This window comes from Drosophila arizonae, chromosome 3, assembly GCF_054131065.1.
Source record: "Drosophila arizonae isolate 15081-1271.41 chromosome 3, UAZ_ARI_1.0, whole genome shotgun sequence".
In the NCBI taxonomy this organism is placed as follows: Eukaryota; Metazoa; Arthropoda; class Insecta; order Diptera; family Drosophilidae; genus Drosophila; species Drosophila arizonae.
In genome coordinates this window covers 32,845,574-32,989,752 of record NC_142923.1, presented here as the reverse complement: position 1 = coordinate 32,989,752, position 144,179 = coordinate 32,845,574, and the positions used below count along the sequence as shown (strand labels likewise).

General features: G+C 40.5%; 3 protein-coding genes and 4 long non-coding RNA genes across 17 annotated transcripts; 4 read left to right on the top strand and 3 right to left on the bottom strand.

Moving 5' to 3' along the window:
• The first annotated feature begins 10,463 nt into the window (after positions 1-10,463).
• On the top strand, positions 10,464-22,952 carry LOC149270121 (uncharacterized). Of its 2 annotated transcripts, XR_016269330.1 has the most exons (3): positions 10,548-11,159; positions 21,955-22,055; positions 22,118-22,952. It is a non-coding gene; the product is annotated as an uncharacterized LOC149270121 (long non-coding RNA). The 2 variants fall into 2 exon arrangements; XR_016269329.1 differs by having other exon boundaries at positions 10,464-11,159; positions 21,955-22,952.
• Positions 22,953-29,938: 6,986 nt separating this feature from the next.
• Positions 29,939-34,333, bottom strand: LOC149270120 (uncharacterized). Its single transcript, XM_089464977.1, has one exon. The coding sequence runs from the start codon at positions 32,801-32,803 to the stop codon at positions 31,814-31,816; it is 990 nt and encodes a 329-aa protein (XP_089321103.1). The 5' UTR covers positions 32,804-34,333; the 3' UTR covers positions 29,939-31,813.
• Positions 34,334-61,266: 26,933 nt separating this feature from the next.
• On the top strand, positions 61,267-74,933 carry LOC149270119 (uncharacterized). Of its 8 annotated transcripts, XR_016269326.1 has the most exons (5): positions 61,279-62,303; positions 65,854-65,877; positions 66,043-66,066; positions 66,513-66,943; positions 67,036-71,866. It is a non-coding gene; the product is annotated as an uncharacterized LOC149270119 (long non-coding RNA). The 8 variants fall into 8 exon arrangements; XR_016269323.1 differs by having other exon boundaries at positions 61,267-62,303; positions 62,377-66,066; XR_016269325.1 differs by having other exon boundaries at positions 61,272-62,303; positions 66,043-66,943.
• Positions 74,934-87,058: 12,125 nt separating this feature from the next.
• On the bottom strand, positions 87,059-88,262 carry Prosalpha6 (Proteasome alpha6 subunit). The gene is made up of 3 exons (XM_089463919.1): positions 88,106-88,262; positions 87,418-88,053; positions 87,059-87,334 (listed from the first exon to the last, which is right to left on the bottom strand). The coding sequence occupies exons 1-3, from the start codon at positions 88,145-88,147 to the stop codon at positions 87,119-87,121; spliced, it is 894 nt and encodes a 297-aa protein (XP_089320045.1). The 5' UTR covers positions 88,148-88,262; the 3' UTR covers positions 87,059-87,118.
• A 2,319-nt stretch (positions 88,263-90,581) lies between these two features.
• Positions 90,582-91,302, bottom strand: LOC149270117 (uncharacterized). Its single transcript, XR_016269010.1, has 3 exons — positions 91,133-91,302; positions 91,008-91,072; positions 90,582-90,930 (listed from the first exon to the last, which is right to left on the bottom strand). It is a non-coding gene; the product is annotated as an uncharacterized LOC149270117 (long non-coding RNA).
• Positions 91,303-94,868: 3,566 nt separating this feature from the next.
• On the top strand, positions 94,869-100,146 carry LOC149270116 (uncharacterized). Its single transcript, XR_016269305.1, has 2 exons — positions 94,869-95,855; positions 99,295-100,146. It is a non-coding gene; the product is annotated as an uncharacterized LOC149270116 (long non-coding RNA).
• Positions 100,147-106,452: 6,306 nt separating this feature from the next.
• Positions 106,453-121,423, top strand: LOC149270115 (uncharacterized). 3 transcript variants are annotated; one of them, XM_089464095.1, is made up of 3 exons: positions 106,453-108,252; positions 108,325-110,978; positions 111,121-121,384. In XM_089464095.1, exon 3 carries the CDS (start codon positions 113,416-113,418, stop codon positions 114,784-114,786), a length of 1,371 nt encoding a protein of 456 aa, XP_089320221.1. In that variant the 5' UTR covers positions 106,453-108,252; positions 108,325-110,978; positions 111,121-113,415; the 3' UTR covers positions 114,787-121,384. The 3 variants fall into 3 exon arrangements, with proteins under 3 accessions (XP_089320221.1, XP_089320223.1, XP_089320222.1); XM_089464097.1 differs by having other exon boundaries at positions 106,453-110,978; positions 111,121-121,423; XM_089464096.1 differs by having other exon boundaries at positions 106,453-110,978; positions 111,121-121,386.
• The last annotated feature ends 22,756 nt before the right edge of the window (positions 121,424-144,179 follow it).

Sequence of the window (144,179 nt, the reverse complement as noted above, 5' to 3'; positions counted from 1 at the left end):
GCTTTTCGCTTTCGTTAGAACAATACATCCGTAATTTCGGCTGCGCGCATTGTTGTTTTTGGAAAAAAAAAAAAAAAAACGAAACAGCTCTAGTGCTCACCCGTGTCTCCACGGCTTGACATCCGCCACATGCGCCGTCCCCGGCAGATTACTGGGGACACAAAACTGGCCACTATATAAGGGCCTCCATATCGTGGTGCCAGTTTTGCTGCAAATCCCTCTGCAGCATTCGACAAGTGGCATTCCTTTGCCCACACCTTGTCGCCTACGGCCGGCTTCCACTGCCGTCTCCGCGCGTGATCCTGCCCAGCTCTCTCCAGGCTCCGACGCAAATCTCGAAAACCTCGCGCATCCGCAGTGGCACCATCTCCATCCATTTCGAAAAGCGGTCGATGAAGACTAAAAGCATGGCACACTTCGCAGCGCTGCACGTTGAAACGAACCTTCGGTTTATCCCGAGTCTAAGCTGGTTCAGCTGACTGTGGATTCGTGCCAACAAATTTATTTGTTGAAGCCACTGCCATATTAATTAGTTACTTGTGAATTTAGGTTTTATAGCGTAAATGTATATTCTCTTAAATAAGTTTGAAATGTACACGTCACTTAAATTTATGCTAGTTCGCTGGTTGGCTTTAGCGAAGCACACCTACTGAGCACACCTACTGAGGTTCAACGCACTCCGGCTGGGAGAGTGTCGTGCTAAAACACGCTAGTTCACCGGGACGATTCAGGAAACGCCAGGATTTCGATCTGTAAACTCTGGCGGTTCGCTCAGATATACAGGCCTCTCCTACTATCCCAGTCGATCACAGCACAACACTAGCTACGTTTCACCCACAAACACTTCTCTTGCGTACGGCTGCGTGAGCTTACTCAGATGTGCAGGCGTCGCTTAAGCCGCTGATATGCACCGATGTCCTGATCGGTGCCGCTTATGATCCGCAAGGATTCCCTCTGGATGTCCTTGATGTTCCCCCGATGTCCTTGCTGTGCCCACGATGTCCTGGGAGTCCTGATTTACCACTCGCGTTGACTTTCACTTGACTTTGGCACTTTTCTTCACGCACTTCGACTTTCACTTTATATCTTCTCTTCACTTTAGTTTCGACAGCCTCGTATGGAGCTGCTGGTGGCCTTTATACCGCAGCCACAGGCCCTGCTTCGTGTGGTAACGGGGCCTGTTCGGCTCTGGAGCGGGACCTTTCTGCCGCTCGTGCCCATAAAAACGGTAAAGTGGCGTGATCTGGGTGACGCCACTTTCCCGCCAAATTGCGGGGCAGCCTCCCATTGGCCGAAGTATCGTGGCTCTCCTCCAGTATTTCCTTGCGCCGGTCCGCCGGCACACACAACTTCCATGCTGCCACATCCTTGTGGCCGGCTTGATTAGTTTCCAGCCTCCTCCATATAGTCTGGATACTTATGTGGCGCTCTCTTTAGGTCCTGACGAAGCTTGGTGAGCCAGTGACATCCTGTCCCAGCTGGCATCTCCTTGCTCTTGACCAAACAACACGTCCTTTCGCCCAGAGGCTGCCGTGAGAGCGCTTCTGTTACTATATTCTGCTTGCCCTTCCTATAGTGAATCTCGAAGTCGAACTGCTGCAGCTCCAGTGCCCATCTAGCAACCCTTCCCGTTAGGCTCTCGATCGAACTAGGCCACTTCAGAGCCATATGGTCAGTGACCACTACAAATTTGTAGCCTTCTAGGTATGGCCTGAGCTTTCGTATGCCCCAAATGATAGCCAGACACTCTTTTTCACTTGTCGATGTTGATCTTTAAATTGGCTGCTCGCAGTCGCCGGAATACCTCTCGTAGGTTGTCCATGTGCTCCTGCCGCGTTCTGCCGATGACGATTATGTCGTCCAGATAGGCGAAGGCATTGGGCATCATTTCTGGGCCGATGACCTGCTCCAGCGCCCGTTGGAATGTGCCGGTGCGGAATGAAGCCCAAATGGCATCACCTTCCACTGGAACAGCCCCTTTCCTGGCACCGTGAATACCGTCAGCGGTGTGCTGGTCTTCTCTATTGGTATCTGCCAACACCCATCCTTCAGATCCAAGCTGCTGATGTAGCGCGCCCCTCGCAGCGTTCGCGCTCCAATGCGCCCGCACTGCCAGCAGAAATCCAGCGCCTTGTTGCGGCACGTAAAAGCGCGATGCCCCTCTTGACCACACACTCGGCATGCCCTGGCTGGATTTGGGATGTATGTTCTTGCTCCGGCTGCGCCTGTCCTTGGCGCAGGTGAAGGCTTCGCCTCACCCTCCATGCGGCGGTATTCCATATCGCCTCCAGCGTCGTCCATGGCCTTCTATCGTGACTGGCCAGGCCGTGGCTGCTGCCGCAACCTCTCGCGGTCCCTCTTCAGCTCCTCGAACTCGTCTGCCAGGTGCATCAATTCAACCAGATTATGAAATCGATACGGCCGGGCGTAGGCCCGCAGATCGGGCAGGCTGTTGTTGTAGATGAGCTTCATCTCGCGGTCTGCTCCATAGCGCAGGGGCCGCATGAGAGTCTGCATATCAACCATGTAGACTTTAAAGCTTTCGTCTACCATCTGCCTGTGGCGTTTGACGTCATCTTCCAGCTTCTCCAGATAGCCTCTGGGCAAGAAAAACTCCTGGAAGCTGCGCAGGAATGTCGCCCATGCCGTCCAGTGCCGGTTGTTGGCCACGTACCATTTTAATGCCATGCCTTTCAGCAGCTCTGGCATCGCCCTCGGAATCATATCCAACTCCAAATCATATGTGTCAGCCGACCAAGAACTCCAAAGGGTTTGTGGTGCCATCGAAGTGGAAGCCTTATTTCAGGTTGCGGGGTGGATGTGGCTCTCATCTCACCCTGTCTCGTGCCCTGTAGTCGCACTGCTGCGCTTGTGGAGGGCACACAGAGCCGCGCCACATGCGCAAGCTCTGCCTCCAGATCGTCCTCCGTGACGGCGGTCGTTGCCTCATCCCTGAGTGAGGCACGGCGTCCATGCAGTCGCCCCAGCTCGGCGATCCTCAGTGAGTAAGGAATGCCTCCTTCATTCCTCTTAACCCACTCGCCAAACTGCCTCCGCATCGCGTCCAGTGTGCCTGACAAGCCTACCCCGAACTCGTCACCATAACGCAGCACTTCATCCTTTTTCAAGTTATATACCCACGCTCGCACCATAGTCACAATTTCTAATTAAACTCTTATCGCAGGGCCCCACGTTGGGCGCCAGTTGTAACGAACCTTCGGTTTATCCCGAGTCTAAGCTGGTCTAGTTTCAGCTGACTGTGGATTGGTGCCAATAAATTTATTTGTTGAAGCCCCTGCGATATTAATTAGTCATTTGTGATTTAGTTTATAGCGTAACTACATTTTCTTGAATATAAGTTGTTACATTTACACGTCACTTATTTTATGATCTTATGCTGGTTCGCTTTAGCAAGGCACAACTGCTGAGTGCTGATTCAACGCACTCCGGCTGTGAGAGTGTTGTGCTAAAACACGCTAGTTTCAGTGGAATGATTCGGAAAACGCCAGGATTTAGGTCTGTGAACTCCGGCGGTTCGCTCGGCTATACAGATATCTCCTACTATTCCACTCGCTCACAGTACAACACTAGCTTCGCTTCACTCACAACACTTCTCTTTTTACGCACGGCTACGTGAACTTACTCAGATATGCAGGAGTAGCGTAAGCTGCTAGGCTGCACCAATGTCCTTGTTGAAGCCGCTGACGATCCTGCTTGTCTCTTTATTCGTCGCAAGGATTCCCACTTGATGTCCTTGCTGTCCCATGATGTCCTTGCTGTTCCCACGATGTCGTGGGAGTCCACTGTACTGTTTCACTTCGGCACTTTTGTCACTCTGACTTTCACTCTTCTTTTCACTTTTTAACTCTCTCTGACCGCTGTATAAAATTGCCGGTGGCCTTTTAAAGCCCAGCCTCAGGCCCTGCTTCGGGTGGTAACGGGGCCTGTTCGGCTCTGGAGCGGGGCCTTTCTGCCGTTCGTGCCTATAAAAACGGTAAAGTGGCGTGATCTGGGTGACGCCACATTCCCGCCGAATTGCGTGGCAGCCTCCCATTGGCCGAAGTACCGTTGTTGCCGTGCGAGTGAAAATGTCCACTGCTATTGACCGGCCGGAACGGCACCTCGGCTAACGGTCACCGATGATCGTCGTGCGTGCGACGCGAACCCATTGCTGAATCTGAAGGAGCGAAAGAGTCCGCCTCTAACAGGACTTTGACCCCCTTTCCAGTGCGAGGATCGCTCCTACAGTACTCGCGTCGCTGTGTGGAGCAACATGTATATGCACGTATATGCATATGAGCGCACAGCAACTACGTACGTTCATATACATTATAACGTTCATACCAATATTGCTCCTCACTATGTAAATAACATTTCTTTCATCGTTATTTAATGTTTTTATGTCTACAAAATCAAATTGACTATATGGATATTTGTGACATTCTCCACCACTAACTTATTTCTTTCGTCTGACCACAGTATATTTAGTAAAAACAAGTAAGAAAGCTCTAGTCGAGACTGCTCGACTACGAGATCCCCTGAACCCTTGGAGTAATAACTATTTCAATAATTTTTCGCGTCTTTCAGCTTACACAAGAAACACGCACACATACACACACGCACGCACGCACACACAGGCATACATACACAAAAACACATACACATAAACATTTACACACACCCACACATACGCACACAAGCATAAACACGCATGGGAGGCAGTGAGCGCTTACTATGAGAACTTAATTTTTATTATTTATTTCTTAAAGCTATTGACAAAAACGGGAGTCAATTAAATTTAAAAAAAAGCCTAAACTAAGTACAGAATATAATTTCAAAAGTACACCGACCCGATGGGGGTATTTTATTTGCCAGTCTGGCCAGCTATGCCCACGTCTCGCAGCCAAATATGGTCAGTGATACTAATGAAGCTATAAAAAGAAAGTGTTAGTAAGAAAACTTAAAAAAAAAATATATTAAATGTAGATTTATTAACTATATCTAACATAATAATTAAAATAATTCTTAAAAAAAAAAATAAAAAAATTATTACAAAAAAGAAAAAATAAAATAAAAAGAATTTAGTATAGAACAAGTAAGAAAATTCTAGTCGAGAGTGCTCGACTAGATACTACCCTGAACCCAACAAATAAAAATGCTCATTTAGTATGGCTGAAATTTCAATTTCGATGTATTTAAAAATATAAATAAAATACCAAACTCATTTAATAAAATATAAAAATATTTTGAAACAATTAAAAAAAAATTACCATCAGTTGCATCGATCGGGATTCGAACCGCGACTTCTCGATCGAGCGTCATGCTGCTAACACACTAGGCCACCTCACTCCTGCTAGTGGCGCTGGCAAAACTCAAATAGATTCACTGCTGCAGCGCCATCTACCAAAACTAAACGAAACTAACTGCTGATGTGATTCTAAGAATCTGCTAGAATAACCAAACTATTAAAAACGCACATAAAGTATAGTTAAAATTTCAATTTCGGTGTATTCAAAAATATAAATAAATAGAAAACTCATTTATGAAAATATAAAAATATTTTGAAACAATTAAAAAAAAACTTACATTAGTTGCATCCACCGGGATTCGAACCGCGGACTTCTCGATCGAGCGTCATGCAGCTAACACACTAGGCCACCCCACTCCTGCTAGCAATGCTGGCAAAACTCAAATAGATTCACTGTTGCTGCGCCATCTACCAAAACTAAACGAAACTGACAGCTGATGTGATTCAACGAATGTTTTTGTTGTAGCTGCTGCACGTGCGTTTGTTAATTGGCCAAATATTTGATTATTTTTTATTAATTTTTGACTGAACGGAATTTAATGAAACTTTCAGCATATGATCTACATATTATATTGAATATTTGAGAAATTTGAAAAAAAGAAAAATCATTCACAATTAGCACTGACCAGAGAACACATAGACTAGACATGTAGAACAAATTTTTCTACAGCAGAAAATGTTAAGTTGGTCGACCACTTTACTTCGTATTTGCTCGGCTCGGTCGCTGGAGGTTCGAGCAGTGAAAATATTGGACGACAAAAACAGTGCGCTGTGAGCGCTCAGACGAAATGGTCGTGATTATGTATGAAGCACATCTATGTGCCATTTGTCCTACTCTCTCTCTCTCTCAGTTCCTCTCTCTCGCTCTCTATGGTCGCTGAAATCATCACTCTCAGCGGCGCACAAAAATTGAAATTTTTGTTCGCGACGATCCCAGCTTTTTCCTTTTGAACGAAGGGTATACCTAAATCATAAAAGCGTTTGTAAGGCTCATGCAAACAAAATGTAGCGTTTAGATGTATATTCGTGGGAAGGGTATGAAAGCGTTGATACGCATAAAGAATATGAATTCGCGACGGGCAAGCACACACACACTTGCAGTCTCTGGAAACATGTGTGAGCATTTGTGGCCTGCGTGCGTAACTCTTGCTGCCTGAGCAAATTGTAATGCCCAAAATTTACCGTTGATTGGCCTTTGAGGGAGCACATACATTTGCATACATATGTGTATGTATGTATGAGATGGGATAATAATTGTCTGGCGATTCAGTAGTTTGTCAATTTTGTATTGTTTGAATTGTAGAGTGACTGTCAAATGAGCCTTTATGACTTAATCAGTAATTTCGACATGCGTATTTCATTTCAAGTTTTTATAGTCCATTAGCCAATATATTGTAAAGCATTTAATAAACATATAAGTGTACCCCGATAAAATTTTTTCGGTTGCAATTTGAATAAAATATTTAATTATAATTATATATATGTATATATGATTAGATAAATTAGTATATAAATGTACGTAAATATGTACATATACATTTGCGTGAAGTAGATATCCGTAACACCAACCAACCAGTGGCACAATGATCTTTACTGCCAAAATTACTGATTAAGTCGTAAAGGCTCATTTGACAGTCACTCTACAATTCAAACAATACAAAATTGACATCGCCAGACAATTATTATTCCATCTCATACATACACACACATATGTATGCAAATGTATGTGCTCCCTCAAAGGCCAATCAACGGTAAATTTTGGGCATTACAATTTGCTCAGGCAGCAAGAGTTACGCACGCAGGCCACAAATGCCCACACATGTTTCCAGAGACTGCAAGTGTGTGTGTGCTTGCCCGTCGCGAATTCATATTCTTTATGCGTATCAACGCTTTCATACCCTTCCCACGAATATACATCTAAACGCTACATTTTGTTTGCATGAGCCTTACAAACGCTTTTATGATTTAGGTATACCCTTCGTTCAAAAGGAAAAAGCTGGGATCGTCGCGAACAAAAATTTCAATTTTTGTGCGCCGCTGAGAGTGATGATTTCAGCGACCATAGAGAGCGAGAGAGAGGAACTGAGAGAGAGAGAGAGTAGGACAAATGGCACATAGATGTGCTTCATACATAATCACGACCATTTCGTCTGAGCGCTCACAGCGCACTGTTTTTGTCGTCCAATATTTTCACTGCTCGAACCTCCAGCGACCGAGCCGAGCAAATACGAAGTAAAGTGGTCGACCAACTTAACATTTTCTGCTGTAGAAAAATTTGTTCTACATGTCTAGTCTATGTGTTCTCTGGTCAGTGCAATTAGCTATAGTGGCATCTGATTTGAACTTGAATGTTTATACTCGATAAAAATATAACGGGATGATTTATCGAATTTTAAAAGCAAACTCGACGTCCGCGCTGTATAAACGGTCATTTTAAAAAAAAATTCAAGTCTCTAGCTCTTATATCTTCGGAAATCGACGCGTTCAAACATACGGACAGACGGACAGACGGACAGACAGACAGACGGACAGGGCCAAATCGACTCAGCTCGTCGCCCTGATCAAGAATATATATACTTTGTGGGGTCTGCCACGCCTCCTTCTGCCTGTTACATACATTTCAACAAAACCATTATACCCTGATTTCCCATTGAAAATGGGTTCAGGGTATAAAAAGAAAAAGGAAGGTATTAAAAGAAGTTGCAAGAAAAGTTAATACAAAGAATAAGAAATAAATAAAAAGAAAAGAATATGGGAAGAGCCAAAATAGAGTATAGTATAGAACTTAGAAATCACTACACAAACATTGGCAACGAAAATGTATACCAATGATTATGCCTGGGCATTGTGAATGATTTCCCTAAGATAAGCTAGAAGTAATCTTTTTATTTTAGAAAGAGAGAGCTCTAAGGATTAATTGTTTAATAACTTTTTTGTAGACGTACGATCTTCATGAAACTTTCAGATTAAGATTACAACATGGTTATGCATGTAAATTCCAATGTCCGTAATTACAGCGCGCATATCAAGTTTATCATTAAAATTCGATAACTCATCCCGATCTTTTTTTATCGATAAAAAACCTTATCGAAAACTAGTTATAAAATTATATCTTCTACACCTTTATTGCTAGAGTCTCCAAATTTTTAATGTATGCTTACATGCAATTTATACAATTTCGTTTTTTTTTAAATTTACCCCCCACCTCTACATTCACCCCCTTACCCTCACTTTTGTAAAAAGCGTATTTCAAATACTAGAGACTTGTGCTTGGGCAATTACACGCATATCCATGTTATAATCATAATCTGAAAGTTTCATGAAGATCGTACGTCCACAAAAAAAAGTTATTAAGCAATTAAGTTCTCATAGTAAGCGCACACTGCAGCCCATGCGTGTTTATGCTTGGGTGCTTGTGTGTGTATGTGTATGTGTGTGTGTATGCGTTTGTGTATGTATGCGTGTGTGTGTGTGTATGTGTGTCTGTATGCGTGTGTGTGTATGTATGCCTGTGTGTGTGTGTGTGCGTATTTCTTGTGTAAGCTGAAAGACGCGAAAAATTATTGAAATATCTATTGCTCCAAGGGTTCAGGGGATCTCGTAGTCGAGCAGTCTCGACTAAAGCTTTCTTACTTGTTTTTTTTTAAATTTTAAGTCTCTAGCTCTTATATCGACGCGTTCAAACATACGGACAGACGGACAGACGGACGGACGGACAGACGGACAGACAGACAGACGGACAGGGCCAAATCAACTCAGCTCGTCGCCCTGATCAAGAATATATATACTTTATGGGGTCTGCCACGCCTCCTTCTCCCTGTTACATACATTTCAACAAACCCATTATACCCTGATTTACCATTGAAAATGGGTTCAGGGTATAAAAACAAGTAAGAACGTTGTAGTTGGGCGTTACCGACAGCGGAATACTCATTCACATCCCATCAACAGTTTAGTAGTTAAGTTTCGCTCTAATACTGTATAAAATGCAGTTTTTCCCGATTTGCCACGCTCCTACTGGGCGTAGACACCTCATTTTGGTCAGTTCTTAGAAGGAGATAACGGTACCCTAACTGCAAAGTTTGAATGCTTACATTCAAAAAAAGTGAAAATTACAGTGTATTTTTCGATATGCTACGCCCCTAAAGAGGCGTAAAAGTTAAATTTTGCAAAATCTATAGAGGAGGCTACCAGTAACTAAACTATCCAAATTTGAAGCTTCTAGCTATTATACTTTAGGAGATATAAACTTTTACGGTTTGCCACGCCTCCTGTAAGCATATATCCGACAAAACTTTTTGGTCTTGGGTGATCAGCACGAGTATATATACAAAATTTGAGTTCTCTGGCATCAATAGTGTCCAAAATATAGCAGAATATAAAATATCACTATATCTTCAGGTCCGATTTGCCACGCCCCTAATGGGCGTTGACTTATAAATTGTATCTTTTGTAGACATACAATCCTAATGAAACTTTCAGAGCGCAATCATATGGTAATAATGTGTGTACATTCCATAGCACAAGTCTCTAGTACTTGAATTGCGTTTTTTACAAATTGATGGAGAAAGGGGCGTGGTATCCAAAATCTGTAAATTACAAAATCTTTGTATCGATTAACTTTATATACAACGCAAATTTTAAGACTCCAGGTCTAAAAGTGTTCAAATAAGGCACTGACCAGAGAACACATAGACTAGACATATAGAACAAATTTTTCTACAGCAGAAAATGTTAAGTTGGTCGACCACTTTTCTTCGTATTTGCTCGGCTCGGTCGCTGGAGGTTCGAGCAGTGAAAATATTGCACGACAAAGTCAGTGCGCTGCAAGCGCTCAAACGAAATGGTCCCATTCTTATATGAAACACAGCTATGCGCTTTTGTCCTACTCTCTCTCTCTCTCTATCTCTCTCAATTTTTGTGCGCTGCTGAGTTCGGTGATTTGAGCGACCATAGAGAGAGATAGAGAGAGAGAGTAGGACAAAAGCGCATAACTGTGCTTCATATAAGAATGGGACCATTTCGTTTGAGCGCTTGCACCGCACTGACTTTGTCGTGCAAGATTTTCATTGCTCGAACCTCCAGCGACCGAGCCGAGCAAATACGAAGTAAGAGGTCGACCAACTTAACATTTTCTGCTGTAGAAAAATTTGTTCTACATGTCTAGTCTACGTGTTCTCTGGTCAGTGAATAAGGTTAAAAAAACAAAATCAATTGTTCGATTATTCTCGTTAAAAAGTTATCGGATGATTTATCGAAAAAATAAAGCAAACTCGTACTGATCAAGAATATATATATTTTGTGGGGTCTGCCACGCCTCCATCTACCCGTTACATACTTTTTCACAAAACCATTATACCCTAATTTCCCATTTTCAATGGGTTCAGGGTATAAAAACCGGACAATTTCGTGTTAGGACGGGACACCGTGACATTACCTTCAAAGGCGGGACATGTCCCGGAATTCCAGGACGGATGGCCACTCTAATTACAATATAAGAATACAATTTTAAAATATTAGCTTATTTTCAGCTATTTTTTCTGAGATTTCGCTTATTTTAACATATTATTTATCCTGATTCAGTTGATTTTCCTCGGGGGAAAGCGGCAACATTGGTCATATAACATGAATGAAAATATTGTGTGTTTCTTCTAAGAGTTCCTGGAGCCATGCAAATTGACATTTTGAAGCATAAATTTATTCTTTAAATAGTTTAGTATTTTCTAATTTTAGAATTTTATTATTGGAAGTACATGTTCAACATCATAAGTGTGAAGTTATGGATAGCGTTTGGATTGATAAAAGTCGATATGACAATGCAGAGAAACTATATCATGAATCGTTGTTTAGAGTAAGTACTACCCTTACATGCATGTATGTACGTATTTTTAACTTGTGGTATGCACACGTACATATGTGTAAATATGTATGTATTATGTACGTGTGTAGAAATAAAGTTTATGTTTAACTTTATTAAAAAGTGCTTAGGTGCGACGAGATATTTTGTGTATGTGATATGAATGTGTCTTTCATTGGATAATGGCAGCATACAAGTCTGCATTAATTGTTTTTAATAAAAAACAAATGAGCCAGACTAAAATACATATGTACATATGTATGTACTTATCAGTGCTGCCATTTTAGCCATTAAGTTGCTAGATCTAGCAATTTTGAATTTGAGTTTGCAATTTTTTTTTTTAAATTGCTATTAGCCACAAATATAGCTATTTAAAAAAAAAATTATGCAACTTTTAGCAATTTTGTGATTTTTGTGATCTCACAATAACATCATCTTAAAAAGAACTCAACTTCTTCAAAATCATAACAATATCGATAAATGCACAAACTTGTGACACTAACCAGAGAACACATAGACTAGACAACTAGTGGAAAGCTTTTTGCACGCTTTTTTTGAGGCTTTAGCACCCCAGACAGCTTTGGACTCGCTCGGCTCCTTACTTTTAGGTTCGAGCTACGAAAAAATACGAACGCACAATCATTTCGCTTCATGCGCTCGACCGAGATGGTCAACTTTTGAACAAAAGATCCCTCTATGCTCAATGTTTCCCTTGCTCTCTCTCTCTCTCGATGCTCTCTGCTCTCTTGAATGTGTATATGTATGTATACATGTGAGGCTCACATTGTGAGCACAAGCAGCAGCTCACGAAAATTGAAATTTCTTCGCAGCAAGAACCCATGTCTTCCCTTCTGTGAAGAGTATACCGAACTTTTCAAACCGTTTGCCATGCGTTTTCGTTATTATTTGTGGGAAGAGTATGAAAGCGTTGGTGCGCATAATGAAAATGTTTTCGCGACGAGCCTGCACACACACACTTACAGTATGCTACATGTACTATGAGCATTTGTATGCCTGTGTGCAAAGCCCTTGCTGGCTATAGCAATTTGAAATCCTAGCATTTGCATTTGGTCGATCTTGTGAAGTGCTCACACTTACATAAATATGTTTGATTGTGTGTACGCAGGGGCCGCGATGCTCACAAATGATGGGGTAATCATTGTAGAAGCAGTTCAGTGCCTTTATATGTATGTGCGTGAGTGTATGTTTATATGTGTATGCATGCGACATGAGCATTGACGTGTGCCTACGACAACTTAGAATTGTGTGAACGATTTTGGGTTTTAATTGAAGAGGCGCGCTTACATTTAAGTAGATGATTTTATTTCAATGGTCGTGGGTTTGCCTATCAGAATGATATTTGCTAAAAATGTAGTACCTGATCAATCCCTGTGGCCAAATTGGAATGCGATTTTCGATCCCTTGTACCTGCACATATACAGGTGAAATTTACCTTTTTAATAAGAAGCATATATATGTACATACATACATATACTGGCTAAATGGACCCATTTTAAAGAGTGCATCTGTTAGATGTCATAAAAATCATGCAATTAAAAAATACCTTTAAAAGTAATAGGAAGTGCACTTGTTACTTTAGTTAATCATCTACTTAAATGTAAGCGCGCCTCTTCAATTAAAACCCAAAATCGTTCACACAATTCTAAGTTGTCGTAGGCACACGTCAATGCTCATGTCGCATGCATACACATATAAACATACACTCACGCATATACATATAAAGGCACTGAACTGCTTCTACAATGATTACCCCATCATCATATGTGAGCATCGGGGCCCCTGCGTACACACAATCAAACATATTTCTGTAAGTGTGAGCACTTCACAAGATCGACCAAATTCAAATGCTAGGATTTCAAATTGCTACAGCCAGCAAGGGCTTTGCACACAGGCATACAAATGCTCATAGTACATGTAGCATACTGTAAGTGTGTGTGTGCATGCTCGTCGCGAAAACATTTTCATTATTCGCACCAACGCTTTCATACTCTTCCGACAAATAATAACGAAAACGCATGGCAAACGGCTTAAAGAGTTCGGAATACCCTTCACACAGAAGGGAAGGCATGGGTTCTTGCTGCGAAGAAATTTGAATTTTCGTGAGCTGCTGCTTGTGCGCACAATGTGAGCCTCACATGCATACATACATATACACATTTGAGAGAGCAGAGAGCATCGAGAGAGAGAGAGAGAGCAAGGAAAACATTGAGCATAGAGGCCCTCTATTAGAGGGATCTTTTGTTCAACATTTGACCATCTCGGTCGAGCGCATGAAGCGAAATGATTGTGCTTTCGTATATTTTAGTAACCCGAACCTAAAAGTGAGGAGCCGAGCGAATACGAAGTTGTCTGGGGTGTTAACGGTCGAAAAAAAGTGTGCAAAACGCTTTACACTACGTGTCCGGTCTATGTGTTCTCTGGTTAGTGCCTAAACGTAGCTACTAAATTGCTGTGGGATGTGAATGAGAATTCTGTCTACTTGTTTTAAATTTGAAGAGCCTTCAGATCGTCAACAGCATCGTAAAAATACATCGTGAGGTATTGCAGCTTCTTTTGAATACGGTCAATGCGGATGCTTTATTCCAAAATCCAAGCGAAATTTAGTAATCACACTTTAACATTCGGTCGATCCAAAAGCAATATACATTGAATATTCAAAATGCATATATGTAGGTACTAGAGTACTGCATGAATGCCAGAAAAACGAACATCTGAATATGTTCGAATACTCAATCAATCGGAATACTCATCACTCAGAAGGGACGAAAAGTGATTGTTCCGAACAAATTTCAATTTTTCTGCGCAACAATTTATGCACACAAAGAAAGAGAATGCATAGGGAGACATAAAGAATAAGTGAGAGAGCGTAAGGCAGACATAGCGCGTAGAATAAGAAAATCTGATCATATACATATGTTCAAACGCTCGCCGTCCAACAAGTTTTTTGCACTATTATTTTTCTTTGAAATGAAGATAGTCGATAGCGTACACGTAACAAAATAAATATGTAAATATTTAGCAGAATATTGCATGTCTAATTTCGAAATATTTTCGGCTTAAGCGGATTCAGCAGTCAACTCTAAATTTAATGTCGCCTGTAGGTGAGGGGATGTCCTATTCTTGAGAACGTCGAAGAGCTGAGTCAATTTAGCTCTACTAAATTTGAGTTGACGTTGATTTTTATAAAATTATAGGTATCGTTTTTCGCATTTCGTGAATGCCTTGTAGACATTTACATCTACATTTAGTTACATTCGTGTTAAGCATTCGTTATTCCTTAATTGATGTTAATGTCCTATCATTTCCACTTATAAAACCCAACGATAATATCATGTTCCTGAACCTTTTTGGATTACCACTTACTTGTGTGCATTCTCAAAATTTAAAGTGTCTGAAAGTATGGATGTATACCTGCTTATGGTCTTCTAGTTTTAGTTGCAATGACTAGTCATCATAGCATCTCTGGCGGTGTGGATGGAAAACAGGGTGTCGGGTTGATAGCTGACAAATAAACAGTCGCTTTGGCTTCTGTGTAATTGGCGTGGCGGCTAAGCTTGGGCTCCAATTTGGCATTGTTATGACAACGCATTTTCTTGTAGGCCGCCTATTCTGATTATATAAACGTTATATAACGTTGAAAAGGAAATAGATACCGATTCTTTTTAACTTGTTATATAGGAACCTACATAAAATTTTCAAGTCTCTAGTTTCTGAAAGCATTTATACGTGCGAACAGACATCTCGCAGTCATGACTTAGGCTGATGCCAGGGAGGCCGAGCTAGCTGCGATCTGCAAAGCGAAGACATGACAGAGTGAAACATTGCGACTACTTAAATTGTAGTCATTACGAGTGTTCAAATTTTTGTTTTATTTAATTTTCATGAAAAACGAGTAAGAAAACTCTAGCCGAGAGTGCTTGACTAGATATTACCCGAACCAAACAAATAAAAAAGTACATTTAGTAAGGCTCAAAATTTCAATTTCGATATGTGTATATATCTAACAAGTAAGAAAGCTCTAGTCAAGACTGCTCGACTACGAGATCCCCTGAACCCTTCGAGCTACTGATATTTTAATAATTATTCTCACATGCACACTGTAAAGAAGTATTTCTATGGCCGGGGTACAACTCTCAGTTTTCCCCAGGGTCAAGAAGTTTAGTAAATTGCCGAGACCACGGAATAAGAGAGGATAGTGGGCCGAGATGGCCGAGCGCTATCCGTGTTTCAGACTCAAGAAACTTATTATAGAAACTGCAGTTGCAATGCTGCGGTCCAGCTCTGGCATATAACGCTCATAAGCGGGATAGCAGTGCCTGCCGTGTTCTGCGACCGAATGCCTAGAGTACGATGTCTCAGCCTCGAGAATAGCCACGTGGCGTACAATGCTCGGAGCAGGGTCGCGTTGCACCCGCTATGTGCTGGGGCGCCACACTTGGTAATCCCGAGAACTGATGGCCAGTCCTAGAAGTGCTAGCGCTAGCGTGTTCAAATATTGAACAAAAGATCCCTATGCGCTGAATGTTTCCCTTGCTCTCTCTCTTTCACGATGCTCTCTCAAATATGTATATGTATGTATGCATGTGAGCCTCACATTGTGAGCACAAGCAGCAGCTCACGAAAATTGAAATTTCTTCGCTGCGAGAACCCATGCATTCCCTTCTGTGTGAAGAGTATACCGAACTTTTCAAACCGTTTGTCATGCGTTTTCCTTATTATTTGTGGGAAGGGTATGAAAGCGTTGGCGCGCATAATTAAAATGTATTCGCGACGAGCATGCACACACACACTTACAGTATGCTACATGTACTATGAGCATTTGTATGCCTGTGTGTGAAGCTCTGGCTGCCTGGAGCAATTTTGAAGCCCAGCATTTGCATTTGTCGATCTTGTGAAGTGCTCACATACATATGTATGTATGTATGTATGTATATACATTTGATTGTGTGTACGCATGGGAGGCGCTGGTCACAATTATGGAATATAACTTGTAGAAGCACTTGTATGCCTGTGTGCCTTTACATGTGCGTGTGTGTATGCATGGGAGATGAATATTGGCGTGTGCCTCCCTCAACTTAGAATGGTGTGAACGATTTTGGGTTTTATTTGAAGAGGCGCGCTTACATTTAAGTAGCTGATTTTATGATAACTCCCGAAAAAAAGTGTGCAAAACGCTTTACACTACTTGTCCGGTCTATGTGTTCTCTGGTTAGTGTTTAAATCTTATACTAGCCTGCTACAATTCGGCCATCCTGACAATGAGATAGCCCTCTATCTCTGTTAATTTTATATAACTATTTACATATTCGACAACTTAACTTCTTAAAAATAATATTGTGTTTACATGTTTGATAAAAAAAATTCTTATAGATATTATATTTACATGTTCTGAAAATTAAATTATTAATCATAATATTGAACTCTAGTTATGAAATTAATATTTACAATACGAGTCATAATCTTCTTATGCTTTTATCCAATATCTTATATTGTTTGCACTCCCAACGCCCGGATAAGGATTCCTAGATAGCTGGAAGCCGTCAACGTCTTTTATCAAATACCTGTCGTTCTTCAGTACTTTATCTATCAACTTTCCTGAGATTTCTCCTGGCTTGTATACGTTTTCAGCTTTTCTAGTATTATTGAAGTTCTTTTCGTTTCGTGCTTGCGATGCAGATTGATAATGTTGTGCTTTTTCTCTAATATTTTCTAAATTCTGCGAACTGGATGTATCTAATCCTGTTATATTCTCTAATTGTCCTGCTAAACTATCACTAATTCCCCCTTTTTGCGCTATTCCGAATAACATTACGCTTTTGATACACGCAATTGCAAAACGTATTCCACACTTTCAATTATCGTATCCCAATGCTGTCCGTTATCAACTTCTCTTAGTTTAGCCACTGACCAAACAACACATAGACTAGACATGTAGAGCAACGTTTTTCCACGCCGTAAAATCTGTGTAACAGGTCCCGGCCAACTTCGTATTCGTTCGGCTTGGTATTGGCTGGCTCGGGTAATGAAAGATAGCACGACGAAATCAGTGCGCTCTAAGCACGCAAACGAGATGGTCACGCATGCGCTTTGCGTTTTTTGTCTTACTCTCCCTCTCTCTCTCTCTCTCTCTCTCTCTCTCTCTCTCTCTCTCTCTCTCTCTCTCTCTCTCTCTGTGGGCTCTCAAATCATGAAGCTCAGCAGCGCACAAAAATTGAAATTTCTTCGCGACGGTCCCAGCTCTTTCCTTTTGATCCCGAAATCTGAAAATCGTTTGCGACATTCATGCAAACAAAATGTTAGCGTTTCGATATATATTTATGGGAAGGGTATTTTCGCGACGAGCATGCACACACACATATACATCCTCCCTGGTCCGTGCGTCGCGAAACTCAATTCTTTCTCAGTATTTTCGTCAATCATCAGCTACTGTCCCGTTTTACATGCATGTATGAGCCCTTATGTGTTAGTATGGGAAACTATTCTTGCTGCCTGTGGAATATTGTATGTGTGTTCATAATACGTGAACATTGGCTTGTGATTGCCACGGGCTTTTAATTGTGCGAGCGATTTCGAATTAAATCTGCAGAAGGGAGTGTTAAACGACCTTTTTTATTACTTTGTGTGCTTTTTATTGCTAAGAATCGTGCCAAAATTATTACAGTTTTTTTATACCCTGAACCCATTTTCAATGGGAAATCAGGGTATAATGGTTTTGTTGAAATGTATGTAACAGGCAGAAGGAGGCGTGGCAGACCCCACAAAGTATATATATTCTTGATCAGTGCGACGAGCTGAGTTGATTTGGCCCTGTCCGTCTGTCTGTCCGTCTGTCCGTCCGTCCGTCTGTCCGTCTGTCCGTATGTATGAACGCGTCGATTTCAGAAGATATAAGAGCTAGAGACTTCAAATTTTTTTTTTAAATGTCCGTAATTACAGCGCGCATATCAAGTTTATCATTAAAAATCGATAACTCATCCCGATCTTTTTTTTATCGATAAAAAACCTTATCGAAACCCAGTTATAAAATTATATCTTCTACACCTTTATTGCTAGAGTCTCCAAATTTTTAATGTATGCTTATATGCAATTTATACAATTTCGGTTTTTGTCAAAATTAACCCCCCACCCTTAAATTCACCCCCTCACCCTCACTTTTGTAAAAAGCGTATTTCAAATACTAGAGACTTGTGCTTTAGCAATTACATGCATATCTATGTTATAATCATAATCTAAAAGTTTCATGAAGATCGTATGTCCACAAAAAAAGTTATTAAGCAATTAAGTTCTCATAGTAAGCGCTCACTGCCGCCCATGCGTGTATATGCTTGTGTGTGTATATGTATGTAATTGTTTGTGTATGTGTGTGTATGTATGTGTGTGTATGTATGCCCGTGTGTGCGTGCGTGCGTGCGTGCGTGCGTGCGTGTGTGTGTGTGTGTGTGTGTGTGTGTGTGTGTGTGTGTGTGTGTGTGTGTGTGTGTGTGTGTGCGTGTTTCCTGTGTAAGCTGAAAGTCGCGAAAAATTATTGAAATAGCTATTACTCCAAGGGTTCAGGGGATCTCGTAGTCGAGTAGTCTCGACTAGAGCTTTCTTACTTGTTTAAAACTATGGCTGAGATAAGTGTTATAAAAAAATCAACTGATGGTGTCAAAAAATGCAAAAAGGCAATGCTGATCCCACCGGATGCCGAGATTGTAAAAAAAATCGCGGTTCAGTCAATGAGACAAGACAAAGTAGGTGTCGTGTGTGGCCGGTATGGAGCAGAAGACCATGATGAACGGAATATGGCATGCCCGGCAAGGAAATCGAAATGTAATAAGTGTTCCCGGTTCGGACATTATGCTCGTATGTGCAAAATGTGAGTATCAACGACCGCGAACCTCGGAGTCTCACGAGCACGCCCTCGATAAGGAAGAGACTAAAAGTCATGGCGGCTAGGGTTGGTCAAACTGTTTTAAAGTAACTAGCGAACCAGGAGGAGAAGAAACCGTGTCATGCCTAGTTGGGGGATCCCAGCTGAAAATGATCATTGACTCCGGGTCGCGATACAACCTGATAAGCGACTGTGTTTAATATGCGCACCACTTCGGCTACCCAGCTCAAAGCTTATGCGTCGGACGAGACGCTGAGAGTGATTAACGTCTTTGAAGCCCCAATTAGAGTTCAAGAAAGACCAGAGATGATTGTTACATTTTATGTAATCGAAAATTGAAGACAATCATTACTGGTTCGAGACACAGCCGTGCAACTCAACGTCCTAAAACTTGGCTTAGGCGTAAATGGAGTAGAGGCTCACACACATTTTCCCAAATGGAAGGCTTCATCTGTGAGACTGGCCATAGACCACAATGTGAGACCAGTGCAGCAGCCAATGCTCAGATTCCCGACTGCGTTAGAAGACCAAATCGCGGAAAGGGCTAACCAGACTGCAAAATATCATAGAACCAGTGGACCGAGCCCATGGATTTCGCCAGTTGTTGTATTTAAAGGAAACGGAGAAATAAGGCTATGTGTGGATATGCGAAGGGCGAATCTGGCCATCTCGAGAGAGAATCACCCACTGCCAACATTCGACATGTTTATGACTAAGCTTCGAGAGGCAAAATACTTTTCTAGGCTGGATCTGAGAAATGCCTATCACCAATTCGAGCTCGACGAGTCAAGTCGGCAGATTACTACATTTATTACACACAAGGGACTCTGCGGCTAGTACTAGTTTTTACAAGTGTGGAAAGCGAAGTGCATCTAAAATGAATAATTTGTTGAGCACTGATGAAAGTCTTCCCAAAAAAATAAAATCAATTATTCAATCCGATGATAAGCAACCAATTAGGTATACACCAGAGGAAGCCTTAGCCTTATATATTGATGGTGGTTATACAAAGAAGGAAGCGTGGTACCAAAATGCGAAATGCAAATATATTTTCGACGTATGATGTTCTGCGTGCTGCAAAAAAGCTGTGCTATCCTAGTGGTCTAGTAACTGATCATTCATTTAAGGTACCTTTACAAAATTTAATTGACCACACAATATCCCGAATATATAAAGCGCATTATAAAGATTTTCCTAGTATAGAAAATAACAATGGTTCCCAGCTAACTGCAATATATAGATGGGGTTGTGAAGTAGTGGGGGAAGTAGTTGCCACTCAACTTATCGCCTGAATTTTAATGATTTGAACGCTTGTATGGTCGATCAGCACATGTTTTCGGCTTACTTGGTACCATTAGAAATACTACGAGCATCAGAAATAGTTTGGAAAAATGCAAAACCTTCATCCACTCCTTATTCCATTAAAATTGATAATATTTACGATAAATGGATTGACTAAATATTCGCACGCTTTAAGAAAAAAAAAAAAAAAAAAAAAAAAAATATATATATATATATATATATATATATATATATATATATATATTAAAATATATATATATAATATAATATATATATATATATATAGAGTAATGTTCAATAAAAAAATTTTCTCGATTGAACATTACTCTAGGGGAACATGCGAAAGAAGAGAGAAAGAAGACACTTTCAATAATTAAAAAAAATTATAATTATAATGATAATGTCCAATTTATTTGAATTTTTTTGATGGTGTGTAAATATATTTCTAAAGTAATGGAAAAAACAAGTAAGAAAGCTCTAGTCGAGAGTACTCGACTACGAGATCCCCTGAACCCTTGAAGTAATAGCTATTTCAATAATTTTTCGCGTTTTTCAGCTTACACAAGAAACACGCACACACACACATACACACGCACACACACACACACACACACGCACACACACACACACACAGACACACACACACATACATACACATACATTTACATACATATACACACACAAGCATAAACACGCATGGGCGGCAGTGAGCGTTTTGTGGACATACGATCTTCATGAAACTTTCAAATTATGATTATAACATGGATATGCATGTAATTGCCAAAGCACAAGTCTAATATTTGAAATACGCTTTTTACAAAAGTGAGGGTGAGGGGGTGAATTTAAGGGTGGGGGGTAAATTTTAACAAAAACCGAAATTGTATAAATTGCATATAAGCATACAATAAAAATTTGGAGACTCTAGCAATAAAGGTGTAGAAGATATCATTTTATAACTGGTTTTCGATAAAGTTTTTTATCGATAAAAAAAGATCGGGATGAGTTATCGATTTTTAATGATGAACTTGATATGCGCGCTGTAATTACGGACATTAAAAAAAAATTTGAAGTCTCTAGCTTTTGGGTCTTCAGAAATCAACGCGTTCAAACATACGGACAGACAGACAGACGGACAGGGCCAAATCAACTCAGCTCGTCGCCCTGATTAAGAATATATATACTTTGTGGGGTCTGCCACGCCTCCTTCTCCCTGTTACATACATTTCAACAAAACCATTATACCCTGATTTGCCATTGAAAATGTGTTCAGGGTATAAAAATTATAAAAATATGTATTGAAATTTCTTAAAATTGAACAAAAACGAGCAGACATCGAATAGGACAGACTTAAACTATCTTAAAAGAAATTTTAAAAATATATATATACTTTCACTAATTATATAAATAATGTTCTACATTAATTCTGATGTGTATTAAATTTATTTACAAAACAAAAGTATCCGTACGAAAATCGCATCATTTTTGCAGAAGTTATTAATTAATCGCCGCTAAATCAGCCATTTCGCCCACTGTGCTACGTGGTGCTGAATAAACTGAAATGTGTGTATAAAACTAATAAACTCAAATACCTAGGCCACATTCTGATGACAGGCTTGCGTGCTCCGAATACTTAGGAGGATAAAATGCAGCGAATGCAGCGACAAGGAACAACGAGCTTTCGATATCTTGAAGAAGCAAGTCGTTAAGTTAACAAATCTGTCATATTTTAATAAAAAATTTCTTACGTGTCTCATAGCCCAGTGGCATTCGGAGCTGTTCTAGAGCAGATTGATGAGACGTGCATTATATCGTTCATATTCACAAACGGAGAAAGAAAGTTTGGCACTAGTGTGGGCAAGTGGAGAAATTCTACTACTACTTAGCGGGACTGGAATTTGATCTGATAATAGACCATAAGCCTTTGGAATCCATCTCCAAACCAACTTCGAAACCACCGGCACGGATCTAACGCTGGTTGCTACGTCTGCAGTCTTACCGATTTCGAATTATTTATAAAGCCGGAAAAGAAAATATCGCAGATTCCGTGTCGCGTCTTTGCCAAATAACTAAAGCGGAAGCTTTTTATTGTCAAGATGAGCAGTATATCTTTCAAATTGTAGAAAAGGGGCACCCTCGTTCGATACCACCGAGTACGTGGTAATCAACAGAATGGGGAATATAGTCCAAGTGCAGGAGAAAAAACACTAACAAGGGATGTGAGTCATTTAAAAAAGATTACAGTTACAGGTACTCATGGAGCTGCACCGACAACCGATAGTGTCTAGGACACGGGCACACATAGGTTAACGCCTCAAGTACCGTAAAGTGGAACCAGCGCGCAGGACAATGGGTTAAAGATGAAGCTGAAAAATATTGGAGGGATGTGGAGACCCGTACCAAGAGAGCTTTCTGTGGAAGGCGATCCACACACAGAAAGCTCCGCGGCACAAGCCACTGAATGAGCTTTCGTATGCGAGCTTTATTATTATTGTTACTTTTGTTCCTTTTACTACTTCTATTATTCTTGCCAGCGAGAGTGGCTGATCATTGCAAACGACGTGTGAATAAATAAATATTAATTTGCAAACTAATATCTATATATATAGTTATCGATATATAGAGAAAAACTCGATATGCGCGTGATATACACGGACCTATATGAAAAAATTTCAAGTCTCTAGCTCTTATATCTTCTGAGATCGACGCGCTCATACATACGGACGGACGGACGGACAGACAGACGGACAGGGCCAAATCGACTCAGCTCGTTGCCCTGATCAAGAATACATATAGTTTGTGGGGTCTGCCACGCCTCCTTCTGCCTGACATACTTTTAACAAAACCATTATACCCTGATTTCCCATTGAAAATGGGTTCTGGGTATAAAAATGGAATAATTTAATACAGAATTCATTACTTTAATGTCGTCAGTGAGTTTCATGCAGTTGGCTATTTTAAGAGGATTTATACCCTTTTATCTGAATATATATTTTGTATTTTTCATATATGTATAATAATATTTACTTTTTTTCCAGGCTAGTAAGTCGAAAGATTGTAGCTTATTAGCTTCTGAGATTGCAAAAGCAAGGGAGCACATTCAAAGTTCTTTGGAAAAGGTAATGTATTGGTTAAATATAGTAAATGCCATTGTGTTAGTCATGAAATGAGTAAAAGAAAAGATTAATGGGATTATGTATTAAAGAGACTTACTTTAATGTAAGGCTAAATTTAATATTATAAACGCAGAGTCAATTGAACGTCCTTACTGGTACGTTAAACATTAACAAGCAATATGATATAATCATTCTTTTATACATACATTAGAGTCCTGGTAGTCTACTCGTTGGTGATAGTCTTCCAAATATTTAAAACTTTTCATGTATTTTGAAATAAACAAGTAAGATGACTAGTCGAGACTGCTCGACTAGGAGATACCCTGAATCCTCTAATCTGATATTTTAATCAGTCTGCACTTCTTTTCGACACACATACATACACAGGTACGTATTAAAACGCGCTCTGCTAACTGCGCAGTAAGCAGCGACTGCGCCTGGGCTGCGCTGCAGTGTAGGCAACATTATAAGAATTTATTTGTTGAATAATTTAATTTCTAGACGTACACTCTTAATGTAACTTTCAGAGCGTAATCATATGTATGTACATTCCAAAGCACACGTCTCTAGTACTTGAAACACGTCTTTTACAAAGGTGAGGATGAGGGGGTGGATATAGGGATGGGGGGGTAAATTTGCAAGCTCTAGCTTTAAAAGTGTAGGAGATATAATTAAATAAATAGCTTTCGGTAAGGTTTTTGATCGATAATAAAATATCGGGAGTAGTTATCGATATTTAGAGAAAAACTTGATATGCGCGTGATATACGGACCTAGGAAACAAAATTTCAAGTCTCTAACTCTTATATATCTTTTGAGATCGACGCGTTCATACATACGGACGTACGGACAGGGCCAAATCGACTCAGCTCGTCGCCATGATCAAGAATATAAGTAAAAACGTTGAAGTCGGGCGTTACCGACTACGGAATACTCATTCACATCCCATCAACAATTTAGTAGTTAAGTTTCGCTCTAATACTGTGGAATATACAGGTTTTTCCGATTTGCCACGCCCCTACTGGGCGTAGACACCTCATTTTTGATCAGTTCTTAGAACGTGAAAATTATAGGGTAATTTCGATATGCCACGCCCCTAAAGAGGCGTAAAAATTATTTTTGGGTCATCGATAGAGGAGGTAACTTAACTCTCTAAATTTGAAACTTCTAGCTATTATACTTTAGGAGATATCAACTTTTGCGGTTTGACATGCGCCCTGTGGGCGGACATATATCCGACAAAGCTGTTTGGTCTTGGGTGATCAGCCCGAGTATATATACAAAATTTGAGGCCTCTCGCAATAGTGTCAATAGTGTCCAAAATATAGCAGAATTTAAAAAATCACTATATATTCAGTTCCGATTTTCCATGCCCCTAGTGGGCGGATCGGGAAAATTTTAACACTTTATAAATCGGAGATATACACGAATGTGTGTTCCAAATTTCAAGTCTCTAGCTTCAATAGCGCCGAAATAGATTGCGTTCATACGGACAGACGGAAAGCAAGACTGACATTGCACAAAATATATATATATACTGATTCACTTTCGTGAATGAGTATAAAAAGGAACGAAACAAGACGCAAAGATACGAGTGATCTTTTGTTGCTCTTTAAAGCTTCAAGTTGACCAAAAGAAATCTAACAGAAATGAAACCAAGGGAAACATGTGGGAGGGACAAACGAAGAGATGTACTTATTTTGGGTTACTTGATATTTTCAAGTAATGTTTGCAAACTGTTCAACTCTGTTGTAGAGTTAAAATTAGTTTAAAATGGAAAATAAATGCTGAAATTACAACGATTAAAAAAAACTCTAGTCAAGAGTGTCCAACAATACACTACCCTGATGCAAACTATTAAAAATTTGAATTTCTTTATATTTAAAAAACTGATAGTTTTGAATGTAAGTATATATATTATTACAAATATTGCCAGTATACAGTCTTGAATTTGCATGTAAGCAATGAAAACGGTGTTTCATTCTACTCAAGGCCATACTTTAAAAGAAATTTAGAGAGTTAGAGAAATGGGAGAGGGGAGGGCTGTTATAGGTTAGGCAACCACGCGGCCTGAACTCGCCAACCACGCCCACGCCTCTGCACGCGGGAGGGCGGCAGCAATCGAGTGGCGCGATCAATTATGCTTATATTCTAAAACTAGTTGCTATGACACTTACGACTACTTATTAACTAATTAGCAATACTTTACAAACTAACACTTATCCTACATATTATTTAACTTATTTTCTACCAAAATATAATTTCATGACTTCAACTTATCTCAGCTTATTCACTACAAAATATGACTCAAAATATAGTTCAACAAACCCATTTTCAATGGGAAATCAGGGTATAATGGTTTTGTTAAATGTATGTAACAGGCAAAAGGAGGCGTGGCAGACCCCATAAAGTATATGTATTCTTGATCAGGGTGACGAGCTGAGTCGATTTAACTCTGTCCGTCCGTCCGTCTGTCAGTCTATCCGTATGTTTGAACGCGTCGATCTCAGAAGATATAAGAGCTAGAGACTTGAAATTTTTTTTTCTAGGTCCGTGAATATCACGCGCATATCAAGTTTTTTTTCTAAATATTGATAACTGCTCTCGATATTTTATTATCGATTAAACACCTTATCGAAAGCTAGTTATTGAATTATATCTCCTACACCTTTAGATCTAGAGCTTGCAAATTTTAAATGTAGACTTATATGTATATTATATAATTTAAATTTTTGTTGTAATTTACCGCACACCGCTATATCCACCCCCTCACCCTCACCTTTGTAAAAGGCGTATTTCAAGTACTAGAGACTTGTGCTTTGGAATGTACATATATTTGAACATTTTGAATGTGTTCTGAAAGTTTCATTAAGATTGTACATCTAGAAATTAAATTATTCAACAAATAAATTCTTATAATGTCGCCTACACTGCAGCGCAGCCCAAGCGCAGTCGCTGCTTACTGCGCAGTTAGCAGAGCGCGTTCTAATACGTGCGTGTGTATCTATGTGTGCCGAAAAGAAGTGCAGAGTGATTAGAATATCATATTGGAGGGTTCAGGGTATCTCCTAGTCGAGCAGTCTCGAGTAGAGTAGAGTAGAGGCATCTCTTAAAAACTATCCAAATTTACTTAATTACAATGTCTGTAAAGCCAAAAGTCTATTCCGCACTCCATAAACTAAAATTTGCGACAGTGGGGTATAATTATGATACACAAAATGCAAGGAAAAATGCTAGCACAGAGCAAAAGTAAACGGTTCTTTCTTGATTTTCCATGAATTGAACAAAAATTTTGATATAAGCTACTGAAAATGCTCCTGTCTATAAAGTGATGTACAATTTATTTTTGAAAAACCTTTAATATGTTACAACGGTCTCAAAGTTTAAGTTGCTGGGTGGGCTATAATTATAATAAGCACTGTATGTAGAATCGATCGGCTGAAGAAATTGCTAAAATAGAGCGAAAAGAACAATTGCTCAGAGATTGTCAAAAGTATTTACACACATTTATTTTGCGTCTTAAGTATTTACACAAAACTTAAACAATGTTTATTGCTATTATTTAATGTTATTTATTTTGGATTTTTGTTTTATGTAACAAAGGGCTTATTTATGTAAATAAGTGTTCAGTTTTTTCAGCTTTTACGCCAATTACAGCTCGATGCCTTGCTAGAATTGATGCCACCAGGTATCGGGCAAAGCCAATTGTTAATTTCGACCAAATTTCGGTAATTTCCTTGATGATACCGTCCCGTTTTCGGTTAATCTGTTAGATTTCATCATTGCCCAAACATTTTCATTCATTAAGGCCCGGACTTTGCGAAGAACACGGCAGAATGGCTTGGTTTAAGTCCCTTTAAAACTTTTTGGGTACTGATCCTTTATGGCAAGGAGCATTATCTTGCTGCAGTAGCCAGTCAATGGCTAGAAATAGTCTGTTTCCCGATGTAATCATGGTGATTTAATATTGGCAGATATCCTGATTGATTTAGAGTGCCTTATATTGGCACCAAATCTACAAAACCATTGTATGGCAAGACATTACTTTCCACCTCCAAATCAGATAAGAGGCTCCAATGCATTTTTATACCCTGAACCCATTTTCAATGGGAAATCAGGGTATAATGGTTTTCTTGAAATGTATGTAACAGGCAGAAGAAGGCGTTGCAGACCCCACAAAATATATATATTCTTGATCAGGACGACGAGCTGAGTTGATTTGTCCCTGTCCGTCTGTCTGTCCGTCCGTTTGTCCGTCTGTCTGTATGTATGAACGCGTCGAATTCAGAAGATATAAGAGCTAGAGACTTCAAATTGTTTTTAAAATGTCCGTAATTACAGCGCGCATATCAAGTTTATCATTAAAAATCGATAACTCATCCCGATATTTTTATCGATAAAAAACCTTATCGAAAACCAGTTATAAAATTATATCTTCTACACCTTTATTGCTAGAGTCTCCAAATTTTTAATGTTTGCTTACATGCAGTTTATACAATTTCGGTTTTTGTTAAAATTAACCCCCCACCTCTAGATTCACCCCCTCACCCTTACTTTTGTAAAAAGCGTATTCCAAATACTAGACACTTGTGCTTTGGCAATTACATGCATATTTATGTTATAATCATTGTTTGAAGCTGCCGAGCTTTTTCGACAACTCTGGCTCCAATCATTTACGAAGGCAAAAAATAAAAACCAAAACGATATAATTTAGCTTATTATTTATTAATTTAATGCCGAGTCTGTGGACACTGTTTAGGCGGAGTTAATTAGATTCGAGACAAAATATGTAAGTGTTGCGTGAATGAAGACCGTTTTTGTACAGAGTTTAAAGAGCTGCCTCCCAAAGACCGCCAAAATGTGGCGAACGAGGAGGTATGAATTTCCAATCGAAGCTGTTGTTGATGCAGTAGTTGTGAACTTCAGTACGATGTTCCTGGCTCAAAAATAAACGTCTCAGATCCGCCAACTCGTTCCGTGCACCCACAAAGTTGGTTGCGTTGTCTGACCAGATGCACTAACGAAACGCTTGAGGGCGCCCAAAATGGCAGCTGTCGACAGATCCTTTGCAAGCTCCAGCCATACAGCCTTAGTTGTGAAACAAACGAAAACGCAGATGTAGCATTTTACTGATGCTCTATTTCGTCCATTGGGCTTGTAATAAAAGGGTCCACAATAGTCAACTCCAGTGATTGTGAATGCCGGTGAGCACTGTGTACGCTCCTTAGGCAAGTCTGCCATTATATGCTCAACTAGGCGAGGCCGGGATCTGCAGCAAATTATGCATTTTCGCAATGCTCGGGCAACAGTTTTCATGCCGCCTATGGGCCAAAACTGCAATCGAATAGCTGCAAGCAAAGCCTGCGGTCCGGCGTGGTGATGCATTTGATGAAAATGGGATATTATAGCGAAGGTTAAGGGATGGTTTTTGGGCAAAATAATTGGGTGACGCGCATCGAAGCCGAGAGTAGAATGCCCCAAACGACCACCAACTCTTAGTAGACCAAAATCATCCATAAACGGAAATAGCGAAAGAATGGCGCTTGACGAGTGTATATTCCTTCCATTCTGTAGGGCAGAGTATTCCGGTTGCAACTGAGCTCTTTGAGCAAGACGACATAATAGGAACGATCCTTGACGCAGATCATCCGATGATAACTCAGGTGATTTTATTTTCCGGATGAATTTATGAACATAACCAAAGATTCGCTTCATTATTCCGAATGAATTTATGTACTTGAATGACAAAAAGATGTCCACATGCTCTGCCGACAGCAAGACTCTTTGACGCATTTCAGGCAAGCATGCTTTAGACAAGCAGTGTCTAGGCCAATAACATTTTTCCTCTTGCAAAAAAGAAGGTCCATGCATCCATAATTTCGAGTGCAAGAGCTCTAACGGTGCTGCTCCTTTAGATAACATATCTGCAGGATTCATCTCAGTTGGCACGTAATGCCACTCCATGCCGATTGTGAGCTGCTGTATGGCACAAACCTTGTTAGAAACAAAAACATTTAATTTGGATGGCTCTTCCTTTAGCCAAGACAAGACCACCGCTGAATCTGACCAGCAATGCATCTCACATTCGAACAAGTTCAGTTTCTCTATCTCGCTTATCAAGTTCGCAAGCAGAAATGCAGCGCATAACTCAAGCTTAGGCACAGTGAGGGTCTTTAGTGGGGCGACTCTAGCCTTGGAACAGAGTAGATGCACTTTAACAGCATTGTTCTTCGACGACCGAACATAAACACAAGAGCCATAGGCCTGAAGGCTAGCATCGCAGAAGGCATGTAATTCAACTCTTGCTTTAAGTTGGAGTACATAACGAGGAAAGGTTGTATTGCTCACTTGATGAAAGTCCTTACAAAATTCGCTCCAAATCGTTTCCAATGATTGTGGTAGACTCTCATCCCATTGTTGCTTGTCTCTCCACATGCGTTGCAAGATGATTTTTGCCCTAGTTAATGTTGGTCCGATCAAACCTAACGGATCGTAGCATCGCGCAATGGTTGACAGAACTGAACGTTTTGTGTGTTTTCCAACACTAATTTTGGGCTCGAAAGTGAATACGAAGCTATCCTTTCGAGGCTCCCAGATGAGTCCAAGAGTTTTTGTCACATCGGTCCCATCGCCGAGTTTGAGAAACCTCTCCTGCTCTATTTCTGGAACTCCGCGAAGAATGTTGATTGAGTTTGAGCACCATTTTCTCAATTTGAAGTTGCCTCGCTCAAGAAGATTTTTAGTTTGTTCCATTATGTCGCGAACTTCTTCAACTGGATTGCCTCCTGAGATCAGATCGTCAACATAGAAATCTCGCAAAACAGTTTTAGCTCCTAGGGGGTATGATGACGACTCATCCATTGCTAATTGGTGCATTGCACGAATAACCAAAAAGAAGCGGGCTTGGTCCCATAAGTGACGGTATTCAATTTGAGGACTAGAATGTCGTCGTCTGATGAGTTTCGCCATAAGATACATTGAAGCATTGCATCAGGCTCTGAAACCTTCACACACCTATACATTTTACTAATATCACCTGTAAGTGCAATGGAAAATGTGCGAAAACGAACGAGTGTGTGAAACAATGTAGCTTGTATGGTCGGTCCTGACATAAGAATATCATTTAATGAAAGCCCAGATGTGGTAACAGCCGAACCGTCGAATACCACTCTCAGCTGTGTTGTCGAACTTTCTTCATTGTATACACAATGATGAGGCAAGAAGTATTTATATTTAGAAATCTCTGCGCTGGGCACCTGTGACATATGGCTGAGATCAATATATTCTTTCATAAATGCAGAGTATTTTTCCTTAATAGCATGATTTCGAGCAAACTTACGCTCCAAATTTAAGAGCCGATGCTTGGCCTGCACATAAGAGTCGCCCAAAGATTCGAAGCCTTGCTTTTTTGGCAAGCAGACTAAGTATTCCTCTGAAGCCGAGCGCTGTGTTTGGTATCATCCCAAAGTCTTTGAGTTGCGATGAACGATGAGAGTTTGGGGGCCGATCGCCTGATATGATCCAACCGAGTTGAGTTTTCTGCAAGACTGGCAACCCAGGTGCCAACATAATTTGCCCAATACACAACAGCTCAAAGAAAAGACCAGCTCCGATGAGAAGATCAATCCGCTGTGACTTATAAAATAAGGGATCAGCTAACTTTATATTTGAGGGTATGTTCCAACTATTAGTAGACATTAAAATTCCAGGCTGATTATCAGTAATCGTCTTGGCGATGATTGCGCTGATGGTAGTTGAGTAATCTGAAATCCGCGATTTCAGAACTAGATCGACTGAGTATCCTTCAGTTGAGAAGCTAGCATCTCAAATGCCAGAAACTGCAGTAAGCGACTTTCTTTTTCGGAGCTGAAGCTGATTAGCGAATTGCGTGGTAACAAAGTGAAGTTGAGATCCTGAATCTAAGAGTACACGACACGGAACAAATGTTCCAGCTCGATTCTTAACAAGGATTATAGCAGTGGCTAGAAGCACAACATCAGACGAATGAGGCGACAGATGGGCTTGAGGCAAAGAAGGTGACATTGCAACCATAGCAGAGGAATGTATTGCATTTGTTTGTTGGACAGTGATGGATGTATCTACTGAAGATTGATTGTAATGCAATAAGGTATGGTGTTTCGATTGACAAGTGCGGCAGGTACTAGATTTGCAATCTTTCAGCTGATGCCCCTTTCTTAGGCAATTTAGGCACAGAGCGAGTCTTTTGGCCTCCTTATGTCGTGCAATGGGGGGCAATTGCTCAAAACGCTTACATTGAAATATCATGTGGCTCGTGTCTTCGCAAAAGACACAACGACTGGGAGTTTTGGAAGCAACAAATTATTTTCTTAAATGTGTACTCACAATCTTCCCTGACTTGCCAACCTGACCATCCTGCAAAACTTGATCCACATTTTCAAGCATTCGACACCACTCTTGCAAGAACGTTGACAACTTGGCCCACGACGGTAACTCATTTGCTGATGATCGTTCCTCCCATTTGGCCTGAGTGCATTTGTCCAATTTCTGCAACACTGTTTGCATGATGATACAATCAGCGACTTCTTCCCTCGATGCAAGGGAATCCATAGCACGAATGTGAGATGTAACCTTATCCGCCAACTGCCTCAGTCTGCCCACAGATGAATCTGCCTTCTCAAGCCCAAATATCGCTCTGATGTGTGCCTGTAAAATAAAACGTTTATTATCAAATCGACGTTGAAGAATATCCAGAGCGACGCTATAGTTAGCCCTATTTATTTCCAATGAGCCGATGGTATCCAGCGCAGCACCACTTAAGCAGGACCGAAGATGTTGGAGCTTCTCAATAGGGCTGAGATCAGAGTCAGCATCTATGATCGTTTTGAACATAGAGAAAAAGTTTTCCCACTCAGTATAGATTCCACCAAATTTTGGCAATTCCAACTGCGGCAAACGCGACCGATTTGACATAATGAGTACTGGATGAGCATTTGTAAAGTTTGTATTAAGTGTCGAAGAAAACTGTTGATTTGGCCGACTTCCCAGTTCACGTTGAAGCAGGGCCTTAAACTTCAGTAGAATTGATTCAAATTTCACAGGTAAATCACTGGATATGGACTCAAAATCTGATTCTTCTAAGTTCGTGTGAACCGCATCGAAATTTGACTCTAATTTGGTGATCGAGACCAAAAGTACACGTAAATCACACGAATCCATATGGCTTAATTTGTCCGCGTCTGATTCGGCATATAGACTTTCGAGTCTATCGAAGAGCGCTTTCGTTTTACGCTTTAGATAAGTGACCTGAGATGCAGGCACTTGATCAGCACTCGATTCTAAATTATTCATTTTAGTCACAAATTTATTTTTTGAAAGAACACTTGCAATTGCAAAGTTAATGCACAAGCTAATATTACCACTTATACACTTCTAATTTAACTGCACCTTTTATATGCAAGCCCACTGTACATATGTATGTATTTTTGTAAATGTGTGATCGACACAGCTATTTTCGGAATAGCTGTGTGGACGCTGCTCAAAAAAAGCACCAAACGCGATGATCAACGGACGAAAATGAAAAATAATAAAGATAATCACAATGCAAAGCGAGTGCATGCAGATTATACGCAAAATTATATACACTGCTATATGCAGTTCGAACGAAATGTTAATGCTCTACAAGGTTGTGTCACAATGAAATTGATAATTTGAATGCACTATCTTGCACAAATGTTTTGTAAATTTCACTGATGAGCGACGCCAAGATGGTGTAATAACTTATAATGCGCTAAGCGAGCACCACAGAGTGTATTAGAATCACGTCGGGGTCACCAAAATGTTTGAAGCTGCCGAGCTTTTTCGACAACTCTGGCTCCAATCATTTACGAAGGCAAAAAATAAAAACCAAAACGATATAATTTAGCTTATTATTTATTAATTTAATGCCGAGTCTGTGGACACTGTTTAGGCGGAGTTAATTAGATTCGAGACAAAATATGTAAGTGATGCGCGAATGAAGACCGTTTTTGTACAGAGTTTAAAAGAATATAAATAAAGAGGAGTATGCAATTAACAGAGCGGATGAGATTTACATGTGTATGTGTGTTACGCTTTGTTATGTGCAAGAGTGCGCTAACAGCGAATGAGAATGACAAAGGCAAGAGATTAACTTAAGAGAAGCTTATTTAACTATTAAGAGCAATTATTAGCTGCTGCGCCGAACAATCATAATCTAAAAGTTTCATGAAGATCGTACGTCCATAAAAAAAGTTATTAAACAATTAAGTTCTCATAGTAAGCGCACACTGCAGCCCATGCGTGTGTGTTTGCGTGTTTCTTGTGTAAGCTGAAAGACGCGAAAAATTATTGAAATATCTATTGCTCCAAGGGTTCAGGGGATCTCGTAGTCGAGCAATCTCGACTAGAGCTTTCTTACTTGTTATTTTTATTATTTTTTAACGTCGATTGACTTAACGGAATTTAATGAAATTTGCAGCAATTGATCGACATATTCTATTGAATATTTGACAAATTTAAAAAAAAGAAAAATCATTCACAATTAGCTATAGTGGCAACTGACTTGAACTTGAATGTTTTTACTCGATAAAAACATAACGGGATGATTTATCGAATTTTAAAAGCAAACTCGACGTCCGCGCTGTATATACGGTCATTTAAAAAAGAAATTCAAGTCTGTAGCTCTTATATCTTCGGAAGTCGACGCGTTCAAACATACGGACAGACGGACAGACAGACATACGGCAGGGCCAAATCAACTCAGCTCGTCGCCCTGATCAAGAATATATATACTTTGTGGGATCTGCCACGCCTCCTTCTACCTGTTACATACATTTCAACAAACCATTATATTATACGAATCAATCAGAAAAACAATCGCTAAACAACAATCCCTATTATTGATATAATATTAAACGTACTACATATTTTAGATTTTATTTATTTAATACTAACATTTAAAAAAGATTCCCAAATATCAAAAATTAAAATTAAAATTACTATTCGCCTTCTCAAGCACATTACGTAATGTCTAATTAAATTTATTTTCTTTTTACAGATTGACAATATTACCATTGAATCTTCTTCAAGTTTGGAAATTTTAGGAAGAGTTGCAGCGTTGGAGGCTGAAAATAAGGAAATTAGAAATATTGTTTCGAATTTCGCTCAACTGTATAATGATATGTTGAAACGTATTTCAATTATCGAAAATAACAGAATTTTAAATTAAAATTTATTAGTGGCTTGATACGAATAATCATGAACACTTATATATAAGCGAAAACCAAATATTTACAAAATTGTGTGAATTATTGTCAACTCATTTATTGTCAACATTTGTATACTTGCTTTTTATTTATGAATCAAGAAGAATATGACGCTAATAATTGATATGTATAACCTGATCAGATAATAAAAAAAAAGTACTTGGAATATTAACAATTTTTAAATAACAACCTTTTTATACCTGAACCCATTTTCAATGGGAAATCAGGGTATAATGGTTTTGTTAAATGTATGTAACAGGCAGAAGGAGGCGTGGCAGACCCCATAAAGCCGGGGACAGACTCAGTCTGCCCAATAATGCATAATAATACTAAACAATAATAATACTAATAATACTAAACAACTCAACTAAAAATAAAATTCAATATCAATTTAACACTAAACAATACAACTAAAAATCAAATTCAATATTAACTTAATACTACACAATACAACTAACAAGTAAGAAGGCTCCAGTCGAGACTGCTCGACTAGGAGATACCCTGAACCCTCTAAGCTGATATTCTAATTATTCTGCACCTCTTTTATGCACACATACCTACACATGCATCCACACGCACGCATAAGCCTGCGCTCTGTTAACTGCGCAGTAAGCAGCGACTGCGCTTGGGCTGCGCTGCAGTGTGGGCAATATTATGAGAATTTATTGGTTGAATAATTTCTTTTATAGACATACGATCCTAATGAAATTTTCAGAGTGTAATCATATGGTGAATATGTGTGTACATTCCAAAGCCCAAGTCCCTAGTACTTGAAATGCGTTTTTTACAAATTGGGTGAGAAGGGGGCGTGGTATCCAAAATCTGTAAATTACAAAAGCTTTGTATCGATTAACTTTATATACAACGCAAATTTGAAGACTCCAGGTCTAAAAATGTTTAAATTAGGCTAAAAAAACAAAATCAATTTTTCGATTATTCTCGATAAAAAGTTATCGGACGATTTATCGAAAAAATAAAGCAAACTCGTACTGCGTATGGTACACACGAGTATGCATGTCAAATTTCAGCTCTCTAGCTCTTATAACTTCTGAGATCGACGCACTCATACGGACGGACGGACGGACAGACGGACTTGGCTATATCGACTCAGCTCGTCGCGCTGATCAAGAATATATATACTTTGTGGGGGGGTCCTTCTGCCCGTTACATACTTTTTCACAAAACCATTATACCCTGATTTCCCATTTTCAATGGGTTCAGGGTATAAAAATCAATTTTCACTTGTTATAAAAATCTTGCGAGGCGGTAATTGGCGAGCCGCCTCACCCCCCCCCCCCCCCCCCCCCTTACTTAACAAGGAGACGACCACGGCTCCTGTGGCCGCCACCGTGACATTATACACGCCGTTCTCTAAAGCGCGTGCTGCGGTGTTGTCTACTGCAGGCGTCAGCTTCCCTCTTCACTAGCTCCACAACCTCCTCCGCCAAATCCGTGCCATCCGGACGCACCGTCCACTTCCGCGGGATGAATGGAAACGCCTCCCGTTCTGTGTTATACTCAGTGCTTGACCGGGACGCCTCGTCCGACTGCCAACCCTCGAGAACGTCATCGAGCTCCCTTTGGTGGCTTGATCCCCTCAGACGAGAATCGTCCAGCTTTCGCCACTTGGTTTGGGATTCGGCGAAGCTATCTCGTCGCCTCCGTCGGGTGGCTCCAACACGGCCCGATGCTCCAGTGACGTCCGGGGATGCAGCACGAACCTCGCCGAAAAGTCGGGACACGCCAACACTGGCGCGGTCGTGAGACTTTCTTTGAGTTTCTTCAATGATTCCTCCTGCTCGTCGCTCCATTCCCATTTCTGGCCCTTCTTGAGGAGTCTCGTCATTGATTCCACCATCGACGCAAAGTTCGGCACAAACCGCCTGTACCACGACGCCATTCCCAAACACTGTCGTAACTCCTTGAGGGTCGAGGGTGTCGGAAAACGGCGGATCGCCTCGACCTTTGCGGGATCCGTTCATATACCTTCGTCACTGATGACATGTCCGAGATAGACCAACCTTTTCCTAAAGAAACTGCATTTCTTCCGGTTTATTCGAAGGTTTTCTTTCCTCAACCGGCGGAAGATCTCCCTCAAGTTCTCCAGATGCTGCGCTTTCGTGGCACCGATCACCACGATGTCATCTAAATATGCAAAAGCGTGCGGCTCCATGCCCGGTCCTATTACTGTGTCCAGCGCTCTTTGGAACGTAGCGCCCGCTGAATGTAAGCCGAATGGCGTCACTCGCCATTGAAATAATCCTCTCCCTGGCACCGTGAATGCCGTGCATTCCCTGCTATCCGCCGTCAGGGGGATCTGCCAGTATCCGCTCTTCAAATCCAGGGTGGATATTTATCGTGCGTGTCTCAGCCTCTCGAGGATGTGATTGATCCGTGGAACGGGTTAGGTATCTGGAATTGAATGTGCATTTAGCTGTCTGTAGTCCACACACATTCGCCAATCTCCAGTCTTCTTTTTACTAAGACGCTGGGTGCACTATGCGGACTTCGCGACGACTCGATAGCTCCAGCTCGAATCAATTCGTCTACCTGTTCGTCAATCACCTTCCTCATAGCCGGATTCTTGGGATAATATCTTTGCTTAAGAGGCCAATCATCCCGCATCATTATGCTATGCTCGGAGATATTTGAGACTCCGTCGAGCCCCTCGAAAAGTGCCAACTCTGCTTCCAGGAACTCCTTCAACTCGTCCTCCAGGTCCTCCGGCCACCCTGCGCCGTCAGGGGAAGACTCCGTATTCTCCTCATCCTCTTCTTGGCCTATTGAACACCCCGGTGACTGGCTACTCCGAATTTCACCTACGTCCTCCGCCTCCAATCCTGCCAACTTAACTCCTTCGGCTCTTCCTCCAGATCCTTCGTCCTCGCTAGCTGAGGACACTTCCTGAGTTCTTCCTTCGGCGTCTTCCAGCCTCTCTTGATCGACTGGGCAGGTGGCCCGCCACTCTTTGACGTGCCCTGCCCATCGACCGGCAATCCTCCGCCCGCCGACGCCGCACCCCCCTTCTGCGTCGGCGAACCACACGGTGCCTCGGGGCCTCTCTTCCGTCCCTGTCCGCGAATCCTTGATCGAGCAAGCGATTCCGGATCTCCAGACCAATCGCTCTCTATCGACACCCATTGCACGCGTATCAGGGACGTCTTTCCGTTCACCTCCTCTTGCATCCTCATCGTCCTCCCCTCCTCCGCCGTAAGGGGACTCCTCGTCTTGTCCTCGCTCTTGTGCAGGGTGCCTCAGTCTGCTCCCCTCGTTGCTCTGATTGCAACGTCCCTCTGCGCTCCTGTCTCGTCGTCCGCAGCGTTGACAGCCGATCACTCGCGCTTCGCGTTGCCGCTGGCGACGTCGCTACATGATCCGCGGCCTGCCCTTCAAGCCAGAAGTCCTGTGCCTCTGTGCCGAACGGGTTGCCTTGCCTGCCCTCCACCGGCCCCGACCAGGCAATCTTCGCCGCAATCCTCTCTTCCCGCTCTCTCCGCTGCCCTTGCACCTTTTCGTATTCCGCCGCCATCTGCGTAAGCTGCGTCAGGGTGGCGAAGTCGTGACGCCTTACGTATAGCCGGTAGTCTGGAGCCGCGTTCTCGTAAGCTCGGTTCAGCTCCTGTGCCGCGCTGTATTTCGCCCCACGCATCAACAGCCTGAGTTCAATCAGGTAGTCCCTGAAGCTCTCTCCCTCTCTTTGATGGCGTGCCCTTATGTAGTCTTCTAAGCGTTCGAGGTACTGGGGAGAGAGGAAAAAGTCCAAGAATTCTCTTCTGAAATCTGTCCACGACGAGTCCCTCAGTCCGCTGGTCAAGAACCATTTCTCCGCCTTGCCTACGAATACCACACTCATCGCTCGTGGTATCCGATCCAACTCGATGCCGTAAATACTCGCTCGTTCCTCCAACATCTCCACGAAATCCAACGGATCTGATCGGCCGTCATACTCCATACCCCATTTCCGTACTTGCTCAGCGATGACCCAGGGCGGGCACCTCTCCGGCGCTACCGAGGGTGCGTGCAGCCGATGACTAGTGCCGCGCCACCCAAAGCGAAATTGTGGCATTCTCCTCCCTCCATCTTCGTATCCAAATAACTTCTCTGGTTCCGCTCCGTTCCGCTTAATCTACCCTTATTCACCAAATCTAATTTATCATACCCTTTTCCTTCATTTTCCTGATCTCTCTATTTTCCTTTTGTCTTTACCCGTTTCTTCGTAACCCTCTCCTTCCATTTTCCTCTTCTTTATCTTATTCTATTCCTCTTTATTTTACTTTTCTTGATTTCATCTTAATCAATTTGTCTTTATATACTTTCTCGCATTTAATCTTATTCGACATCATCTTGTTTTACCTTCTCGCATTTGATCTCATTCTATTTTTTTTTTTTTTTTTTTAATTTATTTTCTTTTCTTTTTCCAAAAAAATTTTTTTTTGCGTTCTTATTTTAGTGCTTTTTGTTTTCCCTTTTTTTTTTTTTTTTTTATTTGTTTGATTTTTTTTATTTTTTTTTTTTCTTCTCTTCTCTTTGTGACTTATCCTATACAATTTTGCTTACATTTGCCATCTTATTTCATTTCATTTCCTCTTACCTTCTTAATCTAATCTTTGTTCACTTATTCTAGCTTTATTTTGTTTTCTTTATTTACTCTTAATCTATTTTTTTTTTTTTTTTTTTTTACCTTTTTTGTTTCTTTACGCTTCTCTTTATTCGCTTTTAATTCATTATTGTTCGTTTAAGTGACTTTATATCATCTTCTCTTCGCATTTCTTTATTTGCTTTCAATTACATTTTCTTTGTTCGCTCAGAAACCAGTTTCATTCCCTTTTCGCTTCTCTTTATACGCTTTAATTGGTCTTCCGTTAGTTTAACTTGCTATATTTTATCTTCATCACCTTACTTTCATTTCCCTTGATCACTTTCTTTCGCTACCCTTACTTAATTTTCCTCGTTGCTTCACTCCATCTTCATTATCGAATCTTGCCCTTCTTCATTTCCTACTTGTTTCCCCTCTCTTCACTTTACGATTGCTAGATTTTGCCTCGTTCTCTTTACTTTACCTCCTCACTTCTTGAATACATTCCACTTCACCCTGCTTTATTCCGATTCGCTCCGCCTTGTTTATTTGTTATATATCATTTTTATTTTATATTATTTTATTTTATTTTAATTTATTTTACTTTATTTTATTTTATTTTAGTTTATTTTATTATATTTTCTTGATCAGGGCGACGAGCTGAGTTGATTTAGCCCTGTCCGTCTGTCCGTCCGTCTGTCCGTATGTTTGAACGCGTGGATCTCAAAAGATATAAGAGCTAGAGACTTGAAATTTTTTTTCCTAGGTCCGTGTATAGCACGCGCATATCGAGTTTTGCTTTAAATATCGATAAATTGCCCCGGTTTTTTGTTATCGATTACATCTTTAAAGCTAGAGTCTCCAAATATTTTATGTATACTTATATGCATTTTATACAATTTCGGTTCTTGTCAAAATTTACCCCCCACTCCTAATTCACCCCATCATCCTCACATTTCTATAAGGCGTATTTCAAATACTACAGTCTTGTGCTTTGGCAAATACATACATATCTATGATATAATCATAATCTGAAAGTTTCTTGAAGAAACTACATCCACAAGAAAAGTTGTTGAACAATCCGACACAAGCCACGACTGCAGCCAATGCGTGTTTATGCGTGCGTGCGTATCTCTGTGTGTATGCCTTTGTGTGTGTGTGTATGATATGTATGTGGGTGTTTTTTTTGTTTGTTTTGTTTTTTATACCCTGAACCCATTTTCAATGGGAAATCAGAGTATAATGGTTTTGTTGAAATGTATGTAACAGGCAGGAGGCGTGGCAGACCCCACAAAGTATATATATTCTTGATCAGGGCGACGAGCTGAGTTGATTTGGCCCTGTCCGTCTATCTGTCCGTCTGTCCGTATGTATGAACGCGTCAATTTCAGAAGATATAAGAGCTAGAGACTTCAAATTTTTTTTAAACGTCCGTAATTACAGCGCGCATATCAAGTTTATCATTAAAAATCGATAACTCATCCCGATCTTTTTTTATCGATAAAAACCCTTATCGAAAACCCGTTATAAAATTATATCTTCTACACCTTTATTGCTAGAGTCTCCAAATTTTTAATGTATGCTTATATGCAATTTATACAATTTCGGTTTTTGTTAAAATTTACCCCCCACCCTTAAATTCACCCCCTCACCCTCACTTTTGTAAAAAGCGTATTTCAAATACTAGACTTGTGCTTTGGCAATTACATGCATATCTATGTTATAATCATAATCTGAAAGTTGCATGAAGATCATACGTCCACAAAAAAAGGTATTAAGCAATTAAGTTCTCATAGTAAGCGCTCACTGCCACCCATGCGTGTTTATGCTTGTGTGTGTATATGTATGAAAATGTTTGTGTATGTGTGTGTGTATGTGTGTGTGTGTATGTGTGTGTGTGTGTATGCGTTTGTGTGTGTATGCGTGTGTGTGTGTATGTGTGTCTGTATGCGTGTGTGTGTATGTATGCCTGTGTGTGCGTACGTGCGTGTGTGTGTGTGTGTGCGTGTTTCTTGTGTAACCTGAAAGACGCGAAAAATTATTGAAATATCTATTGCTCCAAGGGTTCAGGGGATCTCGTATTCGAGCAGTATCGACTAGATCTTTCTTACTTGTTATATTCTATATTCGTTTATTTACAATCTTATTATACTACAAGTTGCAAGTTGAGTGGTGGCTCGGATAGCGCGCGATGCTTGCGGGACGGCCGTAAAGCATTGCTTCGCACTATGCGCTACCTATTCGCTCGACTCTGCGCAGCTCCATCATTACTGTGGCCGCGAAGGTGCTTGTTAGTTCCCAAGCTTCCTCCGATTCCAGCATGGCGTTGACAATGTTGTCCGCTCTGATGGATCGGCCCTGTGCCTCTTCTAGACAACGCCTCTCCTCCAGGAACCGTCCACATACGAAAAGAATGTGGTTGGCGTCTTCCACATGCCCTCGCCACCAGGGGCACTCGTCAGTTTCCTCGTGACAAAAGCGCTTCAAATAGCTTAGAAAGCATCCATGGATAGAAGTTAACCTCGCCGTGTTTGCGGTTAACCCATGGTTCGAGCTCCGGGATGAGCTTGTGCGTCCACCGCCCTTTAGCTGAGCTATTCCACCTTCTTTGCCATCGTGCGATGCTGTTCGCCCTGACAGCGTTGAGTCGCGTAGGCCCGTGCGAATTCCGCTCCACGGCTTCGGCGACCAAATACTCCAGTGGCACCATACCAGCTATGACAAGCGCCGATGCTGCGGTCCTGAAAGCGCAGCTGACTCTGATTGCGCTCAGTCTGTAGATCACGCAAATGTCCCGGCTGTATCTCGGCGTTGCCATCGCTCTTGAGCATATTGGCGCAGCATAGAGGATGACAGACCTAATGACGCTCATTAGAAGAAGACATCGTTGCTGTTTAGGTCCCCTCGTGTTAAGCATAATTCTCGAGAGAGCTCTACAAGAATCAGCTGCCCTTTTATGCACATATTCTAAGTGCTCGCGGAAAGTTAATTTATTTATTTATTTATTTATTTCTTAAAGCTATTGACAAAAACGAGAGTCAATTTTAATTTAAAAAAGCCTATACAAAGTACACGATATAATTTCAAATAGTAACACCAACCCGATGGGGGTATTTTATTTGCCAGTCCGGCCGGCTATGCCCACGTCTCACAGCCAAATATGGTCAGTGATACTATTGAAGCTATGAAAAGAAAGTGTTAGTAAGAAACTTAAAAAAATAAAATATTAAAATGTTGGTTATTAACAATATCTAGCATAATTAAAATAATTCTTAAAATAATAATAAAAATAAAAAAATAATAATAATAATATAAAAAAAAAATAAATAAATAAATAAAAGTTAAAAAAAACAATAATAAAAAAAAGAAAATAAGAAGAGATAAAGTATAGAAAAAGAAAAAGGACGGTAATAAAAGAAGTTGCAAGAAAAGTTAATAAAAAGAATAAGAAATAATAACAAGAAAAGAGAAAGGGAAGAGCCAAAAATAGAGTATAAGAATAGAATTGAGAAATCACTAACACAACATTAGCAGCAAAAACGTATGCCAATGCTTATGCCTGGGCATTGTGAGTGATTTCCCTAAGATAAGCTGATAGTACACTTTTTATTTTAGAAGGAGAGAGCTCTAAGGAAAAAACGTGATAATATTTATTAAAATTAACACAAAGAACATGAAACGCACTGTGCAAAGAATAATCCCTAGTGCACACAGGTAAATGAAGCGGACGATAGTGTCTAGTTGCTCGGGACGGAACCAAAAAATTTAGACGACCCAACAAAGAGGACGAATCAATATCACCACTAATCAATTTATGCAGAAAAACAATTCCTAAAATTGTTCTGCGATTGGTTAGCGATGGAAGATCAATTAGCTGGAGCCTACTATGATAAGACGGTAATCGTAAATTACTGTCCCATCTAAGGTCTCTTAAGGCAAAGAGAAGAAACTGTTTTTGGACCGATTCGATACGATCCTGATACAGTTTATGTTGCGGAGACCATACGACAGAGCAATACTCTAGAATAGGACGCACAAGCGAAGTAAATAAGCGCTTGGTAATAAAAGGATCTTTAAATTACTTAGACCAACGTTTAATAAAGCCAAGCACACTTTTGGCTTCATTAATGATGGTAGAAATATGAAGATTAAAGTTAAGTTTACAGTCAAAGAACACACCAAGATCTTTGACTGTAAAGATGCGTCGTAAGGACGCATAAGGACGCGTTGTGTCTAACATAACGCCAAGATACTTAATCGCCCTCTTTGACGCGATGCTGACGCTGCCTAACCTTATATTGGGAGACTCCACTTTTTTGCGACTGCTTACTAGGACGACTTCCGTCTTGTGCGCAGCAAGCTCGCGCCCAGCTCCTGTCAACCAGCTTCGTCACAGCTTCACATATCCTCTGTATCTTTAAGCTCCTTGCCTATGGCGACGACGGCCACATCATCAGCAAAGCCAATGGTGTGCGCACCTGCTGTTACTTCCAAGCGCAGTACGCCGTCGTACATGATATTCCATAGGAGAGGCCCCAGCACTGAGCCTTGGGGTACTCCAGCTGACACTGTATGAGTTTGGGGACCCTTACTCGTGTTGTACACCAGTGTTCTTCCTCTGAAGTAGCTCTTTATTATCTCTTTCAGATAGTTAGGGATATTATATTGTGACAGCGCATTCAGTATCATATCCCAACTAGCTGTGTTGAAGGCGTTCTTAACGTCCAGGGTCGCGATGATGCAGTATTGCTTCGTCCCGTGCCTCCATCTGGTGCCTTGCATGGCGGAAGTTGCCAGGCCAACAACTTTTTCTAGAGCATCTGTTGTTGACCGGGACTTCCGGAATCCAAATTGAGTTGGTGATAGGCCTCCGGCGCTACCAAAAGCAGTCTCCAGTCTAGAGCAGATCAATTTCTCAAACACTTTTCCTATGGTGTCTAAGAGACAGATCGGTCTGTATGAAGATGGCTCGTCTGGTGGTTTGCCAGCCTTGGGTAGCAATACCAGGTTCTGGGTCTTCCATTTTGTAGGGAACGTCTCTTGTAGTAAGCATTCGTTAAATAATTCGGCGAACGTACTAGGGTGCAGGGTAAGGGCTAGCTTTAGCGCACGATTTGGGATCCCGTCCGGCCCTGGAGCTGTATTGGTTCTAAGACCTCTGAGAGTTACTAAGATTTCTTCGTCTGTAACTAAAACAATTTGAGTGCTCGTTGAGCCCTGATGTGCAGACTCGGACTCCAGGGCATGAATGGAGCTTAATCTTTATGGAAAGAGCGTTTCCACAATCGATTTAAGCTCCAGACGATCCGTCGGCTGCACCTGTTTACCTGCGTATAGTCTTTTAAATACTGTCTTATATGCCCTGCCCCAAGGGTCATATTCGGCTGAGTCGCACAACTCTAGAAAGCATTCTCTTTTGCTTGCCCGAATGGCCTTCTTCAACTGTCTTCTGGCTGCCTGGTAAGCTAATTGTTTTTCGAAAAACGTAAACTTACCCCGAGCCCGTTGATAGCTTCTTCTCGCCTGGATGCATTTGCGACGAATGTCACCTATTTGAGCATTCCACCAATACGTAGGCTCTTGTTGTCGCGTGAACTGCTTGCGGCTGCATTGCAGGCACTCTGTATTTGGGCCACCATTTGGCATGCTCTGGCCTCAGCATTACCAATTGTGCCCAGAGACTGAATGGCCTCTGAAAAAGCCGCGGGATCAAAAGTATCCAGCCGATACGATTCCCTCCACAAGGTTGACGCCCTGGCAGGTGGCTCACCAATTATGAACAGGAGTGCCATATGATCGCTGCCCGTATAGCTATCGCAGTTGCTCCATGTTGCTTCCCGAACGAGGGATGAAGTGACAAAAGTAATGTCAATTACAGAGCCGTATCCAGCCCGACTGAAGGTGAACTCGTAGCCAGTGTTGAGCAGTGCAACATCTAGAGTCGCGACATGCTAATAAGAATCAAGCCCATCTGGACCATCTAGGTTACTCTTCTTCCCATCAGAAAATATGACCTGATGGGGTAAAAAATTTTAAATATACTGTAAGTCAAAAGACGATTATTCAAACGGGCGTATGTCAGATCGGTCGCAATATGTCTTTCGGCAAAATCAAGTCGAGCAACCTTGTGGCGACTTAGCAACTTGGGTGGTTTGGTCAGTTTAGATTTCTTTATGATACCTGAGCTCTTAACTACTCGCCAAACAATCATCGCTGACACATGTCATCGCCCACATGTGAAGCCAAAGCTGTACAAGCGGTTGAGCTATTGCTGGCTTTCTTAATAATTTTGCCTTTATCGTGCGCAATTAGTAGCGGTTTTCGCCCAGTATGTTTTCTTGATCCTTATTCTTCAAGGCTATCAAAAAAAATTTTAATTACACTTTGACTGAGAAAATGCGGCTTTTTTCATAATAAGATAATTGTTTTCCAAGTGGCATCTCTTAAAAACTATCAAAATTTACTTAATTACAATGTCTGTAAAGCCAAAAGTCTGTTCCGCACTCCATAAACTAAAATTTGCGACAGTGGGGTATAATTATGATACACAAAAATGCAAGGAAAAATGCTAGCATAGAGCAAAAGTAAACGGTTCTTTCTTAATTTTCCATGAATTGAACAAAAATTTTGATATAAGCTACTGAAAATGCTCCTGTCTATAAATTGATGTACAATTTATTTTTGAAAAACCTTAAAAATGTTACAGCGGTCTCAAAGTTTAAATTGCGGGGTGGGCTATAATTATAATAAGCACTGTATGTAGATCGGCTGAAGAAATTGCTAAAATAGAGCAAAAGAACAATTAATTACTCAGAGATTGTCAAAAGTATTTACACACATTTTTTTGCGTCTTAAGTATTTACACAAAACTTAAACAATGTTTATTGCTATTATTTAATGTTATTTATTTTGGATTTTCGTTTTATATAACAAAGGGCTTATTTATTTAAATTAGTGCTTAGTTTTCCTGCTTTTACTCCAATTACAGCTCCATGCCTTGCTAGAATTGATGCCACCAAGTATCGGGTAAAGTCAATTGATAATTTCGACCAAATTTCGGTAATTTCCTTGATGATACCGTCTCGTTTTCGGTTAATCTGTTAGATTTCATCATTGCCCAAACATTTTCATTCATTAAGGCCCGGACTTTGCGAAGAACAGGGCAGAATGGCTTGGTTTAAGTCCCTTTAAAACTTTTTGGGTACTGATCCTTTATGGCAAGGAGCATTATCTTGCTGCAGTAGCCAGTCAATGGCTAGAAATAGTCTGTTTCCCGATGTAAAATAATGGTGATTTAATATTGGCAGATATCCTGATTGATTTAGAGTGCCTTATATTGGCACCAAATCTCCGAAACCATTGTATGGCAAGACATTACTTTCCACCCCCAAATCAGATAAGAGGCTTCGCCGCATTTTTATACCCTGACCCATTTTCAATGGGAAATCAGGGTATAATGGTTTTGTTGAAATGTATGTCCGTCTGTCCGTATTTATGAACGCGTCGATTTCAGAAGACACAAGAGCTAGAGACTTCAAATTTTTTTAAATGTTCGTAATTACAGCGCGCATATCAAGTTTATCATTAAAAATCGATAACTCAACCCGATTTTTCTTTATCGATAAAAAACCTTATCGAAAACCAGTTATAAAATTATATCTTCTACACCTTTATTATATTATATGTAATTTATGCAATTTCTATTCCATGTTTCTAAAAAGCGTATTTCAAATACTAAAGACTTGTGCTTTGGCAAATACATGCATATCCATGCTGTAATTATAATCTAAAAGTTTCATGAAGATCGTATGTCCACAAAAACAATTATTAAACAATTAAGTTCCCATACTAAGCGCACACTGCAGCCCATGCGTGTTTATGCGTGGGTGCTTGTGTGTGTATGTGTTTGTGTATGTGTGTGTATGTGTGTGTGTGTATGTGTGTGTGTGTATGCGTTTGTGTGTGTATGCGTGTGTGTGTGTTTTTTTTTTTTTTTTTTTATATTCATTCCTTGACAAAATTATACAAATTGCAAGATGCGTGGTGGCTAGAATAGCTCGCGGTGCTTGCGGGACGGCCGTAAAGCATTGCTTCGCAAGCACTATGCGCTACCTTAGCCTGGGACAGCTCGTCTTCTCGATCGCTCGACTCTGCGGAGCTCCATCATCACCGTGGCCGCGAAGGTGCTTGTTAGTTCCCAAGCTTCCTCCGATTCCAGCATGGCGTTGACTAAGTTGTCCGCTCTGATGGAGCGGCCCACTGCCTCTTCCAGACGACGCCTCTCCTCCAGAAACCGTCCACATTCGAAAAGAATGTGGTTGGCGTCTTCCACATGCCCTCGCTCGCACCAGGGGCACTCGTCAGATTCCTCGTGGCCAAAGCGCTTCAAATAGCTCCGAAAGCATCCATGACCCGAGAGGATCTGCGTAAGGTAGAAGTTAACCTCGCCATGTTTGCGGTTAACCCATGGTTCAAGCTCCGGGATGAGCTTGTGCGTCCACCGCCCTTTAGCTGAGCTATTCCACCTTCTTTGCCATCGTGCGATGCTGTTCGCCCTGACAGCGTTGAGTCGCGTAGGCCCGTGCGAATTCCGCTCCACGGCTTCGGCGACCAAATACTCCAGTGGCACCATACCGGCTATGACGAGCGCCGCGTCATCGGAGATAGTCCTGAAAGCGCAGCTAACTCTGATTGCGCTCAGCCTGTAGATCGCGCAAATGCCTCGGCTGTAGCTCGGCGTTGCCATCGCTCTTGCCCTTATTGGCGCAGCATAGAGGATGACAGACCTAATGACGCTCATTAGGAGGAGACGTCGTCGCTGTTTAGGTCCCCGCGTGTTAAGCATGATTCTCGAGAGAGCTCTACAAGAATCAGCTGCCTTTTTATGCACATATTCTAAGTGCTCACGGAAAGTTAATCTTGTGTCTATCATGACACCAAGATATCTTATCGCCCTCTTTGACGCAATGGTGACGCTGCCGATCTTTATATTGGCAGTTTCCACTCTTTTGCGACTGCTGACTAGTACAACTTCGGTCTTGTGTGCCGCAAGCTCGAGCCCAGCTCCTGTCAACCAGCTTCGTATGCGATTGATACTTTCGCTGCACATATCCTCTGTATCTTTGAGCTCCTTTCCTATGGCTACGACAGCTACATCATCAGCAAAGCCAATGGTGTGCGCGCCTGCTGGTAGTTCCAAGCGCAGTACGCCGTCGTACATGACGTTCCATAGGAGAGGCCCCAGCACTGAGCCTTGGGGTACTCCAGCTGACACTGTATGAGTTTGGGGACCCTTACTCGTGTTGTACACCAGTGTTCTTCCTCTGAAGTAGCTCTTTATTATCTCTTTCAGATAGTTAGGGATATTATATTGTGACAGCGCATTCAGTATCATATCCCAACTAGCTGTGTTGAAGGCATTCCTTACATCCAGGGTCGCGATGATGCAGTATTCCTTCGTCCCGTGCCTCCATCTGGTGCCTTGAATAGCGGAAGTGGCCAGACCGACAACTTTGTTAAGCGCGTCCGTTGTTGACCGGGCCTTCCGGAATCCAAATTGGTTTGGTGACAGGCCTCCGGCGCTTGCAATCGCAGTCTCCAGCCTAGAGCAGATCAGTTTCTCAAACACCTTTCCCATGGTGTCTAAGAGACAGATCGGTCTGTACGAAGATGGCTCATCTAGTGGTTTGCCAGCCTTGGGTAGCAATAACAGATTCTGGGCTTTCCATTTTGCCGGGAACGTCTCTTGGATCAGGCATTCATTAAATAATTCGGCGAACGTACTTGGGTGCAAGGCGAGGGCTAGCTTTAGCGCACGATTTGGGATCCCGTCCGGCCCTGGAGCTGTGTTGGTTCTAAGACCTCGGAGAACTACTGATATTTCTTCCTCTGTAACTAAAACAATTTCAGTGCTCGTTGAGCCCTGATCAGCAGACTCGGACTCAGGGGCGTGAATGGAGCTTAAACTTTCTGGAAAGAGTGTTTCCACAATCGATTTAAGCTCCAGACAGGCTGCACCTGTCTACCTGCGTATAGTCTTTTAACTACTATCTTATATGCCCTGCCCCAAGGGTCATATTCGGCTGAGTCGCATAACTGTAAAAAACATTCTCTTTTGCTTGCCCGAATGGCCTTCTTCAGCTGTCTTCTAGCTGCCTGGTAAGCTAACTGTTTCTCAAAAAACGTTGACCTACCGCGAGCCCGTTGGTAGCTTCTTCTCGCCTGGATGCATTTGCGACGAATGTCACCTATTTGCGTATTCCACCAATACGTAGGCTCATGTTGTCGCGTGAACTGCTTGCGACGTAACATGCTGCTATTGCAGGCACACTGTATTTGGGCTACCATTTGGCATGCTCTGGCCTCAGCATTACCAATTGTACCCAGAGACTGAATGGCCTCTGAAAAGACCGCGGGATTAAAAGTATCTAGCCGATACGACTCCCTCCACAATGTTGACGCCCTGGCAGGTGGCTCACCTATTGTGAACAGAAGTGCCGTATGATCGCTGCCCGTATAGCTATCGCAATGGCTCCATGTTGCTCCCCGAAAGAGGGATGAAGTGACAAAAGTAATGTCGATAACAGACCCGTATCCCGCCCGACTGAAGGTGTACTCATGGCCAGTGTTGAGCAGTGCAACATCTAGTGTCGCGAAGATCTCCAGTAGGATACGACCTCTGGCATTTGTTGTGGGGCTACCCCATTCTAGCGCCCAGGAGTTAAAATCTCCAGCTATAATGGCCTTCCGACCCCTAGCATCCTCGGCAAGCTCGTCGAGCACCGTCGTGAATTCACTGAGCTGCATGCTGGGGGCCAGATAGCAACTGTAAAGCCATAAGCTACCATATCGGCCACGTACGAACCCATTAAATGACTTAACATTCGAAAGTACGTTCGTTGAGTTGCCGCATACCCACAACGCAGCTTTGCCATTAACGTCTGTTGACCATGTCCTAGGGCAGCTGGTTCTACAGTGATGAGGCTCACTGAGAAAAGCTACATCTATACATTTTTCCCTAATGGTCTGCTCTAGAAGATCTTGGGCAGCAACACAATGATTTAAGTTAAGCTGCAAAAACATTAACATTTCATTTTACGAGCAGCTTCACGGTAAGATGGGCACTTGAATCTGCCTGCTGAATGGTCCGTCTGCTTTTCACCTTTCCGGATGCAGAGGCTACATTTTGGTGGCTTGGTGCATGCTTTGGCACTGTGACCCATCTCTCAGTGTGTATGTATGACCGTATGCGTGTGTGTGTGTGTGTGTCTGTGTGTGCGTGTTTCTTATGTAAGCTGAAAGACGCGAAAAATTATTGAAATACCTATTGCTCCAAGGGTTCAGGGGATCTCGTAGTGTGATGGTGAGGGGGTGAATCTAGAGGTGGGGGGTTAATTTTAACAAAAACACACACACACACACACACACGCACGCACGCTCACACAGGCATACATACACACACATACATACACACACATACTGTAGTATGCATACATATTGAATATCCATTGTAACAAGAGTACTTAAAGAGTACACACTGTAACACTTTGCTGCTGTGTTTATGTAAACAGAAACCCGGTCTTTAACCCGTGGCCGAAATATGGGTCGGTCGTCGCTCTTCCAGAATATGCAAGTGTCAGCATTCTGCTGAGACGCGCCGACCACTTGACAGAACTCAAGTGTATGCATATGCACAATCGCCCAAGCTCAAGAGAGAGCATAAATACACATATAACACATACATAAATAATATATAAGAAATATACATAACTGTCTCTCTCTGCTGCCCAAACCTTATGTATCGTAGAACCTAAGTAGAATGTTTAAGGGCAGAAACAATCGAGCATTGGAAGCGGCAACACTGCTGCCTCCAGTAAATAAACTAAATATAAACCTAACAAGTAAGAAAGCTCTAGTCGAGACTATATAATCAGAATGTAAACATATGATCAGAAAGTAAACAACATAGATATATCAATAGGAGATAAAGTCTTGTTAAGGAATGAAACAGGTCATAAGTTAGATTATAAATATACTGGTCCGTATAAAGTATCGGAAATAGGAGATAAAAATAACGTTATAATAACAAGTAATAAAAACAAAAAACAAACAGTACATAAGGATAGGTTAAAAATGTTTATTTCATAATTGTGTTTAGTATGGCCATGCTAAAACAAAAGCACTATTTTAAATTTTAATATTATTTGTAATTTCATATAAACACTAAAACTAAAAAAAAACAAGTAAGAAAATTCTAGTCGAGAGTGCTCGACTAGATACTACCCTGAACCCAACAAATAAAAATGCTCATTTAGTATGGCTGAAATTTCTATTTCGATGTATTTAAAAATATAAATAAAATACCAAACTCATTTAATGAAATATAAAAATATTTTGAAACAATTAAAAAAAATTAACATCAGTTGCATCGATCGGGATTCGAACCGCGACCTCTCGATCGAGCGTCATGCAGCTAACACACTAGGCCACCTCACTCCTGCTAGTGGCGCTGGCAAAACTCAAATAGATTCACTGCTGCAGCGCCATCTACCAAAACTAAACGAAACTAACTGCTGATGTGATTCTAAGAATCTGCTAGAATAACCAAACTATTAAAAACGCACATAAAGTATAGTTAAAATTTCAATTTCGGTGTATTTAAAAATATAAATTAAATAGAAAACTCATTTATGAAAATATAAAAATATTTTGAAACAATTAAAAAAAAAATAACATCAGTTGCATCGATCGGGATTCGAACCGAGACTTCTCGATCGAGCGTCATGCAGCATGCAACGAATGTTTTTGTTGTAGCTGCTGCACGTGCGTTTGTTAATTGGCCAAATATTTGATTTTTTTTTTTTTTTATTAATTTTTGACTGAACGGAATTTAATGAAACTTTCAGCATATGATCTACATATTATATTGAATATTTGAGAAATTTAAAAAAAAAGAAAAATCATTCACAATTAGCTATAGTGGCATCTGATTTGAACTTGAATGTTTTTACTCGATAAAAACATAACGGGATGATTTATCGAATTTTAAAAGCAAACTCGACGTCCGCGCTGTATAAACGGTCATTTTAAACAAAATTCAAGTCTCTAGCTCTTATATCTTCGGAAATCGACGCGTTCAAACATACGGACAGACGGACAGACAGACAGACGGACAGGGCCAAATCGACTCAGCTCGTCGCCCTGATCAAGAATATATATACTTTGTGGGGTCTGCCACGCCTCCTTCTGCCTGTTACATACATTTCAACAAAACCATTATACCCTGATTTCCCATTGAAAATGGGTTCAGGGTATAAAAAAAAAAAATTTTTTGATAAAAAATTTATATATATATATATTTTTTTTCAAAATTTTTTTTTTTTTTTTTTTTTTTTAGTTTATATATATAATCATTTGTTACTTAAAATCTAATTTCTTAAGCACATCGTATAAAATAACTCCATAATTACGTTATTTTTCAAAAGGAGGGAGATGTAGTATGCATACATATTGAATATCCATTGTAATAAGAGTACTTAAAGAGTACACACTGTAACACTTTGTTGCTGTGTTTATGTAAACAGAAACCCGGTCTTTAACCCGTGGCCGAAATATGGGTCGGTCGTCGCTCTTCCAGAATATGCAAGTGTTAGCATTCTGCTGAGACGCGCCGACCACTTGACAGAACTCAAGTGTATGCATATGCACAATCGCCCAAGCTCAAGAGAGAGCATAAATACACATATAACACATACATAAATAATATATAAGAAATATACATAACTGTCTCTCTCTGCTGCCCAAACCTTATGTATCGCAGCAACGAGACTTAGGCTTATTTAGAACCTAAGTAGAATGTTTAAGGGCAGAAACAATCGAGCATTGGAAGCGGCAACACTGCTGCCTCCAGTAAATAAACTAAATATAAACCTAACAAGTAAGAAAGCTCTAGTCGAGACTGCTCGACTACGATATCCCCTGAACCCTTGGAGCAATAGATATTTCAATAATTTTTCGCGTCTTTCAGCTTACACAAGAAACACGCACACACACACGCACGTACGCACACACAGGCATACATACACACACACGCATACAGACACAAACGCATACACACACTCACATACACACACACACATACACAAACACATACATACACATACACAAACAATACACACAAACACCCACGCATAAACACGCATGGGCTGCAGTGTGCACTTACTATGGGAACTTAATTGTTTATTAATTTTTTGTAGACGTACGATCTTCATGAAACTTTCAGATTATGATTATAACATGAATGTGCATGTAATTGCCAAAGCACAAGTCTCTAGTATTTGAAATACGCTTTTTACAAAAGTGAGTGACTGAAGGTGTACTCATGGCCAGTGTTGAGCAGTGCAACATCTAGTGTCGCGAAGATCTCCAGTAGGATACGACCTCTGGCATTTGTTGTGGGGCTACCCCATTCTAGCGCCCAGGAGTTAAAATCTCCAGCTATAATGGCCTTCCGACCCCTAGCATCCTCGGCAAGCTCGTCGAGCACCGTCGTGAATTCACTGAGCTGCATGCTGGGGGCCAGATAGCAACTGTAAAGCCATAAGCTACCATATCGGCCACGTACGAACCCATTAAATGACTTAACATTCGAAAGTACGTTCGTTGAGTTGCCGCATACCCACAACGCAGCTTTGCCATTAACGTCTGTTGACCATGTCCTAGGGCAGCTGGTTCTACAGTGATGAGGCTCACTGAGAAAAGCTACATCTATACATTTTTCCCTAATGGTCTGCTCTAGAAGATCTTGGGCAGCAACACAATGATTTAAGTTAAGCTGCAAAAACATTAACATTTCATTTTACGAGCAGCTTCACGGTAAGATGGGCACTTGAATCTGCCTGCTGAATGGTCCGTCTGCTTTTCACCTTTCCGGATGCAGAGGCTACATTTTGGTGGCTTGGTGCATGCTTTGGCACTGTGACCCATCTCTCAGTGTGTATGTGTGTGTATGTATGACCGTATGCGTGTGTGTGTGTGTGTGTCTGTGTGTGCGTGTTTCTTGTGTAAGCTGAAAGACGCGAAAAATTATTGAAATACCTATTGCTCCAAGGGTTCAGGGGATCTCGTAGTGTGATGGTGAGGGGGTGAATCTAGAGGTGGGGGGTTAATTTTAACAAAAACACACACACACACACACACACGCACGCACGCTCACACAGGCATACATACACACACATACATACACACACATACTGTAGTATGCATACATATTGAATATCCATTGTAACAAGAGTACTTAAAGAGTACACACTGTAACACTTTGCTGCTGTGTTTATGTAAACAGAAACCCGGTCTTTAACCCGTGGCCGAAATATGGGTCGGTCGTCGCTCTTCCAGAATATGCAAGTGTCAGCATTCTGCTGAGACGCGCCGACCACTTGACAGAACTCAAGTGTATGCATATGCACAATCGCCCAAGCTCAAGAGAGAGCATAAATACACATATAACACATACATAAATAATATATAAGAAATATACATAACTGTCTCTCTCTGCTGCCCAAACCTTATGTATCGTAGAACCTAAGTAGAATGTTTAAGGGCAGAAACAATCGAGCATTGGAAGCGGCAACACTGCTGCCTCCAGTAAATAAACTAAATATAAACCTAACAAGTAAGAAAGCTCTAGTCGAGACTATATAATCAGAATGTAAACATATGATCAGAAAGTAAACAACATAGATATATCAATAGGAGATAAAGTCTTGTTAAGGAATGAAACAGGTCATAAGTTAGATTATAAATATACTGGTCCGTATAAAGTATCGGAAATAGGAGATAAAAATAACGTTATAATAACAAGTAATAAAAACAAAAAACAAACAGTACATAAGGATAGGTTAAAAATGTTTATTTCATAATTGTGTTTAGTATGGCCATGCTAAAACAAAAGCACTATTTTAAATTTTAATATTATTTGTAATTTCATATAAACACTAAAACTAAAAAAAAACAAGTAAGAAAATTCTAGTCGAGAGTGCTCGACTAGATACTACCCTGAACCCAACAAATAAAAATGCTCATTTAGTATGGCTGAAATTTCTATTTCGATGTATTTAAAAATATAAATAAAATACCAAACTCATTTAATGAAATATAAAAATATTTTGAAACAATTAAAAAAAATTAACATCAGTTGCATCGATCGGGATTCGAACCGCGACCTCTCGATCGAGCGTCATGCAGCTAACACACTAGGCCACCTCACTCCTGCTAGTGGCGCTGGCAAAACTCAAATAGATTCACTGCTGCAGCGCCATCTACCAAAACTAAACGAAACTAACTGCTGATGTGATTCTAAGAATCTGCTAGAATAACCAAACTATTAAAAACGCACATAAAGTATAGTTAAAATTTCAATTTCGGTGTATTTAAAAATATAAATTAAATAGAAAACTCATTTATGAAAATATAAAAATATTTTGAAACAATTAAAAAAAAAATAACATCAGTTGCATCGATCGGGATTCGAACCGAGACTTCTCGATCGAGCGTCATGCAGCATGCAACGAATGTTTTTGTTGTAGCTGCTGCACGTGCGTTTGTTAATTGGCCAAATATTTGATTTTTTTTTTTTTTATTAATTTTTGACTGAACGGAATTTAATGAAACTTTCAGCATATGATCTACATATTATATTGAATATTTGAGAAATTTAAAAAAAAAGAAAAATCATTCACAATTAGCTATAGTGGCATCTGATTTGAACTTGAATGTTTTTACTCGATAAAAACATAACGGGATGATTTATCGAATTTTAAAAGCAAACTCGACGTCCGCGCTGTATAAACGGTCATTTTAAACAAAATTCAAGTCTCTAGCTCTTATATCTTCGGAAATCGACGCGTTCAAACATACGGACAGACGGACAGACAGACAGACGGACAGGGCCAAATCGACTCAGCTCGTCGCCCTGATCAAGAATATATATACTTTGTGGGGTCTGCCACGCCTCCTTCTGCCTGTTACATACATTTCAACAAAACCATTATACCCTGATTTCCCATTGAAAATGGGTTCAGGGTATAAAAAAAAAAATTTTTGATAAAAAATTTATATATATATATATTTTTTTTCAAAATTTTTTTTTTTTTTTTTTTTTTTTTAGTTTATATATATATATAATCATTTGTTACTTAAAATCTAATTTCTTAAGCACATCGTATAAAATAACTCCATAATTACGTTATTTTTCAAAAGGAGGGAGATGTAGTATGCATACATATTGAATATCCATTGTAATAAGAGTACTTAAAGAGTACACACTGTAACACTTTGTTGCTGTGTTTATGTAAACAGAAACCCGGTCTTTAACCCGTGGCCGAAATATGGGTCGGTCGTCGCTCTTCCAGAATATGCAAGTGTTAGCATTCTGCTGAGACGCGCCGACCACTTGACAGAACTCAAGTGTATGCATATGCACAATCGCCCAAGCTCAAGAGAGAGCATAAATACACATATAACACATACATAAATAATATATAAGAAATATACATAACTGTCTCTCTCTGCTGCCCAAACCTTATGTATCGCAGCAACGAGACTTAGGCTTATTTAGAACCTAAGTAGAATGTTTAAGGGCAGAAACAATCGAGCATTGGAAGCGGCAACACTGCTGCCTCCAGTAAATAAACTAAATATAAACCTAACAAGTAAGAAAGCTCTAGTCGAGACTGCTCGACTACGATATCCCCTGAACCCTTGGAGCAATAGATATTTCAATAATTTTTCGCGTCTTTCAGCTTACACAAGAAACACGCACACACACACGCACGTACGCACACACAGGCATACATACACACACACGCATACAGACACAAACGCATACACACACTCACATACACACACACACATACACAAACACATACATACACATACACAAACAATACACACAAACACCCACGCATAAACACGCATGGGCTGCAGTGTGCACTTACTATGGGAACTTAATTGTTTATTAATTTTTTGTAGACGTACGATCTTCATGAAACTTTCAGATTATGATTATAACATGAATGTGCATGTAATTGCCAAAGCACAAGTCTCTAGTATTTGAAATACGCTTTTTACAAAAGTGAGTGACTGAAGGTGTACTCATGGCCAGTGTTGAGCAGTGCAACATCTAGTGTCGCGAAGATCTCCAGTAGGATACGACCTCTGGCATTTGTTGTGGGGCTACCCCATTCTAGCGCCCAGGAGTTAAAATCTCCAGCTATAATGGCCTTCCGACCCCTAGCATCCTCGGCAAGCTCGTCGAGCACCGTCGTGAATTCACTGAGCTGCATGCTGGGGGCCAGATAGCAACTGTAAAGCCATAAGCTACCATATCGGCCACGTACGAACCCATTAAATGACTTAACATTCGAAAGTACGTTCGTTGAGTTGCCGCATACCCACAACGCAGCTTTGCCATTAACGTCTGTTGACCATGTCCTAGGGCAGCTGGTTCTACAGTGATGAGGCTCACTGAGAAAAGCTACATCTATACATTTTTCCCTAATGGTCTGCTCTAGAAGATCTTAGGCAGCAACACAATGATTTAAGTTAAGCTGCAAAAACATTAACATTTCATTTTACGAGCAGCTTCACGGTAAGATGGGCACTTGAATCTGCCTGCTGAATGGTCCGTCTGCTTTTCACCTTTCCGGATGCAGAGGCTACATTTTGGTGGCTTGGTGCATGCTTTGGCACTGTGACCCATCTCTCAGTGTGTATGTGTGTGTATGTATGACCGTATGCGTGTGTGTGTGTGTGTGTCTGTGTGTGCGTGTTTCTTGTGTAAGCTGAAAGACGCGAAAAATTATTGAAATACCTATTGCTCCAAGGGTTCAGGGGATCTCGTAGTGTGATGGTGAGGGGGTGAATCTAGAGGTGGGGGGTTAATTTTAACAAAAACACACACACACACACACACACGCACGCACGCTCACACAGGCATACATACACACACATACATACACACACATACTGTAGTATGCATACATATTGAATATCCATTGTAACAAGAGTACTTAAAGAGTACACACTGTAACACTTTGCTGCTGTGTTTATGTAAACAGAAACCCGGTCTTTAACCCGTGGCCGAAATATGGGTCGGTCGTCGCTCTTCCAGAATATGCAAGTGTCAGCATTCTGCTGAGACGCGCCGACCACTTGACAGAACTCAAGTGTATGCATATGCACAATCGCCCAAGCTCAAGAGAGAGCATAAATACACATATAACACATACATAAATAATATATAAGAAATATACATAACTGTCTCTCTCTGCTGCCCAAACCTTATGTATCGTAGAACCTAAGTAGAATGTTTAAGGGCAGAAACAATCGAGCATTGGAAGCGGCAACACTGCTGCCTCCAGTAAATAAACTAAATATAAACCTAACAAGTAAGAAAGCTCTAGTCGAGACTATATAATCAGAATGTAAACATATGATCAGAAAGTAAACAACATAGATATATCAATAGGAGATAAAGTCTTGTTAAGGAATGAAACAGGTCATAAGTTAGATTATAAATATACTGGTCCGTATAAAGTATCGGAAATAGGAGATAAAAATAACGTTATAATAACAAGTAATAAAAACAAAAAACAAACAGTACATAAGGATAGGTTAAAAATGTTTATTTCATAATTGTGTTTAGTATGGCCATGCTAAAACAAAAGCACTATTTTAAATTTTAATATTATTTGTAATTTCATATAAACACTAAAACTAAAAAAAAACAAGTAAGAAAATTCTAGTCGAGAGTGCTCGACTAGATACTACCCTGAACCCAACAAATAAAAATGCTCATTTAGTATGGCTGAAATTTCTATTTCGATGTATTTAAAAATATAAATAAAATACCAAACTCATTTAATGAAATATAAAAATATTTTGAAACAATTAAAAAAAATTAACATCAGTTGCATCGATCGGGATTCGAACCGCGACCTCTCGATCGAGCGTCATGCAGCTAACACACTAGGCCACCTCACTCCTGCTAGTGGCGCTGGCAAAACTCAAATAGATTCACTGCTGCAGCGCCATCTACCAAAACTAAACGAAACTAACTGCTGATGTGATTCTAAGAATCTGCTAGAATAACCAAACTATTAAAAACGCACATAAAGTATAGTTAAAATTTCAATTTCGGTGTATTTAAAAATATAAATTAAATAGAAAACTCATTTATGAAAATATAAAAATATTTTGAAACAATTAAAAAAAAAATAACATCAGTTGCATCGATCGGGATTCGAACCGAGACTTCTCGATCGAGCGTCATGCAGCATGCAACGAATGCTTTTGTTGTAGCTGCTGCACGTGCGTTTGTTAATTGGCCAAATATTTGATTTTTTTTTTTTTTATTAATTTTTGACTGAACAGAATTTAATGAAACTTTCAGCATATGATCTACATATTATATTGAATATTTGAGAAATTTAAAAAAAAAAGAAAAATCATTCACAATTAGCTATAGTGGCATCTGATTTGAACTTGAATGTTTTTACTCGATAAAAACATAACGGGATGATTTATCGAATTTTAAAAGCAAACTCGACGTCCGCGCTGTATAAACGGTCATTTTAAACAAAATTCAAGTCTCTAGCTCTTATATCTTCGGAAATCGACGCGTTCAAACATACGGACAGACGGACAGACAGACAGACGGACAGGGCCAAATCGACTCAGCTCGTCGCCCTGATCAAGAATATATATACTTTGTGGGGTCTGCCACGCCTCCTTCTGCCTGTTACATACATTTCAACAAAACCATTATACCCTGATTTCCCATTGAAAATGGGTTCAGGGTATAAAAAAAAAAAATTTTTGATAAAAAATTTATATATATATATATTTTTTTTCAAAATTTTTTTTTTTTTTTTTTTTTTTTTTTAGTTTATATATATAATCATTTGTTACTTAAAATCTAATTTCTTAAGCACATCGTATAAAATAACTCCATAATTACGTTATTTTTCAAAAGGAGGGAGATGTAGTATGCATACATATTGAATATCCATTGTAATAAGAGTACTTAAAGAGTACACACTGTAACACTTTGTTGCTGTGTTTATGTAAACAGAAACCCGGTCTTTAACCCGTGGCCGAAATATGGGTCGGTCGTCGCTCTTCCAGAATATGCAAGTGTTAGCATTCTGCTGAGACGCGCCGACCACTTGACAGAACTCAAGTGTATGCATATGCACAATCGCCCAAGCTCAAGAGAGAGCATAAATACACATATAACACATACATAAATAATATATAAGAAATATACATAACTGTCTCTCTCTGCTGCCCAAACCTTATGTATCGCAGCAACGAGACTTAGGCTTATTTAGAACCTAAGTAGAATGTTTAAGGGCAGAAACAATCGAGCATTGGAAGCGGCAACACTGCTGCCTCCAGTAAATAAACTAAATATAAACCTAACAAGTAAGAAAGCTCTAGTCGAGACTGCTCGACTACGATATCCCCTGAACCCTTGGAGCAATAGATATTTCAATAATTTTTCGCGTCTTTCAGCTTACACAAGAAACACGCACACACACACGCACGTACGCACACACAGGCATACATACACACACACGCATACAGACACAAACGCATACACACACTCACATACACACACACACATACACAAACACATACATACACATACACAAACAATACACACAAACACCCACGCATAAACACGCATGGGCTGCAGTGTGCACTTACTATGGGAACTTAATTGTTTATTAATTTTTTGTAGACGTACGATCTTCATGAAACTTTCAGATTATGATTATAACATGAATGTGCATGTAATTGCCAAAGCACAAGTCTCTAGTATTTGAAATACGCTTTTTACAAAAGTGAGGGTGAGGGGGTGAATTTAGAGGTGGGGTGCATTTTAACAAAAACCGAAATCGTATAAATTGCATATAAGCATACATTAAAAATTTGGACACTCTAGCAATAAAGGTGTAGAAGATATAATTTTATAACTTGTTTTCGATAAGATTTTTTATCGATAAAAAAAGATCGGGATGAGTTATCGATTTTTAATGATAAACTTGTTGTGCGCGCTGTAATTACGGACATTCTAAACAAATTTTGAAGTCTCTAGCTCTTATATCTTCTGAAATCGACGCGTTCATACATACGGACAGACGGACAGACGGACGGACGGACAGACCGACAGACGGACAGGGCCAAATCAACTCAGCTTGTCGCCCTGATCAAGAATATATATACTTTGTGGGGTCTGCCACGCCTCCTTCTACCTGTTACATACATTTCAACAAAACCATTATACCCTGATTTCCCATTGAAAATGGGTTCAGGCCCTCTTGCAGCGATGGATGCATGCGTGTTAAGTGATTTTTAAGGCTTGTGGTATTTCCACTTGTTTTGCAGACCTTAAAGCAATTTCTGCACACCGCACAACCATCCTTTCCTCTTTCAAAATATTTCCACACTTCGGATTTTTTTGGGGCTCCCACGGTCTTATTTTCTTCATCGGAGTCAACCCTCGCCGGGCCTAAAACACACAAGCTATGATTCCAAGCTTTTCCAATAGTATATATCAATTGTACTTACGTTTTCTTCCCAAAAACTGATCCATTTTTTTTCTTTCTATTGCAATTAAATTAAATCAATCAATTTGTATACAATTTAGCAAAATTAAATAAATGCGCTTCTTACACAGTTAAAACCAACGCCAAGAATAACCATTTTTTCGATATATCGATACTAAGAAAGCCATATCGATCTTTTGCCAAAATTCGAAAATATCGATTATAACGATTCCGATCCGATATTTTTGCAGCACTAGGATCGATACATTTGAAGCTGGAGGGTGAACAATATCAGACGTGTGTATATCAAGAAATTAAGAAATAAAGAAATTAAATAAAAGGCCTACTACAATTTTTAATTTTGCCTAACCGTAAAGGTAATTTTTGAGGGCTTTTAGTGCCCAATAATCGCCAACATTTCTTTTTCATTAGTGGCATAATTTTCTTCAGATTTTGACAATGTTCTTGAAAGGAGGCATATGGGTCGTTTATTCTGAGATAAGACTGCTCCAATTGCATAATTAGTTGCGTCTGTTGTTAATTGAAATTCCTTATTAAAGTCTGGGTAATGTAAAATGACTTCATCGGATATTAGAGCGTTTTTTATTTTTTCAAAGGAATCAATGGCTTCTTGATTGAGATTAATTAGTTTTTTTTGAAGACTGGACTTTTGGACTCCCCTCTTAAAAGAGAGCTAAGTGGTTTTGCCAACTTAGCGAAATCTCTTATGAACCTTCTATAGTAGCTAGAGAGTCCGAAGAAAGATCTCAAATCTTTAAGTGTTTTTGGATAGGGATACTTGGCTATGGTTGCTATTTTGTCTGGGTTAGTCTCAAAGCCGAGAAATTCTACTTTGTCTTTAAAGAACTCGCATTTGTCTAACTGACATTTCATGTTCGCTTCTTGAAGAGTTCGAAAAATTGTGTCAAGATTTTCTGCATGTGTTTCATTATCTTTGCTAAATATGATAATGTCATCTATGTATATGAAGCATATCTTGCCGATATGATCACGAAGAATGTCGTCTAGTGGTCTTTGAAAAATAGAAGGTGCGTTTTTCAGACCGAAAGGGAGTCGTGTAGACTCGTATTTTCCGTTGTTTACGGAGAAGGCGGTCTTTTCGATATCTGCTTCTTTTAATGGAATTTAGTGGAACCCACTTTTTAGGTCAAGCACTGAAAAAATTTTATTATTTCCAAGTTTTGCTAGTACTTCATTTATTTCTGGAATAGGGTATTTATCTGCTATTGTTTCTTTATTAAGCTTTCTGTAATCAAAAGGCATTCTATACTTTTTCTCTTGGGATGCATCCATTTTTTTGGGAACAATCCACACGGGTGAATTGTAGGGTGATCGGGATGGGCGAATAATTCCGTTCTCTAAAAGTTCCCGTATTTGTTTATGGACTTCATCTTTTAAAGACATTGGGAAATGGTAAAATTTCGAATATATGGGTGAATCTATCTTGGGTCGAATTTCTGCTTTTACGTTTGTTGTGTAGGTTAATTTTTCATTTGGGGTGGCAAATAAATTGGGGTGTTTCGTAACTAACTGTTTTAATCTTTCTTTCTGTTCGCTTGTCATGTGATCTGTCCGTACCTGTACCTGTACCTGTACCTAAGGGGTATAAACATGGTATTTTAATTATTAAATGGTTTTTGCTGCTGTGTACGCTGTAATCCACAGCAGCAAAAACCAATTAATAATTAAAGATACCATGTTTATACCCCTTAGGTACAGGTACAGGTACAAGGCTGTCGTTGCCCAGAATTGCGTCAAATGCTTTTAACGTAGGTAATAGGAAAAATTTTACTTGAATATCTTGTCTGTCAAAGAGATTAGCGATTTTATGGTGAGTTATTTTTATATTTCCGCCGACTTTTACGGCTTCGAAAGGCTTTTGATAGGGAATCGGGTTAGAAACTAGTTAGGGCTGTATGTAATTACTGTTTGAACCTGTGTCTATTAGTATTTTAAGTATCTCTCCGCTTTTTGTCTTACATTCTATGTAAGGAAGCGAAGAGCTAGTTATTCTAAAAAATTGATGTTAGCATGTTCAGTGGAGCTCTCTTGTTCGTCGTCATCTTGTTCTATTTGTTGTGCGTACTCTTGTAGTGATTGTTCGTGTTCGGTCTGTTGTTCATAGCTTTCGATGGCCTGTCCGTATTCTTCCATAGTTATGTAAGCGTTGTGGTTGTCATTGTCGGGATATTCCTCTCCTGATTGAATATTAAAGTGTGTTGAGCTATCGAGATTTTTCGAATAGCTTTAAATTATTAAACGATTGAATTTACTTAATGATTAGTTTATTAGCGATTATTAGAATTCACAGAGTTTATGTGAAAGACGCGAGCAAGCGACTAGGCTGTCGTGCTGTCCGCTACTATGTTTGTAATAGTCAATCTAACACTGGATCTGCTCTAAACAAGAGTTAATTGCATACTAAGTACAATGTACGCGATTCGTCGGCGGATTATGCTGAGCCGGTGCGTGGGTGAAAAACACAACGCAAAAGGGAGAGCGTGATCTCCGTTACAAATTCTCTTAAATGATAACATATTCTATGAACTGCCGCTCTTAATTACAATGAAGCGATGATTGCTGAGCCCAACAGTGTCTTTTATCGGTTGTATTTGCTATTGGTGGGGGTCTTCTCCCTGGTTAAAAATTTGGCCTGTTCATGTAATTTATCATCCGTGTTTGGATGCTTTTGTCAACGTCCATTGGTTCGGGGCGTGGCAGTGGTTTGCGTGCTAATGGTCGGGGCGGTACGTTTGTCTGATGAGGTTACGTTTGGTAAGGTTGTTGTCTATGGTATTGGTGTCCCTGATTCATGGTATTTGGCCATGCATGTTGCATTGGCACTTGAGCTCTGAAACCAATTGGTGCAGTTCTCATCATCTGAGGGGGATTTTGCGTGTATTGAACCATACGCGGTGGTAGCATAGGTGGTGTTGCGTTTTGGGCTATGCTTTTGTGACCTGTTTGATGGCTTTTATTGAAGGCCATGTTTATAGTCTATAGTTTTGATTTTCTAATTTTAAGCATAAATGGAGGGCTGAGGGAAGGTCTGTTGGTTCCTTTATGTTAAGAATAAGTGGCAAGTCTCCTCTCAGACCTCTGATGAAAGTGTCTAATGCTTTTTCCCTGTACATTTTTGTCATGAGGATTTCTGATTCTCTATTGAGTTCCATACATCCTACTTTGTTCAGTATTAAAGTCAACTGGTTGTAAACAACCTGATAGGACTGTTCTACTGTCTGGTTGTTGCCCTGTATTAATTAATTATTAATTATCTCTTAATTGTCTCGTATTCTAATGTATTTATATCTCTTTTATCTGCATAGTGCAATGTGAGACACTTGGAGATGGCATTCCAATTAAGGGGCACATTGTACGACTCGAGGGCCGCGTCAGCTTGGCCGATAATCTTATTTCTCACGGTATGCAAAATGCCATAGTACATTGGTGATCCAACTTGGCTTGCATATATGGAGAGTATGCGATCCACGCTCTTTTTCCGTGAGCTAAATTCGATTTTATTGCCGGAAAATTCCCTAAGACTTTTGACAATGTCTGGTACTCTGTTAAGGTCGTTTAAATTTTGACTGTCATTTATGGTCTGATCGTCCACGTCATTGAATTCCCTGGAAGGGTTAACTATTTGTCTCACTAGCGTTGGTAGTTGTTCTGTCAAAATTTGAGCGACAGTGGCTGCAATCAACTGTTCTGCGTTATTCGCCATGCCTCTGTTCTGTAAGTGTTCGTTTTGACGGTCTATATGTCGTTGTTGCTGTCTATTGATAGTATGTGCACCTACTTGGGGTTGTTCGACTAACACTGGGGGCCTAATCAAATTATTCTCGTTAGCCATACGTTATTAACTGCCTTTTATTGTGACTTTGAACTATTGTTTTTTGTTTACAGGTGGATTTCTGATTGAATTTATTGGTTAGTGTTAGTTTATGAATATCATTAGTACAACTTAATTTCTATAAAAATAAAAATATTTTATTATAATAAAATTTTTATTTTTTATTTTTTTCTTTTTTTTTAATTTAAATTTTATTTGTATTTTATATTAAGACCAGTTGTTTTATTGTTTTATGTTTACAGGTGGATTTCTGATTGAATTTATTGGTTAGTGTTAGTTTATGAATATCATTAGTACAACTTAAGTTCTATAAAAATAAAAATATTTTATTAATTTTTTTATATTATTATATTTTATTAATAATAACATTTTTATTTATTTATTTTTTTTTAATTTAAATTTTATTTGTATTTTATATTAAGACCAGTTGCTGGTTTTTCCCTTCTATTTTGGAGGGTCCCTTGGGAATCGCAAAGTTGGGCTATTTTATACTACTTTTGTAGTCACTTTAAATTTGACCGCCTTACGCTTTTTTAATTTTTGTGTTTTCTTAATATTTTAATTTTTCTCTTTATTTTTCTCAAAATTTTTCTTAAATTTTCTTAAACTTGTTTAACTTTCATTTTTCTCAAAATTTTTTGCTTATATTTAATTTATTTAATTTTGATTTTTCTTAAATTTTCTTATATTGTATTACACTTGTTCGTTTTAGTTTTGTTAGTTTCGTATTCTTATATTTCTAACTTACAATAATGATGATGTGGCGGTTTTCACTGCTGATCCGGATTTCATCCTTTTCGGCTGTTCCTACTGGGGATCCTGCGACCGGACTCCGTTGAAGTATCCTGTGGGCGGACCGTACAGGACTACCGTCCACCGATGGGCAATCGAACGATCACGTTCCAGACTACCTCTAACGAATTTCACCGAACGTCGAAGCTACGCGACGTGAGTCGCTTTGGTGATTTTCGGTCGCGCTCGTACAGGCGCTTTGCTGTTTTGTAACGCGATCGAATTTTCGTTTTATTTAAACCGACTCTGCTTTTAACTTGCAGTATCACGCACGTACTAAACGTTTTGCTGTATTGCGCGCGAAGCCGGTCCCTGCTCGGGTGCCAGTGAAGTTCTTTCTTTATTTAAACGGTAAAAAAAAATTTATTTTATTGCTTAAAAGCAGTCCGTTTTATTTAAGAACAAATTTGCAACTAAATTACTTAAATCAATTCTATCCCTAGCTAAGCTGTGGTTCAGTCGATGACGTTGGCAGCGGCGTCGCTCGTGGTGTTGTTGAACCGTTGTGCAATTCTTCTTAGAATTGCTGGAGCTCTGGTTGGCGTGTGCAGGAAGTCCGCTAGACATTGAGTCAGCAGTTTTGGCTTATTGGTCTGATCAGCTTGTTACGTTTTTTTTGCGTTGCAACAATTCCCATTGGGTTTTGTTGCAATGAAGAATATTTTTGTTTTTAACTTGAAGAATATATTTGTTGTTAACTTATATCACTGACCAGAGAACACATAGACTAGACATGTAGAACAAACTTTTTCAACACCGAAAAAATGCGCTGAACGGACCGGACAACTTCGTATTTGGTCGGCTCGGTCTTCTGAGGCTCAAGCAGTAAAAATAAGGCAAGACAAAATCAGTGTGCTGCGACTGCTGCCACGAAATGCACGCATTACTAAATGAAGCACGGCTATGCGCTCTTTTTCCCTTACTCACTCTCTCCCTCTCTTTATGCTCTCTCTCTCTCTCTCTCTCTCTATATGGTCTCTCAAATAGCAGCAGCGCACAGAAATTGAATATTGTTCTCGACGATCCCAGCTCTTTCCTCTTGAGTGAAGGGTATACCGAAATCATAAAAGCATTTGTCACGCTCATGCAAACAAAATGTAAGCGTTTCGATGGTTATTCGTGGGAAGGGTATGAAAGCGTTGATACGCATAAACAATATTATTTCGCGACGGGCAAGTACACACACACTTGTAGTCCCTTGCTAAATGTATGAGCGTTTGTGACCTGCGTGCGTTACTCTTACTGCTTGTAGCAATTTTAAAGTCCAGCATTTGCATTTGGTCGGTCTTACGGACTGTCATAACCACTTTAAACAGATGTACTATGTATGAACATACATACATATGTACATAAGTACATTTATATATTATTATTGCTAATCATGTTTATAAATGTGTTTATATCCGTAAATAATTATATATAATTAAAATTATTTTAAACACATTTTTAACCGAAAAAATTATCGTAAAACACTACTACCGACCAAATACGAAGTTGTCCGGTCCGTTCAGCGCATTTTTTCGGTGTTGAAAAAGTTTGTTCTACATGTCTAGTCTATGTGTTCTCTGGTCAGTGCTTATATGTATGGGAGATGAACATCGGCGTGTGCCTCCCTTAACTTAGAATGGTGTGAACGATTTTGGGTTTTATATGAAGAATCGCTTTTACAGTTAAGTAGATGATTTTATTTCAATGATCGTGGGTTTGCCTATCCAAATAATTTTGTTTTTTAAATGTAGTACTTGATTAATCCCAGTGGGCAAATTGGAATGCGATTTTCGATCCCTTGCACCTGCACATATTCTGGTGAAATTTACCCTTTTAATAAGAAGCATATATATGTACATACATACATATAGTGCCCAAATGGACACATTTTAAAGTGTGCATCAGTTAGATGTCATACAAATCAATCAATTAACAAGTAAGAAAGCTCTAGTCGAGACTGCTCGAGAGACACGCAGACACACACACACACACACACGCACACACAAGCATAATCACGCATGGGCGGCAGTGTGCGCTTACTATGAGAACTCAATTGTTTAATACCTTTTATTGTGGACGTACGATCTTCATGAAACTTTCAGATTATGATTATAACATAGATATGCATGTATTTGCTGAAGCACAAGTTTCTAGTATTTGAAATACGCTTTTTACAAAAGTGAGGGTGTTGGGGTGAATATAGGGGTGGAGGGTACATTTTAACAAAACCCGAAATTGTATAAATTGCATATTACATTAATAATTTGGAGACTCTAGCAATAAAGGTGTAGAAGATATAATTTGATAACTGGTTTTCGATAAGGTTTTTATCGATAAAAAAAGATCGGGATGAGTTATCGATTTTTAATGATAAACTCGATATCCGCGCTGTAATTACGAACGTTAAAAAAAATTTGAAGTCTCTAGCTCTTATACACTTCGCGTCATCAGGTTAGCGCCCCCCCTTACACTAATTTTCTTTTACGTTTTTCTCTTTGCCTATTGCACGTAACTTCTTGGTTTTTTTTTTATTTCATTATCATCATATGAGATGTCTCTCATACCAAAAAAAAGCGCGAGTGAAAACCCGTTATGTTTTATTTTTTATTCTTTTCTATTTTCGCAAAAAATGTGTGCACTTATTTTGCGTCATCAGATTAGCGCCCCTAAATGCAATTGTAATTATCTTGCTTATTTTGGCAATTACACTCACCAAATTTTTTGTGAAGCTCAAAGTATTCAATATATTTATAGTATGGGTAAAGAAACAGTTTTATCTTTGGTTGAAAATCAAAGATTGAGGCCTACTTTGAATCTAGACTATGCAACCATAAAATTGCTGAAAAAACAGGAAAAAACAGAAAACTAAGTGGCAATTTTCTTACAAATAGGGAAAACTATGGAAAAAACTATATAAGCGGTAATAATCAAGTGATTTCAGAAGGAAATAGAAGAGCATTAGTTCGGGAAGCTTCGAATTCCCATGAATCGACCACCAAGATTAGGGTTAAAATCAGTGTTAGGACGAGCTTATCAACGGTCCAAAGAGCAATTAAGAAAGTTAATTAATTAAAGAAACAGAATGTAAAAAAAAAGACACCAGTCGATATGCTAAGAAAAGAAATACGCATTAATTTTGGCCGGGCGAACATGACGTGGTCCAATGGCAGCATGTTGTCTTTTCTGATGAGAAAAATTGAATTTGGAAAGAACTGATGGCTAAATTTATTATATCCATGACCTACGCATAGAAGAACATTATTTGGAACGGTTTCCAAGCCGTTGCGGCGGGGGGTTGTTGTAAAATTGATGTAGGGTGCAATATCTTACTACAGCGCTTGTAAGCTTCAATTTTTGACATCGCGCATGAACGCATAGGACTATAACACCGTGTTTAAAACTGCTGTTCCGCATTTCTATAACCTGTCTGAAAACCGGCATTAGATTTCCCAGCATGATAATGCTCCAAATCCAAATCCAAATCCCCGAAGTCCTGGATTCAGGGCCAAAAAATTGATCTCATGGAGTGGCCACCATACTCACTCGACCTTAATATCATTGGAAACGTCTGGGGATGGTTGGTCAGGAAGTATATGAGTCCGGAAAGCATTATAGTGCAAAGACAGAGTTAATCGAAGGTACTGAACACGCTTGGCCAACCATATCCTTGAATAATATTGAACAACTTTATAATTCCACTCCTAATCGAATTTTTGAAGTAATTTCAAACAAAAAACGGCACTACGCACTACTAATATTACCTAAAAATAATAATAGCTTAAAATACAGGTGTTATTTTTGGTCATTAACTTAAATAAATTGAATTTAGCGCAGGGGGCGCTAATCTGATGACCAAATTTTTGTTACATGTTTTTTGTACATTTTACAAAAAAAATTATTTAAAAATAATCCTTATTGTTACAGTAGCCATTCTTTTTGTATTTTAAAGAGAAATAAATGGAGTATAATGTAAAAAAATTTCAAAGATGGAGCTCTGATGGTTTAGATTTTATTTAGCTTTGAGATTGAGTGTAAAGGGGGGCGCTAACCTGATGACGCGCAGTGTATCTTCGGAAATCGACGCGTTCAAACATACGGACAGACGGACAGACGGACGGACGGACAGACAGACAGACAGACGGACAGGGCCAAATCAACTCAGCTCGTCACCCTGATCAAGAATATATATACTTTGTGGGGTCTGCCACGCCTCCTTCTGCCTGTTACATACATTTCAGCAAAACCATTATACCCTGATTTCCCATTGAAAATGGGTTCAGGGTATAAAAAATATCTATAAAAGTAATGGGAAGTGCACTTGTTACTTTAGTTAGCTACTTAAATGTAAGCGCGCCTATTCAAATAAAACCCAAAATCGCTCACACCATTCTAAGTTGAGGGAGGCACATGCCAATGTTCATCTCCCATGCAAACATACACGCACATGTAAAGGCACACATGCATACAAGTGCTTCTACAAGTTATATCCCATAATTGTGAGCAGCGCCTCCCATGCGTACACACAATCAAATGTATATACATACATACACACATATGTATGTGAGCACTTCACAAGATCGACAAATGCAAATTTAAAATTGCTATAGGCAGAAAGAGCTTCGCACACAGGCATACAAATGCTCATAGTACATGTAGCATACTGTAAGTGTGTGTGTGCATGCTCGTCGCGAAAACATTTTCATTATGCGCATCAACGCTTTCACACCCTTCCCACAAATAATAACGAAAACGCATGGCAAACTGTTTGAAAAGTTCGGTATACTCTTCACACAGAAGGGAAGGCATGGGTTCTCGCTGCGAAGAAATTTAAATTTTTGTGAGCTGCTGCTTGTGCTCACATGCATACATACATACACATATTTGAGAGAGCAGAGAGCATTGAGAGAGAGAGAGAGAGAGCAAGGGAAACATTCAGCGCAGAGGGATCTTTTGTTCAACACTCGACCACCTCGGTTGAGCGCATGAAGCGAAATAATTGTGTATTTTTTCGTAGCCCGAACCCAAAAAGTGAGGAGCCGAGCAAATACGAAGTGTCTGGGAGATAACACCCGAAAAAAAGTGTGCAATACGCTTTACACTACTTGTCCGGTCTATGTGTTCTCTGGTTAGTGTCACTAAATTTTACGTGCGTATGTCTGTGTGTGTGCGTGTATGTGTGCAAGTGCGAATAATTATTGAAATATTTGTTGCTCGAAGGGTTCACGGGATCTCGTAGTCGGGCAGTCTCGACTACAGCTTTCTTGTTTTTTTTTTTTTTTTTTTATTGCATAACTTACAAAACCATTACCTACAAAACAAAACTTATGAAAAACATATCAGGCACTTTTTCTCCTTAAAAACTTATTAAAAACAAGTAAGAAAACTTTAGTCGAGAGTGCTCGACTAGATACTACCCTGAACCAGTGACCAGAGAACACATAGACTAGACATGTAGAACAAACTTTTTCAACACCGAAAAAATGCGCTGAACGGACCGGACAACTTCGTATTTGGTCGGCTGGGTCTTCTGAGGCTCAAGCAGTGAAAATAAGGCAAGACAAAATCAGTGTGCTGCGACTGCTGCCACGAAATGCACGCATTACTAAATGGAGCATGGCTGTGCGTTCTTTTTCCCTTACTCACTCTCTCCCACTCTTTATGCTCTCTCTCTCTCTCTATATGGTCTCTCAAATAGCAGCAGCGCACAGAAATTGAATATTGTTCGCGACGATCCCAGCACTTTCCTCTTGAGTGAAGGGTATACCGAAATCATAAAAGCATTTGTCACGCTCATGCAAACAAAATGTAAGCGTTTCGATGGTTATTCGTGGGAAGGGTATGAAAGCGTTGATACGCATAAACAATATTATTTCGCGACGGGCAAGTACACGCACACTTGTAGTCCCTTGCTACATATATGAGCATTTGTGACCTGCGTGCGTTATTCTTGCTGCTTGTAGCAATTTTAAAGCCCAGCATTTGCATTTGGTCGGTCTTACGTACTGTCATAACCACTTTAAACAGATGTACTATGTATGAACATACATACATATTTACATAAGTACATTTATATATTATTATTGCTAATCATGTTTATAAATGTGTTTATATCCGTAAATAATTATATATAATTAAAATTATTTTATACACATTTTTAACCGAAACAAGTAAGAAAGCTCTAGTCGAGACTGCTCGACTACGAGATCCCCTGAACCCTTGGAACAATAGATATTTCAATAATTTTTCGCGTCTTTCAGCTTACACAAGAAACACGTACACACAAACACACAGGCACGTACGCACACACAGGCATACATACACACACACGCATACAGACACACATACACACACACACACGCATACATACACAAACGCATACACACACACATACACATACACACACACATACACAAACACATACACACACAAGCACCCACGCATAAACACGCATGGGCTGCAGTGTGCGCAAACTATGAGAACTTAATTGTTTAATAACTTTTTTTATAGACGTACGATCTTCATGAAACTTTCAGATTATGATTATAACATGGATATGCATGTAATTGTAATTGTAAAAGCACAAGTCTCTAGTATTTGAAATACGCTTTTTACAAAAGTGAGGGTGAGGGGGTGAATTTAAGGGTGGGGGGTAAATTGTAACAAAAACCGAAATTGTATAAATTGCATGAGCATACATTAAAAATTTGGAGACTCTAGCAATAAAGGTGTAGAAGATATAATTTTATAACTAGTTTTCGATAAGGTTTTTTATCGATAAAAAAAAGATCGGGATGAGTTATCGATTTTTAAGGATAAACTTGATATGCGCGCTGTAATTACGGACATTTAAAAAAAAATTTGAAGTCTCTAGCTCTTATATCTTCTGAAATCGACGCGTTCATACATACGGACAGACGGACAGACGGACAGACAGACGGACAGGGCCAAATCAACTCAGCTCGTCACCCTGATCAAGAATATATATACTTTGTGGGGTCTGCCACGCCTCCTTCTCCCTGTTACATACATTTCAACAAAACCATTATACCCTGATTTCCCATTGAAAATGGGTTCAGGGTATAAAAATTATCGTAAAACACTACTAACTTTATTAAATGCTTTGCAATATATGAAATACACATGTCATATTATACTCAAGCTTTACTCATTATTGTCAAAAATTTCTAATTAAGTCACAATGGCCCATTTGATAGTCACCCTACGATTCAAATCATACAAAATTTACAAACTACTAAATCCAGAGAAAACAAATAAGAAAGCTCTAGTCGAGACTGCTCGACTACGAGATCCCCTGAACCCTTGGAGCAATAGATATTTCAATAATTTTTCGCGTCTTTCAGCTTACACAAGAAACACGCACACACACACACACACACATAGGCACGTACGCACACACAGGCATACATACACACACACGCATACAGACACACATACACACACACACACGCATACATACACAAACGCATATACACACACATACACATACATGTGCATCGCACGATGGCAAAGAAGGTGGAATAGCTCAGCTAAAGGGCGGTGGACGCACAAGCTCATCCCGGAGCTTGAACCATGGGTTAACCGCAAACATGGCGAGGTTAACTTCTACCTTACGCAGATCCTCTCGGGTCATGGATGCTTTCGGAGCTATTTGAAGCGCTTTGGCCACGAGGAATCTGACGAGTGCCCCTGGTGCGAGCGAGGGCATGTGGAAGACGCCAACCACATTCTTTTCGAATGTGGACGGTTTCTGGAGGAGAGGCGTCGTCTGGAAGAAGCAGTGGGCCGCTCCATCAGAGCGGACAACTTAGTCAACGCCATGCTGGAATCGGAGGAAGCTTGGGAACTAACAAGCACCTTCGCGGCCACGGTGATGATGGAGCTCCGCAGAGTCGAGCGATCGAGAAGACGAGCTGTCCCAGGCTAAGGTAGCGCATAGTGCTTGCGAAGCAATGCTTTACGGCCGTCCCGCAAGCACCGCGCGCTATTCTAGCCACCACGCATCTTGCAATTTGTATAATTTTGTCAATAAATGAATATAAAAAAAAAAAAAAAAAAAAGGAAAAAAAAAACACATACACATACACACACACATACACAAACACATACACACATACACAAACACATACACACACAAGCACCCACGCATAAACACGCATGGTCTGCAGTGTGCGCTTACTATGAGAACTTAATTGCTTAATAACTTTTTTTATGGACGTACGATCTTCATGAAACTTTCAGATTATGATTATAACATGGATATGCATGTAATTGTAATTGTAAAAGCACAAGTCTCTAGTATTTGAAATACGCTTTTTACAAAAGTGAGGGTGAGGGGGTGAATTTAAGGGTGGGGGGTAAATTTTAACAAAAACCGAAATTGTATAAATTGCATGTAAGCATACATTAAAAATTTGGAGACTCTAGCAATAAAGGTGTAGAAGATATAATTTTATAACTGGGTTTCGATAAGGTTTTTTATCGATAAAAAAGAAATCGGGATGAGTTATCGAATTTTAATGATAAACTTGACATGCGCGCTGTAATTACGGACATTTAAAAAAAAAATTTGAAGTCTCTAGCTCTTATATCTTCTGAAATCGACGCGTTCATACATACGGACAGACGGACAGACAGACGGACAGGGCCAAATCAACTCAGCTCGTCACCCTGATCAAGAATATATATACTTTGTGGGGTCTGCCACGCCTCCTTCTCCCTGTTACATACATTTCAACAAAACCATTATACCCTGATTTCCCATTGAAAATGGGTTCAGGGTATAATTAGCTTGCCATCCCATACAAGCATACACATACACAAATGTATGTATGCATGTGCTCACTTCACAAGGCAGACCAACGGCAACTTTTGGGCTGATAATAGACGAAAATACTGAGAAAGAATTTAGTTTCGCGACGCACGCACACAAAAGCACATACACGTAGCAAGGATGTAAATGTGTGTGTGCATGCTCGTCGCGAAAATGTATTCTTTCTGTGCAGAACAGGCTGTGCAAATTGTAAAGCCCAAAATTTGCCGTTGGTCTGCCTTGTGAAGTGAGCACATGCATATGTATTTCGGAACAGTATTTTTATCAGTCATCGTTTCGCGCAGCGAGTTTCGACCGCACTTGAATTCTGGACGCAACTACTTGTGTCTCTCAATTATTCTTTGTGCCTACCATCGAACCTCACTCGGCGACAGCGACACAACGCTGTCGCCCCGCTAAAACGGTACTTCTTAAGCGACAAAATACAAATATTGGCTGATGCAATATGATGAAATCAAAATTCAAAACTACAACCACATACATACAACCTCATTACACACCGACACTACAACCACACGCATAAGTGCGAAGGCATACAGAAAAGGGAAAATATGCGAGTAGGTAGTAAGCACAATTATAGTGCTCGCCAACATATTAATACTACTTGCTTCGACACGGCCATCCTGACTCTAACACGCCCTCGTGTGTGAAATAATAACATTTAAGTCTTTCTTTTCTTTTATTGTTTCTTCATATTCCTTTTTTTTTTTTTTTTTAATCAAACGATATACATCATTCTTTACAAAATCGATCTTCTTTTCATGTAATTTGTTAACTCGTATTAACTTATCATTATAACAATACATTTCCATTCAATTCATATAAAGCATCAGCTTCTATGTATTACCAAAATACCTGAACATAATTATAATTTTTATTTATTATTATTATTTATATTTCTTTGATAAGTAGTTTTGTTAGCATTCTTCTTTAAACATTATTTACTCCATTTCATTCAACATTATATAATCAAATGCCCCACACGCCATGATCAAAACTACATCAGTACGTTTTGCACTTGTGCTTGCATTATTATATAATCAACATTATATAATCAAATGCCCCACACGCCATGATCAAATCTACTTCAGTACATTTTGCACTTGTGCTTGCATTATTATATAATCAAGTACTCTGCCATTTTCTTTGGCCAGCCGTACTCTTCACTCTCTATAGTGACTTCACTATCCTTCACTTTCTTAAGTGACTTCAACATTCTCAACCTTTTTATTCTCACTGTCTTTTTCAACAGTTTCTCAATACATTACTGTCTCTTCCAACAGCTTCTCAAAGCAATACTGTCTCTTCCAACAGTTTCACTTTCAATATCATTCAAATGATCATCACAACATTCCGAATTCAACTGACATACATCCACTCAATCTGGCAACTTCCTCATATCATCATAAGTATGATTGTATTTTCTATTATTTAACTATTTGTTCCTATTATTAATTTTCTAACAATTCAGATGCTTACAACTGTCCTCTAAACTTTAAATTTAACTTTGTTCGAAAGCTTTCTTAATTTTTCAAAAACACTGAGAGATCTTCCAAAAAAAAATATAATACTTTTAACTTGTACATTTCCTTTAAAAACCTTTTTTTTTTTTATACCCTGAACCCATTTTCAATGGGAAATCAGGGTATAATGGTTTTGTTGAAATGTATGTAACAGGGAGAAGGAGGCGTGTCAGACCCCACAAAGTATATATATTCTTGATCAGGGTGACGAACTGAGTTGATTTGGCCCTGTCCGTCTGTCTGTCCGTCTGTCCGTCTGTCCGTATGTATGAACGCGTCGATTTCAGAAGATATAAGAGCTAGAGACTTCCAATTTTTTTTAAAATGTCCGTAATTACAGCGCGCATATCAAGTTTATCATTAAAAATCGATAACTCATCCCGATCTTTTTTTATCGATAAAAAACCTTATCGAAAACCAGTTATAAAATTATATCTTCTACACCTTTATTGCTAGAGTCTCCAAATTTTTAATGTATGCTTATATGCAATTTATACAATTTCGGTTTTTGTCAAAATTAACCCCCCACCTCTAAATTCACCCCCTCACCCTCACTTTTGTAATAAGCGTATTTCAAATACTAGAGACTTGTGCTTTGGCAATTACATGCATATTCATGTTATAATCATAATCTAAAAGTTTCATGAAGATCGTACGTCCACAAAAAAAGTTATTAAGCAATTAAGTTCTCATAGTAAGCGCACGCTGCAGCCCATGCGTGTTTATGCGTGCGTGCTTGTGTGTGTATGTGTGTGTGTATGCGTTTGTGTGTGTATGCGTGTGTGTGTGTGTGTATGTGTGTCTGTATGCGTGTGTGTGTATGTGTGCCTGTGTGTGCGTACGTGTCTGTGTGTGTGTGTGTGTGTGCGTGTTTCTTCTGTAAGCTGAGAGACGCGAAAAATTATTGAAATATCTATTGCTCCAAGGGTTCAGGGGATCTCGTAGTCGAGCAGTCTCGACTAGAGCTTTCTTACTTGTTTTTTTTTTTTGTTTATTTATTTATTTTTTGAAACAAATATCACTACGGCCCTTCTGACATTTACACGTCCTCGTGAGTACAAAGTATAGATAACACATTAACTCGTGTTCCTAACAGCGCTAGCAAACCTATGACATGTTTATCATTAAGACTCTGAGGTATAGTGTCTGATGTCCACAGTGTGTCTCACATGTTACGTTCCACTACTCTTCCTACTCACTACTGACGTCTCTTTCAACGCCTTCATTTCTTTCTTCTCAACTGTCCTCACCCTTTAAGACTTTCTTTTACTCATTTACCAAAATAAATTACAAGTGAAATACAAAAAGCTGATTGACATCAACATTTAACCCCTGGGAATCAAAGCAAGGATCGAGCCTCGGCCAAAGAATTGCAACTTATTCACAAAATTAATTCCGCCAGAATCTCTGCGCTGTTCAGCCATATGATACTTACTAATGCATGAGAGATTTCTAGAAAATAAGTCAACATTACCCATTCTTATTCCCTCTATGTACTGCAAATCAAATGAAAACATCTATAAATTAGCACACCATCTTTGTGTCCTGTAAAATATGTTACGTTTAGTTCTTGATGCCTAATTAACAATCAATAAAAACGACAATATTTGTGTCCGTCCAATAATAATAATGAAAATGCTGTATAGCAGCACCGACAGTAATTGTAGTTGGCAAAATGACACTAATGACACCAATGACACCAAAATGAAACTCAACAAACAAACGCGAGAAATAATTTTTTTTTTTTTTTTTTTTTTTATTTCCATCGAAAGATTTTAAATTTTTATACATTACACATTTTGCACGTTCCAGTACTACGACTGGCCTTCAACGTATTAAATGAATTACAAACAAATTTTGTACTTAGCTTTTCTCTCAATGAACATTCGGGAACCTCCTGGAATCTCATTCGCCGCATGCAAGCATCCGCACATTACACATGGCGGCGGCGCTCCACTGTAATTTTTGTGCCACTTTTCACTCTATCTCTCGCTCACTCATTGCCAAGCAAGAAAAAAACACACCGCAAGCCACATGAACATGCACGAACATGATCCTCCTCGCTGCGCTATTAATTGTTGTGAAGTTGCACCAATTCAAATTGCCCGTCAGATGCCGGCTTTTACAAGTTAATCAAATTAACAAATTTTAATTTTATTGTTTCATTTCTCATGTTGAGTCGCGAGCCAGATCCCCCTTCTGATGTCGGAACAGTATTTTTATCAGTCATCGTTTCGCGCAGCGAGTTTCGACCGCACTTGAATTCTGGACGCAACTACTTGTGTCTCTCAATTATTCTTTGTGCCTACCATCGAACCTCACTCGGCGACAGCGACACAACGCTGTCGCCCCGCTAAAACGGTACTTCTTAAGCGACAAAATACAAATATTGGCTGATGCAATATGATGAAATCAAAATTCAAAACTACAACCACATACATACAACCTCATTACACACCGACACTACAACCACACGCATAAGTGCGAAGGCATACAGAAAAGGGAAAATATGCGAGTAGGTAGTAAGCACAATTATAGTGCTCGCCAACATATTAATACTACTTGCTTCGACACATACATACATTTGTGTATGTGTAGGCTTGTATGGGATGGCAAGCTAATTGTCTCTCGATTTAGTAGTTTGTAAATTTTGTATGATTTGAATCGTAGGGTGACTATCAAATGGGCCATTATGACTTAATTAAAAATTTTTGACAATAATGAGTAAAGCTTGAGTATAATATGACATGTGTATTTCATATATTGCAAAGCATTTAATAAAGTTAGTAGTGTTTTACGATAATTTTTATACCCTGAACCCATTTTCAATGGGAAATCAGGGTATAATGGTTTTGTTGAAATGTATGTAACAGGCAGAAGGAGGTGTGGCAGACCCCACAAAGTATATATATTCTTGATCAGGGCGACGAGCTGAGTTGATTTGGCCCTGTTCGTCTGTCTGTCCGTCTGTCCGTCTGTCCGTATGTATGAACGCGTCGATTTCAGAAGATATAAGAGCTAGAGACTTCAAATTTTTTTTTAAATGTCCGTAATTACAGCGCGCATATCAAGTTTATCATTAAAAATCGATAACTCATCCCGATCTTTTTTTATCGATAAAAAACCTTATCGAAAACCAGTTATAAAATTATATCTTCTACACCTTTATTGCTAGAGTCTCCAAATTTTTAATGTATGCTTATATGCAATTTATACAATTTCGGTTTTTGTCAAAATTAACCCCCCACCTCTAAATTCACCCCCTCACCCTCACTTTTGTAATAAGCGTATTTCAAATACTAGAGACTTGTGCTTTGGCAATTACATGCATATTCATGTTATAATCATAATCTAAAAGTTTCATGAAGATCGTACGTCCACAAAAAAAGTTATTAAGCAATTAAGTTCTCATAGTAAGCGCACGCTGCAGCCCATGCGTGTTTATGCGTGCGTGCTTGTGTGTGTATGTGTGTGTGTATGCGTTTGTGTGTGTATGCGTGTGTGTGTGTGTATGTGTGTCTGTATGCGTGTGTGTGTATGTGTGCCTGTGTGTGCGTACGTGTCTGTGTGTGTGTGTGTGTGTGCGTGTTTCTTCTGTAAGCTGAGAGACGCGAAAAATTATTGAAATATCTATTGCTCCAAGGGTTCAGGGGATCTCGTAGTCGAGCAGTCTCGACTAGAGCTTTCTTACTTGTTTTTTTTTTTTTTGTTTATTTATTTATTTTTTGAAACAAATATCACTACGGCCCTTCTGACATTTACACGTCCTCGTGAGTACAAAGTATAGATAACACATTAACTCGTGTTCCTAAAAGCGCTAGCAAACCTATGACATGTTTATCATTAAGACTCTGAGGTATAGTGTCTGATGTCCACAGTGTGTCTCACATGTTACGTTCCACTACTCTTCCTACTCACTACTGACGTCTCTTTCAACGCCTTCATTTCTTTCTTCTCAACTGTCCTCACCCTTTAAGACTTTCTTTTACTCATTTACCAAAATAAATTACAAGTGAAATACAAAAAGCTGATTGACATCAACATTTAACCCCTGGGAATCAAAGCAAGGATCGAGCCTCGGCCAAAGAATTGCAACTTATTCACAAAATTAATTCCGCCAGAATCTCTGCGCTGTTCAGCCATATGATACTTACTAATGCATGAGAGATTTCTAGAAAATAAGTCAACATTACCCATTCTTATTCCCTCTATGTACTGCAAATCAAATGAAAACATCTATAAATTAGCACACCATCTTTGTGTCCTGTAAAATATGTTACGTTTAGTTCTTGATGCCTAATTAACAATCAATAAAAACGACAATATTTGTGTCCGTCCAATAATAATAATGAAAATGCTGTATAGCAGCACCGACAGTAATTGTAGTTGGCAAAATGACACTAATGACACCAATGACACCAAAATGAAACTCAACAAACAAACGCGAGAAATAATTTTTTTTTTTTTTTTTTTTTTTTATTTCCATCGAAAGATTTTAAATTTTTATACATTACACATTTTGCACGTTCCAGTACTACGACTGGCCTTCAACGTATTAAATGAATTACAAACAAATTTTGTACTTAGCTTTTCTCTCAATGAACATTCGGGAACCTCCTGGAATCTCATTCGCCGCATGCAAGCATCCGCACATTACACATGGCGGCGGCGCTCCACTGTAATTTTTGTGCCACTTTTCACTCTATCTCTCGCTCACTCATTGCCAAGCAAGAAAAAAACACACCGCAAGCCACATGAACATGCACGAACATGATCCTCCTCGCTGCGCTATTAATTGTTGTGAAGTTGCACCAATTCAAATTGCCCGTCAGATGCCGGCTTTTACAAGTTAATCAAATTAACAAATTTTAATTTTATTGTTTCATTTCTCATGTTGAGTCGCGAGCCAGATCCCCCTTCTGATGTCGGAACAGTATTTTTATCAGTCATCGTTTCGCGCAGCGAGTTTCGACCGCACTTGAATTCTGGACGCAACTACTTGTGTCTCTCAATTATTCTTTGTGCCTACCATCGAACCTCACTCGGCGACAGCGACACAACGCTGTCGCCCCGCTAAAACGGTACTTCTTAAGCGACAAAATACAAATATTGGCTGATGCAATATGATGAAATCAAAATTCAAAACTACAACCACATACATACAACCTCATTACACACCGACACTACAACCACACGCATAAGTGCGAAGGCATACAGAAAAGGGAAAATATGCGAGTAGGTAGTAAGCACAATTATAGTGCTCGCCAACATATTAATACTACTTGCTTCGACACATACATACATTTGTGTATGTGTAGGCTTGTATGGGATGGCAAGCTAATTGTCTCTCGATTTAGTAGTTTGTAAATTTTGTATGATTTGAATCGTAGGGTGACTATCAAATGGGCCATTATGACTTAATTAAAAATTTTTGACAATAATGAGTAAAGCTTGAGTATAATATGACATGTGTATTTCATATATTGCAAAGCATTTAATAAAGTTAGTAGTGTTTTACGATAATTTTTATACCCTGAACCCATTTTCAATGGGAAATCAGGCAGAAGGAGGTGTGGCAGACCCCACAAAGTATATATATTCTTGATCAGGGCGACGAGCTGAGTTGATTTGGCCCTGTTCGTCTGTCTGTCCGTCTGTCCGTCCGTCCGTCTGTCCGTCTGTCCGTATGTATGAACGCGTCGATTTCAGAAGATATAAGAGCTAGAGACTTCAAATTTTTTTTTAAATGTCCGTAATTACAGCGCGCATATCAAGTTTATCATTAAAAATCGATAACTCATCCCGATCTTTTTTTATCGATAAAAAACCTTATCGAAAACTAGTTATAAAATTATATCTTCTACACCTTTATTGCTAGAGTCTCCAAATTTTTATACTCATTCACGAAAGTGAATCAGTATATTGGTTTTGTGCAATGTCCGTCTTGCTGTCCGTCCGTCTGTCCGTCTGTCCGTCTGTCCGTCCGTCCGTCTGTCCGTCTGTCCGTCTGTCCGTATGAACGCAATCTATTTCGGCGCTATTGAAGCTAGAGACTTGAAATTTGGAACACATACTCGTGTATATCTCCGATTTATAAAGTGTTAAAATTTTCCCGATCCGCCCACTAGGGGCGTGGCAAATCGGAAAATGTATTTTCCCATATACCAGAAATCATGTTTGTTGAAGAGCTAGAAAGCTGAAACTTGGTATGTAGGTCCGCGTTGACCACCCAAGATCACGAGCTATAGCGGATATATCTACGCCCACTGGGGGCGTGGCAAATCGGATAAAACTATATCTCCTAAAGTTGTAAACCTAGAATGCTGAAATTTTGCACGTCAGCTAATGGTATGATTCTATAAAGTCTGAAGATAAATTATAAGTCTACGCCCGTTAGGGGCGTGGCAAATCGGACCTGAAGATATAGTGATTTTTAAAATTCTCCTATATTTTGGACACTATTGATGGCAGAGACCTCAAATTTTGTATATATACTCGGACTGATCACCCAAGACCAAAAAGTTTTGTCGGATATATGTCCGCCCACAGGGGGCGTGGCAAACCGCAAAAGTTTATATCTCCTAAAGTATAATAGCTAGAAGATTCAAATTTGGATAGTTGAGTTACTGGTAGCCTCCTCTATCGATTCCCCAAAAATAATTTTTACGCCTCTTTAGGGGCGTGGCATATAGAAAAATACCCTGTAATTTTCACATTTTTTTAGGGTAAGCATTCAAACTTTGCAGTTAGGGTAACGTTATCTCTTTCTAAAAACTGACCAAAAATGAGGTGTCTACGCCCAGTTGGGGCGTGGCAAATCGGAAAAACCTGTATATTCTACAGTATTAAAACGAAACTTAACTACTAAATTGTTAATGGGATGTGAATGAGTATTCCGCAGTCGGTAACGCCCGACTGCAACGTTCTTACTTGTTAATGTATGCTCATGCAATTTATACAATTTCGGTTTTTGTTACAATTTACCCCCCACCCTTAAATTCACCCCCTCACCCTCACTTTTGTAAAAAGCGTATTTCAAATACTAGAGACTTGTGCTTTAGCAATTACATGCATATTCATGTTATAATCATAATCTAAAAGTTTCATGAAGATCGTACGTCCACAAAAAAAGTTATTAAGCAATTAAGTTCTCATAGTAAGCGCTCACTGCCGCCCATGCGTGTATATGCTTGTATGTGTATATGTATGTAATTGTTTGTGTATGTGTGTGTGTGTGTATGTGTGTGTATGTATGTGTGTGTATTTATGCCCGTGTGTGCGTACGTGCGTGTGTGTGTCTGTGTGTGTGTGTGCGTGTTTCCTGTGTAAGCTGAAAGTCGCGAAAAATTATTGAAATAGCTATTACTCCAAGGGTTCAGGGGATCTCGTAGTCGAGTAGTCTCGACTAGAGCTTTCTTACTTGTTTCGGTTAAAAATGTTTATAAAATAATTTTAATTATATATAATTATTTACGGATATAAACACATTTATAAACATGATTAGCAATAATAATATATAAATGTACTTATGTAAATATGTATGTATGTTCATACATAGTACATCTGTTTAAAGTGGTTATGACAGTACGTAAGACCGACCAAATGCAAATGCTGGGCTTTAAAATTGCTACAAGCAGCAAGAGTAACGCACGCAGGTCACAAATGCTCATATATGTAGCAAGGGACTACAAGTGTGCGTGTACTTGCCCGTCGCGAAATAATATTGTTTATGCGTATCAACGCTTTCATACCCTTCCCACGAATAACCATCGAAACGCTTACATTTTGTTTGCATGAGCGTGACAAATGCTTTTATGATTTCGGTATACCCTTCACTCAAGAGGAAAGAGCTGGGATCGTTGCGAACAATATTCAATTTCTGTGCGCTGCTGCTATTTGAGAGACCATATAGAGAGAGAGAGAGAGAGAGAGCATAAAGAGAGGGAGAGAGTGAGTAAGGGAAAAAGAGCGCATAGCCATGCTCCATTTAGTAATGCGTGCATTTCGTGGCAGCAGTCGCAGCACACTGATTTTGTCTTGCCTTATTTTCACTGCTTGAGCCTCAGAAGACCCAGCCGACCAAATACGAAGTTGTCCGGTCCGTTCAGCGCATTTTTTCGGTGTTGAAAAAGTTTGTTCTACATGTCTAGTCTATGTGTTCTCTGGTCAGTGCCTGAACCAAACAAATAAAAATGCCCATTTAGTATGGCTGAAATTTCAATTTCGATGTATTTAAAAATATAAATAAAATACCAAACTTATTTAATAAAATATAACAATATTTTGAAACAATTGAAAAAGTTGTTAACATCAGTTGCACCGATCGGGATTCGAACCACAACTTCTCGATCGAGCGTCGTGCAGCTAACACACTAGGCCACCTCACTCCTGCTAGTGGCGCTGGCAAAACTCAAATAGATTCACTGATGCAGCGCCATCTACCAGAACTGAACGAAACTGAACTGCTGATGCGATTTCATGAACCGCTAGAATAATCAAACTATTAAAAGCGCTCATAAAGTATGGTTAAAATTTCAATTTCGGTGTATTTAAAAATATAAATTAGATATAAAACTCATTTATGAAAATATAAAAATATATTGAAACAATTAAAAAAAATTAACATCAGTTGCATCGATCGGGATTCGAACCGCGACTTCTCGATCGAGCGTCATGCAGCTAATACACTAGGCCACCCCACTCCTGCTGGTGGCGCTGGCAAAACTCAAATAGATTCACTGCTGCAGCGCCATCTACCAAAACTAAAAGAAACTAACAGCAGATGTGATTCAACGAATGTTTCTAGAAGAAGTTTGAAGTCATTTAAAAAAAATCAAGTTTCTAGCTCTTATATCTTCGGAAATCGACGCGTTCAAACATACGGACAGACGGACAGGCAGACAGACGGACAGGGCCAAATCGAATCAACTCTTCGCCCTGATCAAGAATATATATACTGAGAATATATATTGTGGGGTCTGCCACGCCTCCTTCTGCCTGTTACATACATTTCAACAAAACCATTATACCCTAATTTCCCATTTTCAATGGATTCAGGGTATAACAAGTAAGAAAACTCTAGTCGAGAGTGCTCGACTAGATACTACCCTGAACCCAACAAATAACAAGTAAGAAAGCTCTAGTCGAGAGTGCTCGACTAGATACTACCCTGAACCCAACAAATAACAAGTAAGAAAGCTCTAGTCGAGACTGCTCGACTACGAGATCCCCTGAGCCCTTGGAGAAATAGCTATTTCAATAATTTTTCGCGTCTTTCAGCTTACACAGGAAACACGCACACACACATACACACACACGCACGCACGCACACACAGGCATACATACACACATACACACACACACACACACACACACACACACAATTGCCAAAGCACAAGTCTCTAGTACCTGAAATACGCTTTTTACAAGTAATGGTGAGGCGGTGAATTTAGGGGTGGGGGGTAAATTTTGACAAAAACCGAAATTATATAAAATGCATATAAGTATACATAAAATATTTGGAGACTCTAGCTTAAAAGATGTAGGAGGTATAAATATTTACTGGTTTTCAAAAAGGGTTTTTATCGATAAGAAAGATCGGGATGAGTTATCGATTTTTAATGATAAACTCGATATCCGCGCTGTAATTACGGACATTTTAAAAAAATTTGAAGTCTAGCTCTTATATCTTCTGAAATCGACGCGTTCATACATACGGACAGACGGACAGACAGATAGACGGACAGGGCCAAATCAACTCAGCTCGTCGCCCTGATCAAGAATATATATATACTTTGTGGGGTCTGCCACGCCTCCTTCTGCCTGTTACATACATTTCAACAAAACCATTATACCCTGATTTTCCATTGAAAATGGGTTCAGGGTATAAAAAAGATTAATTAATTTGATAATTCGAAGTTTTTTTTTGTTTTCTCTGAATATTTCGAGAAGTCTAATATTTAAAACATTTAAGTATTCGTAATATTTAAGAGTCCCTTGAATTTGAAAATAACGACAGTCGACTGCATAAACATTTGACTACTAAATCCTAGACGTATAAAGCGATTTATATAATACGGCATTCATAATTTCAAACACTTTAAGGACTTGAAATTTTGGTGCTAACCCTTTATTGTAACACCTACATAGTATGTTTTGATTGTATTATTGAATTTCCATAGTACCAATGGCGACTTGCGGATCACGTGAAGTTGATGATTCAGGCTGATCTTCAGTTGAGAAATTGTCATCATCTTTCTGCGGTTTTGATGCCATACTAGCTGTACCTCGTTCCTTAGCCATTTCGAGGTAAGCCGTATTTTCTTCATTGTTTAGTATTTTAAATGGTTGATCTTTTCCGACAATAGCTATAGTAATATTCTTTGAAAAAGAAAAATATATATATATATATATATATTTATATATATATGCATTAAAGAATTTTAAATAAAAATTTGCTTTACCAATTGCGATGTACCGTCATCCTTATTCAATTCATCATTTGGCAATGAACTTCGAATGGCATGAATGCCATGACATATAATATCGTCTTTAGAACATCCATTAAATGTTGAAAGATGACGTTCCAAATATGTGCGTGCACTCTGTGATCTAGATCCGATAGTCATAGCCTTACAATTGAAAAAATTAGCAGAAGGTTCTACTTTATAAATATGTGGACCCTTTTCGTCATATCCAGCAATAAGTAAGCCAACTCCATATGGTCGACGATCATAACGTTGAGTAGTCGTTTGCATTTTGTTACCCAAAGTGGTAATCAAACGGGAAACAGGATATGCCGATCCATAAGAATGTTTATAGCTCAAACACTCAGACCTTAGGTATTTACTTAGCACGCGCGCATCTGCAGTAATGCCCGCAATTGATATTCCCAAATGATCGTCAATTGGGATCAATTTACGCTGAGAAGCCGAGAGCTCGGATGGTGGCTTGCACAGCGCCACCAAAACTGCATAATCATTATTTTTTAAACCAACAGTTGCAGTTCCAAGCTTTACAGCCGCCATGGCGTACTCAACTTGATGTAGACGGCCTTGCGGACTCCACACTGTGACATCACTGTCGTATTGATTTCTAAACTGCAATTTAATTTTAAGATTGATACAACATTGGTAATTCCACACATCTTACCATTTTCAACCAGATGTACTGAAATACGAATCTTAATATCATAAAAGATGACAATCAAATTTTGTTAGTGGTGGAAGTTATTGAAGTATAAATATATCGATAGCTCAAAAGGTGTGAAAGGGAATTTACTATTATTAATATCATTAATAACACTAGCCAGAGAACACATAGACTAGACACACTAACCAGAGAACACATAGACTAGACATCTAGAACAAATTTTTTCACCGACGAAAAAATGCGCTGAGGAGACTACACAGCTTCGTATTTGCTCGGCTCAGTCTCTTGAGGCTCAAGCAGTGAAAATATTGCACGACAAAATCAGTGTGCTGCAAGCGCTCAAACGAAATGGTGCCATTCTTATATGAAGCACGGCTATGCGCTATTTGTCCTACTCACTCTCTCTCACTCTATCTCTCTCTCTCTCTATGGCCTCTCAAATAGCAGCAGCGCACAGAAATTGAATATTGTTCGCGACGATCCCAGCTCTTTCCTCTTGAGTGAAGGGTATACCGAAATCATAAAAGCATTTGTCACGCTCATGCAAGCAACATGTAAGCGTTTCGATGGTTATTCGTGGGAAGGGTATGAAAGCGTTGATACGCATAAAGAATATGATTTCGCGAGGGGCAAGTACACACACACTTGTAGTTCCTTGCTACATGTATGAGCATTTGTGACCTGCGTGCGTTACTCTTGCTGCTTGTAGCAATTTTAAAGCCCAGCATTTGCATTTGGTCGGTCTTACGGACTGTCATAACCACTTTAAACAGATGTACTATGTATGAACATACATACATATGTACATAAGTACATTTATATATTATTATTACTAATCATGTTTATAAATGTGTTTATATCCGTAAATAATTATATATAATTAAAATTATTTTATACACATTTTTAACCGAAAAAATTATCGTAAAACACTACTAACTTTATTAAATGCTATGCAATATATGAAATACATATGTCATATTACACTCAAGCTTTACTCATTATTGTCAAAAATTTCTAATTAAGTCATAATGGCCCATTTGATAGTCACCCTACGATTCAAATCATACAAAATTTACAAACTACTAAATCCAGAGACAATTAGCTTGCCATCCCATACAAGCATACACATACACAAATGTATGTATGCATGTGCTCACTTCACAAGGCAGACCAACGGTAAATTTTGGGCTGATGCTAGACGAAAATACTGAGAAAGAATTGAGTTTCGCGACGCACGCACACAAAAGCACATACACGTAGCAAGGATGTAAGTGTGTGTGTGCATGCTCGTCGCGAAAATGTATTCTTTCTGTGCACAACAGCCTGTGCAAATTGTAAAGCCCAAAATTTACCGTTGGTCTGCCTTGTGAAGTGAGCACATGCATACATACATTTGTGTATGTGTATGCTTGTATGGGATGGCAAGCTAATTGTCTCTGGATTTAGTAGTTTGTAAATTTTGTATGATTTGAATCGTAGGGTGACTATCAAATGGGCCATTATGACTTAATTAGAAATTTTTGACAATAATGAGTAAAGCTTGAGTGTAATATGACATATGTATTTCATATATTGCATAGCATTTAATAAAGTTAGTAGTGTTTTACGATAATTTTTTCGGTTAAAAATGTGTATAAAATAATTTTAATTATATATAATTATTTACGGATATAAACACATTTATAAACATGATTAGTAATAATAATATATAAATGTACTTATGTACATATGTATGTATGTTCATACATAGTACATCTGTTTAAAGTGGTTATGACAGTCCGTAAGACCGACCAAATGCAAATGCTGGGCTTTAAAATTGCTACAAGCAGCAAGAGTAACGCACGCAGGTCACAAATGCTCATACATGTAGCAAGGGACTACAAGTGTGTGTGTACTTGCCCGTCGCGAAATCATATTCTTTATGCGTATCAACGCTTTCATACCCTTCCCACGAATAACCATCGAAACGCTTACATGTTGCTTGCATGAGCGTGACAAATGCTTTTATGATTTCGGTATACCCTTCACTCAAGAGGAAAGAGCTGGGATCGTCGCGAACAATATTCAATTTCTGTGCGCTGCTGCTATTTGAGAGGCCATAGAGAGAGAGAGATAGAGTGAGAGAGAGAGAGTAGGACAAATAGCGCATAGCCGTGCTTCATATAAGAATGGCACCATTTCGTTTGAGCGCTTGCAGCACACTGATTTTGTCGTGCAATATTTTCACTGCTTGAGCCTCAAGAGACTGAGCCGAGCAAATACGAAGTTGTGTAGTCTCCTCAGCGCATTTTTTCGTCGGTGAAAAAATTTGTTCTAGATGTCTAGTCTATGTGTTCTCTGGTCAGTGCTAGACACTAGAGCTGTAAAACTATCGATGGTTGCAACATTCAATTGTTTCGATGGTTTTACAACAAATATTCAATAGTACCGATAGTACTATCGAAAATATTTTCAAAAATAACTAAACAAATGCATATTTAACAATAAAAAAAATACAAATTTTAATAAACAATTCATTTGTTTACATATGAGATCCTTCATGGTGTATAACAAAATAAAATAAGTTGAATAAAATTAAAATTAAATGTATGGCTTTTAGTTTTCTGCTAAGATCTAAGAGTTGTGGTGAAGAAAAAGAAGCATGTCCACATGCTTAGCTTTTAAGGCAGCTCGTCGTTCCGTTATAATCTGTCCAGCTTTGCTAAACAATCGCTCTGACTCCGTGGATGAAGCAGGAATGCACAAAAATTTCGATGATCTTCCGACTCGTGGTCTTTGAACTAGTTGCTTGTCCTCAATAGCCTCAATGCTGCTGTCTTCTCCAACTTAACAAAGCACATACATATGTACATACAAAACTTAAATTAGTTACTTGCGTTGCTAGTTGGGAAATGGTACTTACCCTGTGGATTTTTCAAAAGATATTTATCCATCCTTCCTCCGCCACCAACACCAACGAAAATTTACCTACAAATAAATACTTATTTTTATACTTAATTGCTTCTTATATATAAATAAATTTCTTACCAAAAAGAACCGCCGACTTGCGAAGTTGCGCCAAAGTAATTGATGTGCAACGCACGATATCATCTCTATCGATAGTATACAAAAACGATCGATATGGACGCAAAAATATACAAATTCGATAGATCGATAGTTCAATCGATAGCTTTACAGCACTACTAGACACACTGACCAAACAACACATAGACTAGACATGTAGAGCAACGTTTTTCCACGCCGCAAAATCTGTGTAACAGGTCCCGGCCAACTTCGTATTCGCTCGGCTTGGTATTGGCTGGCTCGGGTAATGACAGATATCACGACGAAATCAGTGCGCTCTAAGCACGCAAACGAGATGGTCATGCATGCGTTTTGCGTTTTTTGTCTTACTCTCCCTCTCTCTCTCTCTCTCTCTCTCTCTCTCTCTCTCTCTGTGGGCTCTCAAATCATGAAGCTCAGCAGCGCACAAAAATTGAAATTTCTTCGCGACGGTCCCAGCTCTTTCCTTTTGAGTAAAGAGTATCCCGAAATCGTAAAATCGTTTGCGACATTCATGCAAACAAAATGTTAGCGTTTCGATATATATTTATGGGAAGGGTATGAATGCGTTGAGGCGCATAAAGAATATGATCTCGCGACGGGCATGCACACACACACTTGTAGTCCCTTGCCACATGTATGAGCATTTGTGACCTGCGTGCGTTACTCTTGCTGCTTATAGCAATTTTAAAGCCCAGCATTTGCATTTGGTCGGTCTTACGGACTGTCATAACCACTTTACACAGATGTACTATGTATGAACATACATATGTATAAACATAAGTACATTTATATATTATTATTGCTAATCATGTTTATAAATGTGTTTATATCCGTAAATAATTATGTATAATTAAAATTATTTTATACACATTTTCAACCGAAAAAATTATCGTAAAACACTACTAACTTTATTAAATGCTATGCAATATATGAAATACATATGTCATATTATACTCAAGCTTTACTCATTATTGTCAAAAATTTCTAATTAAGTCATGATAGCCTATTTGATAGTCACCCTACGATTCAATTCATACAAAATTTTCAAACTACTAAATCCAGAGACAATTAGCTTGCCATCCCATACAAGCATACACATACACAAATGTATGTATGCATGTGCTCACTTCACAAGGCAGACCAACAGCAAATTTTGGGCTTTACAATTTGCACAGGCTGTTGTGCACAGAAAGAATACATTTTCGCGACGAGCATGCACACACACATTTACATCCTTGCTACGTGTATGTGCTTTTGTGTGCGTGCGTCGCGAAACTCAATTCTTTCTCAGTATTTTCGTCAATCATCAGCCCAGTATGGGATGGCAAGCTAATTGTCTCTGGATTTAGTAGTTTGTAAATTTTGTATGATTTGAATCGTAGGGTGACTATCAAATAGGCTATCATGACTTAATTAGAAATTTGTGACAATAATGAGTAAAGCTTGAGTGTAATATGACATATATATTTCATATATTGCATAGCATTTAATAAAGTTAGTAGTGTTTTACGATAATTTTTTCGGTTGAAAATGTGTATAAAATAATTTTAATTATATATAATTATTTACGGATATAAACACATTTATAAACATTACTAGCTGGCCCGGCAAACGCTGCATTGCCCTCTATATTATTTCTAGGTAAAAGATTGTTGAAAGCTATGTTGTTCAGGTTGGGATACACTCTGATTAATTTATTAATCGGATTTTCATTCAAGCACCTTGTGGTAACGACATTCTTCGTTTTTTGGTCGGGTGCAAGAACAAATAATACGGATGGTTTGCCAACACGTGAGCATGCCACGTAGAATTGACCATGAGAAAAACACGCATTTTCTGGATTGAGGCCACAAATAGTCAATGGCAATGTCACTTTACCACTAAGGCAGCACAAATTGGGCGTTTCACGAGCAAACTTCAATGCGCCACAATACTGGCAAACAACGTCCATTGGACCAATGCAAACTAAACGATTCAAGCTATAGTCAATGGTGCAATCATATCGAAACGCTTTTCGATTCAAATCAATCCTTTCATTTCTTATTGCCATATCACGGGCTGCCTCTCTTTGAGAAGCACGAATTAAGCCCCTTCTTTGCTGGGTACTAACGCGGCGCCTTTCTCGGGCGATTTCTCGCTCTTCGTCAGATAATTGACTCGCGATATTCCGTTGCCTAATTGCATTATGGGTTCTTCTAGGACGCGGCATTTTTATACCCTGAACCCATTGAAAATGGGAAATCAGGGTATAATGGTTTTGTTAAAAGTATTTAACAGGCAGAAGGAGGCGTGGCAGACCCCACAAAGTATATATATACTTGATCAGGGCGACGAGCTGAGTCGATTTGGCCCTGTCCGTCTGTCTGTCCGTCCGTCCGTCCGTCCGTCCGTCCGTATGTATGAACGCGTCGATTTCAGAAGATATAAGAGCTAGAGACTTCAAATTTTTTTTTTAAAATGTCCGTAATTACAGCGCGCATATCAAGTTTATCATTAAAAATCGCTAACTCATCCCGATCTTTTTTTATCGATAAAAAACCTTATCGAAAACCAGTTATAAAATTATATCTTCTACACCCTTATTGCTAGAGTCTCCAAATTTTTAATGTATGCTTATATGCAATTTATACAATTTCGGTTTTTGTTAAAATTTACCCCCCACCCTTAAATTCACCCCCTCACCCTCACTTTTGTAAAAAGCGCATTTTAAGTACTAGAGACTTGGGCTTTGGAATGTGAACACATATTTACCATATGATTACGCTCTAAAAGTTTCATTAAGATCGTATGTCTACAAAAGAAGTTATTCAACAAATAAATTCTCATAATATTGCCCACACTGCAGCGCAGCCCAAGCGCAGTCGCTGCTTACTGCGCAGTTAGCAGAGCGCAGGCTTATGCGTGCGTGTGGATGCATGTGTATGTATGTGTGCATAAAAGAAGTGCAGAATGATTAGAATATCAGCTTGGAGGGTTCAGGGTATCTCCTAGTCGAGCAGTCTCGACTGGAGCTTTCTTACTTGTTTTTTTTTTTTTTTTTGTTGAATAGTCTTTTTTTTTTTTTTTTTGTTGAATAGTCAGGTCTGCTCGAGGCTGTGCCGTAGACTGATTGACTACATTTGTTTATTTACTTCTATACAGGACCGAAACTGTCACTGTTGTCAAGGCTACTGAGTATAAATGGAAATTTGAATCTTTAGGGAAAAAGCCGCGTTTTTCAAGTATTCGTCAAATTTTTTCAGTATTTTAAAGATCTATTAACCTACTCGTGGCGGAGACAAATCCAACAAATCAAAAACCATGAAAATTGGTCCAGCAGATCTCGAGTTATAAGTGCTTGGACACTTTTACACAACTCTCTTTTATATATATAGATTAGCAATAATAATATATAAATGCACTTATGTTTATACATATGTATGTTCATACATAGTACATCTGTGTAATGTGGTTATGACAGTCCGTAAGACCGACCAAATGCAAATGCTGGGCTTTAAAATGGCTACAAGCAGCAAGAGTAACGAACGCAGGTCACAAATGCTCATACATGTGGCAAGGAACTACAAGTGTGTGTGTGCATGCCCGTCGCGAAATCATATTCTTTATGCGTATCAACGCTTTCATACCCTCCCCACGAATAACCATCGAAACGCTTACATGTTGTTTGCATGAGCGTGACAAACGCTTTTATGATTTCGGTATAGTCTTCACTCAAAAGGAAAGAGCTGGGATCGTCGCGAACAATTTTCAATTTCTGTGCGCTGCTGCTATTTGAGAGGTCATAGAGAGAGAGAGAGATAGAGTGAGAGAGAGAGAGAGTAGGACAAATAGCGCATAGCCGTGCTATAAATGGCACCATTTCGTTTGAGCGCTTGCAGCACACTGATTTTGTCGTGCAATAGTTTCACTGCTTGAGCCTCAAGAGACTGAGCCGAGCAAATACGAAGTTGTGTAGTCTCCTCAGCGCATTTTTTCGTCGGTGAAAAAATTTGTTCTAGATGTCTAGTCTATGTGTTCTCTGGATAGTGTTAATAATAACCACCAGTGCTGCCGTTTTTCCCCGAGAAAAAATAGCTGAATCAGGACAAAAAATAAGCAAAAATAAGCTAAATCCCAAGTACAAATAGCTGAAAAATTAGCTAATATTTTAGAATTATTTTCTTTATAGTGTATTAAATAGATACACGTACAAATATTGTAACGAAAATAATTGAAATTTTAACATTATCCATGTTAAATGTTTACATTGATAATAAATCTGCCAATAGGTAATCTACAGACTCTTCGGTCTCATAATTTAAATATTCCTTGGTTGCGATCGATTTGAGGCAATTTATAAAAACTCTGTAATCAAAATATCATCTGTTATCGGCTCGATTCGGATGTAAATTTTTAAAATTATAAGTTTCTGTTTTAATGAGACTGTAATTCCTTAAACCTTTACCTTATTTTATTTTTAATTTTTAAAAAATAACTAAGAGCTTTTAGTTAATTTAAAAATGGTAGGACTGTTAAAAATACTTGCCAAAATAGCATTAAAAAGTTTCAAAGATTTCGGACACAATAATCGGTACTTTTAATAAACGTTTGATCGAATCATATGTTATTTGGCGCCAAAAATTTCAGTTGCTGCATATTGTCTTTTGAGGGGTTGATAAAAGCGAACTTATAAAACCTATTGAACTCAATATTTTTTTCGTGAAAGGTAAGGTAATTTACTATATAAATGAAGTTTAAAATGTGCGAATATGTTGAAATTGTGCTTTGTAGTATCATAATAGTGATAGGAGCCTTGAGGCACTCTTGGGGCTCCATGGCAAAATATGTTGTCAGTAACTCTTTCACAACTGCTTGCATTTCTTGTGTGATTTGTGTGTGATTTTTATTTATTGTTGATTTTTGTTAATAAAAATTGTATAATGGCTTTGGGAGTTCGCTATAAATGGTCTGATTTGACGGATGAACAACTGCTGGAGTTGTTCGTTTTTATACCCTGAACCCATTGAAAATGGGAAATCAGGGTATAATGGTTTTGTTGAAATGTATGTAACAGGCAGAAGGAGGCGTGGCAGACCCCACAAAGTATATATATTCTTGATCAGGGCGACGAGCTGAGTTGATTTGGCCCTGTCCGTCTGTCTGTCCGTCTGTGCGTCCGTCCGTCTGTCCATCTGTCCGTCTGTCTGTATGTATGAACGCGTCGATTTCCGAAGATATAAGAGCTAGAGACTTGAATTTTTTTTTTTAAATGACCGTATATACAGCGCGGACGTCGAGTTTGCTTTTAAAATTCGATAAATCATCCCGTTATGTTTTTATCTAGTAAAAGCATTCAAGTTCAAATCAGATGCTACTATAGCTAATTGTGAATGATTTTTCTTTTTTTAAATTTCTCAAATATTCAATATATTTTTGTGGATCATATGCTGAAAGTTTAATTAAATTCCGTTCAGTCAAAAATTAATAAAAAATAATCAAATAATTGGACTATTAACAAACGCACGTGCAGCAGCTACAACAGCATCGTATGCGTGTGCACACATACATTCAAACTTCTTCTGGAACATTCTTTGAATCACATCAGCTGTTAGTTTCGTTTAGTTTTGGTAGATGGCGCTGCAGCAGTGAATCTATTTGAGTTTTGCCAGCGCCACCAGCAGGAGTGGGGTGGCCTAGTGTGTTAGCTGCATGACGCTCGATCAAGAAGTCGCGGTTCGAATCCCGATCGGTGCAGCACTGATGTTAATTTTTTTTAATTGTTTCAAAATATTTTTATATTTTCATAAATGCGTTTTCTATTTAATTTATATTTTTGAATACACCGAAATTGAAATTTTAACTATACTTTATGTGCGTTTTTAATAGTTTGGTTATTCTAGCAGATTCTTAGAATCACATCAGCAGCTAGTTTCGTTTAGTTTTGGTAGATGGCGCTGCAGCAGTAAATCTATTTGAGTTTTGCCAGCGCCACTAGCAGGAGTGAGGTGGCCTAGTGTGTTAGCAGCATGACGCCCGATCGAGGAGTCGCGGTTCGAATCCCGATCGATGCAACTGATGTTAATTTTTTTTAATTGTTTCAAAATATTTTTATATTTTATTAAATAAGTTTGGTATTTTATTTATATTTTTAAATACATCGAAATTGAAATTTCAGCCATACTAAATGAGCATTTTTATTTGTTGGGTTCAGGGTAGTAGAATTTTTTTACTTGTTCAGTTTGTACGTGAGTTCCTCATATGGAGTTGAAATTAGTAACGTACTGTAGAAAGACAACAAGGCCGTTCGGATGTTGTCGACCTATGTGGGCGTTAAGCCGTTTAAGAGGTCACATGCACAAGAAGAAACAGCAAAGACAGCTCGTTACGATAGAAAGTCGAAGCGCCATGTAGAAGTTGACTGTCCACAAGTTATTAGAGAGCATGTTCAAACATGAACATACATAATAATAACAAGTTAGAAAGCTCTAGTCGAGACTACTCGACTACGAGATCCCCTGAACCCTTGGAGTAATACCTATTTCAATAATTTTTCGCGTCTTTCAGCTTACATAAGAAACACGCACACACACACACACACACACGCACGCACGCACACACAGGCATACATACACACACATACATACACACACATACACACACACACACACATACACAAACAATTACATACATATACACACACAAGCATAAACACGCATGGGCGGCAGTGAGCGCTTACTATGACAACTTAATTGCTTAATAACTTTTTTTGTGGACGTACGATCTTCATGAAACTTTCAGATTATGATTATAACATGGATATGCATGTAATTGCTAAAGCACAAGTCTCTAGTATTTGAAATACGCTTTTTACAAAAGTGAGGGTGAGGGGGTGAATTTAAGGGTGAGGGGTTAATTTTAACAAAAACCGAAATTGTATAAATTGCATACAAGCATACATTAAAAATTTCGAGACTCTAGCAATAAAGATGTAGAAGATATAATTTTATAGCTGGTTTTCGATACGATTTTTTATCGATAAAAAAGATCGGGATGAGTTATCGAATTTTAATGATAAACTTGATATGCGCGCTGTAATTACGGACATTTTAAAAAAAATTTGAAGTCTCTAGCTCTTATATCTTCTGAAATCGACGCGTTCATACATACGGACGGACGGACGGACAGACAGACGGACAGGGCCAAATCGACTCAGCTCGTCGCCCTGATCAAGAATATATCTACTTTGTGGGGTCTGCCACGCCTCCTTCTGCCTGTTACATACTTTTAACAAAACCATTATACCCTGATTTCCCATTTTCAATGGGTTCAGGGTATAACAAGTAAGAAGACTATAGTCGAGACTGCTCGACTAGGAAATACCCTGAACCCTCTAATCTGATATTCTAATCAGTCTGCACTTCTTTTCGACACACATACATACACACGCATGTATTAGAAGCGACTGCGCTTGGGCTGCGCTGTAGTGTGGGCAACATTATAAGAATTTATTTGTTGAATAATTTAATTTCTAGACGTACAATCTTAATGAAACTTTCAGGGTGTAGTCATATGGTGAAAATGTACATATGTACATTCCAAAGCACACGTCTCTAGTACTTGAAATACGCCTTTTACAAAGGTGATGGTGAGGGGGTGGATATAGTGGTGGGGGGTAAATTACAACAAAAATCGAAATTATATAAAATACATATAAGTCTATATTTAAAATTTGGAAGCTCTAGCTCTAAGGGTGTAGGAGATATAATTAAATAACTAGCTTTCGATAAGGTTTTTAATCGATAATAAAATATCGGGAGTAGTTATCGATATATAGAGAAAACTTGATATGCGCGTGGTATACACGGACCTAGGAAAAGAAATTTCAAGTCTCCAGCTCTTATATCTTCTGAGATCGACGCGTTCATACATACGGACGGACGGACAGACAGACGGACAGGGCTAAATCGACTTTGCTCGTCGCCCTGATCAAGAATATATATACTTTGTAGGGTCTGCCACGCCTCCTTCTGCCTGTTACATACTTTTAACAAAACCATTATACCCTGATTTCCCATTTTCAATGGGTTCAGGGTATAAAAATAGAGACAGTACTCGAATAACCTGCGCGTTATCCGACACAAAGTAATAAATATGTCATCCCTTAGTTGCAGCGACCAATGCAGCGTCTAATATATGTAAATGTAACGTGAGCCTGGGCCCAACGATTCAAAAAAAGGGACACTTAAGTAAACATCTGTGCACTTGTTTGTGTGAGAAAATGCACCCTTCCAGTGACTGGAAGTAGTTTTAAGAGTCTCTGTTAGGTATATAAGAACTAGGATTTTAAGCAATAAACAGTTCAGTTTCCATCTTGAATTCGGCAAATGTGGAGTTGTTTTATTTTAACGCTCTAACAGAGCATATTGCTCTTATGGGGGGTGTGGATCTGATGGATGGGCTTATGGGCCGATACCATATACGAAGTAAAACTCAAGATGCTGTAACCCGAATTTTCTACCATTTGGTAGGTATGGCCTTAACAAACGCCTACATCCTATACAGACATATACAAAAGGAAACCATGAGCAGCGAGAAATTGATCGAGCTTCCGTATTTTTGAGAGTCTATTGCAGCGGGTCTAGTGGGATATCAGTCAAAAGACTTGCCAGGTCGTCCACTCAAGAACAACAATTTAGCTTCATAATCTTCAGCTTTGTCTGCGGTCGCCATCACATGCAGTCGCCAATTTCTCAGCGATCCTTGCAACCACAGCTCAAACAAGGTCAAAAATCAAATCACCCAATAATGGACTTGAGGTGTGACCCTCTGAATCATTTTCCAGAGTGGTTGGATTGCAATACGGAAAAAAGATGGTGCAAGGACTGCAAAACTTCACAAACACAGTTCATTACAAAATGTAAACTGCATTTATGCTGCTCGGAGAGCAAAAATTGTTTTGCAGAGCATCATCGATACAAATAAAAAGGAATAAAAAAAAAACAATAAAAAAAAAAAAATAATTTGTAAACTATTTTTTTTACCCCCTAAGCCCCAAGAGTGCCTTGAGGCACTTATTTATATTTTCTCACCTTCCAGTTAAACGAAAGCTTCTACATTTTTTCTGAGTTCATATTTGAGCTCAGGAGCCCCTATTTACTTAAAAAAAATTATTCGAATTAATTTCTGCCTTTATTTTAGAAAGTAGTCTTAGAGGGTTAAAGTATCAATGTTTATCCTATGTTGGGCTCCCCAATCATCGCTTCATTGTAATTAACAGAGGCAGTACATCGAATTTGTAAAGGATCACGCTCTCCCTTTTGCGTTGTCTCTTTCTCCCATGCAGCGGCTCAGCTTTAATCAGTACGTACATTGAAATTAGTATGCAATTAACTCTTGTTTAGAACAGATGCAGAGTGTTAGATTGACTATTACATACATACATAGTAGCGGACAGCACGACAGCCTAGTTGCTTGCTCGCGTCTATCTGTAAAGTTTAATAATCACTAATAAACTAATCGTTAAGTAAATTCAATCGTTTAATACTTTAAAGCTATACGAAAAATCTCGATAGCTCAACATCTTATTTCTTATTTAATATTTTATTAAATTGACTCGGCTAAAGACCCTTCAACTTCGGCATTCCACCAAGGTAACGAATTCATGCGAGGCGCAACAGTAAATCTATCTAACCACTATATGCTAGAAATGAAAGTGTTGCAGAATTTGTGATGTTAGTCTTTAATAGGTGCTAGCTGAATTTGTCTATTAATCGGTAACTAATATCAGATATTAAACAAAATATGTATTAGCTGATTCAATTCATAAATAAGCCAGATTTTCCGCAATCGCGTATTTGCTCGGCTCTTCACTTTTAGGTTCGAGCTACGAAAATATACGCAAGCACAATCATTTCGTTTCATGCACTCGTCAAGATGGTCGAGTGTTGAACAAAAGATCCCTCTGCGCTGAATGTTTTCCTTGCCCTCTCTCTCTCTCTCTCGATGCTCTCTGCTCTCTCAAATGTGTATGTGTATGTATGCATGTGAGCACAAGCAGCAGCTCACGAAAATTGAAATTTCTTCGCAGCAAGTACCCATGTCATCCCTTCTGAGTGAAGAGTATTCCGAACTCTTCAAGCCGTTTGCCATGCGTTTTCGTTATTATTTGTGGGAAGGATGTGAAAGAGTTGATGCGCATAATGAAAATGTTTTCGTGACGAGCATGCACACACACATTTACAGTATACTACATGTGCTATAAGCATTTGTATGCCTGTGTGCAAAGTCCTTGTTGGCTGTAACAATTTGAAATCCCAGCATTTGCATTTGGTCGATCTTGTGAAGTGCTCACATACATACATATGTACAAATATACATTTGATTGTGTGTACGTATGGGATGCGCGGCTTAAAATTATGGGATATCACTTGTAGAAGCATATGTATGCCTGTGTGCCTTTATATGGGCGTGTGTGTATGTGTTTGTTTGTATGCATGGGACATGAACATTGGCGTGTGCCTACCACAACTTAGAATTGTTTGTGAGAACGATTTTCGGTTCGGTATTTCAATGGTCGTGGCTTTGCCTATCAGAATGATTTTTGCTAAAAATGTAGTACCTAATTAATCCCAGTGCACTATAGGAAAAAAAAACCCGAAATTTTGGCATAAATACAATTTTTTTTAAAATCAATTTTTAAACTTTTTTTTTTTATTTTCCAATAATAAATATCTTAACTAATATAAAACGAATTTTTTTTAAATTTTATGGACTGCCCCTACTATATAACGCTGGGCTGCAAGTCAGCTGACCCAGAGTTGCTTTGTATGCTAAAAAAAGCGCGGGAAAAATTTCTAACTTTTAAAATGGAAAACATTACTGATGGTGTGTACTATAAATTTACTTGTCTAATTGTTCAATGTTTGTTGTTGTGTATTTTAGCTAAAAAATAACAAAATAGTTCGTGTTTCGTGGAACATAACTTACAAATAGAGGAAAGTAGTGATGAAGTTTAATTGCAAACGTGTTGTCTGAAACTTCTATTATTAGAGACTTTTAACCGTTTTTGCTCCTTTTTGCTCCATTTCGAAAAATAACGTTTTTATAGCTAAGTATGAGTTTAAGCGCTCAGATCTTCTAGACGTATGGGCAAGCAACAATCGCCAAGCAGACGCGGTGAAATTGTTTATGATTGAAAAAATTAATAATAATGTGGATGAAAATGTAGTATTTCTACCCAAGTTGCCCAGTTTATTGCTTTTGTTAAAAGATATTTTCCCAGATGTAACCGTAATCTGCATAGATTCAGAGCAACACATTCACGGTGGGTCGAGGGCAAAATATTTATCAATTTAAAAGTGGTTAAGTCCTCGCAAGATAAAGCTGGCCGTAAAGAACTTACTTATGAAGAAGCAGGCAGTCGGCTGAAGAGAAAATTAGCTTCTGATCTTGCAAGTCAAGAAGAACACACAACCCAACTGTTCATGCATCGGTTTCAGCAAAAAAAATGCAAAGAAAATGATATGGCATTCGTTCTACGAAAAACAATGCACAGTGAGAATGCGAGTGAGATAAGAAAGAAAATAGAAGGCAATTTACCAACTTCTATAGAACCATCTGAAGCATTGGCTTTTCTTATTGAAAACGGGTTAACAAAAGAGCAGTATGGAAACATAAAGTTGATCTGTAAACAACACGGATGTGATATTTTCCCATCTTATTTGGAAGTAGTGAAAGCTAAGTTGAAATGCAGGCGAAATGGAATATCGATTTGTGAAAAAGAATCGGAAGTGCCTTTGCAGAGCTTACTAAATCATACAGCAGATCGGATTCTAAAGCTGCAAGAGATCAACTGGGCAAAGCAGTTATAAGCAATATTTTCAGATTGATGAGTTGAATACTATGGATCATTCCCTTTTTGTTTCCACAATAATTCCCCTAAGATTAACGGATGAACATAATCGAATAATTTGGCTCAATAGAACACCGCAGTCCATTAGATTTTGTCGACCTTTGAAGATCGAATTTGTTAAGGAAACCACAGTCCTTATATTGAATGAAAAAAAATATTTGGAGGAGCAAATAAGAGGTCTTAGTGAGCATAAATATATATATAATAACAACACAATATATATCCAGTATGATATGCATCTGACCCTTATTGACGGAAAGGTTTTGAATATTGTAACGGGTACAAATTCGTGCCAATCATGCCTACTATGCGGGGCGAAACCAAAACAATTGTTAGAGATTGCTGATTTTAATTCAGCGTGTTTTAAAGTGAATGAAAAAAATCTTAAATATGGATTAAGCCCACTTCATGCTTGGATAAGATTTTTAGAGTTTGTCTTAAGAATATCTTATAAAAATGATTTAAAGAAATGGCGCATAAAGGAAGCAGATAAAAATCAAGTCGCAGCACGGAAGCAATAAATACAAGAAAAGTTATGGCTGGGAATGGGTCTTATAGTGGATAAACCCAAACAGAACGGTAGTGGTAGCAGTAATGATAGAAACACCGCCCGAAGAGCGTTTTCAGATCCTAGAAAGTTTTCTGACATACTAAATATTAATTATGAAGTTATCAGGAACTTTCATATAATATTAATTGCTATCTCCTCCGAACATTATATAAATAGCGATAAATTTAGAGCTTTCTGCGTCCGTACATTTGAAATCTATATGAATAACTATTCTTGGTATCCCATGTCCCCAACTGTGCACAAAGTTTTGATCCATGGATACCAAATAATGGATAGCTGCATAGTTCCTGTTGGTGTTCTCGGAGAAAACGCATCAGAAGCTCGAAAAAGAATTTATAAAAATGACAGAAGGTCACATGCCAGAAAGAGCAGTAGGCTAAACAACATCACTGATGTTTTTCACAGGGCATTAGATTCATCTGATCCGCTTTTGTCAAGTCTCTGTCTTAAAAAAAGACAGAAGCTTCACAAAAAATTAAAATTTCCAAGCGAAGTGATTGATCTGTTTGCTCTGATTGAGCCTCCGCAAATCGCGCATCAAGATTATACAAATGAAACTGAAAGTTTAGAAGCTGAAGATGAGGATAAGGATGATGCAAACAATTTCGACCCGAATATCGAATTGGATGGAGAAAATTATGATTATTGATGTTAATTTTTGAGTATGTGGTAATTATTGTAAAATAAAAATACAACAAAATTTTTTTTCATATTTTTCTTAATTTTACAGGGTATAAACGGAATGATAATACACATTTTAATTTTTTTCATTATATAATAAGCTGTATATATTCATTTTTATCTGAAAATATGTTATGTAAGATATATATAATATATTAAAAAAATGTATGTCTAAATTATACATGATTTCATTAATGGGTAATAAGGAGGCGGGGAGAAGGCAAATCGTTAAAAAAAAAAAAAAATCGAAATTCTAGCTTAGTCTATCTTAGGTGTACGTAAAATTTCAACCTCCTAGCTCTTTTTAGACTCATTCACGAAAGTGAAATGAGTATATTGGTTTTGTGCAATGTCCGTCTTGCTGTCCGTCCGTCTGTCCGTATGAACGCAATCTATTTCGGCGCTATTGAAGCTAGAGACTTGAAATTTAGAACACATACTCGTGTATAACTCCGATTTATAAAGTGTTAAAATTTTCCCGATCCGCTCACTAGGGGCGTGGCAAATTGGAAAATGCATTTTCCGATATACCAGAAATCATGTTTGTTGAAGAGCTAGAAAGCTGAAATTTGGTATGTAGGTCCGCGCCGATCACTTAAGATCACAAGCTATGGCGGATATATCTCCGCCCATTAGGCGCGTGGCAAATCGGATAAAACTGTATCTCCTAAAGTTATAAACCTAGAATGCTGAAATTTTGCATGTAAGCTGATGTTTTAATTCTATGAAGATAGGTGAAAAAAATTTATATCTATTATCGGACCTGAAGATATAGTGATTTTTCGAGTTCTGCTATATTTTAGGCACTATTGATGCTAGAGACCTGAAATTTTATATATATACGCGGGTTGACCACCCACGTCCAACGAGCTATGGTAGATATATGTCCGCCTATAGGGGGCGTGGCAAACCGCAAAAGTTTATATATCCTACAGTTTAAGAGCTAGAAGCTTCAAATTTGGATAGTTAACTTACTGGTGGCCTCTATCGATGCCCCAAAAATAATTTTTAAGCCTCTTTAGGGGCGTGGCATATCGAAAAATACCCTGTAATTTTCACATTTTTTGAGCGTAAGAATTCAAATTTTGTATTTAGGTAACCGGTTGCTCGTTTCCAAAAACTGGCTAAAATTGAGGAGTCTACGGCCACTAGGGGCGTGGCAATCGGCATTTACAGTGCCCGAATTGCGACATGTATATGTACACATAAGTAGGCTTAATAGGCATTGATAGCACGGAAGGAAACATTTTTATAAAATTAATAAAATATAAAAAAGCTAAAATAACAAAAATTTGCAATTTACAAAAAAGTGTTTTCAGCGGGATTTGAGCTCGCACTCAACCCAAACAGCATGTTTGTAAAAATAGCTAAAATAAAGATCATCGGCGCTTCAGCCTACAGCACCACCTCGTCGTTTCGATCAAGAGTAGTTAAAACGAAATCACATTATTGTTATGACGCCGCATAGCAAAGAAAAGCCAGTGTAGCGGCTGGAAATTCAAAAACAATGCAAAGACAAATCAATCGCAACGGGATTCTTAGAATATGCTAGAGCACGCATTTATGTGTACATACATACACACATACAAATGAGCGCGTGTATAAGGCTGGAATGCTTGATGCTATGCGTGCAGGCTTACATACATATATAATTATATATACATATGTATGTATTTGCGTATATGTATTTGAGGGCTATTTAAGAAAAAACAAATTTAAACTTATAAAATTATTCGACTAAGAAAATGAAAAGTATTAAGTGCCATTCAGTCAAAAATATCTATTTTATAAAAAACGAAATATATATGAAAAAATAAAAAAAATAACACTTTACTGTGATTCGAGCCTCCGCTACTCTAACATTACTTGCGTCGCCCTTAGCACCCGCGCCACTGCTTTGCTCGAGCAATCAGTTGCTAAAATAGAATAGCTTAATAAGAGAGCGTCATCAGACAAAACTACAGTAACGGCTAGAAAGTCCAGAAATCAATCGAAATTCTAAGAATGTGAGAAAAGGCGCGCTTCTGTCTGTACGCACAGAATAGACGATGAGTGTGTGCACAAGCATAGAAAAATCGCGCTGATCTGCTGTTAGCTTGAAGCCGGTATCCAATGTATGGATATAAACATATAATAAAAATCAAAATTGTATAAATTATATATGTATGTAATTTGAATGCAATAGCTATCGATGATTTTCCAATTTTAATGGCATCATGCCGTGTTTTTTGCTGCGCACTAGACTTGAAAATTGCACTATATACTCTGGTTGACAGCGTTTGGGCTGTGAATGAGTCTTCTGCTATCGGTATCGCCCGATTGCAACGTTCTTACTTGTTTTAGAATTGTTGCCAAAATTTCGGCCTTTTTTCCTATAGTGCAGTGGGCAAATTGGAATGCGATTTTTGATCCCTTGCACCTGCACATATACAGGGAAAATTTACCTTTTTAATAAGAAGCATATGTATGTGCATACATATGTACATATACTGGCTGAATGGACCCATTCTGAAGGGTGCATCTGTTAGAGGTAATAAAAATCATTCAATTAAAAAACACCTATAAAAGTAATGGGAAGTGCACTTGTTACTTTAGTTAGTCAGCTACTTAAATGTAAGCGCGCCTCTTCAAATAAAGCCCAAAATCGCTCACATCATTCTAAGTTAAGGGAGGCACATGCCAATGTTCATCTCCCATGCATACATACACGCACATGTAAAGGCACACAGGCATACAGATGCTTCTACAAGTTATATCCCATAATTGTGAGCAGCGCCTCCCATGCGTACACACAATCAAAAATATATACATACATACATACATACATATGTATGTGAGCACTTCACAAGATCGACCAAATGCAAATACTGGCTTCAAAATTGCTACAGGCAGCCAGAGCTTCACACACAGGCATACAAATGCTTGCATGTAGCAAGGGACAGCGTGTGTGTGCATGCTCGTCGCGAAAGAATTTTCATTATGCGCACCAACGCTTTTATACTCTTCCCACAAATAATAACGAAAACGCAAACATTTCGCATGAGCATGGCAAACGATTTGAAGAGTTGGGTAAACTCTTCACACAGAAGGAAATAAACGGGAGTCTAACGCGACGAAATTTCAATTTTTGTGAGCTGCTGCTTGTGCTCACATACATACATACATACGTATTTGAAAGAGCAGAGAGCAGGGAAAGAGAGAGAGAGAGAGAGAGAGCAAGAAAAAATTGAGCATAGTGTCTTCTTTTCTTCAATATTTGACCATCTCGGTCGAGCGCATGAAGCGAAATGATTGTGTTTTCGTATATTTTCGTAGCTTGGACCTAAAGGTGAAGACCGAGCAAATACGAAGTGGTCTGGGAGATAACTCCCGAAAAAAGTGTGCAAAACGCTTTACACTACCTGTCCGGTCTATGTGTTCTGTGGTTAGTGGTACGAGTCATCGTCGGATCGTGTCGAAGCTCTGTTGGCCGTATATAAAAAGTTACACAGGATATAAGACGCATAAACATATCATTGAAAGACTACACTAAACCAGTAGAGCCATTTGAAATTGAATGTTGTGTAGTATTTTTTATGTTTAATAAACATATGCCCAACATGAGTAAGGGTATCATACGTATAACAACACTTTGTTGCTTTGTTTATATTATAACAGCTATACGTAATATGATCGGTCACTTATGTATGGACTGGCCTGCAGCGTGGGATCTGCAACGTAAGCATTGTTACGTTCTCGTCCACGCCGTAGCTTGAACACTTAAATGTAAGTTAAAGACAGACCCTACAAAAGGGCATTGCACCGGCCCAATTATATCACGGCTCCAGTGTATGCACTTTTGACACGTTACGCGTCGAAAAACATATCACCAACTATTGTTCACGAGAGCACCTATACCGAAATATAGCTGCCAGTGAACGCGACGAAAATCTTTAGTGCCTAATCCGCAGCTATCGAAACGTAAGTACCTAATCCGTAGCTAACGGGAGTATCCGAACGATTTATGAACGATTAATGGTGCCTAATCCGCAGCTACGCCGTGTTCGTGAAAGAGTGACTCTAACTACGTAAACGAGGTACGGTCGTGGGTCAAAAACATTGTTGCCACCCTATAAGTGTCCGCCCGTAGGGTACCGCGTAATCAGTGTGCGTCGCAGGATCTTTAGTAACAGATACACCACTAATACTGGAATCTGACGAAAGAGAGCAATCCGGATCATCATCGCGGGAGTCAACGATGCTAAAAATTATATTGTAAGCATAGGGAATAAGATTTAAAAACAAGAAATAAACAACAAACATAAAACAATTCACCTAGAAATTAAGAAAAACAAGAAATAAACTATAAATGTTGAGCTTTAACACTTAGTATTTAAGAAAACGCTAAAATTGTGTTACTGAGCGACGTCTAGTTGCCCGGTATAGCGTATGGCCCGTGAAGCCATACAATAATAGTCAGGAAGATCCCTGCGTTGATCGCGTAGGAATTTACTAACATAAATCAAGATTTCAAGAACATTTTCTGAAAACAAAGCACCATCATTTTCCGATTCGATAAAAATTCTTTAAATCTGTCCGTGACCATTGACGAACTAACGACCGCATTCTCTAAAATAATCATGCCACCACCAGAAAATACACTCACATCCCATCCACCAGTACAGGTGTCACAAAATAAGCTTACTTGACCGAACCAATCGAAAATACGATAGAGAGATACGAGACGAGTTACTTAGTCCAGGTACAACCGTTTCAGTCGAGAAAGATCAGACGATTCTCCCAGAGCATATGGGACGAATCAACGAGTTAGACAAGTTGCCAGACGTTGTAAGAGTTTTAAAAGACTTTTCTGGGAATAGAGCAGAACTCACTTCATGGCGCCAAAGTGTAGACAGGATAATTGATATTTGTACAGGGAACACCAAAGCACTATGGTATCTTAATGGTAGTAAGAAGTAAAGTAGTTGGCGAAGCCGATGCAGTATTTGAAGCGTATAATATCCCACTAAATTGGAAATCCATATTCCAATGTCTTATTGAACATTTTGCAGACCGCAGAGACCTTAAGACAAGAATACCAACTCTATACTCTTAGGCAAAATGGGCGATCAATAGACGAATTTTAACAAGCCGTTTATTATCATCTGCCTCTAATATTGAATCAGATAAACAACCATGATTCATCTGCAGAAACAGTAAGAGCTATTACCAAGATCTATAGGGACACAGCGTTAGATACGTTTATCAGAGGTCTCAACGGAGACTTACCAAGGTTATTAGCCATTAAAGAGCCAACCGACCTTTTAGCTTAAATCGTTCCTCGTTACCTTACTTCCAATGCAAAACGAGGGACGGACAGGTACTGAACTTCCTCATTGATACTGGTTCCAACCAGAATTACATACAGTTTTCCCTAGTAACCAACGCAAAAAAGAACAAAGAAGCTTTTTTCGCTAATTCTACAGGCGGAAAAATAGCCATAACCCATCATATATTTCTGAATCTTTTTAACCTCAACACTCCAATCAGATTTGTCGTATTGCCCAATCACTTCATTCACTCGTGTTCGTCATTCGCAGCAATATCCTGCCAGAAACGTTTTGCGTTCGCAAAGAGCTATCTGCTCTGCATAAATTGTTTGCGAACAGGACACTCAGTGGCTGCTTGCAAATCAAGCCACTGTCGTGTGTGCTCTAAGCCGCACCATACCATACTGCATAGATACAGCTCTGAGGCGGCTCAAATTAGATCAGCAGTTGTATCAGCAGTTCCTCGTGTCACTTCGTCACAGATTTCATCTGTAAATCCCGCACGGAAAGCCTCTGATCAAGTTCCTTTGGCAACTGCAGTTGTTGGGCATTGCTAATTGTCAGTCATCTGTTCGTCACAGCGTTCAAACTTCGATAGCGTCCCGAACGGACGACTTCGAAATCCAAACAGACTTTGGTGTGTTACGTTCCATTTCGTTGTGAGGCGGCGCCCCAGTTACCGCCTCACGATCATAAGAGAATGAAGAAATGTTTAATGTTTATTTTGAGTTTGAGCCGATGAAATGTCTAGTTTGTAAGAGAATTGAAGAAGTGTTTATTTACGAATTGGAATTAATGAAATGTTCAGTTGGTATCAGAATTGATGAAATGTTTAGTTTATTTTGTATTCGGTAAGATGTAGAGTTAAATTAATAAATTAAGTAGGCTTAATTAGGGTTAGTTTTGTAGTCGTTAGGGTTTAGATTTAGCAAGTAGAAATTAAGTTAGTAAAGTAAGTAGTATTGGTTTTGAATTGATAATTAATAGTTTTTAGATTTATAATTAATAGTTAAACAAGTAGGTTAAGCAGAAGTTGATATTTGGTACACAGAGAATTGAATTGATATTTGAAAATGCCGCCCAAAGCGCTGACAATTTATCGGCGCAGAAAAGAAACGATTAGTCGAGAGCCGAGTGGTGAGCGAGCGAGAGTCGAGTGGTGAGCGAGCAAGAGTCGAGTGGTGAGCGAGCGATAGTCAAGTGGTTAAGCGCGAAATTGAATTGTGAAACGCGGTTAGATTAAGCGGCATCTCAAATAAAAAGGAAAGAAACTGGAGAACGGATTGGCAACTTTTATTAAATTAAACGGCAACTGGAGCAAAGTTTGACGGCGACGAGGCAAAAGAAAAGGGGTGAGAAGACACTGGAGAAGAAAAGGTACACGTGAGTGGCGGTCCCCATATTAGATTTCCCCCCTCTCCCACTTCCCGACCAATAACGTTAAATATTACCCCCCCCCCCCCCCCTGGTGTCTTACTATTACATAAAAATAAATTTCTTGTGAGTACACCCTGGGTAGACTGAGTCTATCCCAGCATCCGTAATTTACTACCTGACAAGTGGCGCCCGAGCAGGGACCCAGGGAGGTGCGCGGTGTATCGTATGGCCGAGGGGAAACGGCGGAAATTATAATAAATATATAAAAGTGCTATATTTTGATATATAAAACCTTAAAAATCTTGATCGAGAAGAGTAGAAAATTTATGTGTATATATATACATATATGTGCATATGTGTTTAACGATCATCGTTTTACCGTTGGTTTTCTTCTCTCGTCGCTTTTGAATCTTTATACCCTGGACAGCGCGATCGCTGTGAGGTATATCCGTTTGGTTGCTTACATTTCATCACGTATTTACTCATTGCTTATATGTCTGGTTTTGGTGGTAGTTGATTAAATATATTAGATGTCGGAATTAATATATATGGTATATTGAAGTAAATATATATATGTGGTGCATATAAGCGTATATGCATGAAGGAGTGTAATGGTATATGGGTATGTATGTGCGAGTAAATACCCGAGAATATTGTTATATGTGCAAGTAGTGGTTGATTTTGACATGTGAATATCTTCTCTGAGTGGCAGGTCGAGTATACCTTGCGAGTGAGAAAAGAAAAAGTAGAGTATACTGGTAACGGTAAAGAGACGAATTGCGCGTCTAATTCGAATTCGGCGCGTCGATTTTGTGCATATTTATTCGCCAATATATGAGTATACGCATTTGCATATATGTATGTATGTTTGTGTGCATGTCTGTAGTTATATGCAAACATATATATATGCATGCAGACTAGAGTGCATATACATATATACGCATTTTGTCCGTTTGTTACTCCCGCTACTCGCTATATATATATATGTAGTTGAGAGCGCATAGGCGAGTGAAAGAGAAAGAGCGAGGGTCAATTTTGGCCGCTTGTCCGTTACATATGTATATATGCAGGTTATAGCGTACATACATATATACGCGCTTTGTCCGTTTTTTTTACTCTCGCTATTCGCTGTATGCATACATATATGCATATGTGAGCGCATAGGCGAGTGAGAGAAAAAGAGGTGAGGGGCAACTTTTGGCCGTTTGTCCGTTACGTGGGTCCGCTGTACCCTACGTAGGGCATATGCGACATGTGGGTTTGAAAACGCATTGCATCGAGATTCGTCCGGGTTTTGGTGGCCTGGGGCCCACTATGCAGCTCGTCTATTATAGTTCGCTTACCCGTGCGTTATTTCGTGATACCCTACCCAGGGCATATCCAAATAAAATAAAATAAAATAAAATAAAACAAAATAAAATAAAATAAAATAAAATAAAATAAAATAAAATAAAATAAAATAAAATAAAATAAAATAAAATAAAATAAAATAAAATAAAATAAAATAAAATAAAATAAAATAAAATAAAATAAAATAAAATAAAATAAAATAAAATAAAATAAAATAAAATAAAATAAAATAAAATAAAATAAAATAAAATAAGGTAAGGCAGAATGTAGCAGGTGTAAAGTGAAGAGAGATGAAACAAGTAGGAAATGAAGAAGGGCAAGATTCGATAATGAAGATGGAGTGAAGCAACGATGAAAAATAAGTAAGGGTAGCGAAAGAAAGTGATCAAGGGGAGTGAAAGTAAGGTGATGAAATAAAGCAAGTTAAGCCAACGGAAGTCCGATTAAAGCGTATAAAAAGAAGCGAAAAGTGAATGAAACGGGTTTCTGAGCGAACAAAGAAAATGTAATTGAAAGCAAATAAAGAAATGCGAAGACAAGATGGTACAAAGTCATCTAAACGAACATAAATGAATTAAAAGCGAATAAAGAGAAGCGGAAAGGAACGAAAAAGGTAACAAAAAAAAAATAATAATAAAAAAAAAAAATAAATAAATAAATAAATAAATAAAGATAGAGATAAAACGACTGTAAATAAAAAAAATAAAATAAAATAAAAAATAAATAAATAAAATAAAATGAAATAAAAATAAAAATATAAATAAATAAATAAATAAATAAAGTAGAGTAAAAACAAAAACACACGTGAAATTGTATAAGATAAGGAAAAGAAAAAAGAGTCTAATAACCAGAAAAGGGAGATGCATATATATAAATAAAAATAAAAAAAAAATAAAATAAAATAAAAACAAATAAATAAAAGGAAAAGAAAGAAAAAGAAAAAAAAATAAATAAGTATATTACAGAGAAAAGAAATAGGAAAAAAAAAGAAGAAAAAAAAAACAAATAAATAAGTAGAATAAAATAAAATAAAATAAGTAAATAAATAAGATTTCAATAAAGTGAGAGGAATAAATAAACATTTGGAATGGAAGACGCCGAATATCATAACCCGGGATTGAGCGTCGGGTGGATCTACCAGCGGTGCAAGGAGGAGCTGATCACGATAGCGCGAGAGTTCGGCCTGGATGCTGAGGGCCGAGTAGAGGATCTAAGGAAAAGGCTCTCTACGTTCATACAGAGCAACAACTATTCGGCGGAGGCCAAAGCGAGATTGGCTGAGATCGAGAAGCGCTTCGCGAAAGGGTCCGAGTTCACTCTGGGAGGCAATGCGCCAAGCATGGGCAGCCGGGCTTATCAAAAATCGGAGCCGGATTTGCGAAAGGTTCAAGACCAAGGTCCCGTTCAAACAGAGTCCCTGAGACTGAGAGTGCCCATGGCGAACAGCGCGGCGGTGCGACGTCATGAAGAGCGGAAGGAGTTTGGCAACACTGGAGAAGACGAGGCGGTAGCGACAATTCCGAAGACTGGCCGACAAGTCCCCGCGTCTACGATCCCGTTAGAGAGGTCCCCACCCTGGGGGGTCGCCGAACAGGTTCGTAAATGGGGCATGCGCTATGATGGCCGAACGGACCCGTTGGGCTTCGTGGAGATCGTGGAAGAGAGGGCGATCACCTACGGCATCGAGTTAGATCAGATGCCACGAGCGATGAGCGAGGTATTCGCGGATAAGGCGGCAAAGTGGTTCTTGACCAGCGGGTTGAGAGATTCTTCGTGGGCCGATTTCAGGAGGGATTTCTTGGATTTCTTCCTCCCCCCGCAGTACTTCGAACGCCTGGAGGATCAAATAAGGTCGCGTCATCAGAGAGAAGGAGAAAGTTTCAAGGACTACCTAATCGAGCTTAGGTTGTTGATGCGGCAGGCACGATATAGCGCGGCGCAGGAACTATATCGAGCATATGAGAACGCGGCCCCGGACTATCGGTTGTACGTGAGGCGTCATGACTTTGTCACGCTGACACAACTCACGCAGATGGCAGCCGAATTTGAGAATGTCCAAGGTCAGAGGAGGGAACAAGGCAGAGAGGCTGGGGCGGATAGGACGAGGACAGCATGGTCGAAGCCGGCGGAAAATCGACCAAACAACCCTTTCCGCACACAGGCGCCGGGATCCCAAGTCAGAGGTCAAGCAGCAGGAGCAGCGATGGCGCCCACGGCGGTGTCCCAAGAGGCTGTCCACCGGATGATGGTGCAGGAGGGCGAGTCTGGAACGGCGACACGACGAACTTGCTATCGCTGCGGGCAAGTAGGTCATTTCGCACGCGAATGCCAAAGCGGGCAAGCACCATCCTGCCAGCGATGTGGAAAGAAAGGTAAAAGCACGCGGGAATGCTACGAGCGCGACGACGCGGGAAACGGAATGGGGCGCCCCCCGCTGGAGCGGGGCGGCGCCGCTTAGATAGCAAAGATGAGGTGAAGAATCCACTTTCGGTGGAGGAGGGGAGGATCGTCGCGGCGGTGGTGATTGGGGGTCGAGCGATGACGGCCACAATCGACACCGGGGCCACACGCAGTTGCATAAGCGAAGACTGTGTGCGCAGGCAGGCGATCCGAGGCGAGATCCAGGAGATGCAGTCCCGGATTAGATTGGCTGATGGATCCACGCTGGAGATAACGAAGAGGATAAGTGTGGAGGTGAGTCTCGCTGGAAAGGTTGCAAAGATGACATTGCTCGTCATGCCGGCGATGCTGGACCACCTTATCCTGGGGATGGACTTCTTGTGCGCTATGGACACCACATTGTGTTGTGGCAACGCAGCGCTTACCATGAGGATGAAGGAGGAGCCGAACGAAGAGACGTCCCTGAGAAGCGGACCGCATGAATCGAAAGAGAGCGACCAGTCTGGAGGGCCACAGTCGCTTGCTCGATCAAGGATTCGCGAAAAGGAACGGAAGAGAGGCCCCGAAGCACCGTGTTGGTCACCGACGCAGAAAGGGGGCGCGGCGTCAACGGGCGGAGGATTGCCGATCGACGGGCAGGGCACGTCGCAGGGCGGCGGACCACCGGCCCAGCCGATCAAGAGATGGCGCGAGATCCCGAAAAGAGAGCTCGGGAGGTGTCCCCAGCTAGCGAGGGCAAAGGATCTGGAGGAAGGACTAGAGGAGCGTCCCCAAGAAGTGAGGTTGGTGGGATTGGAGGCGGAGGATGTCGACGAAATTCGGAGTAGTCAGTCACCGCAGAGTCCAATATACCAAGAAGAGGATGAGGAGAATACAGAGCCTTCCCCCGACGACACGGGGTGGCCAGAGGACCTGGAGGACGAGCTGAAGGAGTTCCTGGAAGCGGAGCTGGCGCTTTTCGAGGGGCTCGACGGAGTTTCAAATATCGCCGAGCATAGCATAAGGATGCGGGATGATAAGCCTCTTATTCTCAAAGATATTATCCCAAGAATCCGGCTATGAGGAAGGCAATTGACGAACAGGTAGACGAATTGATTAGAGCTGGAGCCATCGAGCCGTCGCGGAGCCCGCATAGCGCACCTATCGTTCTGGTAAAGAAGAAGACCGGAGATTGGCGCATGTGTGTGGACTACAGGCAGCTGAATGCACACTCAATCCCAGACGCCTATCCCGTTCCACGTATCAATCACATTCTCTAGAGGCTGAGACACGCACGATACATATCCACCCTGGATTTGAAGAGTGGATATTGGCAAATCCCCATGGCTGCTGAATGTAAACCAAATGGCCATTGGAATAACCCTCTCCCCGGGACCGTGAACGCCGTGCATTCTCTACTATCTGCTGATAGGGGGTTATTCCAATGGCGAGTGATGCCATTTGGTTTACATTCAGCAGGCGCTACGTTCCAAAGGGCGTTGGACACAGTAATAGGACCGGACATGGAGCCGCATGCTTTTGCATACTTAGACGACATTGTGGTGATCGGCGCCACGAAAGCGCAGCATGTGGAGAACTTGAGGGAAGTTTTCCGCCGATTGAGGAAAGCCAACCTTCGAGTAAACCGGAAGAAATGCAGCTTCTTCAGGAAAAGGTTGGTCTATCTCGGGCATGTCATCAGCGAAGAAGGGATACGCACAGATCCCGCAAAGGTCGAGGCGATCCGCCGCTTCCCGACACCATCGACTCTCAAAGAACTGCAGCAGTGTTTGGGAATGGCATCGTGGTACAGGCGATTCGTGCCAAACTTTGCGTCGATGGTGGAACCAATGACGAGACTCCTTAAGAAAGGCCACAAATGGGAATGGAGCGACGATCAAGAGGAGTCATTGAAGCAACTCAAAGAGAGCCTCACGACCGCGCCAGTGTTGGCGTGTCCCGATTTTTCAGCGAGGTTCGTACTACAGACGGATGCCAGCGACTACGGCTTGGGCGCAGTGCTCACACAAGAGGTCGAAGGCGAGGAAAAGGTGATTGCGTACGCTAGTCGGAAGATGTTGAAAGCGGAGCTCAATTATTCAGCTACAGAAAAGGAGTGCCTAGCAATTGTCTGGGCTATCAGGAAAATGCGTTGCTACCTCGAAGGCTATCGATTTGAGGTAGTTACAGATCACTTGGCATTGAAGTGGCTTAATTCAATAGAGAGCCCCACAGGGAGAATCGCGAGGTGGGCACTGGAGCTGCAGCAGTTCCAATTCGACATCCGCTATCGACGAGGGAAACTAAATGTGGTGGCCGACGTGCTCTCTCGCCAACCTGTGGAAAGCTGCCAGCGAATGATGGAGACCAATCCCCCTTGCAAGTGGATAGCGAGGATGCGTGGGAGGATCAAGGAGGATCCAGAGAAGTTCAAAGATTACGTTGAGGAGAACGGGCAGCTGCACCGTAATTTTGGCCACCGGGTGGACGACGAAGACTACATTCCCTGGAAATTGTGCGTCCCAACCCATCAGCGGAAAAGAGTGCTGCAAGAATGCCATGACGCTCCCACAGCGGGGCATCAAGGCGTGAGGAAAACGGTTATGAGGCTGGTGCAAAGATACTACTGGCCGGGGATGTTCCGTGAAGCGGCTCTATATGTGAAGCGATGCGAGGAGTGTTAAAAGTTTAAGAGCGAGCAGCGCAAACCAGCGGGTCAGATGCTGACCAGGCAAGTAGCGGAGCCCATGTCGATTCTGTACGCGGATTTCGTAGGTCCCATGCCTCGATCGAAGCGCGGGAACACAATGTTGCTTGTGTTCCATGATGCGTTCGCCAAATGGGTGGAGCTGGTGCCGTTGAAGAAGGCAACCGCGGCGTTGCTGCAAGCGGCTTTCAGGGAGCGCATTTTGGCTCGATTCGGAGTCCTCAAGATGTTCGTCTGTGACAACGGCGCGCAGTTTGCGAGTAAGGGATTTCGGTCATACATGGAGTCCTTGGGGGTGCGGCTACAGTTCACTGCCCCGTACTCCCCGCAAGAAAATCCGACCGAGAGGACCAATCGCACCGTAAAAACGATGATAGCCCAGTACATCGAGGGACATCAGAGTTCGTGGGATGTGCTGCTACCAGAGATATCGTTAGCGATCAACTCTAGTGTCGCGGATTCTACTGGATTCACGCCTGCGTTCCTGATGATGGGTAGAGAGCCTCGCCTCCCGTCTACCCTTTGCGACGAGGTCACTCCCGGGTCGGCAACGAGGGAAGTCGACTTAGAGACAAGGAAAGAGACGATGAAAGAAATCTTCGAAGTGGCCCGTAATAATTTGCAAAAGGCGTCGAAGGACCAAGGCAGGTATTACAATCTGCGCCGACGAGAGTGGAGACCCGCGCTAGGGTCGATGGTTCTGCTGCGGCAGCACCAGCTGTCCAGCGCAGCGGAAGGCTTCGCGGCGAAATTGGCGCCCAAGTTCGAGGGCCCCTACAGGGTCGTCCACTTTATCTCCCCCAACGTGGTGCGACTCGCTCGAGCGGGCGAACGAAGGAAGAGGGTGGCCAACCTTTCCCAGCTTAAGCCTTTCTACACTGAGGAGGAGGAGACCGGCGAGACGATGCTGAGAGAGGAAACGGGAGAGGAGGGAAGATTCGATCGGCCTAAATCGAGCATTGGCACGCCGCTCGAATGAAAGAGACTCGATTGCATGAAACCCCGCTATCCCCTCTACCACCTCTTTGAAAAAAAAAACCTCATTAATCTCACACTAACGCATTAACTGTTTTGGTCAAGAAGAGATCCGAGAGAGAGCGAATATTAATGTTCTAATTCCCACAGATAAGCGAAATGAAAGACGACGTGATCACTATCAGTAGTGACGAGGAATGGGAGGAGGCATTTCCTCAAGGGTCGTCGTGGGAGAGGCAGCCACGCACCGGTCCTGTCCCTTCCATCCATCACTCCACGATTGACTTATCGGTGGCTTTGGAGGATACAATGATGGTGCTGAAGGGAAGTTTCACCACAATATATGTACCAGCGCCTAGAGTGCAGCGGACTCCACCGCACGTGGAAGAGCCGGCGTCTACTCCCACTTCGCCGACTCCGTCCCAGGTGGAGGGCCACAGTATCTCAACAGACGAGGAGTTAGAGTGTTGGGCCAGCCCGATACCGTGGGCTGCAGATGAACGCGAGGAGGAGAGCAACGCGGAAGAGGTCCCCGACCAGCTCCCGCCACGCGAGGTAGGAGGCGGCAGGGAGCACTGTCCCTCCGCCCCAAATCCTGCCTCGAGGGTGGCGTCGCGAGCGGAAGCCGGAGAGCCAGAGAAGCTTTGGACGAGGAGGGGCGAGCGGCGAGAGGATGCGGAGCCGATGCCGACTCCACGACGCCGATTAGAGGACGATCGAGGCGATAACCGACGGTCGCGTTTCGCTATGTTCCGGGGGCCGTCGAGAACAGGCGTGGATTGGCCCAGCCGGTTAATCGTCCGGAGCGCGCGAGTCGACAGTCTAGTGCAGGCCGCCGGGATCGAGGTGCCAGATCCCCGAACGCCGATGGAGCGTCGAGCAGTGGCAGGGCAGACCGACGGAGACGACCAGCAAGCGACGCCGAGCCGCGGCCAAAATGGCGGAAACGAGATGATCCCCGTCTGGCAGGGTCGAGCCATCGGAGTGCGCCCGGAGGGCACGGTTCTAGCCGAAGAAGTAGTAGAGCTGGTGAGGAGGGAAGCGGAGGTTTGCAGTCGCCGACATCGCCGCACGCGCTTCAAAGTGACGTCGGACGCCGGAGCCTATAATGTCACGGTGGCGGCCACAGGAGCCGTGGTCGTCTCCTTGATTAAGTAAGGGGGGGGGGGGGGGGGGGGGGGGTGGCGCGGCGCCCCAGTTACCGCCTCACGATCATAAGAGAATGAAGAAATGTTTAATGTTTATTTTGAGTTTGAGCCGATGAAATGTCTAGTTTGTAAGAGAATTGAAGAAGTGTTTATTTACGAATTGGAAGTAATGAAATGTTCAGTTGGTATCAGAATTGATGAAATGTTTAGTTTATTTTGTATTCGCTAAGATGTAGAGTTAAATTAATAAATTAAGTAGGCTTAATTAGGGTTAGTTTTGTAGTCGTTAGGGTTTAGATTTAGCAAGTAGAAATTAAGTTAGTAAAGTAAGTAGTATTGGTTTTGAATTGATAATTAATAGTTTTTAGATTTATAATTAATAGTTAAACAAGTAGGAACGTTGATATTTGGTACACAGAGAATTGAATTGATATTTGAAAATGCCGCCCAAAGCGCTGAAAATTTATCGGCGATCGGCGGCGCAACCCTGCGTGGAGAGTTGTGAGCGGAGAGTTGCGTCGCCGACGCCGAGCGCTTTGGGCGAGCGCAGAAAAGAAACGATTAGTCGAGAGTCGAGTGGTGAGCGAGCGAGAGTCGAGTCGTGAGCGAGCAAGAGTCGAGTGGTGAGCAAGCGATAGTCAAGTGGTTAAGCGCGAAATTGAATTGTGAAACGCGGTTAGATTAAGCGGCATCTCAAATAAAAAGGAAAGAAACTGGAGAACGGATTGGCAACTTTTATTAAATTAAACGGCAACTGGAGCAAAGTTTGACGGCGACGAGGCAAAAGAAAAGGGGTGAGAAGACACTGGAGAAGAAAAGGTACACGTGAGTGGCGGTCCCCATATTAGATTTCCCCCCTCTCCCACTTCCCGACCAATAACGTTAAATATTACCCCCCCCCCCCCCCCCCCTGGTGTCACACTATTAATAAAAATAAAAATAAATTTCTTGTGAGTACACCCTGGGTAGACTAAGTCTATCCCAGCATCCGTAATTTACTACCTTACATCGTCGTATCAACCAGAGACGCACACTGAAGAGATCAAGGTACTTGAGAACGTACAATTAGCTGATCCTCAGTTCCACAAGCCATATCGTATTGATTTGTTGCTCGGTGCTGATATCTTTTTTGATATATTACGAGAAGGCAAAATAAAGGGACCTGACGACAGCCCAACATTGCAATTGACTGCCTTTGGTTGGATTGTATCTGGTCGCCGCCGAACATTGAATGCAGCTACTAGTTCGTCGACTTTCATTAGCGTCGTAACCGACGACATTGCTATAGATTCAAAAGTTTGCAAATTTCGAATTTGTGTACCCCAGAGCAACAACTGTGCGAGCAGTCATTTGTGGAGACTATTTGCCAAACTACTTCGGGTCGTTTCAGAGTGTCGCTGTGTTCAAATCAAGCCCACATTGTCTTGGTACGTCTTATGAGACAGCCAAGCGACGATTTCTGGCCTTGGAAAGAAGAATGAGTAAGCAAGAAGACATTCGGCCAATACATTGACATGTACACATTGACTTTATGAAAGAGTACTTGGCATCATGCCGTGTTTTTTGCTGCGCACTAGACTTGAAAATTGCACTATATACTCTGGTTGACAGCGTTTGGGCTGTGAATGAGTCTTCTGCTATCGGTATCGCCCGATTGCAACGTTCTTACTTGTTTTAGAATTGTTGCCAAAATTTCGGCCTTTTTCCCTATAGTGCAATGGGCAAATTGGAATGCGATTTTTGATCCCTTGCACCTGCACATATACAGGGAAAATTTGCCTTTTTAATAAGAAGCATATGTATGTACATACATATGTACATATACTGGCTGAATGGACCCATTCTGAAGGGTGCATCTGTTAGATGTAATAAAAATCATTCAATTAAAAAACACCTATAAAAGTAATGGGAAGTGCACTTGTTACTTTAGTTAGTCAGCTACTTAAATGTAAGCGCGCCTCTTCAAATAAAGCCCAAAATCGCTCACACCATTCTAAGTTAAGGGAGGCACATGCCAATGTTCATCTCCCATGCATACATACACGCACATGTAAAGGCACACAGGCATACAGATGCTTCTACAAGTTATATCCCATAATTGTGAGCAGCGCCTCCCATGCGTACACACAATCAAAAATATATACATACATACATACATACACATAGGCATACAAATGCTTGCATGTAGCAAGGGACAGCGTGTGTGTGCATGCTCGTCGCGAAAGAATTTTCATTATGCGCACAAATAATAACGAAAACGCAAACATTTCGCATGAGCATGGTAAACGATTTGAAGAGTTGGGTAAACTCTTCGCAGCTGCTGCTTGTGCTCACATGCATACATACATATACGTATTTGAGAGAGCAGAGAGCAGAGAGCAGGGAAAGAGAGAGAGAGAGAGAGAGAGAGTAAGAAAAAATTGAGCATAGTGTCTTCTTTTCTTCAATATTTGACCATCTCGGTCGAGCGCATGAAGCGAAATGATTGTGTTTTCGTATATTTTCGTAGCTTGGACCTAAAGGTGAAGACCGAGCAAATACGAAGTGGTCTGGGAGATAACTCCCGAAAAAAGTGTGCAAAACGCTTTACACTACCTGTCCGGTCTATGTGTTCTGTGGTTAGTGGTACGAGTCATCGTCGGATCGTGTCGAAGCTCTGTTGGCCGTATATAAAAAGTTACACAGGATATAAGACGCATAAACATATCATTGAAAGACTACACTAAACCAGTAGAGCCATTTGAAATTGAATGTTGTGTAGTATTTTTTATGTTTAATAAACATATGCCCAACATGAGTAAGGGTATCATACGTATAACAACACTTTGTTGCTTTGTTTATATTATAACAGCTATACGTAATATGATCGGTCACTTATGTATGGACTGGCCTGCAGCGTGGGATCTGCAACGTAAGCATTGTTACGTTCTCGTCCACGCCGTAGCTTGAACACTTAAATGTAAGTTAAAGACAGACCCTACAAAAGGGCATTGCACCGGCCCAATTATATCACGGCTCCAGTGTATGCACTTTTGACACGTGCGCTTTGTCAGCAAAATACAACAGCAACGCAACTGCAACCATGGGATCATATCGTCAGCAATAACAATAAGATCAATGCACTTGGCCAAAACACATTCTGGTCAACGTATGCATTTCCGCCACGGGCGCTGAGCCAGCGCATCGATCGGCACCACCGTGAGAACCATCGTGTCACAAGACACCTATCAGCAGCAACAGCAGTGACCACGGCGGCAGCGACGCCAATAGCAGCAGCGACCGCTTTCATATAAATAATACTTGTATAAATTCTTAAGTTTAGTTCTAATCCAACTCCGAAAGTGAATAAATGTTTTTTAATCCAAAAACCGCTTTCGAATATTTAATTGGCACCCGAGCAGGGACCCGCGATCGTCACCACAGAAAGTTTACGCGTCGAAAAACATAGCACCAACTATTGTTCACGAGAGCACCTATACCGAAATATAGCTGCCAGTGAACGCGACGAAAATCTTTAGTGCCTAATCCGCAGCTATCGAAACGTAAGTACCTAATCCGTAGCTAACGGGAGTATCCGAACGATTTATGAACGATTAATGGTGCCTAATCCGCAGCTACGCCGTGTTCGTGAAAGAGTGACTCTAACTACGTAAACGAGGTACGGTCGTGGGTCAAAAACATTGTTGCCACCCTATAAGTGTCCGCCCGTAGGGTACCGCGTAATCAGTGTGCGTCGCAGGATATTTAGTAACAGATACACCACTAATACTGGAATCTGACGAAAGAGAGCAATCCGGATCATCATCGCGGGAGTCAACGATGCTAAAAATTATATTGTAAGCATAGGGAATAAGATTTAAAAACAAGAAATAAACAACAAACATAAAACAATTCACCTAGAAATTAAGAAAAACAAGAAATAAACTATAAATGTTGAGCTTTAACACTTAGTATTTAAGAAAACGCTAAAATTGTGTTACTGAGCGACGTCTAGTTGCCCGGTATAGCGTATGGCCCGTGAAGCCATACAATAATAGTCAGGAAGATCCCTGCGTTGATCGCGTAGGAATTTACTAACATAAATCAAGATTTCAAGAACATTTTCTGAAAACAAACCACCATCATTTTCCGATTCGATAAAAATTCTTTAAATCTGACCGTGACATTGACGATTCCATCCACCAGTACAGGTGTCACAAAATAAACTTACTTGACCGAACCAATCGAAAATACGATAGAGAGATACCTTAGGAAGATATTGTCTGAGAAAGGTGACGAGTTACTTAGTCCAGGTACAACCGTTTCAGTCGAGAAAGATCAGACGATTCTCCCAGAGCATATAGGACGAATGAACGAGTTAGACAAGTTGCCAGACGTTGTAAGAGTTTTAAAAGACTTTTCTGGGAATAGAGCAGAATTCACTTCATGGCGCAAAAGTGTAGACAGGATAATTGATATTTGTACAGGGAACACCAAAGCACTATGGTATCTTAATGGTAGTAAGAAGTAAAGTAGTTGGCGAAGCCGATGCAGTATTTGCAGCGTATAATATCCCACTAAATTGGAAATCCATATCCCAATGTCTTATTGAACATTTTGCAGACCGCAGAGACCTTAAGACAAGAATACCAACTCTATACTCTTAGGCAAAATGGGCGATCAATAGACGAATTTTACCAAGCCGTTTATTATCATCTGCCTCTAATATTGAATCAGATAAACAACCATGATTCATCTGCAGAACAGTAAGAGCTATTACCAAGATCTATAGGGACACAGCGTTAGATACGTTTATCAGAGGTATCAACGGAGACTTACCAAGGTTATTAGCCATTAAAGAGCCAACCGACCTCTAAGCTTAAATCGTTCCTCGTTACCTTACTTCCAATGCAAAACGAGGGACGGACAGGTACTGAACTTCCTCATTGATACTGGTTCCAACCAGAATTACATACAGTTTTCCCTAGTAACCAACGCAAAAAAGAACAAAGAAGCTTTTTTCGCTAATTCTACAGGCGGAAAAATAGCCATAACCCATCATATATTTCTGAATCTTTTTAACCTCAACACTCCAATCAAATTTGTCGTATTGCCCAATCACTTCATTCACTCGTGTTCGTCATTCGCAGCAATATCCTGCCAGAAACGTTTTGCGTTCGCAAAGAGCTATCTGCTCTGCATAAATTGTTTGCGAACAGGACACTCAGTGGCTGCTTGCAAATCAAGCCACTGTCAAGATCAAGATCAATCTGGATCTTATCACTTAGCTAGAGCCTTATTAGATTCGGGCTCGCAAGTTAATTTTATAACTGAAGAACTTGCAAAACAGTTGAAATTAGAAAGGCAAAGATCTGGGATTCAATTGTTGGGCATTGCTAATTGTCAGTCATCTGTTCGTCACAGCGTTCAAACTTCGATAGCGTCCCGAACGGACGACTTCGAAATCCGAATAGACTTTGGTGTGTTACGTTCCATTTCGTCGTATCAACCAGAGAAGCACACTGAAGAGATCAAGGTACTTGAGAACGTACAATTAGCTGATCCTCAGTTCCACAAGCCACAACGTATTGATTTGTTGCTCGGTGCTGATATCTTTTTTGATATATTACGAGAAGGCAAAATAAAGGGACCTGACGACAGCCCAACATTGCAATTGACTGCCTTTGGTTGGATTGTATCTGGTCGCCGCCGAACATTGAATGCAGCTACTAGTTCGTCGACTTTCATTAGCGTCGTAACCGACGACATTGCTATAGATTCAAAAGTTTGCAAATTTCGAATTTGTGTACCCCAGAGCAACAACTGTGCGAGCAGTCATTTGTGGAGACTATTTGCCAAACTACTTCGGGTCGTTTCAGAGTGTCGCTGTGTTCAAATCAAGCCCACATTGTCTTGGTACGTCTTATGAGACAGCCAAGCGACGATTTCTGGCCTTGGAAAGAAGAATGAGCAAGCAAGAAGACATTCGGCCAATGTACATTGATTTTATGAAAGAGTACTTGGCCTTGGGTCACATGAGCCCAACTGACAATCAAATTCCGAGAGAGCCGCATTATTTCATCCCATATCAATGCGTACTAAGACCGCACAGCGCATCCACTAAACTTCGAGTAGTGTTTGATGCATCTAGCAAGTCCTCCTCTCAATTGTCGCTGAATGATCTACTCATGGTGGGTCTGACCATCCAGCCGCAGGTTTGGGAGACTTTGCTAAGATTTCGACTTCGTCCTTGGGCTGCAACAGCAGACATCGCTAAAATGTACCGTCAAATTGAGCTTGATGAGTCCCACCGCAACTTTCAACTTATTGTGTGGAGGGAAACGCCCACTGGTCCGTTACAAAACTTTCGATTAAACACAGTATCGTATGGGACAGCGACTGCTCCATTTGTTTAAAACATCTGAGTTACTTGCTTGCTTCCACTCATCCATCTGCTGCAAGATCGTTAGCCCAAGATTTCTATGTTTGAAGAATTGTGCTTTTTGCATCGAGACTTGATAGCAATTCTTGAAACGTTTGGGTTTCCTCTCACAAAATGGTCGTCCAATTGTAAACAACTTGCAGTACAACCAGCTAAAAGCGATATAGTTGTTGGTCATCAAGAGGACACAAAAACATTGGGATTAATTTGGAATCCGATGAATGACAGTTTTAGATATTCCATGAACTGTCCAGTAGAAGTTCAACAGACCAAAAGACCCGTTTTGTCATTTGTAGCAAGATTATACGACCCCTTAGGTTTGTTGATTCCGATCGTAACTCGTGCGAGGGTCCTTTTACAGGAAATGTGGTTGCACAAACTTGAATGAGATGACCAATTGCCTGTTCAAATGAGGCAAGAATTTGAAGCAGTAGCATGGGTTTGCTGACGCCTCAACGAGAGCTTACGGTTGGTGTTTATACGTAAGAATGCAAACAGATAAGGGTATCACTACCAGGCTGCTAGTCGCCAAATTTAAGGTAGCGCCCTTGAAAACAAAATCCGTTCCGCGGCTGGAGTTGTGTGTTGCAGAATTGTTAGCTACCTAGTGGGATGCGGTAAAAAAAATACTTGACTCTGAGGTGGTGCTTCATTGGCTGCGAATGCATTCATCTAGCTTGAATACATTCGTTGATAATCGCGTTGCAACCATCCAAGAGTTGACAACTAATGTATCTTGGCGTCATGTACCAACGAAAGATAACTCAGCAGATATTTGATCTCGGGGATGTTCAGTTGAGGAGCTTAAGACATCATTGTGGTTTTGCGGACCAGGATTTTTAAAACTGTCTGACACGTTGTGGCCAGCCAACCCACAAATTACCTTATCAAAAGAGTTAGAGCTGCTAGAGAAGCGTAGAACTGCAATTACTATGATCGCGGTCGATGAGGTAACAAATCCAGTCATACAACTTATTGAATCAACTTCGTCTTTCTCTAAGCTACTCCGCATCGTTGCATATATGTTCCGCTTTATCAATGGAAAACAAGAGAGTCATTCTTCACTTGTTCCTACAGCTTCTGAGTTAAGCTTCGCATTCCTTGCAGTCATATCTGTAATTCAACACACGCTCGAGTGCAGTGAGTCGAGTGAAGTGTTCCAAGTGAAGACGAAGACGACAGTCCTCGCGCACTGGCAAGCGGCTTTGCTGGAGCTGTGCGCGAATGAGGAGTGAGCCGCAAAATAGCAGCCGGCGTCAAAGTTCGGTACCGGTGGCAGTTGCGAACGACATCGATGGCCACACACAGGTGCCAAAGCCACCGGGGACTGCAAAACCAACAGGTTAGTTTTACAGGAGCGCCCGGCGTGGGCAGAGGCAGCGGCGGCAAACTATATACGCGGGGCATGCAGTCGGGTATGGGGCTGCTTGCTGGGAGGTGTGGTTACAGACGCCTGCCACGCGGATGGCTCCACCGGCTGGGGATCTTCAAGTGTCGAAAAGCTTGGCAGCGGATCCTCGCGCACTGGCCAGCGACTTTGCTAGAGCTGTGCGCGAAAGAGGAGGGGCCAACAAGTGTACCGACACCAAAGATTTGACACCGGGGTCCATTTGCGAACGACGTAGTGACTGCAGTGCCCCACCGGAGCATCCCCAAAGGTCCAAAGAGCAGAAGAAGCCAGCAGAGAGACGTCTCCAGTGGCGAGGGACAACATGCACCAAATGGCCATTGCCGTTGCCATCTGGACATCGGTGCATATCAGTGGCTTAAGCGAGTCCTGCACATCTGAGTAAGTTCACGTAACCGTGCGCACGAGAAGTGTTTGTGAGTGAAACGTAGCTAGCGTTGTACTGTGAACGAGTGGGATAGTAGGAGAGGCCTGTATATCTGAGCGAACCGCCAGAGTTTACAGAGCGAGGTCCTGGCGTTTCCCGAATCGTCCCGGTGTACTAGCGTGTTTTAGCACAACACTCTCCCAGCCGGAGTGCATTGAACCAGCGCTCAGTAGGTGTGCTTCTCTACAGCCAACCAGCGAACCAGCATAAATTTAAGTGACGTGTACATTTCAAACTTAATTAAGAGAATATACATTTACGCTATAAAACCTAAATTCACAAGTGACTAATTAATATCGCAGGGGCTTCAACAAATAAATTAGTTGGCAGGAATACACAGTCAGCTGAAACTAGCCCAGCTTAGACTCGGGATAAACCGAAGGTTCGTTACAATGCACACATACACGCACACACACAGGCATACGCACGTATTGAAATTAAATTGTTTATGTTTATGGGAATTTAGTTGTTTAATAACTTTTCTTGTGGATAGACTATATTCATGATATACATGTATTTGCCAAAGCACAAGTCCCTATTATTTGAAATACGCCTTTTACATATGCGATGGTGAGGGGGTGAATTAGGAGTAGGGGATTAATTTTGACAAAAACCGAAATTATATAAAATATATATAAGTATATGTCGAAGCGCAAGTAGTATTAATATATTGGCGCGCACTGTAATTGCGCTTTCTACCTACTTGCCAATTTCCTTTTTGCGTGACTTCGCACTTGTTGTGTGTGAGTTGAGCCTGTGTGTTCGATGCCCTTGAACAAAGAATGCTCCATTACAGAGTATGGTGGTTGTTTTGGTCACACATGAGCGCAACTTGCATAGTGAAGTTATTGAGAGTATTTGGTGGTCAGTATGTGAAATGGGAGCTGCTTGCTATTTCGCGACTGTTGTAATTTCATAAGAATATTGCGTCAGCCGTTTGGTGCATTGTAATTGGTCGAATATGATTTGTAGAAATGTCCCGTTGTAGCTGGGCGACAGCGTTTGCAGCTGTCGCTGAGTGTTGTTCGATGGCAAGCACAAGAAAGAGTTGAGACAAAGAGGTCAGTAACGTCTAGAACTTGTCCGTCGCCGAAACTCGCTGGTGCTTCAACAATGAGTAAAGAGAATACTAGTGCTTCAACATATACATATAAAATTTGGAGACTCTACCTTCAAAGATGTAGGAGACATAAATTTATTACTTTTTTATACCCTGAACCCATTGAAACTGGGAAATCAGGGTATAATGGTTTTGTTGAAATGTATGTAACAGTGAGAAGGAGGCGTGGCAGACCTCACAAAGTATATATTCTTGAGCAGGGCGACGAGCTGAGTTGATTTGGCCCTGTCCGTCTGTCCGTCTGTGCGTCTGTCCGTCTGTCCGTCCGTCCGTCTTTCCGCCTGTCCGTATGTTTGAACGCGTCGATTTCCGAAGATACAAGAGCTAGACACTTCAAATTTTTTGTAAAATGTTCGTAATTACAGCACGGATATCGAGTTTATCATTAAAAATCGATAACGCATCCCGATCTTTTTTATCGATAAAGAAACTTATCGAAAACCAGTTATAAAATTATATCTTCTACACCTTTATTGCTAGAGTCTCCAAATTTTTAATGTATGCTTATATGCAATTTATACAATTTCGGTTTTTGTTAAAATTTAACCCCTACCCTTGAATTCACCCCCTCACCCTCGCATTTGTAAAAAGCGTATTTCAAATACTAGAAACTTGTGCTTTGGCAATTACATGCATAACCATGTTATAATCATAATCTGAGTTTCATGAAGATCGTACGTCCACAAAAAAAGTTATTAAACAATTAAGTTCTCAAAGTAAGCGCACACGCACATGCGTGTTTATGCTTGTGTGTGTATGTGTGTGTAAATGTGTATGTGTATGCGTGTGTGTATGTATGTATGCTTGTGTGTGCGTGCGTGTGTGTGTGTGTGTTTTTTTATACCCTGAACCCATTGAAAATGGGAAATCAGGGTATAATGGTTTTGTTAAAAGTATGTAACAGGCAGAAGGAGGCGTGGCAGACCCCACAAAGTATATATATTCTTGATCAGGGCGACGAGCTGAGTCGATTTGACCCTGTCCGTCCGTCTGTCTGTCCGTCCGTCCGTCCGTCCGTCCGTCCGTATGTATGAACGCGTCGATTTCAGAAGATATAAGAGCTAGAGACTTAAAATTCTTTTTTAAATGTCCGTAATTACAGCGTTTATCATTAAAAATCGATAACTCATCCCGATCTTTTTTATCGATATAAAACCTTATCGAAAACCAGTTATAAAATTATATCTTCTACACCTTTATTACTAGAGTCTCCAAATTTTTAATGTATGCTTATATGCAATTTATGCAATTTCGGTTTTTGTTCTCATAGTAAGCGCTCACTGCCGCCCATGCGTGTTTATGCTTGTGTGTGTATATGTATGTAATTGTTTGTGTATGTGTGTGTGTGTGTGTGTGTGTGTGTGTGTATGTATGTGTGTGTATGTATGCCTGTGTGTGTGTGTGTGTGTGTGTGTGTGTGTGTGCGTGTTTCTTGTGTAAGCTGATAGACGCGAAAAATTATTGAAATAGCTATTACTTCAAGGGTTCAGGGGATCTCGTAGTCGAGTAGTCTCGACTAGAGCTTTCTTACTTGTTTTTATATTCGTTTATTGACAATCTTAATACAAGTTGCAAGTTGTGTGGTGGCTAGGATAGTGCGCGATGCTTGCGGGACGGCCGTAAAGCATTGCTTCGCAAGCACTATGCGCTACCTTAGCCTGGGACAGCTCGTCTTCTCATTCGCTCGACTCTGCGGAGCTCCATCACAATGTTGTCCGCTCTGATGGAGCGGCCCACTGCCTCTTCCAGACGACGCCTCTCCTCCAGAAACCGTCCACATTCGAAAAGAATGTGGTTGGCGTCTTCCACATGCCCTCGCTCGCACCAGGGGCACTCGTCAGATTGCAAAGCGCTTCAAATAGCTCCGAAAGCATCCATGGCCCGAGAGGATCTTCCAAAGATAGAAGTTAACCTCGCCGTATTTGCAAACCCAAGTACTCCAGTGGTACCATACCAGCTATGACGAGCGCCACGTCATCGGAGATAGTCCTGAAAGCGCAGCTGACTCTGATTGCGCTCAGTCTGTAGATCGCGCAAATGCCCCGGCTGTAGCTCGGCGTTACCATCGCTCTTGCCCATGTTGGCGCAGCATAGAGGCTGACGGACCTAATGACGCTCATTAGAAGGAGACGTCGTTGCTGTTTAGGTCCCCGCGTGTTAAGCACAATTCTCGAGAGAGCTCTACAAGAATCAGCTGCATTTTTATGCACATACTCTAAGTGCTCGCGGAAAGTTAATCTTGTGTCTATCATGACACCAAGATACCTTATCGCCCTCTTTGACGCAATGCTGACGCTGCCGATCTTTATATTGGCAGTTTCCACTCTTTTGCGACTGCTGACTAGGACAACTTCAGTTTTGTGTGCCGCTAGTTCGAGCCCAGCTCCAGTCAACCAGCTTCGTATGCGATTGATACTTTCGCTGCACATATCCTCTGTATCTTTATGTTCCTTTCCTATGGCTACGACAGCTACATCATCAGCAAAGCCAATGGTGTGCGCACCTGCTGGTAGTTTCAAGCGCAGTACGACGTCGTACATGATATTCCATAGGAGAGACCTCAGCACTGAGCCTTGGGGTACTCCAGGTGACACTGTATGACTTTGGGGACCCTCACTCGTGTTGTATACCAGTGTTCTTCCTCTGAAGTAGCTCTTTATTGTTTCTTTAAGATATTTAGGGATATTATATTGTGACAGCGCATTCAGTATCATATCCCAACTAGCTGTGTTGAAGGCAGTCTTTACGTCCAGGGTCGCAATAATGCAGTATTGCTTCGTCCGATGCTTCCATCTTGTGCCATGGATGGCGGAAGTAGCCAGACCAACAACTTTGTTGACCGGGCCTTCCGGAATCCAAATTGATTTGGTGACAGGCCTCCGGCGCTAGTAATCGCAGTCTCCAGTCTAGAGCAGATCAATTTCTCAAATACCTTTCCCATGGTGTCTAAGAGACAGATCGGTCTGTATGAAGATGGCTCATCTGGTGGTTTGCCAGCCTTGGGTAGCAACACCAGGTTCTGGGCTTTCCATTTTGCCGGGAACGTCTCTGGAATTAGACATTCGTTGACGTACTAGAGTGCAAGGCGAGGGCTAGCTTTAGCGCACGATTTGGGATCCCGTCCGGCCCTGGAGCAGTGTTGGTTATACGACCCCGGAGAGTTACTATGATTTCTTCCTCTGTGATTATAATAATTTCAGTGCTCATTGAGCCCTGATCAGCAGACTTGGTCCCGGGGGGTGAATGAAGCTTACACTTTCTGGAAAGAGCGTTTCCACAATCGATTTAAGCTCCAGACGATCCGTAGGCTGCACCTGTCTACCTGCGTATAGTCTTTTAACTACTATCTTATATGCCCTGCCCCAAGGGTCATATTCGGCTGAGTCGCACAACTCTAAAAAACATTCTCTTTTGCTTGCCCGAATGGACCTCTTCAGCTGTCTTCTAGCTGCCTGGTAAGCTAATTGTTTCCCAAAAAACGTAGACCTACCGCGAGCCCGTTGGTAGCTTCTTCTCGCCTGGATGCATTTGCGACGAATGTCACCTATTTGTGCATTCTACCAATACGTAGGCTCTTGTTGTCGCGTGAACTGCTTGCGGCGTAACATGCTGCTATAGCCGGCACTCTGTATTTGGGCTACCATTTGGCATGCTCTGGCCTCAGCATTACCAATTGTGCCCAGAGACTGAATGGCCTCTGAAAAGACCGCGGGATCAAAAGTATCTAGCCGATACCTATTGTGAATAGAAGTGCCGTATGATCGCTGCCCGTATAGCTATCGCAGTGGCTCCATGTTGCTCCCCGAAAGAAGGATGAAGTGACAAAAGTAATGTCAATTACAGATCCGTATCCCGCCCGACTGAAGGTGTACTCGTGGCCAGTGTTGAACAGTGCAACATCTAGTGTCGCGAAGATCTCCAGTAGGATACGACCTCTGGCATTTGTTGTGAGGCTACCCCATTCTAACGCCCAAGAGTTAAAATCTCCAGCTATGATGATAGCAATGTAAAGCCATAAGTTACCATATCGGCCGCGTACGAACCCATTGAACGACTTAACATTCGAAAGTACGTTCGTTGAGTTGCCGCATACCCACAACGCAGCTTTGCCATTAACGTCTGTTGACCATGTCCTAGGGCAGCTGGTTATACAGTGGTGGGGCTCACTGAGAAAAGCTACGTCTATACATTTTTCCCTAATGGTCTGCTCTAGAAGAACTTGGGCAGCAATACAATGATTTAAATTAAGCTGCAAGAACCTTAACATTTCATTTTACGAGCAGCTTCACGGTAGGTGCTTTTCACCTTTCCGGATGCATAGGCTACATTTTGGTGGCTTGGTGCATTCTTTTTCACTGTGACCCATCTCTCCACACCTGAAACAGGCGCTCTTTAGGTCACAGTCGCTGCGACAGTTTGCTGCCATATGACCGTAATCGAGGCACTTAAAACAGCGTTTAGGCTGTTCCACGGCTCGGATTCGGTATACTACCCATCCTATTCCAATTTTGGACAGCTCGAGCAGAGTTTTTGCTTTTCCAATTGGAAGAGCAACTGTAGCTCTTTGCTGTCCACCTGACTGACTTGATTCCAAGATCTCCTCTTTGCTCGCTAACTCATCTAGGTCACGAATCTCAATTTGAGCCGATTCGGGAAGTGCTTTAACTATCGCTCGGTCACCCAAAGCTTTGCCTACAGCTTCGTGCAGAGCCTCAGCCCCCCAAATAGGGCAGACAAACCCTCTAGCGTAAATCCTTTTTTGAGCTAACGCTTCTTTTAAAGACTTGGGTGCTTGGCACTCAGCCAGACTGATCACAAGTCGACGGCTGCAGCAACGCCCTCTGTTGTTGCTGCGGCGATCGCTGCAACGAGGAACGGCGCGCGAAAGCTTGCAGCTCCTCCTCCATCATGGCCTCCATATTGCTCGGACTACCACGGCGTGAAGCCTGTAGTGGGCACTGCCTACTAATATAATTTGAGTTTAGAGACCGCAGTAACTTAAACTCAACTTAACTACAGCGAGAGCCCAAAAGTATGCACTTCTTTTAATACCTGCTACCTCACACCAGCAGCTAGGTTGCTGTCTTTGCTGAGACTTAGCAAATCACCAAAGTTAGTGAGCAGCTGATTGTCCGCTGGAATTTCCAGCACTACTAACAGCTGTTAGAGTGAATGCACCTGATTTTTTATTATTTGCACAAATATGACGCCAAATGTAACAAATCTTTTCGCGCTTAAAAAAAGAGAGGGAAAGAGGAAAGCCCTGACGCCAAAAACAATGACGCTATTGCCCCCCTCTCTTGCACCATCGGATTGTACCACAGGGGTACTCCGCGAGACCGCCGCGAAGTAAGTCTTTGATAGTTTTTGCCGTCGCTGGGTGTGTCGCGCCCACAGCAACCACGTTGTCTACAGTTCTTTCCACTTTCACAGGAAAAAACACAGATCAAGCTATTGTCCACGATGGATCACGATGACGTGTGCTTGTGTGTGTTTGTGTGTGTGTATGCGTGTTTCTTGTGTAAGTTGAAAGACGCGAAAAATTATTGAAATAGCTATTACTCCAAGAGTTCAGGGGATCTCGTAGTCGAGCAGTCTCGACTAGAGCTTTCTTACTTGTTTGATAATGTTTTTAATCGATAACAAAATAACGGGGATAAATTATCGATATTTAAAGCAAAACTCGATATTCGCGTGATATACACGGACCAAGGAAAAAAGTCTCTAGATTATATTGTCTAAAATCGACGCGTTCATACATACGGACAGACGGACGGACGGATGGAAAGACGGACAGACAGACAGACGGACAGGGCCAAATCGACTCAGCTCGTCGCCCTGATCAAGAATATATATACTTTGTGGGATCTACCACGCTATACTTTTAACAAAACCAGTATACCCTGATTTCCCATTTGCAATGGGTTCAGGGTATAACAAGAGAGTAAAACTTCACTGATTCTTACACCTTCTTAATTAAGTTTCGTATTTCTTGCAGTCATATTCATAATTTAACACCGCAAGCGTCGATTTTGGATAGACTGGTCAAGGAACTATCTGCTCAGCCTCCAGCAGAAATCGATGTGGACCAAGCAGAGGCAAAACGGGGAGGTCGGAACAATCGTCCTCGTGGCAGAGGACAACGCTCCTCCACAACTGCGGATACTAGACGTGGTGATGAGAGCCATGGCCAGCGGAAATGATTGTCTAAACCAACTCTTAACTGCCACTCAGCTAATGTACAACTACGCACTATTATATTGAAGCCCTGCAGCCTTTCAACGCTTCCGATGCTAAGGCATTTGGTAATATGCCCTCTGCTTTGTTATTGAAATTGTATAGATTAAGAATTTGAATTATTTAATTATGCATTTAATCCATTGTAACGAATAGTTGTTGTTGTACGCGCGAGCACAATAGTGCCGGTCTCCCAACGATACCCTGGTTGCGCTTAGATGCGCATAGGTGCGCTCTCCACTGTGCAAGCTGCGCTTGCGTTGATGTGAAATTAATAAATTAGCACTTCGTTGTTAATTCTAAAGTGCCCGCAAGTTGCATTTATAATCTGGACTATTTTTTTAACTGACCATACTCCTTTGTCCGTCTTGCTGTCCGTCCGTCTGTCCGTATGATTTATAAAGTGTTAAAATCTTCTCGGTCCAACCACTAGGGGCTTGGCAATCGGCATTTATACCAGAATTTACATGTGTCAGCCATCTTTGTATATAGATATTCATAATACGGAAAGAAACGTTTTTATGAAATTTATAAAATATAAAAGTAGTCTAAAAAACCAAAAATTTGCAAATTACGAGAACTTAAATATTTAATAACTTTTTTTGTGGATGTACTTTCTTCATGAAACTTTTAGGTTATGATTATAACACAGATATGCATGTGTCGGAGACAGTTAATTCGTTCGACCGATCTGTCATGATGACACTAAGAACGTAGCGAATTCCAACTTGCGCGTAAAACTGTCTGAACTCAACAAAACTTCTTATTCTCGCATCCGTACCTGCTTCTGTTGCTTTTCAAACGCAAGTTGGACTACACTCAGCGACAGCGCAACACCGCCGCTCTGAAAGTTTCAATAAGATTGTACGTCTAGAAATTAAATTATTCAACAAATAAATTCTTATAGTGTTGCCCACACTGCAGCGCAGCCCAAGCGCAGTCGCTGCTTATTGCACAGTTAGCAGAGCGCGTTCTAATATGTGCGTGTGTATGTATGTGTTCCTAAAAGAAGTGCACAGGAATTAGAATATCAGATTGAAGGGTTCAGGGTATCTCCTAGTCGAGCAGTCTCGACTAGAGTCTTCTTACTTGTTTAAATATCGATAACTTGCCCCGTTATCGGGTTATCGATTTAAAACATTATCGAAAACCAGTAATAAATTTATATCTGCTACATCTTTAAAGCTAGACTCTCCAAATTTTTTATGTATACTTATATGCATTTTATTTTTATTTTCACTCTCACATTTGTAAAAGGCGTGTTTAAAATACTATTTGCATTGGAAAATACATGCATAACTATGTTGTATTCATAATCTGAAAGTTTCATGAAGATAGTCCATCCAGAAGAAAAGTTATTAAGCAATTAAGTTCCTATAGTAAGCCAACATTGCAGCCAATGCGTGTTTATGCGTGCGTACGTCTGTGTGTGTGTGTGCGTGTATGTGTGCATATGCGAATAATTATTAAAATATCAATTACTCGAAGGATTCAGGTGAACTCGTAGTCGGGCAGTCTCGACTAGAGCTTTCTTACTTGTTTTTTTAGACTCATTTACGAAAGTGAAATAAGTACATATATTAGTTTTGTGCAATGTCCGTCTTGCTGTCCGTCCGTCTGTCCATCTGTCCGCATGAACGCAATCTATTTCGGCGCTATTGAAGCTAGAGACTTGAAATTTGGAACACTCGTGTATATCTCCGATTTATAAAGTGTTAAAATTTTCCCGATCCGCCCACTAGGGACGTGGCAAATCGGACCTGAAGATATAGTGATTTTTCGAATTCTGCTATATTTTAGGCACTATTGATGCTAGAGACCTGAAATTTTGTATATATACGCGGGTTGACCACCCACGTCCAACGAGCTATGGTAGATATATGTCCGCCTATAGGGGGCGTGGCAAACCGCAAAAGTTTATATATCCTACAGTTTAAGAGCTAGAAGCTTCAAATTTGGATAGTTAAGTTACTGGTGGCCTCTATCGATGCCCCAAAAATAATTTTTACGCCTCTTTAGAGGCGTGGCATATAGAAAATACCCTGTAATTTTCACATTTTTGAAAATTGAGGAGTCTACGGCCACTAGGGGCGTGGCAATCGGCATTTACAGTGCCCGAATTGCGACATTTATATGCGTAAGCCATCTATTTATGTATATGTACACATAAGTAGGCTTAATAGGCATTGATAGCACGGAAGGAAACATTTTTATAAAATTAATAAAATATAAAAAAGCTAAAATAAAAAAAATTTGCAATTTACAAAAAAGAGTTTTCAGCGGGATTTGAACTCGCACCCAACCCAAACAGCATGTTTGTCAAAATAGCTAAAATAAAGATCGTCGGCGCTTCAGCCTACAGCAAAATTGTGATTTCGCTTTAACTACTGTTGTTCGAAACGACGCGGTGGTGCTGTAGGCAGAATCTTTATTTTATGAATGTATGTATATTCTTGATCAGGGCGACGAACTGAGGCGATTTGGCCCTGTCCGTCTGTCCGTATGTATGAACGCGTCGATTACAGAAGATATAAGAGATAGAGACTTCAATTATTGAAATGTCCGTATTTACAGCGCGGATATCGAGTTTATCATTATATTTTTTATCGATAAAAACCCTTATCGAAAATCAGTTATAAAACAAGAAAGCTCTAGTCGACACTGCTCGACTACGAGATCCCCTGAACCCTTAGAGCATTAGCTATTTCAATAATTTTTCGGGCCATTTAGCTTACAAAAGAAACACGCACACACATAACACACACACACGCACGCACGCACACACAGGCATACAGGCATACACACACGCATACACACACACAGGCATACATACACACACACACAGGCAGATAGTCACGCGTTTTCGTGGAGTACTGTCGACGTCATCGTGATCCATCGTAGACAACAGCTTGATCTGTGTTTTTCCCTGTGAAAGTGGAGAGAACTGTAGACATCGTGTTTGCTGTGGGCGCGACGCACCCAGCGACGGCAAAAACTATCAAAGACTTACTTCGCGGCGGTCTCGGCGAGTACCCCAGTGGTAGAATCCGGTGGTGCAAGAGAGGGGGGCAATAGCGTCATTGTTTTGGCGTCAGGGTTTTCCTCTTTCCCTCTCTTTTTTTAAGCGCGAAAAGATTTGTTACATTTGGCGTCATATTTGTGCAAATAATAAAAAATCAGGTGCATTCACTCTAACAGCTGTTAGTAGTGCTGGAAATTCCAGCGGACAATCAGCTGCTCACTAACTTTGGTGATTTGCTAAGTCTCAGCAAAGACAGCAACCTAGCTGCTGGTGTGAGGTAGCAGGTATTAAAAGGAGTGCATACTTTCGGGCTCTCGCTGTAGTTAAGTTGAGTTTAAGTTACTGCGGTCTCTAAACTCAAATTATATTAGTAGGCAGTGCCCACTACAGGCTTCACGCCGTGGTAGTCGGAGCAAAATAGATGCCATGATGGAGGAGGAGCTGCAAGCTTTCGCGCACCGTTCCTCATTGCAGCGATCGCAGCAGCAACAACAGAGGGCGTTGCCGCAGCCATTGACATCCAGTCAGCCCCCAATGGTTGAGCACCAGGCACCCAAATCACTAAAAGAAGCGTTAGCTCAAATAGGAGTTAACTTAGATGGCTTGTCTGCCTTATTTGGGGGTCAGCAGCATATAAATGCCTTAATGAGAGAGGAGCTGGCTAGGCTGGTCAGCCTTCACAAGACGGCCAAAGCGTTCTGTAACCGATCGGTTAAAAACTGTGAGGTGCAGACCACGCCACTCAAAAAAGTAGGCGAGAATGTTAAGGCAGCAAGCATTAGTGCGCCAGTAGGTAGCAATATTCCCAAGCGTCGAGGGAAGTTGCCTCCGAACAGAGGAAAACTCCCTCAAAAAAGCCGAGGCCCAATAGAAGTGCAGCGATGGCTCTACGGGCTACAGCTGAAACTTCAAATCAGGCAGGTCGACAGACAAACCCGAACAGCTGGAAAGTCGTTAAAGGACGCAAGCCCATGTAAAAACGACCCAGAAGTGACGCAATCGCGATTTCAGGCATGGGTGGTTGCAGCTATGCGGACATGCTTCGTGTAGTCAAGACCGACCCAAATTTAAAGCATCTGAGCAGCGACGTTCAAGGCATTAGGAAGACAGCTAAGGGGGACCTTTTGTTGCAACTGAGCAGAAAGCCGGAGCATAGCGCTGGGGCCCTTCACGAAGCTGTAGGCAAGGCCTTGGGTGACCGAGCGGTGGTTAAGAGACTTCCCAAATCGGCTCAAATTGCGACTCGCGACCTAGATGAGTTAGCGAGCAAAGAGGAGATCTTGGAGGCAATTAGGGCGGAGTTGAAGGATAGCTCACTCCCCATTGAGGCTGTCAAGTCGCTTCGACCGGCTTTTGGTGGACAGCAAAGAGCTACAGTTGCTCTTCCAATTGGGAAAGCAAAAACTCTGCTCGAGCTGTCCAAAATCAGAATTGGATCCGCGCCGTGGATCAGCCTAAACGCTTTTTCAAGTGCCTCGATTACGGTCATATGGCAGCAAACTGCGGCAGCGACTGTGACCTAAAGGGCGCCTGTTTGAGGTGTGGAGAGATGGGTCACAGTGCCACAGCATGCACCAAGCCACCAAAATGTAGCCTCTGCATACGGAAAGGTGAAAAGCAGACGGACCATTCAGCAGGCAGCTTCAAGTGCCCATCCTACCGCGAGGCTGCTCGTAAAATGAAATGTTAAGGTTCTTGCAGCTTAATTTAAATCATTGTATTGCTGCCCAAGATCTTCTAGAGCAGACCATTAGGGAAAAATGTATAGACGTAGCTTTTCTCAGTGGGCCCCACCATTGTAGAACCAGCTGCCCTAGGACATGGGCAACAGATGCTAATGGCAAAGCGGTGTTGTGGGTATGTGGCAACACAACGAATGTTCTTTCGATTGTTAAGTCATTTAATGGGTTCGTACGTGGCCAATGCGGTAGCCTATGGCTCTACAGCTGCTACCTGGCCCCCAGCATGCAGCTCAGTGATTTCACAACGGCGCTTGACGAGCTTGCCGAGGATGCTAGGGGTCGGAAGGCCATAATAGCAGGAGATTTTAACTCATGGGCTTAGAATGGGGTAGCCACACAACAAATACCAGAAGCCGTATCTTACTGGAGATTTTCGCGACACTAGATGTTGCACTGCTCAACACTGGCCACGACTACACCTTCAGTCGGGCGGGATACGGATCTATTATCGACATTACTTTTGTCACTTCATCCCTCTTTCGGGGAGCAACATGGAGCCATTGCGATAGCTATACGGGCAGCGATCATACGGCACTTCTATTCACAATAGGTGCGCCATCTGCCAGGGCGTCATCCTTGTGGAGGGAATCGTATCGGCTGGATACTTTTGATCCCGCGGCTTTTTCATAGGCCATTCAGTCTCTGGGCACAATTGGTAATGCTGAGGCCAGAGCATGCCAAATGGTGGCCCAAATACAGAGTGCCTGCAATAGCAACATGTTACAAGCAAGCAGTTCACGAGACAACAAGACCCTACGTACATACGTCATAGGACGCAAATGCATCCAGGCGAGAAGAAGCTATCAACGGGCTCGGGGTGGGTTTACGTTTTTCGAAAAACAATTAGCTTACCAGACAGTCAGTAGACAGTTGTACAAGGCCATTCGGGCAAGCAAAAGAGAATGCTTTTTACAGTTGTGCGACTCAGCCGAATATGACCCTTGGGGCAGGGCATATAAGATAGTAGCTAAAAGACTATACGCAGGTAGACAGGTGCAGCCTACGGATCGTCTGGAGCTTAAATCGATTGTGGAAACGCTCTTTCCAGAAAGTTTGAGCTCCATTCACGCCCCTGAGTCCGAGTCTGCTGATTAGGGCTCAACGTGCACTGAAGTTGTTTTAGTTACAGAGGAAGAAATATCAGTAGTTCTCCGAGGTCTTAGAACCAACACAGCTCCAGGGCCGGACGGAATCCCAAATCGTGCGCTAAAGCTAGCCCTCGCCTTGCATCCTAGTACGTTCCGAATTATTCAACGAATGCTTAATAAAAGAGACGTTCCCTGCAAAATGGAAGACCCAGAACCTGGTATAGCTACCCAAGGCTGGCAAACCATCAGACGAGCCATCTTCATACAGACCGATCTGCCTCTTAGACACCATGGGAAAGGTGTTTGAGAAATTGATTTGCTCTAGACTGGAGACTGCTATTGCTAGCGCCGAAGGCCTTTCACCAAATAAATTTGGATTCCGGAAGGCCCGGTCAACAACAGATGCTCTAGAAAAAGTATTTGGCCTGGCAACTTCTGCCATCCAAGGCACCAGATGGAGGCACGGGACGAAGCAATACTGCATCATCGCGACCCTGGACGTAAAGAATGCCTTCAATATAGCAAGTTGGGATATGATACTGAATGCGCTGTCACAATATAATATCCCTAAATATCTTAAAGAAACAATAAAGAGTCACTTCAGAGGTAGAACACTGGTATTGACGAGTGAGGGTCCCCAAACTCATACAGTGTCAGCTAGAGTACCCCCAGGCTCAGTGCTGGGGCCTCTCCTATAGAATATCATGTACGACGGCGTACTGCGCTTCTTTTATAGTGCAGTCTTCAATTTTTCATTTGTTTAGTTCTTTTTACACTCACGACCCCCGCCATAACAAGTCCTTCTGTTATGGTGCGGTCTTCAACTTCTCATTTGTGTAGTTCTTTTTACACAGACGACCCCCGCCACATCAAGTCCTTTTGTTATGTTGCGGTCTTCAACTTTTCATTTATAACAAGTCCTTCTGTTATGTTGCGCTCTTCAACTTCTCATTTGTGTAGTTCTTTTTACACCCACGACCCCTGCCATAACACGTCCTTCTGTTATGGTGCGGTTTTCTACATATCTGTTGACTATAGATATTTATGAGAATATTTGTATTTTCGATTGCATGTTAAGGATCTTAGTAAATATCTATCTCCCGGCAACACCTCAACTCTATTCTAGTTGTGAGAAATGAACATTTGGTGACATTAAAAGAAAATCCAGACTTTTTTACAAAGTCTAGTACTGTCTGTAGTCTAACTAACGAATTTTCTTTACTTTCAGCTATTAGGAGAACGTCAGCGATATACAAAATTTAATGAATTGTTTAACCTGTCTATGTTTCAGATGAACTCTATTTTAAACCATCTAAGTCGCACACTAGATCTTGTGTTCATTAATCATGAGTCGCTCATTAATATCACGAGAGCAACTCCTTTCTGTTTACCTGAGGATATACATCACCCCACTTTAGAGGTTTTATTAACTGTTGATATCCTCCCACTAATACTCCAACGCCATCTAAACTGACTGATCTATTTTAAATATATGAGTTTGGCAGCATCGTTTTTTATTCTACCTTAAACTCTATTCTAGATGCTTGTGTCCATCTCGCCGTAATTCGCCAGTTTCAAATAAGCCACCATGGTTTACCAAGACTCTTTCGAACTTGAGAAGCATTAAAGCTAAATGTTTTAAAAATTATAAAATATCTGGTTCAAGTGTTGACTGGTCCAAATATTCCATCGCCAAGTCAATCTTCAATCTTTTCAATTCTAGCTGTTATGAGAATTGTCTTATACGTTGCAAACGTCAGTTTGCTCGATATCCCAAACAATTTTACCCTTTTGTAAACTTGAAGCGTAAATCTTCTGGTTTGCCGTCCTCAACTTGCAATGATCCAGATTCCCCTGATCTATTTGCTGATTTTTTTCAATCCACTTATTCTCCTGATGATCCTGATTATGGGTCTATAAATATTCCTAAAGTTTCTGAAGCCTCTCTGGCTGCAGCCATTAGGACATTGGAATCATCTTTCTCTCCCGGTGCCGATAATATTCCTAGTTGTGTGATTAAAGAGTGCAGTGTTTCCCTTCAGTCACAATTACTAAAACTGTTTAACTTGTGCTTGGATACTTCTGTATTCCCTTCAATTTGGAAAAAATCTTTCATTATTCCCTTATATAAAATATGTGGAAGATCTGATATTTCCAATTATTGAGGCATTGCAGCATTTTTCCAAATCGATTATTCAACCATCTCAACATGGTTTTGTTCAAAATCGATCCACGTCCTCCTTATACTGACTTCAGTAAAGCATTTGACTCAGTACATCATCACATACTGATTCTTAAGCTTGAACGCTTAGGATTTTCATCTAGACTTGTGTCTTGGATTTCATCCTATTTAACGGGTAGAACCCAAAGGGTCTTGCTGAGAACAGCTATGTCTAAACTTATCTTTGTTTCGTCTGGTATACTTCAGGGTAGCCATTTGGGTCCATTGCTTTTTTCCCTTTTTATAAATGACCTTCCTATTTGTATTTCGGATTTTACTATATTTATGTATGCTAATGATGTAAAACTTTGCCCTCCATACTCCAGTGCAAATGGACATCATCGCCTTCAAGATGACCTAAATGCATTTCAACTTTGGTGTGTGGCAAACCAGCTGGACTTAAATTACTCAAAGTGTATGACAATGACCTTCAGACGTACCGTTCCTCTAATTATTGATTATAAAATTAGCAATATTTCCTTACGACGCATCTTTACAGTCAAAGATCTTGGTGTGTTCTTTGACTGTAAACTTAACTTTAATCTTCATATTTTTACCATCATTAATGAAGCCAAAAGTGTGCTTGGCTTTATTAAACGTTGGTATAAGGAATTTAATCCTTTTACTACCAAGCGCTTATTCACTTCGCTTGTGCGTGCTATCTAGAGTATTGCTCTGCTGTATGGTCTCCGCAACATAAACTGTATCAGGATCGTATCGAATCGGTCCAAAAACAGTTTCTTCTCATTGCCTTAAGAGACCTTAGATGGGACAGTAATTTACGATTACCGTCTTATCATAGTAGGCTCCAGCATGTTGATCTTCCATCGCTAACTAATCGCAGAACAATTTTATGAATTGTTTTTCTGCATAAATTGATTAGTGGTGATATTGATTCGTCCTCTTTGTCGGCTCGTCTAAATTTAGATATTATCGTCCGCTTCATTAGCTGTGTG

What these genes read in the sequence shown, in the direction of transcription:
- LOC149270120 (XM_089464977.1), bottom strand. Translation starts at nt 32,803, where the DNA reads ATGAATAATTTAGAATCGAGTGCTGATCAAGTGCCTGCATCTCAGGTC.
- Prosalpha6 (XM_089463919.1), bottom strand. Translation starts at nt 88,147, where the DNA reads ATGATATTAAGATTCGTATTTCAGTACATCTGGTTGAAAATG. An exon ending in AGTACATCTGGTTGAAAATG is followed by an intron (nt 88,054 to 88,105) that starts GTAAGATGTGTG and finishes ATTAAATTGCAG; the next exon opens with TTTAGAAATCAATACGACAG. An exon ending in ATGACGGTACATCGCAATTG is followed by an intron (nt 87,335 to 87,417) that starts GTAAAGCAAATT and finishes TCTTTTTCAAAG; the next exon opens with AATATTACTATAGCTATTGT.
- LOC149270115 (XM_089464095.1), top strand. Translation starts at nt 113,416, where the DNA reads ATGGAAGACGCCGAATATCATAACCCGGGATTGAGCGTCGGGTGGATC.